Here is a 144,179-nt window from a genome sequence, read left to right as displayed (position 1 = left end):
ATAAAGCTGTTGTAACATTTGCGTACAGATTTTTGTGTGAACAAAGGTTTTATTTATCTGGAATAAATGTACAAGAGTGCAATTTTTGGGTAGTATGGTAATTGCATGTTTAGTATTATAAGAAAATGCTGAACTGTATTCTAGAGTGGTTATACCATTTTACTTTCCCATCAGCAATGTATGAGTGTTCCAGTTTCTCTGCATCCTGGCCCGCATTCGGTGTTTCCATTATTTTTTATTTTACCCATTCTGATAGGCATGTGTTGATATTATATTGTTGTATTAATTTTCATTTCCCTAATGAGTAATATGATAGTTAATTCTGTGTCAACTTGGCCAACATAACCAGATATTTGTTCAAATATAATTCTGGTTGTCTTTGTAAGGGTTTTTTTTGGGGAGGGGAGAGGTGAAATCAACATTTAAATCAGTGAACTTTGAGTAAAGTAGATTTCCCTTCATAATATGGATAGAAGTTATCTAATCAGTTTAAGACCTTAATAGAACAAAGACGGACCGTTCCCCAGCAGAAAGGAATTCTGCCATCAGATGTATTTCAAACTTGAACTGAACTATTGGCTTTTTCCTAGGTCTTCAGCCTGCTGGCTCACTCTCCCAGTTTTAGACATGCCAGTCTCCAAAATTGCATAAGCCAATTCCTTAAAATAAATCTCTCTTTATACTTGTCCACACCATATTGGTTCTTTTTCTCTGGAAAATCTTAACTATACAGGTAATAATGTTCAGCATCTTTTCATGTGCTCATTCACCATCTGTATATCCACTTTGGTGAAATATCTGTTTATGATTTTTGTTTATTTTCTAATTGGACTTTTTTTTTTACTGTTGAGTTTTGAGAGTTCTTTATATATTATAGATAGTAGTCCTTGGTCAGATATATGGTATGCACATATTTTCTCCCAGTCTGTAGCTTGTATTTTCAGCCTCTTCACAGGTGTTTTACAGATCAAAAGTTGTTAATTTTGATGATATCCAATATGTCAATTCCTTCTAAGGATTATGCTTTTGGTGTCATGTCTAAGACTTCTTTCCCCAATCCTAGATTCAAAGATTATTTCCAATGTTTTGTTTCTAAATGTTTTATAGTTTTATATTTTGCATTAATATCTGTTACTTATTTGAGTAATTTTTATATTACGTAGGAGATTTAAGTTAACTTTTTTTTCTGTCTGTGGACTTCCAATTGCTCTAGGACTATTTGTTGAAAAGGCTATATTTTCTCCATTGAATTGCTTTTACAGCTTTGTCAAAAGTCCATTGAACATATTTATGTGGGTCAATTTCTAGGTTCTCTATTCTGTTCCTTTTATCTATGTGTCTATCCCTATGCAAATAACAACACTGTCTTGATTTCAGTAGCTATATAGTAGGCCCTAATATCAGGTAGATGGATTCCTCCCATTTTATTATCTGTATATACCAATTCTATATTGTGTGCTTTTTATATGAATTGCAAATAAGCTTGTTCTATCTACAAAAAAAAACCCACTTTGCTATGATTTTGATAGAATTGCATTAAATGTATAGATCAAATTAAACAATTGCCATCTTTATTATGGTGAGTCATCCAACATGCAAATATGCTATGTCTCTCCATTTATTTAATCTTTTTAAAATTCTTTCATCAGCATTTTATAATTTTCAGCATACAGATCCTGTACATGGTTTGTTAATTTTACACTTAACAATTTCATTTATCTTTGTGGTAATTGCAAATAGTATTGCAAGGTTTGATTTTGGTTTCCACTATTTAATTGATATATAAAATTATAAATTACTATTTTTTGTATGTGTATGTTGATCTTGTATCCTACAACCCTGCTGGAATCACTTATTAATTCTAGTAGGTTTAGGTGCATTCCTTGGTTTTTTGATGTAAACATCATGTCACCTTCAAATAAGACAGTTCTATTTCTTCTTTTCCAACCTATATGCTTATTATTTCTTTTTCATGGCATATTGCTATGGCTAGACTTTCAGTATTATATTGAATATCTGTGGTAACAGAGGATGTCCTTGCTTTGTTCCACATCTTAGGGAAAAACATCCTGTCTTTCACTACTAATTGTGTTAACTGTAGGGATATTTTTGTTTTGTTTTTTTGTTTGGTTGATTGGTTGGGTTTTGGGCTTTTGAAATTTTTTGTAGATAATCTTTACCAAATTAAGGAAGCTCCAACTTATTCATAGTTTGCAGAAAGATTTTATCATAAGTGCATATTGGGCTTTCTTTTTTGGTGAATTATCTGTGTAAACTTCTAATTTACCAGCTGTATTTCCTTTTTGGTGAATTATCTGTGTCAATTCATAAAAGCATATGTTTTCTCTTTTTTAAACTCTTGATATGGAGTATTAATTGAGTTTTGAATGTTGAACCAGACTTTCATACCTGCAATAATCTCACTTTGTCATGATGTATAATTCTGTATGTTTCTTTTTGTACATTGGCAAATTAAATGTAGTAATACTTTGTTGAGGGATATTGCTCTACAGATTTCCTTTTTCAATACTGTCTGTCCGGTTTTGATAGCCATGGAATAATGACCTCATAAAATGAATTAGGAAGTATTTCTGCCTCTTTTATTTTCTGGAATAGATAGTGTAAAATCGGAGTTAAGTTTTTTCTAAATCTTTGCAGAATTCACCAGTGAAACTATCTGTGCCCAGGGATTTATTTTAGAGGAAGCTTTATAATTATGAATTCAATTTATATAATAGTTATAGGATTATTCAGATTAGCTTGAGGTTTGGCACTTTGTGGTTTTCATGCAACTGGTTCATTTATTTAAGTTGTTGAATTTATGAGTATAAAGTTTTTCATATTAGTACTTCATTATTTGTTTAGTGGCTTCAGGATCCTTAATGATATCCTGTGTTTCATTCTTGATATTGGTAATTAGTGTCCTTTCTTTTTATGTTTTTATCAATCTTGCTAGAGGCTCATCAAATTTATTTACTTATTTTTTTAAAAAACCAGTTATTTGTTTCCTTGATCTTTTTCTATTATTTTTCTGTTTTTATTTTTTTTAATTTATGTTATCTTCATAATTTCCTTCCTTTGCTTGTTTTGGATTTATTTTGCTATCCTTTTTCCTGTTTGTTGATGTAGAGTCTTAGACTATTTATTGGAAACATTTCCTATTTTATAATGTAAGCATTTAGTGGTATAAATTTCCTTGTCAGAACTGCTTTAGAAACATCCCACATATATTGGTATGTTGAGTTTTCATTATTATTCAGTTCTATGTATTATTTTTATTTCATTGAAACTTCCTCTTTTACTAATAGATTAATTAGAAGTGTGTTTTTAATTTCCAAATATTTGTAGATGTTCTTGTCATTGTTCTAATGCAATTGCACTCTGGCCACAGAACACACTGCATGCTTTCAATTATTTTCAATTTGCTGGGTTTCTTTTCTATGGTTTATGTTATGGAGCGTCTTCATGAATGTTTTGTGGGCAATTGAAAAAATTGTGCATTCTCCTGTTGTTGAGTGTAGTGTTATATATATATATATATATATATATATATATATATATATATATATATATATATATATATATATAATCTCACATAGATTTCGTTAATTTTGTTGTTCCATTACTTCTACTCTATTTTTTGTTTGTTGTTCTATCACTTGCTCTGAGTGGGTTGTCCCCAGGTACAGTTCAAAATTTGTCTTTTTCTCATTTCAGCTCTATCAGGCTTTGCTTCATATATTTTGTTTAATGTATTCTTGTTGTTTGGTGGGTACACAATTATGCTATGTTATGTTTTCATGAGCTTTTGTCATTATGTAATGTTCCTCTTTGTCAGTAATAATTTTCTTTGCTCTAATATCTACTTTATCTGATATTAATATACTCTATTTTTTTTTTTTTGCGGTACACGGGCCTCTCACTGTTGTGGCCTCTCCTGTTGCGGAGCACAGGCTCTGGACACGCAGGCCCAGCAGCCATGGCTCACAGGCCCAGCCACTCCATGGCATGTGGGATCCTCCTGGACCGGGGCATGAATCCATGTCCCCTGCATCAGCAGGCGGACTCTCAACCACTGCGCCACCAGGGAAGCCCCTACTCTATACTTTTTAAATTTAATATTTGTATCATGGTATTTATTTTTAATCTTTTTACTTTAAAATTATTTATGTTTTTGTACATGAAGTGACTTTCATGTAAAAGATTATGTTTTGCTTTTTTTTGAATTATCCACTCTACTAATTTCTGTCTTTTAGCTGGTACTTTTAAATCAATTAGATGCAATGTAGTTATTGATATATTAGGGCTCAAGGCTATCAGTTTATTGCTTGATTTTTATTTTACTTATTTCTTTTACCTGGAGTTTTCTTTTCTTGGTTTCCTGTGAGTTATATGAACATTTTTGAAGATTCCATTTGATTTATTTATAGCGTTTTTAAAGTACATTGTTTTACGTGGTTTTCCAAATTGTTCCTCTAGTTATTACAATATACTCATATAACTCGTCACAATCTACCAATATTGACATTTTATTACTCTGAGTGAAATATGGAAACATTATTTCTGTTAATGTACTTTGACGCTCCCAAACTTTTAAATTAATTTATCTTAAATATTTTCTCCAAATTTATGCTGAGCACCATATCAGATGATGTTATAATTTCTGTTGCATTTCAGTTATTAAATATGATTTAAGAATATCATGAGAAAAATAGTTTACTACATTTACCCCTACTTTCACCCAATCAAATTTCTTTTTTCTCTCCTATAGTTCCAGTCCATCTACTGTTACCAGGTCCTTTCTGTTTAGATCATTTCATTTAGCCATTTTTAAAGATAGGTTTGCTGCCAATCAATTCTTAGTTTTCCTTCACTGAGAATGACTTTATTTCAAGTCCTTCTTTCCTTAACGATATTTTTACTGGATATAGAATTCATGGTTGATAGTTCTTTTCCTCCTGTGCCTGAAAAAGAGTGCCCCACCTCTTTCTGTCCTCCATTGTTTCCAATGAAAATCCACTGCCATTTAAATTAGTATTTCCTTTAAGTAATATGTTATTTCTCTCTGGTTATGTTTAAGGTTTTTTATTTGCCTTTAGTCTTCAAACGTTCATATATGATGTGTGTTTGCATGGAGTTCTTTGAATTTATCCTTTTGGGGTTCACTCAGCTTCTTGAATTTGTAGTTTTCTATCTTTTGCCAAATTTAGTATCTTTTCTGATGTTGTTTCTTCAAATATTTTTTTCAGACATGGTTTATATCTTTTCTCCTTTAGGGACTCAAATGATATTGTTAGCTTTTTGTCATTGACCCACAGAACCTTAAGACTCTGTTTATTGTTTTTTTGTTTTCAGTCTACTTTCTCTCTATTGTTCAGATTGGGTGAATTCAATTGATCTGTATTTAGTTCACTGTTTCTATCTTATGGCATCTCCACTCAATTATTGAGACCAATTTTTGAGGGTTATTTAAAATTTTTGATTATTGTATTTTCAGTTCTAAAATTTCCTTTTGGTTCTTTTATAATAACTTTTATTTTCATTCTGAGATTTAATTTTTTCACTTTTTCAAGAGTTTTTAATTGTTTATTGAAGCATTTTTGTGATAGCTGCTTAAAAATCCTTGTCAGATAATTACAATATCTGATTCATCTGGGCATTGGAATTTCCATATGGAATATTTTGTTTAATGACAATGAATACAGTGAGTTAGGAATGAAAGGAAGTAAAGAAATCAATAGGATTATTCTTGAAATTCTTGACATAGTTAAAGGGCTGTGAGATATAGCACAGTCCTTGAATATACATAGTGGGGTCCTATTTACTTTCCTACTCCTACAATAGTAGCAATAGACACATCTTAGATTTTACAGAGTAGTTTATCTCTTCTATAGGAAAGCAAATTGAGAGGAAAGGAAACACAATGAGAGGTGAACAGGCTTCATAGACAGAGGTGGTGAAGAGCAAGAGATGATAGAAATTACCCAGAGCTTTTTTTCTTCATGTGATAGCAAATGTTCTTGTAACTGTGTTTGCTTTATTTGTATGAGTTGATGAAAACTTCTTATTTTCCTTTTTGAATACTCACTTATCCATTCATTGTCCAAGTGAGTTCAGCTTTATTAGAACAGGTGGACTAAAAAAGTAATGACATATCCTCACAGGTGCCAATTGAAGGTACAGTTTTGAAATATATTGTTGTATATCCTTTTCCATTACTAGGGTCAGTGTTCTCATTATTTATAGAAATTACAATCATCTATTTAAAAATAAAATACTTTTATTTATTTATTTTTGCTTTAGTCTATCCTTAACCTAAATAAAGATCCAAGCATATCTTAACTTATTTGTTGAGCTTTCTTTATTCCATTGCCAATCATTCAGGTTATGCAAAATAGCCTAGGATGGACATTGTGGATTTTTTTTCTTTTTTTTTTCATGATTGTAACTGTCAAACTTATAATATGCTATTTATTTTTAGTGAAATTACAAGCTGGAAATGGCATGTTGATTCAACACAGTGGGAACTCACTCTATGTCTGTGAAGATACTTTGATTTATTGCTCTCTTAGTCAAGTTGGAAAACATAACCTCAGTTATGCTGTATGGCCAAAGTTTAAGTTCTTCATGAGAAAGATTGATCTAACATTTAAAATTAAATATAAATTTAAGTGAATTCTAAGAAGGTAATGTATGTCCATCATTAAAAATCGGTTTTCTTAAAAAAAAATTGGTTTTCTTGATACTTCCAAAGGAGATACTGGAATGTATGTTTTTGCTTATCGTATTCATACTTAAGCAAAAGAAAAAAAATCATGCAATAGAAAAGCATAGACTCATTTGCCAACTTGACAATATATATTGAATGTCTATAGAGTTCAAACCAATATAATAGGTACTAGGAAATATTATACATTCACTGATTTATTCAACAAACATTTATTAAGTATCTGCTATATGCAAGATTTTATGCTAGTCTCTATAACAAATACAGAGTTGTACAAGATATATTTCTGCCCCTTGAACAGTGCAAAATCTGGTAATATTATGTGTACAATATAAGTCTGTATCTTAATTATGTAAGCATGCTACTAATATTTCTGGGGCTCCATACAAGAATACAAAATGGCTGCCCACAAACCACATGTCTCAATATTTAAATGACTAATAAAATGTTAAATAAAATGTTTTATTCATTTTCTTTGAAAAGTATACTTTCAAATGACCTGGAAGTCCAGGTATGAATTTAAAATTTTTGAACTCCTCAGAATTCTGCACCAGAACATAGTAGTGTAAGAAGAGCTATTGTTCAGAGATCTGACCTCTGGCCCACCACCCTTTCCTTATCATACATAGTTTTGTCCCACTCAAAAGAAACCTTGTGTTCATGTTTAGGAATTCCCAAGCCCTCACGTACAGTGCGTTCACAATCTCTGTAAGCAGTTGCTCCTTGAATACCCTTTCACATAGTGGTGCATACAATGGGAGAACAGATCTAAGATAGAAGTTTGGGCAGGACTGGAAGAAGAGTCAGGGCAGTTGGGAAGAGAATTTTGGGATCCTAAATAACAAAGTATCATCTAATAAGAGGTTGTAGGGAACCTTCCCTGGCCCCATAGGCTCTTCACTCTGTGGCAGTCGAGCAACTGAATGAGTGCTAGAGTGAGGCCCTCCAAAGCACAGGGCCCACAGCTGGGTTTAAGGGCAATATAGCAGTCATGAAGAAATACAGATTGTATGGCTGGATATAATATAGTTCATCTATATGATTCAATTATTGAAAAGAAAGGTGATTTCTACATGTATTGACATAGAAAAAATAATGTCATATGGTTAAAGAAAATAATGCAGATAATATAATTGCATTTTTGTCAAAACAAAATTTGAACCATTACAATTCACATTTGTGCATATTTGGATGAGAACAGAGGAGAAATGCTGAGGAAATATTAACATGGCTTATCTGAGAAAGGGTGGAATTAGAGAGAATATTTTATTTTGTTTTTCAGCTTTATTTATACTTAATATACAAAAATTGAACATATTTAATGCCCATATTTTGATGTGTTTGGACATACACCCATGATACCATCACCACAATCAAGGTGATAAACATTTGCCTTGTGCTAAGCGTTCTTATCACAAAAACAAGAAGCAAGGGAGAAGATTTTCTTTACACATCTCTATATGTTCCTTATATATTTATAAAAGTGAGAATATATTAGTTTTGTAAGAAAAAACTCATTATATTTTTTTGTAATGCCAAGAAATATATACTGATTACCTACTATGTGCATTGTACTATTAGGTGCTGAAGAGAGTCTCATCTCATTTTTTGCTCACCACAGTCATCCAACTGAGAAAACTATTGTTCCAAGAGATAAAATTTCTTGCCCCAAATCACACAGGTAGTAAATGAAGAGACATTTCAACCTAAGGTCTTCTGAATCAAAGTCACTAGTCTTTTTTCAATATACACCACAATTTATTTCAAAATTAAAGAAGGGGCTTCCCTGGTGGCACAGTGGTTAAGAGTCCGCCTGCCAATGCAGAGGACACGGGTTCGTGTCCCGGTCTGGGAAGATTCCACATGCAGCAGAACGGCTAAGCCCGTGAGCCATGGCTGCTGAGCCTGCATGTCCGGAGCCTGTGCTCCGCAACGGGAGAGACCACAGTGGTGAGAGGCCCGCGTACCACCAAAAAAAAAAAAAAAAAACAGAAGAATAGCGATGTAGAAGTATTTCATACACATGTTTTGGATCTATTTTTCCCTAGTTCTGAACAACTTTCAAGGATACCCTATGTCTTTCAGATCATTTACATATAATTTAGTGATTTATGCCCCTTAATTATACCACAATTTGGACACTACACTGATGTAGCTTTTTTGCTTGTTTATTTTTATTGTCAGGCTTGTCTGGCAAGATGATATGACCACATGGGCATCCAAAGTTTACCTCTTAATTTGGGGTATGATGTTGTTGCTGTGCAACAGGGAAGTCCAGGGAATCCTAGGGTACTTAGGTAATAGCTAGATGAAAGTCCCTGACTGAGATGCTAGAAGAACCATTTACTCAATAATGTTCTTGTGAACTGTACTCTGGTGTGAACTAGTAGTAGCGATATTTTACTGCTACTCACATATCCCCTGGAAACCTGAGAGAGTAAGAAGAGAAAAAACAGTTCTTTATGATTTAATAAGGTATTCCCACATATATCTCATTTTGTTCTCACAACTACCCTGCAAGATAAGTGTTGTTAGCTCCATTTTATAGCAGAGTAAACTGAGGCTCAGAGAGGTTAAGTAACTTTCCATAGAAGATACTGATATTAGTCAGGGTTCTCTGAAGAAACACAACCAAAAAGATGTGTATACACACACACACACACACACACACACACACACACACATTTGGAGACACAGTGAAGAGTCACAGTTTGAGTCCAAAGACAGTCTGCTGGCAGAATTCCTTCTTGCTTGGGAGAGGTATTTGTTCTATTAAAATCTTCAACAGATTAGATGAGGCCCATCCGCATTATGGAGGGTAATCTACTATACTAAAAATCTTTGATCAAATATTGATCTCATCCAAAAAACACCTTCACAGAAATGCCCAGAATATTTAGCCAAATATCTGGCTACTGTAGCCCAGCCAAGTTGACACATATAATTAACCACCACAACACCACAATTAAATTTTCATTTTAGAGTTGTTCTCATAAAATTGAAAATTCTAGTTATTTTATTATTTTAATGATATTATTGTTTGTTCAAATTTCAGAAAGTATATAAATCATTACTAAAGAGCACTTCTATTGATAATGTTTCCATCTATTATATACAGATGATGAAGCAGGGACTAGAGATATTGAGAAAAGTAAAAATATTCAGCTAATTAACTTCCTTAAGTTCCTATGCTTATAGCAAGGTGAGAAAAGAAACTGGTTGTTTTTTAGTTCCTAATTTCACCCTTTCTTTAGAAAGCCATGGAAATTGCATTTAAGTATTAATTGAATTGAAAACAAAATTGTTTACTAAGTTCCACTTAAACACAATCTAAAGAAATACAGTAATAGACAAGGTTAACTTCTTCATTTAACTTAAAATGTTCTCTTGAAGATTTGAACAATAATTTACCAGACACAGAAGCTTGAAAAATGCTTATTGTTATCAGGTTTCTTCCTTTAATATGGAGAGCAATAAGGTAATTGTTAGTCATTTGGATAACTCAAAAATTACCTGTGCTGCTTTTCTTACATTTTACTGAGAAGGGATTACAATGTACTTCATTTGGTAATATTACAATCTGATGGGGGTATATAAGTGCTTAGTATTCAGCCATAGAGTGAATTTATATTTTGGTCAAATCTGTTTTGAAAATTAAAACCAAAATCATGTCTATATAGCAAGGCTGAATCAAGTAGGGAAGACTTGTTTTAGATATCTTTAGTAACAATAGATGTGACCCGTACTGCAATACAGTATCATTGTACAGATATATCTTGAAATGAGGAAATAATGTGAAGGTGGATCCACTAATTTGGACTCACTATAATTAACCAAATCAATCATTTCATAATCTGAGCAGTTGTACACTTGTCAGCAGCTGATCAAGGCAACCATATAGAGGATTCTGTATTGTCCAGGGTCTAAAGTTATACTTAGGCAGTATAAATTGAAGAAAAAAGTGATTTTCATTTTCTGATTAAGTATGTGATATTGTATTAATTTTCTGCTGCCTCTAGAAACCTCACTAAAATGGCAAAAGTATGATTTTAAGAGGATATATCCACAATCATAAAAGTAATGAGAAAGGTGATGACAGTAGTAAATAAGACATGCCTACACATTTGAGAAGGTTATAAAGTGGAACACAGGAGTGGTAATGACTTAAGAGATAGGGCAAATCTAGAATCTAATGGCTTTCAGAGGGAAATACTAACCAGATCCCCAAAAACTGGGCAACAGAATTCCAGAAAGTCTCAAAAATTGGAGCCATCAGTTACTTCAGAAACCAGGGTGAGACAGAGGATTAAACAGGAAGAGAGCTTGAAAATCTACTTATGGAGCCATTAAACTTTCAGGCCTCCTTCCTCACTCTTGTATTAACAGAATTGCAGAGGCTCTGAAATCAGGGACACCAGATCAGAAGAGAGGAGTGTAGTGTTATACTGAAACATAAAATTCAGTGAAAGTCAGCATATTGAGTAGCGAAATGCCAAGTCTCTGTTTGCCTCCCAAAATATGACAGCAAGGATGACAGTTTCAAAAGTAGAAAATTAAAGATTCTACTCTGAAGGAACTGAACCTTTGAAAGATTTATATTTAGAGGTCTCTGATGAAATGGTCAGGTTTGTACTGTTGAAATAGGGTGAGGCCTACCTATACAGAAGTCCTGCCCAAGCACACAGAGCTTTTAATTAGGTTTTGGTGCATCAGCGTTAACTATAAATGGACATCCAAGGTTCATAGTATATTTGAACAAAGGTCTCATCTTTAAAGATCAAGACTCAAAAAAGAGAAAAATTTGAGAAGACAGAAAATTCATTAATTTCACCCCATTACAAAAGCACAAAGAACTATTATATCTTTAGAGAACTAGGAGAAAATTATATAAAATCTTTAAAACATAAAAATTTAATCTACAAATATTAAGAGAAAATCTTATAGTATTCAGTGTTGCAGAAGATGTGGCTCAACAAGTATGCCACATAAATTGCTGGTGAGATTGTAAAATGGACTGGTCACTTTGGAAAATTATTTAATATTATTTTATAAATTGAATACTCATATGCCATATTAGCTAGAATTTTCACTCCTTGTTGTAGACTTAAAAGAAACTCTTACGTATGTTTAGGACATGTACAAGATTGTTCACAGCACAAGATTGTTTATAATTTCAAAACTCTGGAAATAATGCAAATACTCATCAACAGGAGTATGGGTAAATAAATTATGGTTTATTCACACAATGGAATATTATATAGTATTCAAAAGAAAGAAATAGAACTATATGCACCAATATGGATAAATATTACCAGTTTAATATCAAGCTTAAAGAGATTACATAATACTATATGCTTTTTTTAAAGTTAAAAACAATGAAAACTACATAATAATATTTTACTATATACTTTGTGTGTGTGTGTGTGTGTGTGTGTGTGTGTGTGTGTGTGTGTATGTTTGCTTTGAAGGGCTATTTTGAGGACTAAGTTAATACAAGTAAAGTGCTTAGAATAGAACTTGGTAATATATGAGAATTTTATTTTTAATATTTTTACAACTTTGGGAATATTTAAATAAAAAAACTAAGCTAAAAAAAGGTAATTATTAACACTGGAGATATATATATATATATATATATATATATATATATATATATATATGATATTGTGTAACAAGGGAAATGAAATCATTAGCTATCACTTGTCTCAGTGTGAAAAGTATTTGCATAGTTATAATTACATAAATATTTTGAATATTGTTTAGCCCCAAATTTTGATATATCTACATTAGAAAGATGAGGGAAGAAGTGTGTGTGATATAGGGAAGTGGTATGAGAAAGTTAATGGCACATTGTTCGTGGTACAAATTTAATATATACTGTTTAACATTAATAAATCAATTAACAGCAATGTAAACATTATTTGGTAAATGGATGCATATGCCAAAAACATCTCACAGCATGGAAACTCATTGCCTCAAGATATTGAGAAACAGGAATGGGAGAGGTGGGGCAGAAGATTTATTTTTCATTATAAGACTTATTGCTCATATAACCATGTAATTTATCATCAAAAAAGATATTGCAGAAAATAAAATGAAGTACTTTCACAATTAGACTAGGACAAGGGTTATAAAACAGGATTGCCCCAGGCAAACTGAGATGTATGGTGAACCAACTATTTGACTCTCAAAACTTGGTACATATATTAGTTTGATACAAATAAAAAAATAGAAGTAGTCACTTCCAAGTTAATTGAATATGTTGGTGTGTTTTGTTTTGTTTTCGCAGTTATCCGATTTGGCTATCTAAAGGATCAGCTTATTTGTTTAATGGCTGAACATTCAGGTTCACTTTTGGGTAAATGCAGATGATATCTAAAAAAGAGGATATATAGGTTGATATTTTAAAAAAATTGATTCATCTGCACAAAATTAAATTGGTTACTGAAACTACTGAAGAAAATGGTAAAGTTCTAGAGTGTCACAGTAAGATGACAGAATAGGAAATCCCTTATACTGTTTTTCCACAGATACACTGATTAAATAATATATGGTCAAAAATGCCCTTATGAGAATTCAAGATTCAAGAAATAGCAGTATTCCATGTGAGAACAAAGCCAAGAACAGTTGAATTGAGACTGGTAAGTCAATCAATTTCACTTTACCTGCATCAGCCCCTCCCCAAAGCTGGCACAGCTCAGCACTAGGTGAAAATATACTGACTAGTGAATTCTGCCTGAGAGAGTGGGCAGAAAGGAAGCAGAAGAGTAGAGAGTGTATCCAACATTCCAGATTCTTAAAGGCCACGCAAAGGACTGGTTTCTGTCTTGCCTCATTCAGAATACTGATGGAGCAAGCACATTTAGAGGCCTGGAGGCCATTAAGAACAAGGAAAAGTGTGAGTGGCTTGCTACTGGTCCAGAGGACAGATAGTACATCAGACAGAGGCCAATGCAGCTTAACAGCCTCTCCCTTGTGGGGATGGAGAAAAGTGAAAAATGCATCCGGTATTCTGGATTCTCAGGGAGCTGCCTGAATGAATAGAATGCAGGTGGGACTCAACATACTCTAGAAATCTGGTGGCTGTTGAGAACGTAAGTGAGCTGAGTGGCCTGTGGTAGCTCTAAGTGATCAGCAGATAATAGAGAGAAAAATAGGGAGCAGAGATTATAAGCTCCAGGAAAAGAAATTGGGAAGCCTCTCTATTAAGAAATTTTATGTACAGACCTAAAGAAGTCTCATCCTTCCAAAAAGGTTTTCAGAGGCCCCAAGAAAATGTAGCTGGGCTGATTGGTGAGTGCCTTTCCCTATACAAGCCAGTCTGTACAAACTGGGAGAGAGAGCTAATTTTTCAAATGTGCATATCCTAGCAAAAATTATGAGAAAAACAAAGAAACAGAGAAACATATCTCAAAGGAACAAAATAAATATACAGAAATTGACACTAAAGAAATGGAAGTACATGAATTACCTGACAAATAATACAAAATAAGTGTCATAAAGATGCTCAACTAACTCAAGAAAACAATGAATGAACAACATAGGAATATCTCAAAGAGATGATAGAAAATATTTTTTTAAAATAACCAAACAGAAAAAAACAGTAACTGAGTTGAAAAATTCACTAGAATATTCAACAGCAGACCTGATCAAGCATAAGAAATAAAAAGTGAAGCCAAAACAAGAAACATTGAAAAATCAAGGTAACATGACACCACCAAAGGAACACAATAATTTTATAGTATGTGTTCCCAAAGAAATGGAGATCTGAGATTTTCCTGATAAAGAATTCAAAATAGTTGTTTTAAAGAAGCTCAGTGAGCTACAATACAGAAAAACAATTCAATAAAATCAGGAAAGAATACAGGAACAAAATCAGAAGTTTAACAGATAGAAATCACAAATAAGAACTCCTAGAAAAAAGGGTAGATTGATGGTTGCCAAGGGCTGGAGCATGGGGGAAATAAGATGTTGGTCAAAGGGTAAAAACTTTCAGTTAGAAAATGGATTAAATTCTGTGAATCTAAAGTACAGCATGGTGACTACAGTTAACAATACTGTATTATATACTTGAAAGTGGCTAAGAGAGTGACTCTTAAATGTTCTGTTAACTGAAAAAAATGCACAATGTGAGAGTTGCAAGTTAAGCTTTATTTGGTGCAAAATGAGGACTTTAGCCTGGGAGGCAGCATTTCAGATAGCTCTGAGAAACTGCTCTGAAGAGGTAGGGGGGAAGGTCAGTATGTATGCGATTTTGGTGAAGAGGGGGCCCATGCAATCAAGCACACAGTTTTTTGCAGAAGGTTGCTGCCATTCTCATGAAGTTTATTGCTAGTCATGAGTAGCAGATTTCACCATGATTAACTTTAGTGCTTTTCGAGATATGAGGAAATGCAAGAATTGGGCTCATAACATCTTCTCTTGAAAATATCTATCTGAAAGCCTGTTCTGCCAGTTTTTTTCCAGAGCACAAAATGCCTCATTCCTAATCTCCACCCTGAACTCCTTTCATGGTGTGTTGAAGGTCAGTGGCTGCAGCGACTCATGACTTACTCCTTGTAGAGGTAGATGGCAAGTGCCAATTTTTAGTTGGCAGGGCCCCTTCATGGTCATAAATTAGACCATGGCTTGGGAGGCATTTCATGACCATTTCATCCTAAGGTGTTAGGAATGGTCATTCCCAGGTCTGGTGAAGATTTTGTTGATAGGCTACTCAATGTGCTTTTAGTGGAATAAGCCTTATTAACAGTAGCCAAAGGTCTCTGGACCATCTGTCTTACTAGTGTGTTATGGTCCAGGAAAAAATTCCCTCTTGTTGCATCGTACCATGTCTAGAGTTACACTATTACAATCATTGATCTCATATAGAACTACATATTTTGGTTGGAGCCTCAGTCACACATTTGTTAATGCAAGAAACAATTTTGTAAAACAGGCAAAATACAAATAATGTCATTCATCAAGACTAGGGAGTGGGTCAATCAAGACAGAAATCTGATTTTTCATATGGTTCATTAAATGTGCTATATTAGAGGATTAATCAGGTATGAAAACACAGCATTCAGTTTGAATTGTGGCACAGGTGCCTCCCTGAGATTGCTGTAAAGATATTAAGGGCCATGAGGTTTTGTAGCACCACTTTTCTTATCATAGAAACCTCAGAATTCAGTAGGCTAATAGCCTGGTTACTACCATTTAAAGCCTGTGGAGTGAATTTTGTTAAGACTTGATATGGCCAATTACTTCCTCCAACGTTATTGAAGACACAAAAGTATCTGCTAAATGGTCATACTAGCGGAATACAGATCTCTAGACCCATCGAGCTCATACCAATGGTAAATTGGCTGGGGCCATCTCTAAATTGTTACATACAAGACCTTGAGTCCAAGGAAGTCCTAGGGTACCTCGCAGAAGCCAAGGTCATAAATTAGTACCAGCAATCCGCTGAGTTCTGTTAAGTGTGGCCCACTGAATCTCTGGTTGTCTGACCCAGTCTGTTCCATACCAGTCAATATCTCTAAGGGTAATAATATGTAGGCATTGTTCATAAGGCACCCAGCCAAATTTCCTAAAGCTATTAGGCTGATTATCCTTAGTATGATTTAATTGATCCCAACATAGAAGAGCACTTAAATGACCACAGCCTGGTGTTAAGCAAATAAATCCATCCCATGATTGTGGGAGGTTTCCTCTTCTAATAAATGGAAGATTACTGTTTTTGATTGAAACTTAGCTCATTGTTCTGACTGAGCTTGAGTGATCCTAAAAGTAAATTCATATTTATGGCCAGGGTCAGAGCAGGTATTAATTGGCCAAGTGAGGGGACCCCACCTAGCAATATCAATAGTGGCCTGAACAGGACTATAATTTCCTTCTTCTAGAATAATTTCCTAAGGGCCAACCAATTAAAGACTTGGAGTGAAGAAATCCACCAACGTAACCCAGAAGAACTAGACACAGGTAATTGGCCACAAATCTAACAATTGGATTAATTTTTAAAACTAGCGTAGGATTGTACCCATGATGAAAAAACATTTGATTCATATGCAAAGGTCCAAGAAGTCAAGAAAACACTATAAATGATCATACAGGTCAGGTCTAGTATCTTGGGCCAGTTGTCTACTCTTGAAATCATCTTCTTCTCATCCTGGCATATGTGTAGTTTTTCCTTGGTTTGAGCATCATTTTAAGATGAGTTTGAGGTTAGTAGTCCTATCTGTAGATGAGTCCAGTGCAAGGGCCCTTTGTAAGTGGAAATTAACCTGAGAGTCAATTCCCTTCAGTTTCACTGTGCAGGAGCTAGGTAAGAGTACCTGACAAGCGTCCTTCCCTCTAGGTTAGAGATAGTCCTTTAAATTATGGAATTTACAATATGCATAATCCCCTGGTTGTAGGTTGTGGGGCATCTGATCTTCATTCAAAGATAGATTACTGAGATAATCTTCAGAAACAAACTTAGAGTGTCATTTTAATACTTCATTTAAACTTTACATTATTATAACATAACAGCAAGGAACTGTCTGGGAAGTGAGTTTTAGTTAGTACACACCTCCATTAACAAAACTGTAATTTATTATTCACTGAAACATAATCTTTTTCTCTCTGCAATTACTCTCATCTCCACCAGACACAGCCAAATCAAGACTAATTTGTTTGCAAAACAAATCTGACACAAGGGAATCCCCATAAGGTTAACAGCTGATCTCTCAGCAGAAACCCTACAAGCCAGAAGGGAGTGGCAGGACATACTGAAAGTGATGAAGGAGAAAAACCTGCAACCAAGACTACTCTACCCAGCAAGGATCTCATTCAGATTTGATGCAGAAATTAAAACCCTTACAGACAAGTAAAAGCTGAGAGAGTTCAGCACCACCAAACCAGCTTTGCAACAACTGCTAAAGGAACTTCTCTAGGCAAGAAACACAAGAGAAGGAAAAAACCTATAATAACGAACCCAAAACAATTTAGAAAATGGAAATAGGAACATACATATTGATAATTACCTTAAATGTAAATGGACTAAATGTTCCCACCAAAAGACACAGATTGGCTGAATGGATACAAAAACAAGACCCTTATATATGCTGTCTACAAGAGACCCACTTCAGACCTAGAGACACATACAGACTGAAAGTAAGGGGATGGACAAAGATATTCCATGCAAATGGAAACGAAAAGAAAGCTGGAGTAGCAATACTCGTATCAGACAAAATGACTTTAAAATAAGGACTATTAGAAGAGACAAAGAAGGACACTACATAATGATCAAGGGATCAATCCAAGAAGAAGATATAACAATTGTAAATATTTATGCACCTAACATAGGAGCACCTCAATACATAAGGCAAATACTAACAGCCATAAAAGGGGAAATCGACAGCAACACATTCATAGAAGGGGACTTTAACACCCCACTTTCACCCATGGACATATCATCCAAAATGAAAATAAATAAGGAAAAACAAGCTTTAAATGATACATTAAACAAGATGGACTTAATTGATATTTATAGGACACTCCATCCAAAAACAACAGAATACACATTTTTCTCAAGTGCTCATGGAACATTCTTGAGGATAGATCATATCCTGTGTCACAAATCAAGCCTTGGTAAATTTAAGAAAATTGAAATTGTATCAAGTATCTTTTCTGACAACAACGCTATGAGACTAGATATCAATTATAGGAAAAGATCTGTAAAAAATACAAACACATGGAGGCTAAACAATACACTACTTAATAATGAAGTGATCACTGAAGAAATCAAAGTGGAAATTAAATAAAAAACCTACAAACAAATGACAATGGAGACACAACGACCCAAAACCTACGGGATGCAGCAAAAGCAGTTCTAAGGGGGGGAGTTTATAGCAATACAAGCCCACCTTAAGAAGCAGGAAACATCTCGAATAAACAACCTAACCTTGCACCTCAAGCAATTAGAGAAAGAAGAACAAAAAAAAAAAAAAACCCAAAGCTAGCAGAAGGAAAGAAATCATAAAAATCAGATCAGAAATAAATGAAAAAGAAATGAAGGAAACAATAGCAAAGATAAACTAAAACTAAAAGCTGGTTCTTTGAGAAGATAAACAAAATAGATAAACCACTAGCCAGACTCATCAAGAAAAAAAGGGAGAAGACTCAAATCAATAGAATTAGAAATGAAAAAGGAGAAGTAACAACTGACACTGCAGAAATAAAAAAGGTCATGAGAGATTACTACAAGCAACTCTATGCCAATAAAATGGACAATCTGGAAGAAATGGACAAATTCATAGAAATGCACAACCCGCCAAGACTGAATCAGGAAGTAATAGAAAATATGAACAGACCAATCACAAGCACTGAAATTGAAATTATGATTAAAAATCTTCCAACAAACAAAAGCCCAGGACCAGATGGCTTCACAGGTGAATTCTATAAAACGTTTAGAGAAGAGCTAACACCTATCCTTCTCAAACTCTTCCAAAATATAGCAGAGGGAGGAACACTCCCAAATTTCTTCTACGAGGCAACTATCACCTTGATATCAAAACCAGACAAGGATGTCACAAAGAAAGAAAACTACAGGCCAATATCACTGATGAACATGGATGCAAAATTCCTCAACAAAATACTAGCAAACAGAATCCAAGAGCACATTAAAAGGATCATACACTATGATCAAGTGGGGTTTATTCCAGGAATGCAAGGATTCTTCAATATATGCAAATCCATCAATGTGATAAACCATATTAACAAATTAAAGGAACAAAAAACCATATGATCATCTCAATAGATGCAGAGAAAGCTTTTGACAAAATTCAACATCCATTTATGATAAAAACCCTGCAGAAAGTAGGCATAGAGGGAACTCTCCTCAACATAATAAAGATCATATATTACAAGCCCACATCATCCTCAATCATGAAAAACTGAAAGCATTTCCACTAAGATCAGGAACAAGACAAGGTTGCCCACTCTCACCACTCTTATTCAACATAGTTTTGGAAGTTTTAGCCACAGCAATCAGAGAAGAAAAGGAAATAAAAGGAATTCAAATCAGAAAAGAAGAAGTAAAGCTGTCACTGTTTGCAGATGACATGATACTATACATAAAGAATCCTAAAGATGCTACCAGAAAACTAGTAGAGCTAATCAATGAAGTTGGTAAAGTAGCAGGATACAAAATTAATGCACAGAAATCTCTGGCATTTCTATATACTAATGATGAAAAATCTGAAAGTGAAATCAAGGAAACACTCCCATTTACCATTGCAAGAAAAAGAATAAAATATCTAGGAATAAACCTACCTAAGGAGACAAAAGACCTGTATGCAGAAAATTATAAGACACTGATGAAAGAAATTAAAGATGGTACAAATAGATGGAGAGGTATACGATGTTCTTTGATTGGAAGAATCAACATTGTGAAAATGACTCTACTATCCAAAGCAATCTATAGATTCAATGCAATCCCTGTCAAACTACCACTGGCATTTTTCACAGAACTAGAACAAAAAATTTTGCAATTTGTATGGAAACACAAAAGACCCCGAATAGCCAAAGCAATCTTGAGAACGAGAAAAGGAGCTGGAGGAATCAGGCTTCCTGACTTCAGACTATACTACAGAGCTACAGTAATCAAGACAGTATGGTACTGGCACAAAAACAGAAAGATAAATCGATGGAACAGGATAGAAAGCCCAGAGATAAACCCACGCACATATGGACACCTTATCTTTGATAAAGGTGGCAGGAATGTACAGTGGAGAAAGGACAGCTTCTTCAATAAGTGGTGCTGGGAAAACTGGACAGATACATGTAAAAGTATGAGATTAGATCACTCCCTAACACCATACACAAAAATAAGCTCAAAATGTATTAAAGACCTAAATATAAGGCCAGAAACTATCAAACTCTTAGAGGAAAACATAGGCAGAACACTCTACGACAAAAAGCACAGCAAGATCCTTTTTGACCCACCTCCTAGAGTAATGGAAATAAAAACAAAAATAAACAAATGGGACCTAATGAAACTTCAAAGCTTTTGCACAGCAAAGCAAACCATAAACAAGACCAAAAGACAACCCTCAGAATGGGAGAAAATATTTGCAAATGAAGCAACTGACAAAGGATTAATCTCCAAAATTTACAAGCAGCTCATGCAGCTCAATAACAATAAAACAAGAGACCCAATCCAAAAATGCGCAGAAGACCTAAATAGACATTTCTCCAAAGAAGATATACAGACTGCCAACAAACACATGAAAGAATGCTCAACATCATTAATCATTAGAGAAATGCAAATCAAAACTACAATGAGATATCATCTCACACCAGTCAGAATGGCCATCAACAAAATATCTAGAAACAATAAATGCTGGAGAGGGTGTGGAGAAAAGGGAACACTCTTGCACTGCTGGTGGGAATGTGAATTGGTTCAGCCACTATGGAGAACAGTATGGAGGTTCTTTAAAAAACTACAAATAGAACTACCATATGACCCAGCAATCCCACTACTGGGCATATACCCTGAGAAAACAAAAATTCAAAAAGAGTCATGTACCCAAATGTTCATTGCAGCTCTATTTACAATAGCCCAGAGATGGAAACAACCTAAGTGTCCATCATCGGATGAATGGATAAAGAAGATGTGGCACATATATATAATGAACTATTACTCAGCCATAAAAAGAAATGAAATTGAGCTATTTGTAGTGAGGTAGATAGACCTAGAGTCTGTCATACAGAGTGAAGTAAGTCAGAAAGAAAAAGACAAATACCGTATGCTAACACATATATATGGAATTTAAGAAAAAATATTGTCATGAAGAACCTAGGGGCAAGAGTGGAATAAAGGCACAGACCTACTGGAGAACGGACTTGAGGATATGGGGAGGGGGTAGGGTGAGCTGTGACAATGCGAGAGAGAGTCATGGAGATATACACACTAACAAACGTAAGGTAGATAGCTAGTGGGAGGAAGCTGCATGGCACAGGGATATTGGCTCAGGGCTTTGTGACTGCCTGAAGGGGTAGGATAGGGAGGCTGGGAGGGAGCGAGACGCAAGAGGCAAGAGATATGGGAACATATGTATATGTATAACTGATTCACTTTGTTATAAAGCAGAAACTAACACACCATTGTAAAGCAATTATACCCCAATAAGCATGTTAAAAAAAATAAAAAAAAAAAACAAAAAAAAAACCAAAAAAACAAATCTGGTCAGTTGCCCACATAGGTTCCTCCAAAGTGGCTGTAGTGGAACTCCTCAAAAGGAGTCTCAGACTGAATTCCCAAAAAAGTCTCTCAAGGCCAGGAAAGCCACACAAGGACTTGTCACAGATTTCACCTTACAGATTCAGGTAAATTCCTCCCTGTAAAAGGTCCCCAAAATACCTTTAGATTCCTGCACCTGTTAAGACGTGGCCTCCTTAATTTATCTGATAAAGCTGTTGGGAACCTAAGAGTTTCCAGTCTCTGGAGGGATCAGACAGAAAAGATAAATGTTCAATTCTGCTTACAAAGGTATAATTTGCCAACTTACTGTAAGTCATAATTAGTTTGAGGGGAAGGGTTTCCTTATATCTGGAAAACACAGATTTAAAACAATAGTTTTCATATAGAAACCATAAAAATTATTACCATATTTACCAGTTCACTCAGTCCTATGTAACTACTCCTTTTTGTTAAGAGTTTTATGAAGCCATCATGTTTCCCATTAGAATTATTTAATTTCTTACTCAGTTCATCATTATGGTCAGAAACCCATACTTGTCCAAAAAGTCCTTTCTATAAATCTTGAAGAGGTAGCATTTTTGCAAAGGCATCAGAGTAAAACCGTGTCTATTAATGACAAATAGACTTAAGGCATGTTTGTAAAAACCAGATTACAATGCAACTGACAAAAAAAAACATTACTACTGTGACATATAACATTTTAAGATAATAATTAGAATTTTGACTGATAACATTATACCAGGACGTATCAGATTTTTTGTAACTCCATAAAATTTCTAGAATAGCTATATTAATAACATTTGCCATGCAATATAACCTAAGAAGATTTATTTCTCATTTGACAATACTTCCCATGTAATTTAACATACCAAATGAATGTAATTAGTTTAATATCTCACTTTGGCATGTTTCAGAGGCCCTTTGAAGCATCCCAAAGTTAGCTAGAGGTCAAAAGAACTTCATTAGAATTTGCGTTAGAAAGTTTTCCCAAAAAAATATTAAAAAGGTTTAGGGCTTCCCTGGTGGCGCAGTGGTTGAGAGTCTGCCTGCCGATGCAGGGGACACGGGTTCGTGCCCTGGTCCGGGAAGATCCCGCATGCCGCGGAGCGGCTGGGCCCGTGAGTCATGGCCGCTGAGCCTGTGCGTCTGGAGCCTGTGCTCCACAGCAGGAGAGGCCACAGCAGTGAGAGGCCCGTGTACCGCAAAAAAAAAAAAAAAAAAAGAAAAGTGAAAATAAAAAAGGTTTAAAACACTTGGTCAGATAGGATTATAGGTCATTGTGAAACAATAGTTATTCACATACCCAAAGTGACAATACAAGATTTAAAGGCAAATACAGAACCGATCACTTAAAAGGTAAAAAAAAAGCTCAAAATCTGTTATCAAAGGCAGCTCAACATTTTAAGAAAACTTGTCCTCTTAACAGAGAGAAAAGCCAGATTCAAGTTTTGCACAAGCTTATTTTAAAATTCATTTACTCGATTAAATTTATTCTAAACTTAGTCAATCCTGACTGTGCACAAAACTCATTTCTCAGGGTCCATGCCCCACAAACATTTCATCACTTTTTGTATCCATCACTTTAATTTTTCCATCCAGAAACAACCAGCTATAAGACAGACTTACTTTCTCTTAGCTTAATAAAATGCAATTCCAGGGCTTCCCTTGTGGGGTAGTGGTTGCGAGTCTGCCTGCTGATGCAGGGGACACGGGTTCGTGCCCCGGTCTGGGAAGATCCCACATGCCACGGAGCAGCTAGGTCCGTGAGCCATGGCCGCTGAGCCTGCGCATCCGGAGCCTGTGCTCCACAATGGGAGAGGCCACAACAGTGAGAGGCCCGCGTACCGCAAAAAAAAAAAAAATGCAATTCAATTCTTCAGACCTTCTTTACTGAAAACCACATCCTACTTTCCTATGGTATACTGAAATGCTTCTTTTATCATTTCTATTAGCTTTAATTACATATTTAAATTAGAGTCCTCAACTCTTAAAAACCTTAATTTCTAATGAAAAGAAGTAAGCAATTATGAACTTTTCTTTAATTAGTATTTTGTACATTGGTGAACATAAATACCAGTGATAATTTCTAAAACATTTGCTTTCTTATAGAGAATATCTCAGGGTGGCCCCAAACATATCCATTAACAGCATTAAATACTTTAATTTCTCTGTTTAGTAATTGATGTCTCAGTATCTTACTTTATTTGGGAATGATCTAACTATTCAATAAAATTCCATCACTTAATTTAGCACAACTCTAAATTTCAAGTTGCCAAATATCTGGAGAGATCATTTTTAAGTAGATATTCCTAAAGAGTTCACCCAAAAGCTCTCATTTATATTTTATTTGCTTACAAAAAATTTATCATACCAAGTTATTTTTCTTGCTGCAAAATTTGCAACAGATATAAAATGATTTTATTTAACTTATATTAAACTAGGTGCAATAAAAGTATTATACTTAAGTTGGTGACTCTGAAGAAATGTCTATATTAGTTAGGTCAACAAACTTAAACTAACTTTAATACCAGATATTAATTTAATACTGAATATTTCCCAATTCATGTGAAACTAAAATTAATTCTAGCCAGTTACCTTCTGTATTTTTGAGAATTTATATAAGTGCTTACTTGGCTTTAAGCCAATTAAGTAGAGCTCACTTGAATTAACTTTGATAATACCATCCAAAGGTAAAAACATATACAAAGCACACATAAACATATAAACAGACACCACCAGAGAACTCATAGCTTCATTTTCTAAATTTAGTCATGAATCAGGTATCACAATACAAAACTCACTAGTTATAAATAACAGTTGGAATAAGTTAAATTTTAAAAGGATCCTTTTCCTATTTTTTCCCCTCAATCTCAGGAATTGGAGATGGTCTAGATAAGTGTTCCTGAGAACCCTGGTCTCAATGCACAGGGAGAGAAAATTAAATTCTCCTAGTAGGACTTGTTCCCTCAGGGTCAGAATTCTGAAAAGATCTTTTTTTTCTTCAAGCTACCTTTCTCAAACAACTGCATGTGCAATAAAAGAGCCCATTTTAGCCATTGTTCAGGGCAAAATTTTCCTTTAATTCCCAATTAAATATGTACTTGCAAGTATAAGTTTTGTACATACATAAACCTGGTTGGGGTGTTAGTTGGAGGCCGGCTTTCTGACACCCCTCATTTCTGTGTTTGAGAAGCTCTATTCCCCATTTTAAAGTTGAATTTGTCAGGGGTAAAATTTGCTAGTGAAATTGTGTGGTGGGCCAGTGTGCTGCTTGTGAGCTTAACTCCTCTAGGCATCACCATAGAGTTGTTTCAGCCCTTTTACATGGATCGGTTTCTCCCTTTGGTGGTCTAATACCAATGTGAGTTCCCGGGTCACTGAATGGCCAATTTTTATGTGTGATCCCTGGATGAACAAGTCTTTTAATTAATGAATGGGTTTCTCTATGGGGCCACTGTGGGGTATGAGGACTCTGCCTCCACCACTCACATAAATTTCTAAGGTGTCCGAGAAAGCCATAACTGACCGGGAGGTGGCTTGTCCCTTTTCCTTGGAGCAAATGCTGTCATGTAATATCTTCACTTTTATCCGGACAAATTCTATTAAGGCAACCAATTTGAGGAAAAGCATCAGATCAGCCTCTAACCTAACCACTCAGCCCAGACCATTCAGCCTTTTTCAACTAAGAAAACCCTAGTATCTTTCAACCAGCCCCCTTCCCAGTATCTTTCACTTGGGTGGGTATTTCCCTGGTTTCTTTCAACCACCCACCACCAGTATCTTGCAACTGGGGGGCCAGGTACCTGTTACACACCGCCAAATAAAACTCAGGATCATCAACCACTACAGGAGATCCAAGAACCAGGAGGCACTCACCAAAATTTGTCGTGACTCTCCAAGGAGGCAGATAGGAGGAAGAGGCCTCTGCTGGTACGAAGGTTCCAGTTCCTCATAGAGTTTGGGTGAAGGAGAGATGTCTGCTCTGGGTCCCTTTCATTGGTCACCATAACTGTTAACAGTTCTCACCACAAATAAATGGTAATTATCTGAGATGACAGATGTGTTAACTAGCTAATTGTGGTAATCATTTTGCATTACATACACATATCAAATCATCACATTGTATACCTGAATCTTACACTTATATGTAATGTATAAGTGACTTAAATGTCAATTACATCTTAATAAAAATGGAGAAAAATATTTTAAATAATTTGGAAATCAAGAAAATAAAACTAAAATGAGAAATAGAAAGCAGCACAATAATAATAGGGGATTTCAAATCCCATTTTTAATAATGGATAGACCATCTAGACAGAAGATCAATAAGGAAACAGAGGACTTGAAAAACACTATAGAGCAAATTAACTTAACAGACATGTACAAAACATTCCACACAACAGCAGCAGAATACATTCTTCTCAAGTGCACATGGAATATTCTCCAGGAGAGTTACTACTTTAGGTCATGAAATAAGTCTTAACAAATTTAAGAATATTGAAATCATATCAAATATATTTTCTGACCACAGTAGAATGAAACTAGAAACCGATGCCAGAAAGAAAATTAGAAAATTCACAAATATGTGTAAAATAAGCAACACACTCTTGAGCATCCAATAATTTAAAGAACAAATCCAAAGAGAAATTAGATATTATCTTGAGACAAAAGAAAATAAAAACACCACATGCCAAAACATGGAATGCAGCAAAAAACAGTACTAAGAGGGAAGCTCACAGTGATAAACACCAACATTAAAAAAGAAGAAGGATCTCAAAAACCTAATTTTACACCTCAAGAAATTAGAAAAAGAAGAACACGAATTAAGATCAAAGTTAGCAGAAGGAAGGAAATAATAATTATTAGAAAAGAAACAGTATGGAGAACAGAAAAGTAGAAAAAAATCGACAAAACTGATTTGGTTGCTTAAAAAGATAAACTAAACCTACAATGCTTACTTAGACTAATCAAGAAATAAAGAGAGAAGACTCGAATAACAAAAATCAGAAATGAAAGAGGAGATGCTATACCTGATGCCACAGAAATAGAAAGGATTATGAAACTACTGTGAAAAATTATATGCCAACAAATTGGATAAAGTAGAATAAATGGATAGAATCCTAGAAACATATAACCTAGCAAGCCTGGGTCATGAAGAAATAGAAAATCTGAACAGATTATAGCTAGTAAAGATATTGAGTCAGTAACAAGAAATCTCCCAACAAAGAAAAGTCCAGGACCAGATGGCTTCTTGTCCCCAATTCATCGATAAATTCTTCAAACTATTTAAAGAAGAATTAAAGTCAATCGTTCTAAAACTGTTCCAAAAATGTGAAGAGGAAGGAACACTTCCAAACTCATTTTATGAGGCCAGGCTTACCCTGGTACCAAAGCCAGGCAAAGTCACTACAAAAAATAAATCCATAGGTCATTATCACTGATAAGCATATATGCAAAAATCACCAACAAAATGGTAACAAACTGAATTCATCAGAACATTAAAAGGATCATACAACATGAGTAAGTGAGATTTATCCCTGAGACACAAGGATGGTTCAATACACAAAATCAATCAATGTGATACACTACATAAACAGAACAACAACAAAAAAAAATTGCATGAACATCTCAATAGATTCAGAAAAAGCAAAATTCAACACCCCTTCATGATAAAAACAAACTAGAAGTAGAAGGGAAATACCTCAACATAATAAAGACCATATATAAAAAGCCCATAGGTAACATCATACTCAATGGTAAAAAACTGAAAACCTTTCCTCTAAGATCAGAAACAAGGCAGGGATGCCCACTCTCATCCTTTCTATTTAACATGGTCCTTCCTTCTGTTTAACATACTCCTGGAAGTCCAAGGTAGAGCAGTTAGGCAAGAGGAAAAAAATGCATCCAAATCAGAAAGAAAGAAGTAAAATAATCTCTGTTCATAGATGATATGTTCTATATGTAGAAAACCGTAAAGATTCTATATACAATTTTTTAGAAATAATAAACAAATTCAGTAAAGTTGCAGGATAAAAAATCAACATACAAAAATAAGTTTTATTTCTATACACTAAGAACAAACAATCCAAAAAGAAAATTAAGAAAACAATCCCACTTATTATAGTGTCAGAAAGAATAAAATACTTAGGAATGAACTTAAGGAGATGAAGGGGTTGTACAATGGAAGCTACAAAACATTGCTGAAAGAAATTAGAGAAGAAAAAAATAAATAGAAAGACTTCTCATGTTAATGGTTCAGAAGAAGTAATATTGTTAAAATGCCTATATTACCAAAAGCAATCTACAGATTCAATGCAATTCCTATTAAAATCCCAATGGCATTCCTTTACAGACATAGGAAAAACAATTCTAACATTTCTATAGCAAGAACCCCAAATGACTTTTCAACAATTCTGAAAAAGAATAACAAAGCTGGAGGTATCACACTTCCCAATTTCAAAACATTACAAAGCTACAGTAACAAAAACAGTATGGCAGTGTCACAAAGACAGACAAATAGACCAATGAAACAGAATAGAAAACACTGAAATAAATCCCACATATACAGTCAAATATTTTTGACAAGGATGCCAAGAGTATGCAATGTGGAAAGGATAGTCTTTTCAGAAAATGGTTCTGGGAAAATTGCATTCCCACATGCAAAAGAATGAAATTAGACCCATATCTTATGCCATACAGAAAAATCAACTCAAAATGGATTAAAGACTTAAAAGTAAGACCTGGAATTATAAAAGTCCTAGAAGGAAACATAGGAGAAAAACACCTGGACTTTGGTCTAAGCAATAATTTCTTAGATTTGATACCAAAAGTACAAGCAACAAAGCAAAAATAGACAAGTGGGACCACTAAAAACCTTCTGTACAGCAAAGAAAACAATTAACAGAGTGAAAAAGTAGCCTACAAAATGAAGGAAAATATGTGCAAACCACATATCTGATGTAGGGTTAATATCCAAAATATATGAGAAACTCCTACAACTCAATAGCAAATATCAAATAACCCAATTTTTTAAAAAAAATGGGCAAAGGACTTGAATAGATATTTTTCCAAAGAAGACATAAAAATGAACAACAGGTATATGAAAAAATGCTCAACATCACTAATCATCATGGAAATGCTAATAAAACCCACAATGAGGTATTACCTTACACCTGTTGCCATTGCCATTATAAAAAAAGAAATAAAATTGCAAAATAAATGGCATTTGCAAAGATGTGGAGAAATTATAACCCTCATGAACTATTGGTGGGAATGTAAAATGTTACAGCCTTTTTGGAAAACGTTATGGAAGGTCCTCAGAAATTAAGGATCAAACTATCATATGATCCATCAAGCTCATTTCTGATTACCTATCCAAGAACAATTGAAATCAGGATCATTAAAAGATATTTGAATTCCCATGTTCATTGCAGCATTATTCACAACAGCCAAGAAAGTAGAAACTACTTAAATGTATGTTATGAATGAATGGATAAAGAAAATGTGGTACGTAGTACATACAATGGATTATTATTCAGCCATAAAAACAGGAGGAAATCTTGTCATATTCTACAACATGGATGACGCTTGAGGATGTTATGCTTAGTGAAATAAGCCAGTCACAGGAAGACAAATACTGTACGATTCTACGTATATGAGGTATCTAAAGTATCAAAGTAACAAACTCATAGAAACAGAAAGTAGTATTGTCCCTGCCTAGAGCAAGGTAGAAGGGCAAGTTGGGTGTTGCTGTTTAATAGGTATAGAGTTTTAGTCAAGAGAGATATAAAACATTCTAGAGATCTGCTGTGAAACTTTGTGCTTAGAGTTAACAATACTGTACTGCACACTTGAAGAATTATTAAAAGAGTAGATATCATGCTATGTGTTTTTTACCACAGTTTTTTAAATAGTAAAGTTTTTAGTGCTTTTCTTTTTGTTTTGACCTTCTGTCTGTACTACTTTTCAGATTTCAAAATATATTGTGAATGAGCACTATCAGACAAACACCAAATGCGGGAAGAAATTAATAAGGAGGTTTTTTTTTCCATTGGAAAGGAATTAACAGTTAAAATATATTGAGCACAGGACTCAGGAGGCTTGACAGATTGAAATCATCAAATATAATTTTTCATACCAGGCAATATTACTGTGAAAAGAAACATGCATCAAAAAGAGAAGAAGAAGATAAGTTCTGCTTTGCTGAAGCATAAGGGACAGACAGCAGTGGTAGTCATATTACTCATTAACTACAGCACAGCCAAATGTAGGTATTTACAGTGCATACAATTTTCCTGTCTAGAGGTCTGATTAAGTTTCCCAAGCCTGCCTCTTGATTTATAGAAAATGTACCATACCATCAGACATTTTCCCTGCTATGTATCAAATGGGGGTTACGTTTAAATAGATATGTAGCACAAAAATACAGACCTGGGACTAGACCAGTAAATGACATTGCCTTAGATGTTTTGTAGCAGGCAGTTGTAATTTATGTATTATTTTAAAGGATTTTCCTTCCCTTACATAACTATTATCATCAATTCTCTTATCTTTCAGGTGTGAAGTATTTTTAAAAACATGTTATCCCTGACATTTTTTTCTTAATGTATAGCTTAAATGGAGTAATATTTGGGACTAAGGAGGCTCATGAGCTCCTACATGCTCATGGCCTTGATTTTTGAAATAGAATATCCTGGATCTTGACTTAGCCCAGGAGCAGTTCTCAATTTTCCTGCTCAACAGTTTAGGGGAAAAAAAATCAAATAAACACACAAAACTGTATCTAATGGAACTTTCCTCAGAGGTTGAAAGACAGATGACAGGATTTTTCTATGAAAAATTTTCCTGCTGCAAACTAGAAGGTACATCACCAGCTTAAATTTGTTACTTTGTTAATGGTTTAACCTACATGAGACTTGGATGGAAAATTGCTTGCAGTCTCCCCCAAAGTGGTTGCCACTTTTACTGAAATGTCTGCCTATAGCCAGGGGCTTGTAAATGCCTGTTGTTGTTGTTTTTATTTTTAAAACTTGCTGTATTTCTGCATATTAAGAATAGATATGAGTTGAGTATGTAGATTGCCTCTCTTTCTTGTAAATTTTTTGAAGCAAAGTGGATGTTGTCTCTTTGAACAAAATTGCTTTTGGAAAACTAGGCAGGTTATGACTGCAACACTTCCATGGCATTTAAAAATGCTGCTTCACATTGTAAACACAAAGGGTTCACAATAGCACATGTGCTACTGCTCACCACTTGCAAACTGATAATTGAATCGATGCAGGTGGATTTTAGAGTGTACCTTCCAAGCTCAAATCATCTTGGTGACATCACGAGTTTATGGTACTCATGTAAAACCCACGAAACCTCTTGTCTACTCTCTGGCCCCACCCCAAACCCCGTCGCTCTGCCTCAGCAATGTCCTATAGCCATTGACAGCAGAGAAATGAATTACATCTGAAGATAACTGATCTCCTTCCATAGAGCATTATCAGCACAGCTGCACAACTTTGATGCTGTGTCCATACACAGATGGTCAGGCTGGAGTAAAGAGAGCATGCATATTTCTAGTTCTGTGTTCCACTGGCTTCTCTGCTAGGTTGGCTGACATGCTCTAACAGCTGTAGCTCTGCCAGCATCTAGTTGGAATTCACTCATCTTTCAAAGGATGAGGTAGTTGAAACATTGGGGGCGATCTGCATACTTGGGGAAGTTCCAGAATCCAGGTACAAATCAACCCAAAACCTTTGAAATCCCCCCTACATTGAATCAACTAATTGTACTCCTTATTCTTTTTTTCCTCCATTACTTGCACAAATCAACCTAATAAATATGGTTTATATGTTAATTCAGGAGAAAAAGTTTAGATTCATTTAGGTTTTCCAACTGCATCCTAGATCTGCTATTCAACAACCTTAGTCTGAATATTTTGAGTCAGAAAACAAGACTCCTTGCTGGCAGCCAACTTTGCAAGGGAAGGATCAGAGCCAGGCAGAACAGTTCTGACAAATCACAGAGAGCCCATGGAGCTTTTGCCATTTCGAGAAATGAATCTTAGGGGAAATAGAAGCATGTATACCTTGCATTCAGGAATAGATAACTATGAACAGGAAAGCCTCATTTTATCTTTCTTTTTCTAATGTGTAGGTTATAACAAACAAAAAACCTCAAAGCCCTTGTCAATCCTAGCTGAGAAAAGAATCAATTTTACATTTGCTGTTTTGTTTCAAAGGGCTGAGATAAGAAGTTTTCTATGGACTCAGTGAGTATTATGCAAGTTTTGGATTATCCTTGCTTTTTACCTCACCCCACTTTCTGGTATAGTCTCTGATGCTAGCTCTTCTATCTTAACTTTGCTCCTACCATGAAAGAGAGAACACAGCAGCCTCTTTCATAATAAGTGACCAACTTCAGGTCAGATCCATAAGCATGTGTCTAAATCAATGAGGTCGATCCACTGCTTTCTACACTTCATACAAATGTTTTCTTCCAGAATCATGAATAATAGTGTGCAGCTCAAGTTGTGAGGGTTGTAGAATGAAACTTGAAGTCTGGTTTGTCAAACAGATACCTTTATTAAGAACCCTTTGTGCTCGAAGTGGTGTGATGGGTGCTAGGATAGTTAGAAAAATTGTAAGAGACCTCGGCTTGGCCTTCAGAAGTCCTCAAATCAAAACAGAGAGATAATAAAAATATGCTTGGATAATTTTAATAGGAAAACATCTTTAAGGTTCATAAATACCAGTGAAGAATTCTCAAAGATAAAGCATTAGTTGGTAAGAGGTTAATGTGGGGTACACGAGAAACATCTTGAAACTTAGGTTTGAGGCTGATATAGAAGCTGTACACTGATCTTGTGAATTTATATATGCCAAAATGATAAACTATATGCCATAGTCATTTCTGGATCCTTACTGTACAAAAATACAAACATCGTGACCATGATCAAATCACTTTAAGGATGCAGTAAGGTATTGGGAATTAGGGCTTCTCAAACACAAAGGCAGAATTTGGGGTTTGGGCCTGTCTGCTGAGGAAAAGCAAAAAGAGATGAAAATAGATCATACGGTCCTGTAGAAAATATCTAAGATCTGCTCAGATTTTTAGGTACGTCTTTATGTAGTTTTACATCTAAGGGGGGAGTAAACAGGTTTGGAGAAGTGTTAGTAAGTGCATAATGACCTTGATAGTCAATGAGGAGAAACATTGTGTGAGCCCTCTCATATTTAAGTCACTCTATCAGTGGTACAAAATTTCCTTTCTCTCATAATATTTTACTTTCCTTTTAAGGGCTTTAGATTTTTTAAAGGCTTATTAAGTGTGGTTTGATTAGTATGGATTCATACACAATAGTTTGATCTTAAGTTGTTTACCATAACTTTGTCAGGTCAACAATTACTACACACTGACTGCCATTCCTGGAGTTTCCATTTCATTATAAATAGTTCACTTGAACATATTAAGTCATTTTTAATGAAATGTATGAATACAAAATTCCAATAAATGCATTTTCAAGAGCCATTGATGTGTTTTAACTTCTTTGCTGTAAATATATTGTAAATTATTTGTAAGGTGTACATTCCTGTATACCACCTTTAGCAGACTTATAAATATATTATGAGCTCTTTATACCTCCTTGAGAACCACCCCCTAAAATAAACATCCCCACATATAATATATCTTCTCAGGCTAAATGTAGATCTAGCCAAAAAGGCAAAGTGCAATATGACAAAACTACTTTTTAAATTTAGAAAATCTAGGAATATGAACACTTTTTGCATTTCTGAGCAGAGACAAAATGGGGAAATACTGTTCCCTGTCTCTTCAGCAAAGACTGATTGGCTATCACAATTCAGAAACTCCAGAACATTGGCAATGTATACACTCTATATTCTAGTATTTGTAAATGGAAACTGATCTTTTTCCAAAAAAATAAGATTGCAGCTAACACATAAATTTGTTTAAATGTACCTGCATCTCAGGCCATCCCTTCTCACTTTATTTTACAGATGTTCTTGTCCTCTTTGAGAGGCATATTTGTAAGTACAAAGCTGAAAGTATGTACTAGAAATACATTAAAACTGAACATGTCAATATATGTCTTCTCATTCATTCTATTTTCTGTGTAGTCTCTACTCATACAGCAGATAAGACCTAAAAGTTTTACTTTTAGCTATCTTGAAGGAAATTAGCACAATAGGTTTTCTGTGACTGACCTGATATTTGAGCAATAGGACTCCCTTTAGAAGATTGTTATGAGATTGAAATGAGATACTATAGACAATTCTCTTATCACAATGACTAGCAATAAGGAAGTAAGCTAATAGTTTCATTATACTTTTATTTAGTTTGTATTTACCCCAGCACCTGAAGAATTAAGATAATTATAGGGCTTTATCTCAAAGGTCTGACTAGAAAAAGAGTGGACAATAAGAAAATTTGTTTACTTTTGTAAAGTGTCCAAAAGTGCTTCCCAGGAACAAGTAATGTTTGGATAGATGACAGATTTTTGTTCCAGGTACAGTTATGAAATCTTGTACATTTTGCAGCCAATGGGCTTATTTTTGAAATCCTTCCACTTTGTGCAACATTCAGTTTTATGGCATGTGTCTCAATGATCAAATACTTGTGTCCCACACAGCTTAGACAATTCATAAATGTTTCCTTTTAAAATAAACAGATCTTGAGGACCCAAGTCAGAATGGCTCTCTGATCCTCTTTCAGTGGGTCCATTCTGAGCTGGTCCTATCTTCATTCAATATCACTGGATAAACAGAAAGGCCCCGGCATCGCTGCAAAGATTTCCAGTCTGGCATTGCATAGGAAAAAAACTGCTCAGCCTGCTGCTGCTGCTTCTGCCACTGCAATAGAATGTTACAAAGTGACATACTCTCCTTCTGCAGTTACTAGGTGATCAATGGGTTTAAAATTGTACCAAGGGTGCAGCTGCTTCTTGTACCCTAGCTATTAAAGTTTTCAATGATGGGCCATGTGGTTTAACATTAGAGCCATGGCCTTCATTTGAAAAAAAATGACTCTGGAGTCAGCCAGGAAGAGACAGCCTATATCCTTCTGTCTATTCTGATTCTCTCTCCTTTTATTATAGCAAATTTGTAAATTTGGCACTTGACCAGCTTTATCAGAAACAACAAAAAGTGAAACCTCTGATATTGTGAGAAATGCAAACTAGAAGCTGAGGAACAATTTCATTAATTTTTGTTATGACCTTGTATATGGAGCTCAATCCTCACTCTTTTAGGGATGTGGGTGTTTAGAGGAATATCCCTCAACTTGCTACCAATGCTTAAGTTTCCACCATTTTTTTTCACATGTGCCTCTTTCCCACATCTTTGCCACTGGTGTTTCTAAGAAATGAGGAGCACATCTTGCTCCCATGTGCCTGTTTAATAATGCCTTCCCTGTTATTGGAGGGATGCCTCTGGGGAGAAGCACAATATACGCACTAATAGGCAGCCAAAATTGTGTTGAAAGGAGAAACCAGATTCTTTAAAAGCCCAGTTGTGCTTCAAAAGAAAGAGCATAAATCACAATCCCCAAGTTACCACCCTGTTCTCCATGTGTAAGCATATATGGAATTTTTAGAAGATAATATAATAGAGGACTTACAAAATTAAAAGATAAGACACTCATAAAATTATATTATAAAAATGTAATAAATGAAATAACTCAAAAGATAAATGATTTTCTCCAATATTTCTGCCAGTATAAGAATTAATCTTCTTTTATTCCTTCTGTAAGACTAATTGTATTGCTACTTGTTAATATTTCATAGGTGATACGGTGGGTCCTCAGCCATATAAATTCTTCAGGCAAAAAAATGGTTACAGCTTCACATAGCAAGGTGTTTTCCTGGCTGAGGGATCAAGAGAAGGAACACTCCTTAAAATTCATGAATGTATGTCATATGTCCTAAGGGCAAAGCAAGGGTGAATGTCAACAGTGCCTAACAATATAGTATTCTAAGCAAAAATTCCAGTTGAAGGTTAGATGCCATAAAGCACCACCATTGCCTTTAATGCACACTTAAATTAAAGGACTCTGTGACTGAATTGGTTTGATAGGATGAGAGACTTAGAAGGAAGGGGGAGAAGAGAGAGGAGGGGAAAGGAGGGAGGAATAGTGATGAAGGGCCAGGTGGATCTGTCATCAAAGAAACTGACAGAAATATTCAAAATAGCTAAGTTTGGGGGTAGGGCAACCTAGCAGCATGCAGGGATAAAATGGTTGCCAAACAACTTCTGCATTTTTAATTTTATCCAGCTGAAGAGATGAATACATTTTGGTAACTCCTTCCTATGAGTAAATATTTTCCATCTGATATTAGTGTGGACAATTGGAGAGCAGGATGCCCATAAACTATTTTCCTTTTTGATAATTCATTACAAGAAATCAATGGAGGACTTTTACATTTTTCTGTGATGCTACATCAGTCTTCTCTTTTCACATTACTTATTTTATTTAGTGTCCATATACATGGATTTAACAAATCTCCATGAACAAAAATAATTGGAGGGCGCTTTTAATTGAGTTACAATCAACATACAATGTTATATTAGTTTCAGGTATATCACATAGTGAATCGATATTTTTATACATTTTGAAATGATCACCACAATAAGACCAGTTATCTGTCACAACACAAGTTGTTACAATATTATTGACGACATTATGTAATGTACTATATATATATTACATGCCCTGACTTACTTATTTTGTCCATCCTCCATCCCCCTACCCTCTGTCAACTCACAGATACAGAGAAAAAACTGGTGGTTCATATTACTTCTTTAAGGGAAAGAGGAGAATAAAAAGTATATAGGAGGAAGGAAACAGATCAATTTAAAGTTTCTGGAATATCAGTTCACTTGAACCTTTGCACCAATATTGAATTTAACCCAGAAAACCACACTGGGGAATTTCTGTGGTATAAGAAAGTTCAGTTTATACATTTTTCTCAGTACTGTTTTAAGTTAAGAAAAAAAGAATATGGATTAAAAGAGAAAAAAAGTTAGCTTGAGAATCAGCAACATTGCTTTTTCTTCCCTCCAAAGACAGGAAAAAACCCCATAGGTTTAAATGGCAGTAGGTGGAATTTAATTTAGACATTAGGGGTCATGGAATTTCAACCTGAATCCACATCAGGGGAATATTAACTTAAGGTCTAAGTCCTAAAAGATCCCTGAGACTCAGTTTTCTTCATTAAATGGAGCTAGTATTGCCTAAGGTTATTATTATTTTTTTACATCTTTATTGGAGTATAATTGCTTTAAAATGGTGTGTTAGTTTCTGCTTTGTAACAAAGTGAATCAGTTATACATATACATATGTCCCCAAATCTCTTCTGTCTTGCGTCTCCCTCCCTCCCACCCTCCCTATCCCACCCCTCTAGGTGGGCACAAAGCACCGACCTGATCTCCCTGTGCTATGCAGCTGCTTCCCACTAGCTATCTACCTTAAGTTTGGTAGTGTATATATGTCCATGCCTCTCTCTCGCTTTGTCACAGCTTACCCTTCCCCCTCCCCATATCCTCAAGTCCATTCTCTAGTAGCTGTGTATCTTTATTCCTGTCTTACCCCTAGGTTCTTCAGGACATTTTTTCCCTTAAATTCCATATATAAGTGTGTTAGAATACGGTATTTCTCTTTCTCTTTCTGACTTACTACACTCTGTATGACAGACTCTAGGTCTATCCACCTCACTACAAATAGGTCAATTTCATTTCTTATTATGGCTGAGTAATATTTCATTGTATATATGTGCCACATCTTCTTTATCCATTCATCCAATGATGGAGACTTAGGTTGTTTCCATCTCCAGGCTATTGTAAATAGAACTGCATGAACATTTTGGTACATGATTCTTTTTGAATTATGGTTTTCTCAGGGTATATGCCCAGTAGTGGGATTGCTGGGTCATATGGTAGTTCTATTTGTAGTTTTTTAAGGAACCTCCATACTGTTCTCCATAGTGGCTGTACCAATTCACATTCCCACCAGCAGTGCAAGAGTGTTCCCTTTTCTCCACACCCTCTCCAGCATTTATTGTTTCTAGATATTTTGATGATGGCCATTCTGACTGGTGTGAGATGATATCTCATTGTAGTTTTGATTTGCATTTCTCTAATGATTAATGATGTTGAGCATTCTTTCATGTGTTTGTTGGCAGTCTGTATATCTTCTTTGGAGAAATGTCTATTTAGGTGTTCTGCACATTTTTGGATTGGGTCTCTTGTTTTATTGTTATTGAGCTGCATGAGCTGCTTATAAATTTTGGAGATTAATCCTTTGTCAGTTGCTTCATTTACAAATATTTTCTCCCATTCTGAGGGTTGTCTTTTGGTCTTGTTTATGGTTTGCTTTGCTGTGCCAAAGCTTTGAAGTTTCATTAGGTCCCATTTGTTTACTTTTGTTTTTATTTCCATTTCTCTACGAGGTAGGTCAAAAAGGATCTTGCTGTGATTTATATCATAGAGTGTTCTGCCTATGTTTTCCTCTAAGAGTTCGATAGTTTCTGGCCTTTCAGTTAGGTCTTTAATCCATATTGAGCTTATTTTTGTGTATGGTGTTAGAGAGTGATCTAATCTCATACTTTTACATGTACCTGTCCAGCTTTCCCAGCACCACTTATTGAAGAGGCTGTCCTTTCTCCACTGTACATTCCTGCTTCCTTTATCAAAGATAAGGTGACCATATGTGCGTGGGTTGATCTCTGGGCTTTCTATCCTGTTCCATTGATCTATCTTTCTGTTTTTGTGCCAGTACCATACTGTCTTGATTACTGTAGCTTTGTAGTATAGTCTGAAGTCAGGGAGCCTGATTCCTCCAGCTCCGTTTTTTGTTCTCAAGATTGCTTTGGCTATTTGGGGTTTTTTGTGTTTCCATACAAATTGTGAAAGTTTTTGTTCTAGTTCTGTGAAAAATGCCAGTGGTAGTTTGATAGGGATTGCATTGAATCTGTAGATTGCTTTGGGTAGTAGAGCCATTTTCACAATGTTGATTCTTCCAATCCAAGAACATGGTATACCTCTCCATCTATTTGTATTATCTTTAATTTGTTTCATCAGTGTCTTATAATTTTCTGCATACAGATCTTTTTTCTCCTTAGGCAGGTTGCCTAGGATTATTATGAGGAATAGATATGATTATGAGAAGACTGATACATAGCTGACATAAATCAATCAAATTGTATATATCATTATTGTCCTCAATGATATCTACCCAAGGAATGTGTAAAATATTGCTGTGCATTGTGAATTCCCAAACCCTGATATATGTCCATCCCAAAACCGCAGTACTCCTGGATCTCTATCACATTGCTTATATCAGGGAAAACATAGAAATTTGGGCAGAGATGAGTCATCCAGGGACAGGTGAAAATAGGTTAGAAAACATGTAATCTCCTTCAAACAACTCCCAAGCCCTTGGAAGCCTAGGGAATCAGAGCAGCTCACTATATTCCAAATATTTTAATGTCATTTTATATAATATTGATGATGTTGAGATTTAGTGGTGCTGCAGCTGTATGTTATTTGCAATTCAGAATCAGATGCAACTGCAATGTTTGCTGTAGTTTCCATATCCCACATTATGAGAACCTTAGAAGAAAGTTAGATGCCAGAATCTGTGGTATCTTTAAGAATCTATTCAGGAGATTTTCAGACCAACTGATTGGTTGATGCTATGATTCCTCTCAAAAATGGATAAGGGAATTTTGCCTCACCGTATCTCTGTTTCCTTTTCTGTAAAATGGAAATAACAATGACTCTAACTCTTATTTAATTACAAAAGGTTTTGTAAATTTTCCTTTTGCAATGAGGATTAAAGATGATAGTGGAGTCATGAAAATAAACCGCTCAATTTTTCCATACCATGAAATATATACAGAAATTAGGTCTTTGGATGTAAGAATTAATCAAAAAATTGTGATAGACTCAAAGCAATTTAACACTGCTGGTGTCTCCTTTCTATTTAGTTATTTCATGGGAATGTATATCTAGAAAAACTTCTGAGCTATTTCTCACAGTTCTGTGTCCTCTTCATTTAATGACAGAAGAGAAATAAATAAGGGAGATGGGGAAGAGATGGAAAGCCAGGGTATATATTTTGGGTGTGGCCAGTGTAAAAGAGGGCATGTTATGCAGCCTAAGGATTTTTTAAGCCTATTTGTAAAAAGGTGGTAGAGTTTAGTAGTTAACAGCAGGAGCTCTGGTATCAAACAGCCTTGGGTTTGATTCACAGCACTGAGACAATGGAATATGTTATTTAAATCTCTCTATGGCACACAGTGGCATTCAATGAAGTGTAGCATTTTTCAAAGTCTGTGTCTCACTTTCACCATTTATGTCACATCAGATGTTCAAATCAAAACCAAGCCAAAGTTATTTTTAGATACAAACTATTAAATGCTAGTCAGCAATTAGAAAAGGGTTCCCAGGCACAAGCAACAGTCAAATATAACAGAAAATCTGGATTTGGGTGAAATATACATCAGTTGTCCCCATGGCAGGAGAGAGGAAGGCAGGAAGTGCCCAGAACTGAAAGCCCAGGAACAGCATGGGTACCTCCTTGTTTGCAGAGCTGGCTTTGATCTCCTAGGTCTTTATGCATGACCAGGTTTCCTGCTGTTATTAGAAGTACTGGGGTGCCTTCAGTTAGTCTCTTAATATATTTTTCTCCCTTCTTAACAACGTTTAATGGAAATTACAACAAAATCTCACAAGAAAGCTAGTTCCCATGAGGTATCTAGCACCTGGTGGTTTGAAGAGTTGAGAAAAGGTTCAGATAAAACTCCCAATTTTTGAGCATTGCCCTTCACTAGAATTCCCTCAACTCATCAAAGCCAGATCAGACTAGTACTCAAGTTTAACAAGCTGAAAGTGTAGCAGTCTCTTTGACTTTGCTAAAACTTGAAATATCACTGGTGTGGGTCAGCACTGTTTGTAATCAATTGCTTTTTTTGCATTGCTCCTTTGTTATCCTAAATCAGTTCTGCTGACCAGAGTCTCCAGATACTGCCCTGCAGGTTGTGCAATTTACAACTCCAGGGGATGCCATTCACGTAGAATATAATGTGAATATCTACTCCCTGGAGTTGTGTAATATCCCAGATATCCCTGCTGATATTTACAGAATCTACCTTTGGGACTGTGGATACTGTTGTAAATTTAATTTGACCTCTAATTTCTTATTAGTGTTTTTAAAAACACTGATTTAAGTTAGATCTTTACACTGATTATTAGTTTCAAAAAGATAAGGTAAATCAAGGCTGATGGAGAGCATATTAATTTAATTCCCTCCTTAGGCATTAAGTGGAGGATTTTTAAAAATTATTGACTTGACAGTTGAAATATGAGCATAGTAAGAAAGATATTGACATTCAGTTGACTTGGCATATAGACTATCCTTGCAGAATATTTTCAGCATATTTGGTGTGGCTTCCAGTTTGTTCTCAAAAATTGTTTGATAAGCCTATGATTTGAATTGGATTGGTTTGGAGACAATGCTTGTTTGGAGCATGTCTCCCTGCAGACATATCTCAAGAACTTCCATTCCATAGATCCATCTGGCTTCATTAAAGAAGTCCTTGAAAAATGGCATACTTTTCAATACTGATATACGGGCATGAAGGAAAAGATAGAGTCAGACAGAGATCGACACACTGAGAAATAAGAACAGTGAAAGAGGCTGAGACTCTGGACAAAATGTGATTATTATAGAATTATTAATCTAATTAATTCATTAATTCAGCAAAATTTCATTGAGCAGATAATATGCACAAGTACTATGGAAGACAGAGATGAATGATGAATAAATGAAAGTTTCAATCTTAGAGTCAGTTAGTGTCATAGAGTTGTTAAGCACATCAACTCCAGAGTCAAGTCACTTAATTATGAATCCACTACATCCTATATGTATAATGTTGGAAACTATACTTAAGCCCTCTGTGTTTTCGTTTTCTTGACTATAAACTAGGCTTCAGAAATGTAATTTCCTTACAAGGTTGTTGTGAGGTTTAGGTGACGTAATCCATGTAAAGCACTAAGCTCAATGCCTAGTGCATAGCTTTCAACAAGGACAGCTACATTTACTACTACTGTTATTATAGCATTAACAATAATTAGGAAGCAGCATAGTTGAGCAATTAAGAACATGAGCTGTAGAGCCAGAATGGTTTTGAAACTTAACTCCACCACTTACTACTATGTGATCCTGGAAAGGTAAAATACCTCTCTCTGCTTCAATTTTGTCTTATCTCATCATCATGAGAATTAAATGAGTTGATACACTTAAAGTGTTTTAAAGAATGCCTTGCTCCTAGTATGTACTTACTAAATGTTAGCTATTATCTTCAGAGGTTATATGAAAGGGTCCTCCTGTGGTGGGTTGAATTTCCCCCCAAAAGTTATGTCCATTCCTTATGCCAAACTCACACACAACCTGTACCTGTGCATGTGACTTTATATATACCAATAATTACCTTAAATGTAAATGGATTAAAGGCTCCAACCAAAAGATGTAGTCTGGCTGAATGGATACAAGAAGAAGACCCGAATATACATGCTGTACACAAGAGACCCACTTCAGACCTAGGGACACATACAGACTGAGAGTGAGGGGATGTAAAATGATATTCCATGCAAATGGAAATCAAAACAAAGATGGAGGAGCAATTATCATATCAGACAAAATAGACGTTAAAATAAAGACTATTACGAGAGACAAAGAGGGCACTACATAATGATCAAGGGATCAATCAAAGAAGAAGACATAACAATTTTAAATAATTATGAACTCAACATAGGTGCATCTCAATACATAAGGAAAATGCTAACAGCCAAAAAATGGGAAATTGACAGTTACACAATAATAGTAGGGAACACTAACACCCCAATTTCACGAATGGAGAGATCATCCAAAATGAAAATAAATAAGGAAACACAAGCTTTAAATGATACATTAAACAAGACAGACTTAATATTTATAGGACATTCCATCCAAAACAACAAAATACACTTTCTACTCAAGTGCTTATGGAACATTCTCTAAGATAGATCATATCCTGATCACAAATCAAGCCTTAGTAAATGTAAGAAAATTGAAATCATATCACATATCTTTCCTGACCAAAATGCTATGACCCTAGAGATGAATTATAGGAAAAAAATTATCTGTAAAAAATAGAAACACATGGAGGCTAAACAATACACTACTGAATAACCAATAGATCACTGAAGAAATCAAAGAGGAAATCAAAAAATACTTAGAAAAAAATGACAATGAAAACACGATGACCCAAAATCTATGGGATGCAGCAAAAGCAGTTCTAAGAGGGAAGCTTTTGGCAACACAATCCTACCTCAAGAAACAAGAAACATCTTAAATAAACAATCTATCCTTAAACATAAAGCAATTAGAGAAAGAAGAATAAAAATCTCCAAAGTTAGCAGAAAGAAAGAATTCATAAAGATCAGACCAGAAATAAATGAAAAAGAAATGAAGGAAAATATAGCAAAGATCAAGATGGTTCTTTGAGAAGATAAACAAAAATTATAAAACATTAGCCAGACTCCTCAAGAAAAAAGGGAGAAGAGTCAAATCAATAGAATTAGAAATGAAAAAGAAGTAACGACTGACACTGCAAAAATACAAAGGATCATGAGAGAATACTACAAGCAACTATATGCCAATAAAACGGACTATCTGGAAGAAATGGACAAATTCTTAGAAAAGCACAACCTTCCAAGACTTAACCAGGAAGAAATAGACAATATAAACAGACCAATTACAAGCACTGAAATTGAGACTGCAATTAAAAATCTTCCAACAAACAAAAGCCCAGGAACAGATGGATTCACAGACGAATTCTATCAAACATTTAGAGAAGACTTAAAACCTATCCTTCTCAAACTCTTCCAAAATTAGCTGAGGGAGGAAAACACCCAAACTCATTCTATGAGGCCACAATCACCCTGATACCAAAACCAGACAAAGATGTCACAAAGAAAGAAAACTACAGGCCAATGTCACTAATGAAGATAGATGCAAAAATCCTCAACAAATTTCTAGCAAACAGAATCCAACCGCACATTAAAAGAATCATACACCATAATCAAGTGGGATTTATCCCAGGAATGCAAGGATTCTTCAATATACGCAAATCAATCAATGTGATATGCCATATTAAGAAATTGAAAGAAAAAAAAGGATGTGATCCTTTCAATAGATGCAGAAAACGCTTTTGACAAAATTCGACACCCATTTATGATAAAAACCCTCCAGACAGGAGGCATAGAGGGAACCTACCTCAACATAATAAAAAGGCCATATATGACAAAGCCACAGCTAACATCGTTCTCAATGTTGAAAAAGTGAAACCATTTCCACTAAGATCAGGAACAAGACAAGGTTGCCCACTCTCACCATTATTATTCAACATAGTATTGGAACTTTTAGCCACTGCAATCAAAGATGAAAAAGAAATAAAAAGAATCCAAATCAGAAAAGAAGTAAAGCTCTCACTGTTTGCAGATGAAATGACACTGTACAGACAAAATTCTAAAGATGTTACCAGAGAGCTACTAGAGCTAATCAATGATTTTGGTAAAGTAGCAGGAAAAAAATTATTGCACAAAAATCTCTTGCTTTCCTATACACTAATGATGAAACATCTGAAAGAGAAATTAAGGAAATATCTCATTTACCATTGCAACAAAAAGAATAAAATATCTAGGAATAAATCTACCTAAGGAGACAAAAGATCTGTATGCAGAAAATTATCAGACACTGATGAAAGAAATTAAAGATGATACAAATAGATGGAGAGATATACCATGTTCTTGGATGGGAAGAATCAACATTGTGAAAATGACTATACTACCCAAGGCAATCTACAGATTCAATGCAACCCCTATAAAGCTACCAACAGCATTTTTCACAGAACTAGAACAAAAAATTTCACAATTTGTATGGAAAAAAAAGACCCCTAATAGCCAAAGCAATCTTGAGAAACAAAACCAGAGCTGGAGGAATTAGGCTCCTGGACTTCAGACTATACTACAAAGCTACAGTAATTAAGACAGTATGGTATGGGCCCAAAAAGAGAAATATAGATCAATGGAACAGGATAGAAAGCCCAGAGATCAACCCACACACATATGGTCACCTTATTTTTGATAAAGGAGGCAAGAGTATGCAGTAGAGAAAAGACAGCCTCTTCAATAAGTGGTGCTGGGAAAAGTGGACAGCTACATGTAAAAGATTGAAATTAGAACACTCCCTAACACCATACTCAAAAATAAACTCAAATGGATTAAAGACCTAAATGTAAGGCTATAAAACTCTTAGAGGAAAACATAGGAAGAACACTCTATGACATAAATCTCAGCAATATCCTTTTCGACCGACATCTTAGAGAAATGGAAATAAAAACAAAATAAACAAATAGGACTGAATGAAACTTAAAAGCTTTCTCACAGCAAAGGAAACCATAAACAAAATGAAAAGACCACCCTCAGAATGGGAGAAAATATTTGCAAATGAAGCAACTGACAATGGTTTTATCATCAAAATTTACAAGCAGCTCATGCAGCTTAATATCAAAAACACAAATAATCCAAAATTGAGCAGAAGAACTAAATAGACATTTCTCTAAAGAAGATATATAGATTGCCAACAAACACATGAATGGATGCTCAGCATCATTAATTATTAGAGAAATGCAAATCAGAACTGCAATGAGATATCATCTCTCACTGGTCAGAATGGCCATCATCGAAACATACAAACAATAAATGCTGGAGAGGGTCTGGAGAAAAGGCAACCCTCTTGTACTGTTGGTAGGAATGTATATTGATACAACCACTATGGAGAACAGTATGGAGTTTCCTTAAGTCACTAAAAATAGAGCTATCATACAACCCAGCAATCCCACTCCTGGGCATATACCCTGAGCAGACCATAATTCAAAAAGAGTAATGTACTACAAAGTTCATTTCAGCAGCTCTATTTCAGTCAGGACATGGAAGCAACTTAAGTGTCCATCAACAGATGAATGGATAAAGAAGATGTGGCACATATATACAATGCAATATTACTCAGCCATAAAAAGAAACGAAATTGGGTTATTTGTTGTGAGTTGAATGGACCTAGAGACTGTCATACAGAGTGGAGTAAGTCAGAAAGAGAAAAATGAATACCATATGCTAACATATATATATATGGAATCTAAAAAATATATATGGTTCTGAAGAACCTAGGGTCATGACAGGAATAAAAATGCTGATGTAGAGAATGGACTTGAGGTCACAGGGAGGGATAAGGGTAAGCTTGGAAGAAGTGAGAGAGTGTATGGACTTATATATACTACCAAATGTAAAGTAGATAGTTAGTGGGAAGCAGCCACATAGTACATGGAGATCATCTTGGTGCTTTGTGACCACCTAGATGGGTGGGAAAGGGAAGGTGGGAGGGAGATGCAAGAGGGAAGAAATATGGGGATATATGTGTGTGTATAGCTGTTTCACTTTGTTATAAAGCAGAAACTAACACACCATTTTTAAGCAATTATACTCCAATAAAGATGTTAAAAAATAAAATAAAACTAAAATAGATAATCTAAAAGGACCTACTGTAAATAAATAAATAAATAAATGAAATCATGGATATTTGTTGTTCAGGAAAATAAAGAGAGAATGGGCTCTGAAGTCAAAATGAATTATACTCTGCATCTGGGTCCAAGCATTGATATTTATTATCTCTATTGCCTTTGAGAGTTTGCTTAACTAAGCTAAGCTTCTTTATCAGTAAGAAATGGTAACAATAAACTCACTTTATAGAGTTATTATATGTATCACAGGTAATATTTTTTATAAAGTATTTAACATGATACCTGGAAGAGTCTTTCACTGATGCTTTCAACAAGCATTGATTGAATGACTAGTCATTTTCAAACATTATTGTAAGTCTAAGAATGTTAGGTATATACCATTGAACAAGGCAGACAAAGACACTTCATAAAATTTACATTCTGAGGTGTGAGTGCGAGACAATAAACATATAAACATGAATAAATGAAATAATCTCAGAGAGTGACAAATGCTATGAAAATAGGGCTGTGAGGATAATGAGGAATGAGTGAGGGGGAACATCTTTAAGGAGACATTATTTGTGATAAGACCTGCATGAGAGGATGGAAGCAGCCACATGAATGACTGAGAGAATTGTGCCCCAGGCAGAAAAACAGCAAGGTAAAGACCCTGAGGAAAGAGCAAGATTATGGCAGTCAATGGACATAATGAAGGTCAGTGTGGTTAGCACATTGTGAAAGTGAGGGAGAGAAGGACAAGATGTGTTAGAGAGAGACAAGAGATAGGTCATTCAGGGCATTTTATGCTATGGTAAGATTTTGGATGTTATTATAAGTCCAATAGGAAGCCATTAGAAGGTTTACATTATTGTTTAAAATCGCTCTGAGTGCTGTGTGGAGAATGGTTTGTAGATATAGAAAGAATGGAAGCAGAAAGGCCAGTTAGGATGGAAGTTCAGCAGTTAAGAGATGATGGTGACTTGGCCTAGGGTGGTATCAGTGTAAATTGAAGGAGTTTTAGAATTATGTTTTGGAATTAGATTTGACAAAATTTGCAAATGGATTCAACATTAGAGATGAAGGAAAAAGGATCAATTAATGTTAGGGATAATAATGTTACTGTTAACTCTATGCTCATCCAAGTAATAAATAAAATATATGATATATGACACTGGAGACTTTTTATATACAGAAAACTGTTCTTAATCAATACTCACTAGGATGAAGTGTTTTCTTCTCCTTTAGGGAATTCTAATTATTATAAACTAGTCTAGTTCCCTAGTAGAACTATCTTGTATCATGTCATAGGCCACTGTGGGGCTTCTAGACCAGTGCTTCTAAATGTAAGTCTGAGGATCAGTGCTGGTCTGAGATAAGGTTATCACAAATCTATGGTAATAAGAATTTTTAAAAATTAAGAAGGAACTTAAGCACACACAAAGAGAGAGAATTAAATTCTTATGTCTTGGATATAGGGAACCATGTTCTGTTCTAAACACTTTATACATTAATTTCTCTACTCCTCATAACAAATAGTATTGTCTCCTCTTACAGATGGAGAACCCAAAGGAATTGGCAAGTTAAGCAACTTGCCCAGTATACATAAAATATATACATATTGTTCTAAGTTCGCTATGTGCCCTTTCCTATGACAGTCCATTTGTTCTGTTTGTCTTTCCTATGTCTTCTATTTTTAAATGTATGTTATTTTTGAAGTGGTTATAGTAGTAGATGATAAATATATGCTAACATTCTAAAGTTGTGTGAAATCCAAAAATCTGGGAACAATTGCTTTAGAAATGTATTCCAGTCTAGAGCCTCCCTGAGATTTGAGGCTCAGGTCTTAAGCACTACTTAGCATTAAGAAGCTTTTTAAATACAAAGCTGCTTCTGTGAGCCTTCTAGAGGTTCGCTCATGGAATTAGAGACAGGTCAGTATGCCTTTTTGGATGATACATATTTCCATCTAGGCTTTTACTTTGATCTGTACCTTAATTACAAGTGAGCTGCCACTTAAAATTGAGTTTAATTTTATCATTTGTAACACTGGCATCAGTGGTCATGCCAGAGACCTGAGGGAGGCAGTGACCATGGAAAGGGCCTTTCCCACTCACCACAGCACTTGGCTAGCAGCCATAACTGGGCAAAGCCTTGCTATGCCAATCTTCTGACTGGGGGCCAGGCTAAGATTGCAATGGTAAACTATGTGCAACCCTACAAACATAGGACTGATGGGATATCTGGTTCTCTGCTAAACCATGAAGTCTTCCTTCTCTTCAGATATGATTTAAAGAATTTCAGCACACTTTAGGCAACTACTTTACCTCAGTACATGTTAGAGTAGAGGGGATGGTTGGTATGGAAGTCTGCATCTGACTTTTTATCATGGTCATGTATTGCTGTCCTTTTCTTTTTCCTTTCCTAATGAAGTAGCTGCTGTTGTATGTATCACAGGATAATGGTTATTATTTATACAGCAATTTTCATCTTCAGTGTGCATTACAAATATTAACACATTAATCCTCAGGAGAGATGTATTATATAATGCCTCAAGCAAACATCCACCCCTTGTATTTCCAAATGAATTGAGTAAGTTCATGAAACACAATCAGTGGATCATCAGTATTAGTTGCAGTTGTATTACACAGAATGATCCACTAACACCTGAGTTAATGAGTGATGGTCACAGGTTCAGATTGCAGTATATTACCAGAGCCCCTGCAGGGGAGGCATTTGCAAACCAATCTTCTGCTTCCTGGTCTCAGAGGATTTCCCTTAATAATGACTGACATTTCTTCCCAGCCTCTAAACAGGTCCAGCTGGCACTGTGCAGGATTCTCAGGTATGGTGGATTGTTTTACTTTACTCCATCTGTCAATGCTTCTTGAAAGGGCATATTTTACTAGGAAAATATTTTGATAAAACAAGCAGTGAAGTTTTACCATTACTCTTTCATCATGTCCAGGTCTTATCCTCTCCTGTTTCACTCTCCATATTTACCTCCATCACACCTTCTCAGTCCAAACACACACACACGTGCACACACACACACACATACACACACACACACACACACACACACACACATGCTAAGAGTGTCAGGATTTGAAAGGAATGAAGTGCCAAGTACAGTAACTTTTCATCTTATCCTAAACATTTCTGTGGGCATTTTTTAAATGGCCCATGTTATACAGAACCTTTCCTAATTGCATTGTCTCTTTCACTTTATTGCTGTGAGGTAGGAAGGAGCTATTGTTCCAGGGTTTCAGAGAAGGAAGAATAGGTTCAAATGAGAGCAAATCTGAAACACACAATTACATAAAATCTGAATTCGCTCAACATTGTGTTGATGTTTATGATAAGCCAAAAACTGATACAGATCATTGTTCCTGCAATATCTCAGCTGACTCACCTTTCTGATTAGCAAATATTTTATTTCCTGGCAATATGTCCTATTATATGGAAGAAGAATCCTGAAAAGAGCTTCTTTTTGTGCTTAAGCCTTTTTCTCTCTCTAAGAAAATTCCATACCTTAAGTAACTTACTTCAGAATATCGTGTTTATATAATGTTCAATGACATAGTGACACCACCCAAAATGTGCTTTTCCTCTTTATTTTTATTTATCACCTATAAATTCTCCCTGTGTTCTTAAAAGTAATAAAAATGAACTTACAGTATTCAAAAGATATAATGCCAAATATTATCATTTATAACATAAAATGAAACAAAACAGGGACACAATTTTCTGAATTGTGGGCATTATCTTTGTATGTAGGCAATATAAAAAAATATTAGAAAACACAAAGTTTTATAAGATTTCATTTAGTATATTAAAAATGCCTTTCCTATCTGAGAATGGATAGGGGTATAAGACCAACAGAGCATTAACTTAAAAAGAGCTATAAGAAAAGAAACAACTATATTCAACTTCCCCCAGAAATCAGCCCTACTATTTCTGTTGGTCAATGCCTTTAAGATATACTCTCTAGATCAGCAGTCCCCAAACATTTTGGCACCATGGACTGGTTTCGTGGAAGACGATTTTTCTATGGACCGGTGGTGGGGGCAGGGCATGGTTCAGATGGTAATACGAGTGATGGGGAGGGGCAGATGAAGCTTCCCCCGCTGCCTGCTGACCTCCTGCTGTGCAGCCCAGTTCCTAACAGTCTGTAGACCAGTACCGGTCCGTGGTCTGGTGGTTGAGGATCCATGCTCTAGATAGTCTTTCATTGAGTGGTAAGTTCAAAGCTAGCAGTTTCAGATTTGGCATCCAAATGTGGACTACTACTTTCATTGGTGGACTTGGCTTTCAGGCTCCATTTTTGATTAAAGCACATTATCTAGCATGTGAGTCATTCAGTGAGACAGCAATGCTCATATAATAAAGATAAAACCGTAGTATAAGCAGCAGACTCAGAAAAAAAATGTTGGAACTCTGATGAAGGGAAGTTCGTCTGAAATTCTCTTTCATTTCTTTTCATGGCAAATACAAACCAACTGGAACTATGTCATGTGGTGTTTTCAAATATTATTTATAAGCCAAATATTTGATCAGTTTTCTTTACATCTACCAAGGGATCTCCTAGAGAAAGCAGGGCTAGGAACAACAATAGAATTGTTCTAGTGCCTAACAGACCAGAATTTTTATGTCCAAATTCAAAGAGATTGAGCTCTGCAGGCTTCAGAATGACTTCAAGAGAATAGATGCTACTGTGTGAGAGCTCATTACAAAAGTTTACAATTGGACTGAATGAAGAATTCTAGGAAAGACAAGACACTTTATTCTGCCTATGAAATACTTTTGCTTCAATTCAGTGGGTTTGCACTTATAAGAAAATAGAGAATGCAGCAATGTCTCTGTCCAAGTGCTACTATGTTATGATATGAAATCTGCTTAAGCATGCATCTGAGTAATATTGCAGTTTAAAGATGGTGAGAGCTTTGGGACAGGAGCTTTGTAAGCAAATCTGAATACTCATATGGATGTCAGTTATTATTTTAATTTTTTCCTAAGCAGTCACTCAAAACTTCAGTGATGTAGAGTCCACTCATTCAGTATTTCTAATTCCAGCAAATTTTATATTTAGTTGATTCAATTATATATGTTAGTTTGAGGCAATTTAGTCATGTCCATTTGTTTATAAAGGCTGTGTCAAAGGTGAAAAATCCTATGTATTACAGCAGAGCCTCTGGTTGACTACCTCTTGTGTTTATTTTGCTGTGTATTCCTTTTTTTCTTTCCTTGCAGTACGTGAGCCTCTCACTGTTGTGGCCTCTCTCATTGCGGAGCACAGGCTCCGGATGCACAGGCCCAGTGGCCATGGTTCACGGGCCCAGCCACTCCGCAGCATGTGGGATCTTCCTGGACCAGGGCATGAACCCGTGTCCCCTGCATCGGCAGGCAGACTCTCAACCACTGCACCACCAGAGAAGCCCTGCTGTGTATTCTTGAATGCATTAAATCCACATAGTTTTCAATAAATTCTATTTAATACAAATTTTTAACCGGTTTCATAAATTGACAAGGGTTTATTCAATACATTTGGTGAGTCCAGAACTGTGTTAGGTCCTAACAAGATGCAAAAGAAACACAGCACTGTTGAGACAAATGTTAAGACAGATGAAGCAGTCAGAAACCAATGAAGTGCTACATTGTGTGGTGAAGAGCTACTAATTTTAAAAAGCAAAAGGAATGCAGAGAAGGGTGAAGTAAGCATGAGACTGGATTGTGAAGACACTGGGGTAGGAAGTCAACCTTTGAGAATTGATTTAGTTTAGATAGGTAGAAGTGAGCTGGGAGAACATTCAGCATAATGGAAATATCATAAGAAAGCACATGGAAGGTAGAGTACATACTAGACAATAGTAGGAGATAATTTGATAGAGAAGGACCAGACAAACCAGGACCTACAAATCATGACAGAAACTTTTAATTTGAATTGGAAGGCTAAAGGAGACTACCATAGGATTTCTTTTTTAACTATGAAATATGTCATTCACACAAAAAGAGTGAGTAAAATGCATTGTGTAGTTTAATGAATGATATCATTAAAAGAACACTCAATTTCCTGCACTCAGTTTAAGAAACAGTAGAATGCCAGTAATTTGGGATCCCTTTATAATTTTTCCCAGTCACATCACACTTCCACCACTACAGAGATAACAAGAATCCTAAATTTTGTGTTAATGGTTCTCTTGGTTTTCTTTACTATTTAATACTTATGCATGCAATCCCCAGAAAGTTGTTTACTTTTGCTTGGCTTTGGAATTTATATAAATGCTAAGATGGTATATATCCTTCTGTCATTTGTTTCTTTGGCTCAAAATTGTATCTTGGAGATTCATACATATTGATGTCTGTAGCTGTGTTTCATTGAAATGCTATATATGGTAATCAATTTTGTAAGTATGACACAATTTCTTTTTCCTGTCAACTGTGGATGAACTATTGGGTTGTATTCAGGTTAGCTGTGGTGAACATTGCTGTTATAAGCTTTTGTGTATGTGCCCTTTGTTAGTACATCTTGAGAGAAATGCCTAGGAGTGTTGTTGCATCATGAGGTATTCCCATGTTCAAATTTACAAGATAATGTCATCCTTTTATTCAGTGGAAACTTATTTTTCCACCAACAGAATATGAAAATTCCCATTGCTTCATGTCCTTGCCAACACTTGATATTGTCAAACTTTTAAATTTTTACCAGTCTGGTGAGTATAAATTCTATTTAACCATGGATAATATACATTACACTGATTATTAATGAAATTGGTCATATTTTATATATTCACAGGCCAGTTATTTTCCCTTTCTGTGAAATGTCTAGACATGTTTCCTTTGTATTATTCTACAAGGTCAATAAACTTTTTCTTATTGATATATAGGAATTCTTTCCACGTTCTGAATAATATTCAGTTGTCAATTATATGTGTTGTAAATATTTTCACAGATTATGGGTTGTGTCATAACTCTAATGTGTATTTGATGAACAGATTTGTTTTTTATGTTTTAACATAGTTGAACTTATCAATCTTCTTTTTTTTTTGAGGTACGTGGGCCTCTCACTGCTGTGGCCTCTCCCGTTGCAGAACACAGGCTGCGGACGTGCAGGCTGTGGACACGAAGGCTCAGCAGCCATGGCTCATGGGCCCAGCTGCTCCGCGGCACGTGGGATCTTCCCGGACCGGGGCACGAACCCGTGTCCCCTGCATCGGCAGGCGGACTCTCAACCACTGTGCCACTAGGGAAGCCCTCAATCTTCTCCTTTATAGTTTCATATTTGGGTTCTCATTAAGAAGTCCTTGCCCACCTCAAGGTTGTAAAGATACTCTCCTACTTTTATTCCTAAAAATTTTTTATAAATTGTTCTTAAAATGTCTTACCCAGATCAACATCACCTGGGAAAATGTTAAAAATGCAGATTCTTGGGCCCCATCCCAAACCTATTCAATACGAATTTCTGTGTAAAGGCTTAAAAATCTATGTTTTTTACAAGCCCTCTAGATGACTCTGATGCACACTAAAGTTTGAGAAACATTATTATTTGGGGGTTTTGCATTGATTTTTGTATATAATGGGAAATACAATTTCATTTTTTCCATGTGAACATCCATTTTCTCAGCATTATTTATAAATTTTTAAAATTATCTGAGCTGCATTTCACAAATTTTTTCTTTTACATCTTTATTGGAGTATAATTACTTTACAATCGTGTGTTAGTTTCTGCTTTATAACAAAGTGAACCAGTTATACATACAAATATGTTCAGATATCTCTTCCCTCTTGCATCTCCTTCCCTCCCACCCTCCCTATCTCACCCCTCTAGGTGGTCACAAACCACCAAGCTGATCTCCCTGTGCTATGTGGCTGCTTCCCACTAGCTCTCTATTTTACGTTTGATAGTGTATATATGTCCATGCCACTCTCTCACTTTGTCATAGCTTACCATTCCCCGTCTACATATCCTCAAGGCCATTCTCTAGTAGGTCAGTGTCTTTATTCCCGTCTTACCCCTAGGTACTTAATGACACTTTTTTTCCCTTAGATTCCATATATATATGTAAGTATACGGTATTTCTCTTTCTCTTTCTGACATACTTCACTCTGTATGACAGACTCTAGGTCCATCCACCTCACTACAAATAACTCAATTTTGTTTATTTTTATGACTGAGTAAAATTCCATTGTATATATGTGCCACATCTTCTTTATCCATTCATCTGTTGATGGACACTTAGGTTGCTTCCATATCCTGGCTATTGTCAATAGAGCTGCAATGAACATTTTGGTACATGACTCTTTTTGAACTAGTTTTCTCAGGGTATATGCCCAGTGGTGGGATTGCTGGGTCATATGGTAGTTCTATTTTTAGTTTTTGAAGGAACCTCCATACTGTTCTCCATAGTGGCTGTACCAATTCACATTCCCACTAGCAGTGCAAGAGTGTTCCCTTTCCGCCACACCCTCTCCAGCATTTATTGTTTCTAGATTTTTTGATGATGGCCATTCTGACCAGTGAGAGATGATATCTCATTGAAGTTTTGATTTGCATTTCTCTAATGATTAATAATGTTGAGCATTCTTTCACATGTTTGTTGGCAATCTGTATATCTTCTTTGGAGAAATGTCTATATAGGACTTCTGCCCATTTTTGGATTGGGTAGTTTGTTTTTTTGTCATTGAGCTTCATGAACTGCTTGTAAATTTTGGAGATTAATCCTTTGTCAGTTGCTTCATTTACAAATATTTTCTCCCATTTTGAGGGTTGTCTTTTGTCTTGTTTATGATTTCCTTTGCTGTGAAAAAGCTTTCAAGTTTCATTAGGTCCCATTTGTTTAATTTTGTTTATATTTACATTTCTCTATGAGGTGGGTCAAAAAGGATCTTGCTGTGATTTATATCATAGAGTGTTCTGCTTATGTTCTCCTCTAAGAGTTTGATAGTTTCTGGCCTTACATTTAGGCTTTTAATCCATTTTGAGCTAATTTTTTTTTATGGGGTTAGGGAGTGTTCTAATCTCATACTTTTACATGTACCTGTCCAGTTTTCCCAGCACCACTTATTGAAGAGGCTGTCCTTTCTCCACTGTACATTCCTGCCTCCTTTATCAAAGATAAGGTGACCATATGTGCATGGGTTTATCTCTGGACTTTCTATCCTGTTCGATTTACCTACATTTCTGTTTTTGTGCCAGTACCATACTGTCTTGATTACTGTAGCTTTGTAGTATAGTCTGAAGTCAGAGAGTCTGATTCCTCCAGCTCCATTTTTCGTTCTCAAGATTGCTTTGGCTATTTGGGGTCTTTTGTGTTTCCATACAAATTGTGAAAATTTTTGTTCTAGTTCTGTGAAAAATGCCATAGGTAGTTTGATAGGGATTGCATTGAATCTGTAGATTGCTTTGGGTAGTAGAGTCATTTTCACAATGTTGATTCTTCCAATCCAAGAACATGGTATATTTCTCCATCTATTTGTATCATCTTTCACTTGTTTCATCACTGCCTTATAATTTTCTGCATACAGGTCTTTTGTTTCCTTAGGTAGGTTTATTCCTAGATATTTTATTCTTTTTATTGCAATGATAAACGGGAGTGTTTTCTTAATTTCACTTTCAGATTTTTCATCATTAGCGTATAGGAATGCAAGAGATTTCTGTGCATTAATTTTGTATCCTGCTACTTTACCAAATTCATTGATTAGCTCTAGTAGTTTTCTCATAGCATCATTAGGATTCTCTATGTACAGTATCATGTCACCTGCAAACAGTGACAGCTTTTCTTCTGCTTTGCATTCCTTTTATTTCCTTTTCTTTTCTGATTGCTGGGGCTAAAACTTGCAAAACTATGTTGATTAAGAGTGCTGAGAGTGGGCAACCTTGTCTTTTTCCTGATCTTATTGGGAATGATTTCAGTTTTTCACCTTTGAGCACGATGTTCGCTGTGGGTTTGTCATATATGGCCTTTATTATGTTGAGGAAAGTTCCCCCTATGCCTACGTTCTGCAGGGCTTTTATCATAAATGAGTGTTGAATTTTATCGAAAGATTTATCTGTGTCTAATGAGGTGATCGAATGGTTTTCCTCCTTCAATTTGTTAATATGGTGTATCACGTTGATTGATTTGCGTATATTGAAGAATCCTTGCATTCCTGGAATAAAACCCACTTGACCATGGTATATGATCCTTTTAATGTGCTGTTGGATTCTGTTTGCTACTATTTTGTTGAGGATTTTTGCATCTGTCTTCATCAGTTATATTGGCCTGTAGTTTTTCTTTGTGACATCCTTGTCTTTTTTGTTATCAGCGTGATGGTGGCCTTGTAAAATGAGTTTGGGAGTGTTCCTTCCTCTGTTATATTTTGGAAGAGTTTGAGAAGGATAGTTCTTAGCTCTTCTCTAACTGTTTTAAAGAATTTGCCTGTGAAGGTATCCAGTCCTGGGCTTTTGTTTGTTGGAAGATTTTTAATTACTGTTTCAATGTCAGTGCTTGTGATTGGTCTGTTCATATATTCTTTTTCTTCCTGGTTCCATCTCAGGAGGTTGTGCTTTTCTAAGAATTTGTCCATTTCTTCCAGGTTGTCTATTTTATTGGCACAGAATTGATTGTAGTAATCTCTCATGACCCTCTGTATTTCTGCAGTGTCAGTTGTTACTTCTTTTTCATTTCTAATTCTATTTATTTGAGTCTTTTCCCTTTTTTTCTTAATAAGTCTGGCTAATGGTTTATCAATTTTGTTTATCTTCTCAAAGAACCAGCTTTCTGAGTTGAGGGGAAGATGGCGGAAGAGTAAGACACGGAGATCACCTTCCTGCCCACAGATACATCAGAAATACATCTACATGTAGAACAACTCCTACAGAACCCCCACTAGATGCCGGCAGAAGACCTCAGACCTACCAAAAGGCAAGAAAGTCCCCACGTACCTGCGAAGAGCAAAAGAAAAAAGAATAAACAGAGACAAAAGGATAGGAACAGGACCTGCACCAGTGGGAGGGAGCTGTGAAGGGGAAAGGTTTCCACACCCTAGGAAGCCCCTTCGCGGGTGGAAACTGTGGGTGGCGGAGGGGGAAAGCTACGGAGCCACACGGAGGAGAGCACAGCAAGAAGGGTGTGGAGGACAAAGCAGAGAGATTCCCGCAGAGAGGATTGGTGGCAACCGGCACTCCCCAGCTCGAGAGGATTGTCTGCTCACTCGCAAGGGTGGGTGGGCCTGGGAGCTGAGGCTCGGTCTTCAGTCGGAGCACAGGGAGAGGACTGAAGTACTGAGGTTGGTGGCGTGAACACAGTCTGCAGGGGGTTAGTGCACCACAGCTAGACAAGAAGAAGTTGGGGGAAATGTCTGGACCTGCCGAAGAGGCAAGAGACATTTCCTTCCCTCTTTGTTTCCTGGTGTTTGAGGAGAGGAGATTAAGAGCATGGCTTAAAGGAGGTCCAGAGACGGGCGTGAGCCACAGCGAAAAGTGCAGAACCCAGAGACGGCCGTAAGATGCTAAGGCTGCTGCTGCCGCCACCAAGAAGTCTGTGTGCGAGAACAGGTCACTATCCACACTCCGCTTCCAGGGAGTCTCTGCAGCCCACCACTGCCAGGTTCCTGGGATCCAGGGTCAACTTCCCAGGGAGAATGCACAGCGTGCCTCAGGCTGGTGCAACGTCACACTGGCCCCTGCCACCACAGGCTCAACCTGCACTTCGTAACCCTCCCTCCCCCTGGCCAGAGTCCCTGAAGCAGCTGCTCCTTTAACCCCATCCTGTCTGAGCAAAGAACAGACGCCCTCCTGGGACCTACACACACAGAGGCAGGGCCAAATCCAAAGCTGAGCCCCGGGAGCTGTGAGAACAAAGAAGAGAAAGGGAAATCTCTCCCAGCAGCCTCAGAAGCAGCAGATTAAATCTCCCCAATGAACGTGATGTACCCTGCATCTGTGGAATATATTAATAGACAACGAATCATCCCAAATTGAGGAGGTGGACTTGGAGAGCAAGATTTATGGTTTTTTGCCCATTTCCCCTTTTTCTGAGTGGGTATGCTTCTGTGAGAGATTTTGTCTGTATACCTTTGTTTCCACCATTTGTCCTAGGGTTCTATCTGTCCATTTTATGTTTGTTTTTGTTTGTTTTTTTTAATTTTTTCTTAATAATTATATTTTATTTTAATAACTTTATTTTATATTAATAACTTTATTTTATTTTACTTTTTTATTTTACTTTATCTTCCTTCTTTCTTTTTTTTCCTTCCTTCCCTCTTTCCTTCCTTCCTACCTCCCTCCATCCCTCCCTCACTTCTTTCTTTCTACTTCTACTAATTCTTTTTTTCTACTTTTTTTTTCATTTTATACTGAGCCGTGTGGATGAAAGGCTCTTGGTGCTGCAGCCAGGAGTCACTGCTGTGCCTCTGAGGTGGGAGAGCCAACTTCAGGGCACTGGTCCACAAGAGACCTCCAAGCTCCACATAATATGAAACAGCGAAAATCTCCCAGAGATCTCCATCTCAACAGCAGCACCCAGCTTCACTCAATGACCAGCAAGCTACAGTGCTAGACACACTATGCCAAACAACTAGAAACATAGGAACACAACCCCACCCATTAGCAGAGAGGCTGCCTAAAATCATAATAAGTCCATAGACACCCCAAAACACACCACCAGACCTGGACCTGCCTACCAGAAAGACAAGATCCAGACTCATCCACCAGACTCATGCACCTCCAAAAGGAAGCCTACACAACAGACTGAAGCAACATTAGCCACTGGGGACAAACACCAAAAACAATGGGAACTACGAACCTGCAGCCAAAAAAAAAGAGACCCCAAACACAGTAAGATAAGCAAAATGAGAAGACAGAAAAACACACAGCAGATGAAGGAGCAAGGTAAAAACCCACCAGACATAACAAATGAAGAGGAAATAGGCAGTCTACCTGAAAAAGAATTCAGAATAATGATAGTAAAGATGATCCAAAATATTGGAAATAGAATAGACAAAATGCAAGAAACATTTCACAAGGATCTAGAAGAACTAAAGATGAAACAAGCAATGATGAACAACACAATAATGAAATTAAAAATACTCTAGATATGATCAATAGCATAATAACTGAGGCAGAACAATGGATAAGTGACCTGGAAGAAAAAGTAGTGGAAATAACTATTGCAGAGCAGAATAAAGAAAAAAGAATGAAAAAAACTGAGGATAGTCTCAGAGACCACTGGGACAACATTAAATGCACCAACATTCGAATTATAGGGGTTCCAGAAGAAGAACAGAAAAAGAAAGGGACTTAGAAACTATTTGAAGAGATTATAGTTGAAAACTTCCCTAATATGGGAAAGGAAATAGTTAATCAAGTCCAGGAAGCACAGAGAGTCCCATATAGGATAAATCCAAGGAGAAATATGCCAAGACACATATTAATCAAACTATCAAAACTTAAATACAGAGAAAACATATTAAAAGCAGCAAGGGAAAAGCAACAAATAACACACAAGGGAATCCCAATAAGGTTAACAGCTGATCTCTCAGCAGAAACCCTACAAGCCAGAAGGGAGTGGCAGGACATACTGAAAGTGATGAAGGAGAAAAACCTACAACCAAGATTACTCTAACCAGCAAGGATCTCATTCAGATTTGATGGAGAAATTAAAAGGTTTACCGACAAGCAAAAGCTGAGAGAGTTCAGCACCACCAAACCAGCTATACAACAAATGCTAAAGGAACTTCTTTAGGCAAGAAACATAAGAGAAGGAAAATATCTGCAATAACGAACCCAAAACATTTAAGAAAATGGGAATAGGAACATACATATCGATAATTACCTTAAATGTAAATGAAATAAATGCTCCCACCAAAAGACACAGATTGGCTGAATGGATACAAATCAAGACCCATATATATGCTGTCTACAAGAGACCCACTTAAGACCTAGAGACACATACAGACAGAAAGTAAGGGGATGGAAAAATATATTCCATGCAAATGAAACCAAAAGGAAGCTGGAGTAGCAATTCTTATATCACACAACATCGACTTTAAAATAAAGGCTATTAGAAGAGACAAAGGACACTACATAATGATCAAGGGGATGATCCAAGAAGAAGATATAGCAATTGTAAATATTTATGCACCCAACCTAAGAGCACCTCAATACATAAAGCAAATACTAACAGCCATGAAAGGGGAAATTGACAGTAACACATTTACAGTAGGGGACTTCTTAAACACTGCACTTTCACCAGTGGACAGATAATCCAAAATGAAAATAAATAAGGAAGCACAAAGTTTAAATGATACATTAAACTAAACGGACTTAATTGATATTTACAGGACATTCCATCCAAAAACAACAGAATACACATTTTTCTCAAGTGCTCATGGAACATTCTCCAGGATAGATCATATCTTGGGACACAAATCAAGCCTTGGTAAATTTAAGAAAATTGAAATTGTATCAAGTATCCTTTCCGACCACAATGTTATGAGACTAGATATCAACTACAGGAAAAGATGTGTAAAAAATACAGACACATGGAGGGTAAACAACACACAACTTAATAACAAAGTGATCACTGAAGAAATCAATGAGGAAAGAAAAGAATAGCTAGAAACAAATGACAATGGTGACACGATGACCCAAAACATACGGGATGGAGAAAAAGCAGTTATAAGAAGGCAGTTTATAGCAATACAATCCTACCTTAAGAAACAGGAAACACCTGGATTAAACAACCTAACCTTGCACCTAAAGCAATTAGAGAAAGAAGAACAAAATAACCCCAAAGTTAGCAGAAGGAAAGAAATCATAAATATCAGATAAGAAATAAATGTAAAATAAATGAAGGAAATGATAGCAAAGATCAGTAAAACTAAAACATGGTTCTCTGAGAAGATAAACAAAATTGATAAACCATTAGCCAGACTCATCAAGAAAAAAAAGGAGAAGACTCAAATTAATAGAATTAGAAATGAAAAAGAAGTAACAACTGACACTGCAGAAATACAGAAGATCATGAGAGATTACTACAAGCAACTCTATGCTAATAAAATGGACAACCTTGAAGAAATGGACAAATTCTTAGAAATGCACAACCTGACAAGACTGAATCAGCAAGAAATAGAAAATATAAACAGAACAATCACAAGCACTGAAACTGAAACTGTGACTAAAATCTTCCAACAAACAAAAGCCCAGGACCAGATGGCTTCACAGGCGAATTCTGTCAAACATTCAGAGAAGAGCTAACACCTATCCATTTCAAACTCTTACAAAATATAGCAGAAGGAGAAACACTCCCAAACTCATTCTACGAGACCACCATCACCTTCATACCAAAACCAGACAAGGATGTCACAAACAAGGAAAACTACAGGCCAATATCACTGATGAACAAAGAAGCAAAAATCCTCAACAAAATACTGGCAATCAGAATCCAACAGCACAATAAAAGGATCATCCACCATGATCAAGTGGGATTTATTCCAGGAATGCAAGGATTCTTCAATATATGCAAATCAATCAACGTGATACACCATATTAAAAATTTAAGGAGGAAAACCATATGATCACCTCAATAGATGCAGAGAAAGATTTCAACAAAATTCAACACCCATTTATGATAAAAGCCCTGCAGAAAGTAGGCATGGGGAAACTTTCCTCAACATAATAAAGGCCATGTATGACAAACCCACAGCCAACATCATCCTCAATGGTGAAAAACTGAAATCCTTCCCACTAAGGTCAGGAACAAGATAAGGTTGCCCACTCTCAGCACTCTTATTCAACATAGTTTTGGAAGTTTTAGCCACAGCAATCAGAGAAGAAAAGGAAATAAAAAGAATGCAAATCAGAAAAGCAGAAGTAAAGCTGTCACTGTTTGCAGATGACATGATACTATACATAGAAAATCCTAAAGATGCTACCAGAAAACTACTAGAGCTAATCAATGAACTGGGAAAAGTAGCAGTATACAAAATTAATGCACAGAAATCCCTGGCATTCCTATACACTAATGATGAAAAATCTGAAAGTGAATTTAAGAAAACACTCCCATTTACCACTGCAACAAATAGAATAAAATATCTAGGAATAAGCCTACCTAAGGAGACAACAGAACTGTATGCAGAAAATTATAAGACACTGATGAAAGTAATGAAAGATGATACAATTAGGTGGAGAGATATGCCATGTTCTTGGATTGGAAGAATCAACATTGTGAAAATGACTCTACTACCCAAAGCAATCTACAGATTCAATGCAATCCCTATCAAACTACCTATGGCATTTTTCACAGAACTAGAACAATAAATTTCACAATTTGTAAGGAAACACAAAAGACCCTGAAGAGCCAAAGCAATGTTGAGAATGAAAAAAGTAGCTGGAGGAATCAGGCTCCCTTACTTCAGACTATACTACAAAGCTACAGTAATCAAGACAGTATGGTACTGGCACAAAAAACAGAAAGATAGATCAGTGGAACAGTGTAGAAAGCCAAGAGATAAACTCACACACATATGGTCACCTTATCTTTGATAAAGGAGGCAGGAATGTACAGTGGACAATGGACAACCTCTTCAATAAGTGGTGCTGGGATAACTGGGCAGATACATGTAAAATATGAGATTAGAACATGCCCTAAAACCATACACAAAAATAAGCTCCAAATGGAATAAAGACCTAAATGTAAGACCAGAAACTATGAAACTCTTAGAGGAAAACATAGGCAAAATTCTCTATGACATAACTCACAGCAAGATCCTGTTTGACCCACCTCCTAGAGAAATGGAAATAAAAACAAAAATAAACAAATGGGACCTAATAAAATTTCAAAGCTTTTGCACAGAAAAGGAAACCATAAACGAGACCAAAAAGAAACCCACAGAATGGGAGAAAATATTTGCAAATGAAGCAAATGCAAAGAATTAATCTCCAAAATTTATAAGTAGCTCATGCAGCTCAATATCAAAAAAAACAAACAACCCAATCCAAAAATGGGCAGAAGACCTAAATAGATATTTATCCCAAAAAGATATACAGACTGCCAACAAACACATGAAAGAATGTTCAACATCATTAATCATTAGAGAAATGCAAATGAAAACTACAATGAGATATCATCTCACACCAGTCAGAATGGCCATCATCAAAAAATCTACAAACAATAAATGCTGGAGAAGGTGTGGAGAAAAGGGAACACTCTTGCACTGCTGATGGGAATGTGAATTGGTACAGTCACTATGGAGAACAGTATGGAGGTTCCTTAAAAACTACAAATAGAACTACCATATGACCCAGCAATCCCACTACTTGACATATACCCTGAGAGAACCGTAATTCAAAGAGAGTCATGTACCGAAATGTTCACTGCAGCTCTATTTACAATAGCAAGGAGATGGAAACAACCTAAGTGTCCATCACTGGATGAATGGATAAAGAAGATGTGGCCATATATACAGTGGAATATTACTCAGCCATACAAAGAAACAAAATTGAGCTATTTGTAATGAGGTGGATAGACCTAGAGTCTGTCATACAGAGTGAAGTAAGTCAGAAAGAGAAAAACAAATACCATATCCTGACACATATATATGGAATTTAAGAAAAAAATATGAAGGACCTAGGGGTAAGACAGAAATAAAGACACAGACCTACTAGAGAATGCACTTGAGGATATGGAGAGGGGGAAAGTTAAGCTGTGACAAAGCAAGAGAGAGGCATGGACATATATACACTACCAAACCTGAAATAGACAGCTAGTGGGAAGCAGCCGCATAGCACAGGGAGATCAGCTCCGTGCTTTGTGACTGCCTGGAGGGGAGGGATAGGGAGGTTGGGAGGGAGGGAGGCGCAAGAGGGAAGAGATATGGGAACATATGTTTATGTATAACTGATTCACTTTGTTATAATGCAGAAAGTAGCACACCATTGAAAAAAGAAAAAAAAGACTCTACACTTCCCCTGCAGGGGGCGGACATTCAATCCCTGGTCGGCGGAACTAATATCCTGCATGCTGCCCAGGATGGCCACAAAAAAAAAGTAAATTTTTAAAAATAATAATAAAAAGAATCCTATTCTGGCTGAAAAGAAAAAAAAAGAACCAGCTTTTACTTTTATTGTTCTTTGCTATCGTTTCCTTCATTTCTTTTTCATTTGTTTCTGATCTGATCTTTATGATTTCTTTCCTTCTGCTAACTTTGGGTTTCTTTTTGTTCTTCTTTCTCTAATTGCTTTAGGTGAAAGGTTAGGTTGTTTATTCAAGATGTTTCCTGTTTCTTAAGGTAGGAATTTATTGCTATAAACTTCCCTCTTAGAACTGCTTTTGCTGCATCCCATAGGTTTGGGGTCATCGTGCCTCCATTGTCATTTGTTTCTAGGTAATTTTTGATTTCCTCTTCGATTTTTTCAGTGTTCTCTTCGTTAATAAATAGTGTATTGTTTAGCCTCCATGTGTTTGTATTTTTTACAGATCTTTTCCTGTAATTGATATCTAGTCTCATAGTGTTGTGGTCAGAAAAGATACTTGATATGATTTCAATTTTCTTAAATTTACAAAGGCTAGATTTGTGACCCAAGATATGATCTATCCTGGAGAATGTTCCATGAACACTTGAGAAAAATGTGTACTTTGTTGTTTTTGGATGGAATGTCCTATAAGTATCAAATAAGTCCACCTTGTTTAATGTATCATTTAAAGCTTGTGTTTCCTTATTTATTTTCATTTTGAATGATCTGTTCATTGGTGAAAGTGGGGTGTTAAAATGAACTATGAATGTGTTACTGTCGATTTCCCATTATGGCTGTTAGTATTTGCCTTATTTATTGAGGTGCTCCTATGTTGGGTGCATAAATATTTACAATTGTTATATCTTGTTTTTTTATCGATCCCTTGATCATTATGTAGTGTCATTCTGTGTCTCTTCTAAAATCTTCATTTTAAAGTCTATTTTGTCTGATATGAGAATTGCTACTCCAGCTTTCTTCTGATTTCCATTTGCATGGAATATATTTTTCCATCCCTTCCCTTTCAGGTTTTATATGTCCCTAGGTCTGAAGTGGGTCTCTTGTAGACAGCATATATACAGGTCTTGTTTTTGTAACCATTCACCCAGTCTGTGTCTTTTGGTGGGAGCATTTAATCCATTTACATTTAAGGTAATTATCGATATGTATGTTCCAATTCCCATTTTCTTAATTGTTTTGGGTTTGTTATATCTTTTCCTTCTCTTGTGTTTCTTGCCTAGAGAAGTTCCTTTAGCATTTGTGGTATAGCTGGTTTTGTGGTGCTGAACTCTCTCAGCTTTTGCTTGTTGGTAAACCTTTTAATTTCTCCATCATATATGAATGAGATCCTTGCTGGGTAGAGTAATCTTGTTTGTAGGTTTTTCTCCTTCATCACTTTAAATATGTCCTGCCAGTCCCTTCTGGCTTGCAGAGTTTCTGCTGAAAGATCAGCTATTAATCTTATTCGGATTCCCTTGTGTGTTATTTGTTGTTTTTCCCTTGCTGCTTTTAATATGTTTTTTTTGTATTTAATTTTTGATAGTTTGATTAATATGTGTCTTTGCATGTTTCTCCTTGGATTTATCCTATATGGGACTCTCTGTGCTTCCTGGACTTAGTTAACTATTTCCTTTCTTATATTAGGGAAGTTTTCAACTATAATCTCTTCAAATATTTCTCAGTCCTTTTCTTTTTCTCTTCTTCTTCTGTGATCCCTATAATTCGAATGTTGGTACGTTTAATGTTGTCTCAGAGGTCTCTGAGACTGTCCTTAGTTCTTTTCATTCCTTTCTCTTTACTCTGCTCTGCAGTAGTTATTTCCACCATTTTATCTTCCAGGTCACTTATCCGTTCTGCCTCAGTTATTCTGCTATTCATCCATTCTAGAGTATGTTTAATTTTATTTATTGTGTTGTTCATCGTTGCTTGTTTCCTCTTTATTTCTTCTAGGTCCTTGTTAAATGTTTGTTGCATTTTCTCTATTCTATTTCATGATTTGGGATCATCTTTTCTATCATTATTCTAAATTCTTTTTCATGTAGACTGCTTAGGTGTGGTGGTGGGTTTTTACCTTGCTCCATCATCTACTGTGTGTTCTTCTGTCTTTTATTTTTGCTTATTTTACTGTGCTTGGGGTCTCCTTTTCACAGGCTGCAGGTTTGTAGTTCTCGTTTTTGGTTTCTGGCACCAGTGGCTAAAGTTGGTTCAGTGGGTTGTGTAGTCTTCCTGGTGGAGGGGACTAGTGCCTGTGTTCTGGTGGATGAGGCTGGATCTTGTTTTTCTGGTGGGCAGGTCCACATCTGGTGGTGTGTTTTGGGATGTCTGTGGTCTTATTAACATTTTAGGCAGCCTGTGTGCTAATGGGTGGGGCTGTGTTCCTGTCTTGCTAGTTGTTTGGCCTAGGGTGTCCAGCACTGTAGCTTGCTGGTCATCGAGTGAAGCTGGGTGTTGGTGTTGAGATGGAGATTTCTGGGAGATTTTCACTGTTTGGTATTACATGGAACTGGGAGGTCTCTTGTGGACCAGTGTCCTGAAGTTGGCTCTCCCACCTCAGTGACAGAGCCCTGACGCCTGTATGGAGCACCAAGAGACTGTCCTCTGCATAGCTCAGAATAAAAGGGAGAAAAAAATAGAAAGAGAGAAAGAAAGAAAGAGAGAAAGAAAGAAAGAAAGAAAGAAAGAAAGAAAGAAAGAAAGAAAGAAAGAAAGAAGGAAGGAAGGAAGGAAAGAAAGAAAGAAGGAAAAAATGAAAGAAAGAAAGGAAGAAGATAAAATAAAATAAGGTAAAATAAAATAAAGTTTTGAAAATAAAAAATAATTATTAAGAAAAAATTTTAACAAGTAAAAAACAAAAAAAAAACACAAAAATAAACGGATGGACAGAACCCTAGGACAAATGGTGAATCATACACATACACACTCACAAAAAGGGGAAAAGGGGAAAAAATAATCTATCTTGCTCCCAAAGTCCTCCTCCTCAATTTGAGATGATTCATTTTCTATTCAGGTATTCCACAGATGCAGGGTACATCAAGTTGCTTGTGGAGTTTTATCCGCTGCTTCTGAGGCTGCTGGGAGGAATTTCCCTTTCTCTTCTTTGTTCGCACAGCTACTGGGGTTCAGCTTTGGATTTGGCCCTACCTCTGCTTGTAGGTAACCTGAAGGTGTCTGTTCTTCGCTCAGACATGACGGGGTTAAAGGAGCCGCTGATTCGGGGGTTCTGACTCACTGAGGTCTGGGGGAGATAGGGGTACAGATTGCGGGGAGAGCCTGTGGCAGCAGAGGCCAGTGTGACGTTGCACCAGCCTGATGCATGCCATGCGTTCTCCTAGGGAAATTGTCTCTGAATCATGGGACCCTGGCAGTGGTGGGCTGCACAGGCTCTGCGGAGGGGAGGTGGGGATAGAGACCTGTGGTCATATACAGGCTTCTTGGTGGTAGCAGCACCAACCTTAACATCTCATGCCTGTCTCTGTAGTCCACGCTGATAGCTGCAGCTCTCGCCCATCTCTGGAGCTCCTTTCAGCAGTGCTCTTAATCCCCTCTCCTTGAGCACCAGGAAACAAAGAAGGAAGAAAAATTATCTTGTCTCTTCGGCAGCTCCAGGCTTTTCCTGGACTCCCTCCCAGCTAGCCGTGGCACAACTAGCCCCCTTCAGGTTGTGTTCACGCAGCCAACCCCAGTCCTCTCCCTGGGATCTAAGCTCCGAACCCGAGCCTCAGCTCCCAGCCCCTGCCCACCCCGGCGGGTGAGCAGATAAGCCTCTCAGGCTTGTGAGTGCTGGTTAGCACTGATCCTCTGTGCAGGAATCTCTCTGCTTTGCCCTCCGCACCCCTGTGGCTGCGCTGTCCTCCACGGCTCTGAAGCTTCCCCCCTCTGCCACCCACAGTATCTGCCTGTGAAGGGGCTTCTAGTGTGTGCAAACCCTTCCTCCTTCACAGCTCCCTCCCACTGGTGCAGGTCCCATCCCTATTCTTTTGTCTCTGTTTTTTCTTTTTTCTTTTGCCCTACCCAGGTACGTGGGGAGTTTCTTGCCTTTTGGGAGGTCTGACGTCTTCTGCCAGTGTTCAGTGGGTGTTCTATAGGAACAGTTCTACGTGTAGATGTATTTTTGTTGTATCTGTGGGGAGGAAGGTGATCTCCTCATCCTACTCTTCCGCCATCTTCTCCTGTCTGCTATGTTTATTTTTAATTGTGATAAAATACACATAACATAAAATTTACCTTCTTAACCATTTTTAAAGTTACAGTTTAGTAGTGTTAAGTACATTTACATTATTGTGCAGTCTCCAGAACTTTTTCATCTTGCAAAACTGAAACTCCATACCCATTAAACAGCAACTCTCCATTTCTCCCTCTCCACTAGCCTATGAAACCACCATTCCACTTTCTGCTTCTACCTAGACTACTCTAGATAACTCATATAAGTGGAATCATACAGTATTTTTCTTTTTGTGACTGGCTTATTTCATTTAGCATAATGTCCTCAAGGTTAATCCATATTGTAGCGTTTCCATCTTTTTGATGGCTACTGTATGTGTATACCTCATTTTGTTTGTTTGTTTGGGTGTTCTTTTTTTCAGCTTTATTGAGATATAGTTGACATATAACATTGTTTCAATATGATTACCAACATAGAATTAGCTAAAAATTCCAACGTCACATAATGACCACTTCTTTTTTCAGTAAGAACATTTAAAATATACTCTTATAAACTGTATACGATGCAGTATTGTTAACTATATTCACAATGCTGTTTATTAGATCCCTAGAACTTTTTCATCATCTAACTGGAAGTTTGTACCCTTTGACCAACATCTCCTCATTTCCCACACTCCCCAGCCCCTGTAACCACCATTCTACTCTCTGTTTTTGCAAGTTTTATTTTTATAGATTCTGTGTATAAGTGATACCATACAGTGTTTGTCTTTCTTGCCTGACATTTTACTTAGCACAATGCCTTCAAGGCCTATCTATGTTGTCACAAATAGCAGGATTTCCATCTTTCTCATGACTGAATAACATTCCACTGTATATATATTCCACATCCTCTTTATCCATTAATAGACACGTAGGTTGTTTCCATATCTTGGCTATTGTAAATAATGTTGCAATAAACATGGGAGTGCAGATATATCTTCAATATCCTGTTTTCATTTCCTTTGGGTCTATACCCGGAAGTTGGATTCCTGGATCATATGTTAGGTCTATTTTTTTATTTTTTTGAAGAACCTCCATTCTGTTTTCCATAGTGGTTACACCAGCTTAAATTCCCACCAACAGTGAGTAAGTGTTCCTTTTTCTCCACATCCTAGCCAACATTTATTATCTCTTGTCTTTTGTATAGTAGCCATTCTTTTATGTTTGTTGCTCTAGAGTTTACAATACAAATAACTGACCTTTCAGATTCTACATATAACTATTAAACACTACAAGTAACATGTAAAAGACTTACAGTCATATAGGTCTCTTTGCCCTACACCCCCATAATGCTATAGCTGGCATACATATTATGCTTACATAAATTTTTACCCTCATCGTATTTATATATATATATTTTTTCCTTTCAACTATCATATATATTTTAACAAAATTGAATCTATTATATTTACCATTTCTGTTGTTCTTCCTTTACTCCAGATGTTCCAAGTTTCCTTCTTGTATTATTTCCCTTCATCCTGAAAAACTACCTTTATCATTACTTTAGAACAAATTTGTGAACACAAATGCTATTATTTTTTCATTTGTTAATGTTTTTATATTGCTTTCTTTCATGAAAGATATTTTCACTAGATATAGATTCCTGGATAGACAATTCTTTTCTTTAAACACTTTAAAGATGTTGTTGCACTGTCTTCTAGCCTCCATGATTTTTGAGTTCACATAGAAGTACTTTCAATTATTATTTCCTTACTTGTAACGTGTCACTATATTTTCTACCATAGATTTATCAGTAATTCATTTTATGTCTAGATATGATATACTTTGAAGTTCAAAAAATTCAAATGGGGGTTTCCTGAATTTTTTAATCTTTAAATTTACATTTTTCAATAAATTTAGGAAGTTACTTTTCAGCAATTATTTATTTATTTTTCTGTAGCAATCACTTCCTTCTCTCCTTCAGGGAGTTTTTTTTTTTTTAGTAGATTTTTATTGGAGTATAATTGCTACACAATACTGTGTTACTTTCTGTTGCACAAAAAAGTGAATCAGCCATATGCATACACACGTCCCCATATCCCCTCTCTCTTGAGCCTCCTTCCCATTCTCCCTATCCCACCCCTCTATGTGATAACAAAGCACGGAGTCGATCTCCCTGTGCTATGCTGCTGCTTCCCAACAGCCAACTATTTTACATATCGTAGTGTATATATGTTGATGCTACTCTCACTTCACCACAGGTTCGACTTTCTGCCCCATGTCCTCAAGTCCTTATTCTATGTCTGCCTTTTTATTCCTGCCCTGCAATTAGCTTTATCAGTATCATTTTTTTTTTGGATTCCATATATATGTGTTAGCAAACAGTGTTTGTTTTTCTCTTTCTGACTTACTTCACTCTGTATGACAGACTCTAGGTCCATCCACCTCACTACAAATAACTGAATTTCGTTTCTTTTTATGGCTGAGTAATATTCCATTTTAAATATGTGCCACATCATCTTTATCCATTCATCTGTCAAAGGACATTTAAGTTGGATCCATGCTCTGGCTATTGTAAATAGTGCTGCAGTGAACATTGTACTACATGTCTCTTTTTGAATTATGGTTTTCTTAGGGTATATGCCCAGTAGTGGGATTGCTGGGTCATATGGTAGTTCTATTTTTAGTTTTTGAAGGAACCTCCATACTGTTCTCCATAGTGGCTCTATCAATTTACATTCCCACCAACAGTGCAAGAGAGTTCCTTTTTCTCCACACCCTCTCCAGCATTTATTGTTTGTAGATTTTTTGATGATGGCCATTCTGACTTGTGTGAGGAGATACCTTACTGTAGTTTTGATTTGCATTTCTCTAATAATTAGTGATGTTGAGCATCTTTTCATGTGCCTCTTGGCCATTTGTATGCCTTCCATGGTGAAATGTCTATTTAGGTCTTCCGCCCATTTTTTAACTGGTTTGTTTGTTTTTTGATATTGAGCTCCATGAGCTGTTTGTATATTTTGGAGATTAATCCTTAATCTGTTGTTTCATTTGCAAATATTTTCTCCCATTCTGAGGGTTGTCTTTTTGTCTTATTTATGGTTTCCTTTGCTGTGTAAAAGCTTTTAAATTTAATTAAGTCCCATTTGTTTATTTTTGTTTTTATTTCCGTTGCTCTAGGAGGTGCATCAAAAACTATCTTGCTGTGATTTATGTCAAAGATTGTTTTTCCTATGTTTTCCTCTATGAGTGTTAAGAGTGTCTGGTCTTACATTTAAGTCTTTAATCCATTTCCAGTTTATTTTTGTGTATGGTGTTAGGTAGTGTTCTAATTTCATTCTTTTACATGTAGCTGTCCAGTTTTCCCAGTGCTACTTATTGAAGAGGCTTTCTTTTCTCCGTTGTATACTCTTGCCTCCTTTGTCTTAAATTAGGTGCCCATATGTGTGTGGGTTTATCTCTGGACATTCTATCTTGTACCACTGATTTCTGTTTTTGTGTCAGTGCCATACTGTTTTGATTACTATAGCTTTGTGGTATAGTTTGAAGTCAGGGAGCCTGATTCCTCCACTCGATTTTTCTTTCTCCAGATTGCTTTGGCTATTCAGGGTCCTTTGTGTTTCCATATAAAATGTAAATTTTTTTCTTTTACTACTGTGAAAAATCCCATTGGTTGTTTGACAGGGATTGCATTGAATCTGTAGACTGCTTTGGGTAGTATAGTCATTTTGACAATATTGATTCTACAAATTTAAGAACATTGTATGTCTCTCCATCTGTTTGTGTCATTTTTTATTTCTTTCATCAGTGTCTTATAGTTTTCTGAGTATGTCTTTTGCAACCTTAGGCAGGGTTATTCCTTGGTATTTTATTCTTTTTGTTGTGGTGGTAAATGGGATTGTTTCCTTAATTTCTCTTTCTGATTTTTCATTGTTAGTGTATAAGAATGTAAGAGATATCTGTGCATTAAGTTTGTATCCTGCAACTTTACCAAATTCATTGATTAGTTCTAGTAGTTTTCTGGTGGCATTTTTAGGATTTTCTATTTATAGTATCATGTCATCTGCAAACAGTGACAGTTTTACTTCTCTTTTCCAATTTATATTCCTTTTATTTCTTTTCTTTCTCTGATTGCCATGGCTAGGACTTCCAAAACTATGTTGAATAAGAGTGGTGAGAGTGAACATCCTTGTCTTGTTCCTGATCTTAGTGTAAATCCTTTCAGTTTTTCACCATTGATTATGATGCTTGCTGTGGGTTTGTCATATATGGCCTTTATTGTGTTGAAGTAGATTTGCTCTATGTCCCTTTTCTGGAGACTATTTATCATAAATCGGTGTTGAATTTCATAAAGCTTTTCCTGAAACTATTTAGATGATCAAATGGTTTTTATTCCTTAATTCGTTAATGTGGTGAATCACATTGCCTATATTTGCCTATATTGAAGAATCCTTGCATCCCTGGGATAAATCCCACTTGATCATGTTGTATGATCCTTTGGATGTGCTGTTGTATTCTGTTTGCTAGTATTTTGTTCAGGATTTTTGCATGTATGTTCATCAGTGATATTGGTCTATAATTTTCTGTTTTTTGTGATATCTTTTTCTGGTTTTGGTATCAGGGTTATGGTGGCTTCATAGAATGAATTTGGGAGTGTTCTTTCCTCTGCAATTTTTTGGAAGCATTTTAGAAGGATCAGTGTTAGCTCTTCTCTAAATGTCTGATAGAATTCGCCTGTGAAACCATCTGGTCCTGGACTTTTGTTTGCTGGAAGATTTTTAATTACGGTTTCAATTTCATCACTTGTGATTGGTTTGTTTATATTTTCTAATTCTTCCTGGTTCAATCTTGGAAAATTGTACGTTTCCAAAAATTTATCCATTTCTTTGTGGTTGTGCATTTTATTGGCATATAGTTCTTTGTAGTAGTCTCATATTCCTTTGTATTTCTGCAGTGGCAGTTGTTATTTCTCCTTCATCATTTCTAAATCTATTGATTTGAGTCTTCTCCCTCTTTTTCCTGATGAGTTTGGCTAATGGTTTATCAATTATGTTTATCTTCTCAAAGAACCAGCTTCCAGTTTTAATGATCTTTGCTATCATTTCATTCATTTCTTTTTCATTTATTTCTGATCTGATCTTTATGATTTCTTTCCTTCTGCTAACTTTGGGGTTTTTTTTGTTGTTGTTGTTGCTCTTCTTTCTCTAATTGCTTTAGGTATAAGGTTAGGTTGTTTATTTGAGATTTTTCTTGTTTCTTGAGGTAGGATTCTATTGCTATAAACTTCCCTTTTAGAACTGCTTTTGCTGCATCCCATAGATTTTGGGTCATCCTGTATTCATTGTCATTGGTTCCTATGTATTTTTAAAAATTTCTTCTTTGATTTCTTCAGTGATCTCTTGGTTATTTAGTAGCGCGCTGTTTATCCTCCATGTATTTGTGATTTGTACAGTTTTTCTTTCCTGTAATTGATCTCCAATCTCATAGCATTGCAGTCAGAAAAGATGCTTGATATGATTTCAATTTTCTTAAATATTCGAAAGCTTGATTTTTGATGCAAGGTGTGATCTATCCTGGAGAATGTTCCATGTGCACTTGAGAAGAAAATGTGTTCTGCCACTTTTGGGTGGAATGTTGTATATATATATATCAGTTAGATATATCTGGTCTACTATGTAATTTAAAGCTTGTGTTTCCTTATTTATTTTCTGTTTGCATGATCCGTCCATTGGTGTAAGTGGGGTGTTAAAGTCCTCTAATATTATTGTGTTACTATTATTGTGTTCTCCTTTTGTGGTTGTTAACATGTGCCTTATGTATTGAGTTCCTCCTATGTTGGGTGCATAAACATTTATAATTGTTATATATTCTTCTTGGATTGATCCTTTGATCATTACGTAGTTTATTTTAAAGTCTATTTTACCTGATATGAGTATTGCTACTCCAGCTTTCCTTTGATTTCCATTTTCATGGAATATCTTCTTCCATCCCTTTACTTTCAGTCTGTATGTGTCCCTAGGTCTGAAGTGGGTATCTTGTAGACAGCATATATATGGGTCTTGTTTTTGTATCCATTCAGCCAGTCTGTCTTTTGGTTGAGGTATTTATCCATTTACATTCAAGGTTATTATCGACATGTATGTTCCTATTATCATTTTCTTAATTGTCTTGGGTTTGTTTTTGTGGGTCTTTATTTTTGTCTTGTTTTTCCCGCTTAGAGAAGTTTCTTTAGCATTTGTTGTAAAGCTGGTTTGGTTTTGTGGTGCTGAATTCTCTTAGCTTTTGCTTGTCTGAAAAGATTTTGACTTCTCCATCAAATCTGAATGAGATCCTTGCTGGATAGTGTAATCTTGGTTGTAGGTTTTTCTCTTTCATCACTTTAAATATATCCTGCCACTACTTTCTGGCCTGAAGATTTTCCACTGAAAAATCAGCCGATAACCTTATGGGGATTCCTTTGTATGTTATTTTTTGTTTTTGTTTTTCCCTTGCTACTTTTAATATTTTTTCTTTGAATTTAATATTTGTTAGTTTGATTAATATATATCTTGGTGTGTTTTTCCTAAGGTTTATCCTGTATGGGACTCTCTGTGTTTCCTGGACTTGGGTGACTATTTCCTCTCCCCTGTTTGGGAAGTTTTCAACTGTAATCTTTTCAAATATTTTCTCAGACCTTTTCTTTTTCTCATTCTTCTGGAACCCCTATAATTCATATGTTGGTGCATTTAATGTTGTCCCAGAGATCTCTGAGACTGTCCTCATTTCTTTTTATTCTTTTTTCTTTATTCTGCTCCTTGACATTTATTTGCACCATTTTATCTTCCAGCTCAATTTTTCATTCTTCTGTCTCAGTTATTCTGCTATTGATTCCTTCTAGTGTATTTTTCATTTCAGTTAATGTGTTGTTCATTTCTCTTTGTTTGTTCTTTATTTCTTCTAGATATTTGTTAAACATTTCTTGTATTTTCTCAATCTGTACCTCTGTTTTACTTCCAAGATTCTGGATCATCTTTACTATCATTACTCTGAATTCTTTTTCAGTTTGATTTCCTATTTCCTCTTCATTTATTTGGTCTTGTATGTTTTTACCTTGCTCCTTCAACTGTGACATATTTTTTTGCTGTCTCAATTTTTTTTTTTTTATGAGTGGGTTTGTGTTCCTGTCTTACTGGTTGTTGACCTTAAGCTTCCAACACTGGAGTTTGTAGGCTGTTGGGTAGAGCTGGGTCATGGTGATGAGATAAGGATCTCTATGAGACCTCACTCTGATGAATATTCCCTCTGACCTGAGGTTCTCTGTTAGTCCAGTGGTTTGGACACGGAGCTTCCACCCAGGATCTTTGGCCTGACCCCAGACTTGTGAACCAAGATTTTGCTAGCCACCTGTGGCAGCAAAAAATACCCCCCAAAAACGATAACAAAATTAAAAATAAAATTAGACTAGGAAACTTACAGATATGTCAGGAAGAATATAGAATAAAACTATAGATTAATCAACAACTGGAAGGTACATCAGTACCACAAAAGTTAAAAAGAGGAGGATGGAAAAGAAAAAAAAATGGGAGGGAGGAAAGGCCTTGGCTGTGAAGGGTGGGGCTTAAGCAAAGGCGAAGATTGGGTGGTGGTCAGGGCCAATATTCAGGACTAACAAGGCTGGAGAAACCCCTGGGGGCTTTAGGGGATGGGGTTTAGGGTCAAGGAACAGAAGGAGCCCAGGCATGCCCCCCATCTCTGGTCTCAGAAGGCAGAAGACTTCATCTGGGAGCCCAGCAGGGTTCCTGAGCTCGAGTGGGTAGAGCATATGCCTTCCTCTCCTGTCCTCTTCTCCCATCTGGGAGGGACCCTCCCGTCTGTCTCTTCTGACCTCCCTGTCCTCCCTCGTATACACCCAAAGACCTATGTGGCTTGGAGGGGGCTTTGGAGGGCAGGGGATTGGCTTGGGAGCTCAGCAGGCTCCCTGGACCCAAATGGGTGGGACAATCACCCTCTGCTTCTCTCCCACTCCTCTCAGAGGGATCCTCTTGCCTGCCTCTCCTGATCTCTCCAACCTCCCTCTTATGACCTGAAGGACCCACATGGCTTAGAGGGGGATTTGGAGGGCAGGTCATCAGCCTGGGAACTCAGCAGGAGTTCCTGAGTGGGTAGGGCGGTCACCCTCCACTCCTCTCCTGCTCCTCCCAGAGGGCACCTCCCTCCTGCCTCTCCTAATCTCCCTGGCTTCAGGGGCACTGATCCTGTCTGGCCTCCATTTCTCCTCCCCCCCTCAGTCCCCGTCCATCCTACTGGTTCACTTTGGGGTTCCTCCCATTTCCTTGGGCTTCAGAGTCCCCCACCAGCAGCTGGTAGGTGCCCTACTTGTGGGGAGATGCTAACTCCCTGTCTTCCCACACTGGCATCTTGACTCCACCTCCCCAGGGAGTTTATTGATACAAATGTAAGATTGTATATTGTTGTTCCACAATTCCCTTAAACTCTATACGTGTTTTTCCTCAATATTTTCTCTTTTTCAGATTAAATAATGTTTATTGGTCTGTCTTCAAATTCACTAAGTTTTCTTCTATTATTTCCATTTGGTGTTGAGCCCATCCACTTTTGTTTTCTTTTTCTCAATACTGTATTTTTCACTTGTAAAATTTCCATTTGCTTACTTTTATGGCATTTCTATCTCTGCTGACAATTTTATCTTTTCATTCATTTCCCGAATGGAATCTCACTGGGATCATCTTGCATTTGGCATCTGTTAATTGCTTTTACCTTGAGAATTTGTCAGATATTTCTGGTTCTTGAATGACGAGTAGTTTTGAATTATATTCTGTAAATTTTGAGTATTATATTGTGAACCTACAGGTCTTATTATAATCCTATGGAGGATGTTGATTTTTATTTGTTTGTTTGTTTGTTTTAACTTGCAATGAACTTGTTTAGGATCAGACCTCAAGTTCTGTCTTACGTTCTATCAGTTCAGTTTTCAAAGCTATGTTGTTTGGTCTGCCCCTTACAGATGTCACTCAGAGTTTGGTCTGGGACCTGGGTAGTGGTTTACATGATAGTTGCATTGCTTCTCTGGATGTATTTGACAAATGCATACTTTGTGTATGTGACCAGACTTGTGTTGGTTCATACAGAGAAGGGAAATCCTCTTCTCCATCTCTTCCCTGTTAGGAATTTCTATAGGTGTTCTTTTTCTGTTCCTCTTATAAGAAAAATGGGGTTACGTTTATTTTATTTACTGCTATAATTAGGATTTATTTCTACCATATTACTATATGTGTTCTATTTGTCCTGCTTTTCATTTTTCTTTCCTTTCTTGTCTTCTTTTGGAATGATAGCATTTGTTTCCCTTTTATTACATTTTTCTCTTTTGTTTCAAACTTATATGCCCCATTTTCTATTGTTTTAGCTGTTGGTCTACATATTTTGACCTGATTGAAGTTAAATTAACCAGAGTCTTGACCTTTTTGCTGAATGATAAAAATGTTATTGAATATTTCACCTTTGATTTTCTCACTCCAATTTTATATACTATTTTTTTTCAACATTGAGTTCTATTTTCTCTATAAATTAGTTATAGATATTTCATAAGTTAATATTTGTTTGTGATTCTTCCACATATTTAACAATATATTTGCCCCACATTCCCTCTTGCTTATTAAATTTTATTTTAGACGATTTTTTCTTCTGTGTAAATTACAACTTCTAAAACTTTCTTTAATTAGGTCCTGCTGGTTGTAACTTTTCTGAATTTATTTTTGGTCTGAGAAAGTTTTTATTTCATTCTTGTTCTTGAGAAATAATTGCATTGGACTGACTGTTATTCCCTCTAATCACAATGGAGATTATTAGTCCACTTTTTGTGGCTTCTATTATTTCTATTGCTATTAAGAATCCATTTATAAGTTTTAATTGCCATTATTTTTAGGTTATCCATATTTTCTCTCTATGTTTAAAGTTCTCATTCTCTTTCTCTCTCACACATGCTCTTTCTCTCCCATTCTATTGTTTCCCTATGAGGTAGTGTTCTGTCAATTCTTTTTCTTTTTAATTATCCTGCTTATATATTTTCATGGTTTACATCTTTTTGCCACTCTGAGACAACAAAACATAATTCTAGATGATTTCTTCAGACTTTCTTCCAGATCACTAATTCTCTCTTCATCTGTGTTTAATACAGTGTTAAATACATACACTGTTTAATATGCTGTTAAAATCCCCAAAGAATTTTGCATTTCAATTGTTTTATTTTTTTATTTGTAGAAGTTTTACTCATAGTTTTTCAATTATGATTAGGCATTGAATATCTCTTTTTATCACTCTTAAAATTGTCAAACTTCTGTTTTTTTTGTATATATATATATATATATCCACATATGTAACATAGTCATTTATTTTTGTTTCTCAGTGCAGGTCAATACAGCCATTACAGCTTTGATTCTACATTCTATTTTATTTTTCTTACCAGTTCTAACTCTTGCTGTGATTTATAATTTTTGGACAGTTACTGACCATTTTATTTTAACTATGTTGGACTTCTCTGAGAATTGGATTGAAATTATGCTCCCCTAAAGGAATTTATTTTTTCCTCTGTCAGTCACACATGGGTAGTGCCAAAACAGCACCCCATTAAATTAAATTGTCTGTTTGTGGATTTTGGACAATACAAGTAGTTGAATTTGAACTTCAACCATCATGAGAATTTCTTTGTGAGTTTGAATTCTTTCAGGGGAGAATTTTTTCCCACTTACCTATTATCAAGTTTGAGGTAGGCAATTTCCTTTCTGTTCTATTTTATATAACAGGATTCTCTTTACCTTTTTTACTGAACGTAAACTTTAGGGGCCCCATATTCATGTGGGAGTTTTTGTGCTATATATCCAATCTTGGGCAGACCTTACACTTAATTTTATGTCACTTACCTCATATAACTACTGTGGCCTAAGCACAAATTATCTTCAGTATCAGCAAAACAAAAACAGGAAAAAAAGAGAGAAAATTTTGCACAGGATTCCTGCCCTCACTTTAAGTTGACCTCTGTAACTTCCTTCTTTTTATGATAACTCTGCAATGTTTGTAATTTTTTTAAAAATTGGTTTTCCAACATATTAGTTGTTTTAATCAAGAGAGTTATTCAGAGTATCTAATCTTTCATAATGTAGTTAAAAATCTAGTTTTTGAGCATGGAATTATTACTATAAAAGTGGCAATTGAGAAATATTAGCTGGAATTCATATATGGAATAAATTAAAGAAAGATCTTTCCCTAGTTATCTCAAATTAACTATATTTTCCTCTATTAAACCATCAAAACCACATTATTTGATCTGTTCTAAATAATTGTAATACAAAATACTATGTTCTAACTTCAGACAGGTTACAGCCTTATTAATGGATTTCATTTAATTAATTTTATAAAAGATCTCATGAGATATTTAGTATTTGTTTCACTTTTTTTCTAATAAATAAATGCAATTTTGTCAATCTATCCCCCACAATCTACTTTCATGTAGTTGAAGGCAATGAAGACAAGACAAATTTTAAGAGCTCTCTGATGACTAAACAATAGCAAATGTAGTGCCTGATAGATAATCTAGAAAAGAATTTATAGGTATAATGCCAGGGTGAGAACCATCTTCTTTCCGCTTTAATGTTCTGAATTTATTTATATCTTATTTTTTCTATAATGGTAAAACAATAGTGGATGCTCACTAGTGTAGCTTTCTTACTTGTGTACCAAGAAATTTTTTTGATATTTTCTTATTTCTTCTCCAAGGTGTCATCCAAGCTGGGAGTTCATAGATCTTCAAAAATTTTCCTGTGAAATTTATCCCATATCAACTAGGCACTTTCTACCATATCCATTCCACTTTTCAAGTTTCTTCAATCATTATTTAACCATTCTTATCCTGGACACCCTTTGAGATGAATTATTACCAAAAGTCAATCAGAAGGCATAGGCTGTAGAATTCTGCTGATTCCCTCAAAAGAGGTCAAAGGAGGATATTTCAAACTGGGAGTAGGGGTGTTAAATCTGTAATAATACGGTTGCTATTCTTTATCTTGACTTAGTAAATATATATTTTATCACTTGCTAGAATTAAGACATTAATGATATTCTTCCCAGAAAAAAAGAGGAGTTAGAGATTTTAACATGCTTTACCTATTGCATGATAGATATGGGATCAAGAGATCTCAATATGTTGAAATCTGATATGCATATATAGTAGAAATAAATGTAATGTCTTACACTTAAATTAGCTGAAGAAAGCAAAAGAGAGATATGGCTTAAGCAACACCTGTGATTGCCAAAAAAAAAAAAAGAATGTAATCTCATGTTGCATTCAAGTGACATGATGGGCAGACTCTTGTACCACTCTGCACTAGAATAGTGTGTTCATTTGTAAGTACTATGCTTGAAAGGAGACATTAACACTTAGGTGAGATAAGATAAAAATATTGGAAGTAGCTGAAAAAACTGGGGATATTATCCTGGAGAAGCCTAGAAAGATGGTGTGCTAGATGTGGGGAACATAAATATTTCTTTCAAATATAAGAAGGACTTTCAGATAGAAAACTGTTATATCTGGGTCTAATGGGTAGAGGTGCAATTGCAGTGGAAAATGCACTAGAATAGAAGTAAAAGGAATTGGATTCTAGTGTCAGTGCTTATCATGTTCATATCACAGTGGTTCATTTTATGGATCTAAAATAAGAACATTTATCTTGATGGTTAAGATCCCTTTTAGCTTTGGCTTTTTTGATGTCAGAGAAACTACTTATTATAAGAAAGACTTTTCTAACCTGATGTTTTCTGAAAAGGAAATGGCCACTCCAAGTAACAATGAGTTTACAGTTACTGGAGGTATTTAAAGGAGAAGAATTTTGAGGAAAAGATTCATGGCCTAGGTAGATAGTTGGACTAGATTACTTCTCAATTCTTTGTCTACTCTGAGAGTTTGTAATGGGCAAGAAAAGATGAAAATATATTTGGAAGATCTTTTTAATTTAAAGAATGGTGCCTCCACACATGCTTATACATTTTTGTATTATCAGATTCTTTACAATCCTTACCATGGTTTCAAAAGTTCTCTTTTTCCAAGAAGGAGATTGTGATGGTTAATTTTATGTGTCAACTTGACTGGACCATAGGGTGTCCATATATTTGGTTAAACATTATTCTGGTTGTGTCTGTGAGGGTGTTTCTGGATGAGATTAACATTTGAATATGCAGACTGAGTAAAGCAGATAGCCTTCTTCAAGGTAAGTGGGCCTCATCCATCCATTGAGGGACTGAATGGAACAATATGGCAGGGGAAGGGAGAATTTGCTCTTTCTGCCTCTTTTTGAGCTGGGACATGATCTTTTCCTGACTTTAAACTTGGATTTGAACTGAAACTGACACTATCGGCTCTCTTGCTTGTCAGGCCTTTGGACTTAGACTGGACCATTAGCTCTCCTGGGTCTCCAGTCTCTAGTCTCCAGTTTACTAACTACAGATCTTGGGACTTCTTAGCCCCCATAATTAAATGAGCCAATTCCTTATATATATATATGGAAAATCAAAATGGATTTGATATTCTAAGAGAGCTCTCTAAAAGTGAGCCAGGAGGCCATTGAGGAAGTGTGACTAATGCATGACTCAGCTTGAATGGAATCTGAACTTTTGAACACTTACTCTCTTACTCAAGATACTTGTCAAACATTTACCCTAAACTAACTTGTGACAGCCTATCTACTTATCAGACCCTTACCTTAAAATAATTCATGATTCTTTAAGGACAAATATTTTCTGACTTGGGTCAGTCAATCACAATTCTCACTAGGCAACTTGACAACTTTGTGGCTTTTGTCTTTATAAGCCCCTGACTCTTTCTCTTCCTCAGAACACTTTTTTGGTTTTACCCAAATCTGTGTCCCCCAAATTGCAATTCTTAAGCCCTCTAAATAAAGCCCTTTTGTTCTTTGCAACCTTGATACTGATTATTGTTCAACTATATATACTTGTATTTTTTTTTTCTATTGGTTTTCTTCCTCTGGAGAACCCTAATACAAAGATTCTATAAATATCTTAGAACTATGGATGCTGTTATCAGGCAGTATGGGTAATTCTATATACTGGTATAGTAGGATATAGTAGCATCTATACTATTCAGTGACATTGTGTAGAAGGAATAGGAAACCTAGGTTTAAATCCTGGCCTTACTACTCATTTTCTTCATTATCTTTCCTATATTAATTTCTTTATATGTAAAAATGGAAATAACAATACTCACCTTAGCAGGATATATGTGGATTAAATTGCCTAGCATAAATTGTCTAGTGTATTATAGGGCTCAAAAAGAAGTGGTTGTATTTTGAGTACACTTACTTTAGACACAGTCCATAGTTTTTGTAAACTCTGGCTCCGGAGTCAAATAGAAACAGGCTTAAATCAGAGTTATGTTTCTTATTCTCTGTTTTATACTAGGCAATTTAATAAGCATTCTTAGTCTCAGTTTCCTAATCCATAAAGTGGGAATAATGATAAGTTGCTATGAAGAATAAATTAGATAATGCACATAATGTTCTTAGTAATGTTAAATGTTCCAAAAACATTGGCTATTGTTATTTTAATAGGTACAACCCCTGCAGAACCTAAAAGCATGTCTAATTAACAATTTTTAGGTCTATGCTTTAAGTTTTGTACATAACCATCACTAGATAATCTTTAACAAAGAAAAAAATACTATAGATAATGGAAAATAATGGATGTTCTACAAACATGTATATTTGTCTTAAAATATGGCCAGACATGCATGTTTTCCGTCTTTTCCTGTGCATCTGCCTTCTGTCCCTGCTGCTAGCAGTGCAGCAGCCTGGGGGTAGGGCGGATTGAAAGGTGAATGTATGCAGTGAGGGGAATTAGGGCCAGAGCAAGAGAAGGGAGAAGAGTGAAGAGGACACAGATAGACAGGACGTAAAGAGCTTTGAGACATCCTGACTTCATCAGTATATGTCATTTAAGAACATACACATAATTTCAGAGCAATCTTGTCAGGATTTTTAGAGTGAATCATTTCCATTCTTACCACTGTGTATTTCCCAGGATACAGACAAAGGATATGCGAGAAAGGCACAAGAAAGAATGTGAAATGTAATGTAGTTCATGAATTAACCTTTTCTATCTCCTAGCTTCTTGAAAGTGCCTTCACATGTAATTGGCTGAAGAAGCTGTGCAATGGAGGAAGGTCAGGGAGTGGCAAAATGAGTAGCAGAGAGAAATCTGCCAGCATTTGAGAAATGAAGCATAAATAAGAGAGTTCTGTCAATCAACGTTTCTGAAGTTTCTTTTTCCAGTTAACAGCCACCACCAAGCAACAAAATACTTCTGAGTTCAGCTGAGTAGATGAGCTGTAAATCCTGTCTCTTCTACACTTGAGGGCAGAAAGAACTGTAGTCAAACAACTGCAACTGCAGCTTGAATAAAAACATGGTCAAAGATAAGGTTCTGTAAAAAGGAAAATCATTTGCAGAAAACAAGAAAGCAAAAAAGAACAGAAAGAAATGGATAAATCCATTTAAAAAGAATATAATCAAAACTTAGCAGCAGCCTCTCATAGCTTTCTTTGTAAAAGAGATAGAGTATGTGAGGCAAGGAACTCATTATCCTGCTCCTAGCCAGTAATTCATACAGAACAGAAACTGGGAATGGGAAGGTGCTGCCTAGAGAATTGTAAGCCAGAGACAAACCCATTAGTTAGCACCACTTACTGTTTACATAATGGGGAGCCATTTGAAAGATTCCCAGTATGTTTTAGAAGTCCTTTCACAGCCCACATACTAAATGCACAACTGGCCACAGTGGATTTTCTTCCATTATTATATGCTTTGCATTTCAGACACTCAAATTGAGAATGCTGAACGACAGAGATCACTCCAGAGAGAAAGGAGCATCATCTTCAGGTAAAAAATTAAACAACAGCAACAGAAGGTAGATGAAACATTTTAAGCATGGCAAATACTTCAATACAATTGAGACTAACTTGTTTTAGTTTAGTTTTTTTTTTTTTTTCAGTGAGTAGAAAGATCACTTTGGACTCATTTTTCTTTGGGTAAATCGTCCAAAACCATGTATGTGAGACTTCCCTGACGGTCCAGTGGGTAAGACTCACAGTCTTAATGTAAGGGGTCCGGGTTTGACCCCTGATTGGGGAACAAAGATCCCACATACTGCAACTGAGCCCACGCGCTCTACAGCCTGCCCCGCAACTAGAGAAGCCTGCGTGCCGCAATGAAGACCCAGCACAGCCAAAATAAATAAATAAATTTGGAAAAAAAACCTGTATGTATGTTTTCCTTCTCAATGATCTTTCTCCTTTTTCTAAATTTAGAAAAAACTACATCAATAAGGGTAAACACATGTAAGGCTTATTGTGTTTAGGGAGCATCTACAATATGCCAATTATTGGGCTAGAAGATGGGGTGTGTGTGTGTGTGTGTGTGTGTGTGTGTGTGTGTGTGTGTGTGTACATATATACACCTTTATTTATCTTCACAGTACACCTATGAGGTAAGTGCCACGTTTATCCTCTTTTCACAGCTGAGGACGCTGAACCGAAGATAGCTTATTTAACATCTCTGAAATCACACAGTTAGGAAACAGGAGACTTTTAATTTGAACCTGGATCTGTCTAACTCCAAAACTCATGTTTTTAATTACAACTGCCTCTTCAGCCTGGCTGCTGCAGACATCAATGTTCGCACATTAGTGACCATTAACAACAGCTTGTCAGCATGTGTGTGGTTAAAAGATTTCATATTTCCACAGCACTCTCGTTGACAGAAATGTCTGCCTTCCTCCTCTCTCCTCCTTTCTGCCAGCTCATCTGTGTGCTCATATACTCCTTTCAGTAATCCAGTCTAAAGTTATCCCAGTGGAGCTTTCCACTGGGAACCGGGAAGGATTTCATGCACTCTCACCAGCTTTTTCTTAGATCAACTGCCACAAATCCAGCTCTCTCAATTATTACCATGGAAGCACAGGGATAAAGAAGATGACTATATACAGGTACTTCTACTACGTAGGAACTGAGTAGCCTAGAAGGATGAATTCATTTCCTTAATGATTTAATTTGTTCCCACAGAAGAGCTTATATATGGAGAATGAGCACTTGATTATATCCCAACTCTTGCCATACATCCGCATGTGTCATTCTTATCTTATCTAAAAGACTGTGAGCTCTTTGAGAGCAGGAAAGGTGCCTTAAAATTTTTTTTTGTATCTTCCTTCCCCTAACCCATGGCATAGTGTTGCACAAGGACTTGACTTGGTTGATTGAGAAAGAGAATGATAGAAATACTTTTCCAGTTGGCTTTTGCTGATGAAATCACTCCAAAATTTAGTGACTTCTGTCAACAACCTTTAATTTAGTTCATGACTCTGGATGTTGGGAATTTGTGCTGGGCTTAGCTGGGCAATTCTCATTTCTGCTGGACTCAATCATGCATATGCAATCAGCTGCTAGTCAACCAGGCAGTTCTGCTTTGGGGGGTTGGTTGGCTGTTGACTCTGGCAATGGGGGTAGCTAGGCATGTGTTTCTCATTATCCAGTAGACAGGTCTGGCACAATTCTGTAAGTGAAAGTGAAAGTGTACAGGACTTCTTGAGGTCTAGGATCAAAACTGGCTCAATGCTATTGCTGTCATATTCTATTCACCCAAGAGCCAGAGGTGTCTAATATCCATATATTGATGGAGAAAGCTGAGAAATTGTAATTTATCAGAAATTGTTCAAAATTATTGAGCAACTGTTTTGTGCAAAGTACTTTTAAAGTTATATTCATATTAACTCTGCTTGGAAAACTCAAATAACTGGCTCAAAGTCACACAAATTAGTGACTCAGATCTGTTTGAATCTAAATACAGTGTTTTTCCTACTACTCAACACTTTCTCTCAATTAAAGACTTAGAGTAAGACGATATACCTCAGTCAACTTGCTCAACAGATCATTTTAAGCAACACTTCTTTGACTATCATAGCTTAAAACTTAAATAATTTTTCTTCACAACTTTAAATGCATTTTACATAATTTTTCATAGCTTGGCCATTGGAGTTAGATAGACCTAGTCCAAATCTTGGCTCTGGAGTTAGATATACCTAGTCCAAACCTTGGCTCCCCACTTACTAGTTCTGGGCAAATAACATCTTTTAAAAAATATTTATTTATTTTTGCCTGTGTTGGGTCTTAGTTACAGCACATGGGATCTTTGTTGCGGCATGTGGGATCCCCCACTCTGGCATGCGTGCTCTTTGTTGTGGTGTGCGGGCTTCTCTCTAGTTGTGGCATGCTGGCTCAGTAGTTGCAGTGCATGGGCTTAGTTGCCCCGTGGCATGTGGGATCTTAGTTCCCAGACAGGGGATTGAACCCACATCCTCTGCATTGGAAGGCAGATTCTTAACCATTAGACCACGAGGGAAGTCCCAGAGCAAATAATATCTTTGAGACTCATCATCCTTAACTATAAAATGGGGACAGTAATGACACCTATTTTACAAAGCTGTTTTGAAAATTAAACTAATGCTTATAGAGTGCTTGGTACAGCATGTGACACAGGGCACTCAATAAATAAGTGTACATGTATATATTATATATATGTGTGTGTGTGTTTCTGTGTGTGTGTGTATATATATATATATATATATATATATATATATATATATACTTAAACAACATCTTCCAAGTACTATACTAATGACTTTTTTTTTATTACATCAGAGAATATCCTACCTATAGAATGGTAGAAAATATTAATGATGGGAGAAAAAAGATGTATAAATAAAAGGCATATGTTTTGCCCTCCTTCACTATAGACTCAGCATTATCAGGGTATTTGAACTCCCTGTGTTAGAGATGGACTGTGAAAAAGAATGCCAAAGGAAATGGAGGTTTTATTTAAATAACTGTATTTTCTACAGTGGGTCCAGAGAAATGTCTTGGGGATAAAACTTTGACATTTGGAGAAAGCTGCCTTGTTGAGTAAATGTGTATGTCATTACCTTGAAAGGAGGGCTCTATCTTTGGTGTGCCCTCTAACTTTAGAATTGTTTCTATTGGAAGGGCAGATATACAAAGAAATTCTCTTGACTACTGCCTCATTTATGAGATGAATTATTTTTGGACTACTGAAATTGTAGGCTATGTAAATGATTCTTGTGTCCAAATTTAAAGGAGAAGTAAATACTTTAAAGTAAATATTTGAAATAAAATTGAAAGGCTTCAAGGTCTAAAAAAAGTTATCAAAAACATCATATTCCTTTTTAGAGAAGACATTTCTCAATGTGTGAATGTGTTAGTCTTGTTTCCATGTAATATCTCAGCAAGAAGCATTCCAGGTTGCCAATGTTAACTTTGTGTCTTGGTGCTATAATTTGTAAGTTAATTTTTCTCTCCTTTTAAGGTGATAAACATTATTATAAAAATCTTGATATTATTATAACATATTAAGAGTTCCAGCTCTAATATTTGCTGTAATTATCCCTAATAACTGGAATATTCATTTAAAATTTCAGATTATAGTTAATAAAGAGTGTTCAAATAGCATCAAATTTTTTTTCTCATTTAGAGCCTAGTTATGGCACAAGAAATGAAGAAGCAAATTTCAAATATGAAAGCACATAATTCTGAGCATCTTTTAGTTATGACAAACATCCTACTACTTCACAAAGAACAGCAGCAAAATAAAATTGGAGAAAATTATTTCCTGGAATGTGTAAGTTCTTTTTGAAGCCCTTCCATATCCACCATCCCATTTTACACTCCCTTGTGTAGTTGATAAGGTAGATATTGATACTTTTTATGTATATTTATTCATATTAATCTGAAAGTAAACATGGAATTTCTGGGTCAAGGCAAATTACTTTTACTTATAGCACTAGCTGGATTTGTTCTCTTTCAGCTCAAATATTTTCCTTCCAGTGAAATATGACAAGGGGCAGATGTCACACATCACATGACAGAAGAGAACACTGAAAATAAGAATCCGGGATCTTATACACACATTTTCCCTCTTCTCTCTTGAGAAAGGGACAGAAACTTAATCTTCCTAATGTAAACAATCCTCCTTAGGAAGGGAAGAGGAGGACCCTAGGTTTTTAAACTTTGAGACATAAATAAATATCTACCAGTGGGGAAGATTAGACAAATGTTGTACCAAAGATGATTTTCATTGGCATGGAGGTTTATAGGTAAAATGATGAAGTGAGCAAAGTTTGTTAGTTAGGAGCACGTTTCCATATCTTCCAAACATTCTCCCATACCTAATGTTGACAACCCCTGGAGTGTCTCCATGGCTCTGGGTCTCATCCTCCTTTGAAATGTAAGCACATATCTCTGGGAAGATGAATGTTTTACTACTTATTCAGTCATACTTTAAGTTACATGGTGTGTCCTTTAACTCAGGTCACAGTAAAATATTTTCCAGAAAGCCCTAACTGTGTGGTAACGTAAAAGTATTTTCTCTACAGTCTCACAGGTATCACAACTCCCATTTTATGGATGGGGATACAGAGACCCAAAAAATTAATTGACATTTCCAATGCCTCATTATTTAGTAGTGAGAGGAAAGGACATTTAATAAGGGTCATTCTGACTCCAAGGTCCATGCCTTTATATCATACTGGGCTAACAAACTTCTATAGCAGTTTTAAACAAATTGTAATTAGAATGTGCACCATTCATGCCTAAGTTTTATTAGTAAGTCAAATGCTTTCCCCTTAACTAGGAAACACTTCAAATCATTGTAAAGGCGAAATTGAGAGACTGTGGAGTTTCATTGCTTTGATGGGAAGAAAAAAGCTTTGAAGTGTGTTCTTTAAAGCCTGGGCAGAAGTGAATTGGAAAAATGTGGAGGTAGGAGAGTGCTTAGAAAAGTGAGAAAATAAGTGTCTCTGTTGGTAAAGAGGACTTTAGTTATGGGAAAATGTTTGGAAGACATGGAAACGTGCTTCTAACTAACAAACTTTGCTCACTTCATCATTTTACCTATAAACCTCCATGCCAATGAAAATCATTTTTGGTACATATGTTCTATGATTTGCTTAGCATCTGTTATAATGATAGTATCCATGGATATATTTCTTCAAAAAGCATAATTTCAGATAATATTATAGAGGAAAATAATCATTTATCAGGAACAATTACTGTGCTGATACTTAATATTTAGGACACCACTCTTATATATAGAATAGGTCAATGGTTTCCAAAATTTGGATCACATACCTCTTTTATTTAACAAAAAAAAACTTTCGTTATTGCATTCACACCCCAATATATGTTCGTTTCTCATTCATGTACTACCATGTATGATTTTATATATATTGATATTTTAAAAAGCAAAACATAAATTATTTTAAAATGAGATTAAAAATAAAGTTTTAATATTTACTTCCTGCCCACCAGTGAGTTATCTTGTATACCACATGGGCAACCAATGCCTATTTTGAATGTATGATAGTACTTACTACAGCCCAAATAAAAATACAACATGTACTCCTGAATCACTGTGTAAGCTATTATTTTCTCACTTATTTCCAACCATTTCATCCCATTCCATGTGTCTCTTATACTTTTCCAGCATTTTCCATCTATTTTTTTCTCTCTGGGCTTTTCTACTGATCTGTCTTCCAGTTCACCAATCTTCTTTTCTGTTCTAATCTTCAATTAAACACAACTATAATGTTTTTAATTTCAAGTACAGCATTTTTTGATACTAAAAATTTCCATTTGATCTTCATTTTTAATAGATTCAAATTCTCTGGGGGATATTCTCCATATTTTCATTTATTTTCTTCATCTTTCCCTTTATTTTATTGACTGTGTTAACCATTATTATTTTGTAGTCTTTTTCTGCTATCACTAATATCTGGATCATCTCTGGGTCTCTTTCTATCATTCTCTTTTATCCTGGATTTTGGTGGCTTGATACTGCTCCTGGGAATGCCTTTTATGTTTTTGTTGAGTGTCAGACTTTGTACATAAAAATTTTGTAGATGATCTGAATGATATGCTCTTCCTTCTGAAAGAATTCATTCTTTTCTTGCAAGGCAGATGACATAAAGACTAATAACAATCCAATCAGAGATTGAGCTGCCTTGGGACTATGTTGCAGTACTTGTAAGATTCCAGTTGCCTCTGAGTCACTTGTTCTCTGATATAGCCTTCTGGTGGTCACACAGAGAGACAGTGGTTGACAGAACTCTCTCCACTGATCAGGCATTTTGTCTCCACAGCACCATAAGATCCTTGAACAATCTGGACTGACTTTTCAGAAGCTTTCTGCTTAGCAACTTAATTAACCTCTTGCCCCACACATCTTCAGAATTTGGCAAATGTTATTATGGTTAAACCAGCCCCATGCCATTTTTTACTGGGATTCTGGAGCTCAAGTTTCCATTTTTTTTGATATAGTCCAATGAATTTACCAAGAACTTTGCTGTTTTGTTTTGTACCTCATAGTAGAAGTTCTCTACTTGGGTTAGGGATAGGGGAGTGGAGGTCCAGAATCTTAGCTTTTCTGCCTTGTGTCCCATATTAGCAAATGTTTGGAGGGAAAAAAACTATGTATGCAGAAGTTCACTTCACCTCTAGGTGGATCCTTCTTCTGCAGAATCTTATCCCCTGAAGTTCTGGTTTCCTCAGTGGCTTTCTGATGCAAATTATCTGTCATCTACGTATCTATCCATTTATAAATTTTAATTTAAATTATATATATAAATATATAATTGTTTATATAAATACATATATTTTTATATATAATACATATATAAAATGTTTGTAATAGTTTTTTCTGGTTGTTCTTTGCAGGCAAGTTCCTATGTCAGAAGTTATTCCATTTTAGAATAAATCAGCATTTCTCAAACCTGTAGGTATGTCATCATAATCTTGAAAATCTTGTTTTAAAATACAGATTTCCAGTTATACCATAAACCAAATGAATCAGTATGTCATAATATGGGACTTTGGGGAGTGGCTACTTTAGGCAAAAAACTCTGAATGACGTGTGTGAATCCATTCTGAGACTAGAAATTGGTTACCAGTTGATTAGATGACCTCTGATGCCCTTTCCAGCTCCAACATTGAATGGTTTTATTATATTTTTTTATTAAGATGAGAAATAATGAAGTTTAGGAATTCTGCTATTTGCACATTTCATTCTGGGTCAGTGAAAAACTTCACCTTGTTTATCTAACCCTCTCCAAAATGTAAACCAATGGTCTTTGGTTGTACTTGATTTTAAAGTTAAGGAAAAATCTATAAAGCGTTTGGTTTTATCAGTACATCTGCTAACATCACAACCCACAGGGGTTCCTAGTTTTTTGGTTAGTTCCCTTTTATTTACATGTAAGTGAGAGAGTGAAATTTTCATATAATGGCTGCAAAGCATGAACTCTTCAGCAGATAAGCAATTGTTTTCAGAAGGTTTGGTGACAATACTTCCTCCGTAAGCATTCAGTGACATGTGAGTCTCAGTTTTATCTCTTTGTATGCATTTTTCCCAACAATGAAAACTCAGGTGATTAAGATCCCATAAGGAAGAAAAAATCATCTCCCAGAATGAAAATATTATGCCTCTGTACTTATCATGGTATGGTGCTCAGAACAATGCCATATGCTAGTGCTAAATAAAGGCCTTCAAATATTTAATGTTTATAGCACATGAATCATTTCATAATATGATGCCCCTCTGTTGATTACTCTAGCCCCAAATGTTTTTTGAAATTTGAGGAAATGGGGATATGTTTGGGTGATGCCCTCCAAAGCAATTATTTTCATGTTCCCAAATTGAAAGAAAAATTACCTCTTCAAAACAAAAGGCAGTAGTAGAGGTGTTATAATTAAAACCTTGTACTTCTGTGTGTGTGTGTGTGTGTGTGTGTGTGTGTGTGTGTGTGTGTGTATGAAAGAGAGATAGAGAGAAAAGGAATGAAATGATTATTTGTATCTAGCTTATTCTATTTGTAGGGTAAAATCTAAGCTCCCCTCTACTTTCATGTTCTGGCAGTGTCTCTACTGGAGAGATTTTCCAGATGAAGAAACAAAATTCTAAGGGAATAATTAAAAAAATATTAAGGTGATATCTGATTGATACATTGGTTGATAGTGAAGTTATATTTTAAAACCCAGTACTCAAAGCCAAAGCAAATGTTTAAGGAAAAAAAGCAATTACATAAGAAATCTATGTAAAACCTCAGCATTCACTGAAATCACTTTAACTCAATCAATCATCAAGTATTTGTTGAGGGCATTCTACCTGCAGTTTTTGTTCACCTTAAGGGAAACCTGGACTTAGTTTCTGCTCATATAAATAATGACAATAAGTGGGAGCAATTGGCCAGAAATCTCATATAATCTCAGTTTTAGAGGTATTTAAAAGATCATCTAATCCAAGCCTCATTAGATGCCTATCTACAATGGATCATCTAGCTCATTTAAGAAAGTTTCTTCCATTAAAACAAAACAAAACAAAAAAACCCTCAAAATTTTAGAAAGCTATCTTTATAAGCCTCCCTATAACTTACACCTCATAACACTAATTCTATATTTTGACTCACTAGTGGATATTGTTTAGAGTTTTGTTTATGATTAACCAAACTCTGGAGGTTGTAATGCAAAGGTTGTGCAGGTTTCAAGTTAGTGATAGTACTCAGGGATCAAAAATAACTTTGTATTGGTTGTCAGGGTACAGCTAGAATAATGTTCTAATCTATGTAACGTCTTACTAGGAAAGATAAAGTAGCTGAGATTCTTTCTAATTTATCTGGGTTTTAAGAGAAAATAAGCCAATGAGAGATAAAGCCCTTATTCTGGTGTAACAGCCTCCATAAATGAAGACCAGTGAGAAGCCAGTTTTGCACTGAAGAGAAGTTGCACTAAAGAGAAGTTAGGGAAAAATGTAAAAATTTAGAGTCTTTTTTTTTTAACATCTTTATTGGAGTATAATTGCTTTACAATGGTATGTTACTTTCTGTTTTATAACAAAGTGAATCAGCTATACGTATACATATAACCCCATATCTCCTCCCTCTTACATCTCCCTCCCACCCTGCCCATCCCACCCCTCTACATGGTCACAAAGCATGGAGCTGATATCCCTGTGCTATGCGGCTGCTTCCCACTAGCTATCTATTTTACATTTGGTAGTATATATAAGTCTGTGCCACTCCCTCACTTCGTCCCATCTTATCCTCCCCCCCCCCCACCGTGTCCTCAAGTCCATTCCCTATGTCTGTGTCTTTATTCCTATCCTGCCCATAGGTTCTTCAGAACCATTTTTTTTTTTTTTAGATTCCATATATATGTGCTAACATATGGTATTTGTTTTTCTCTTTCTGAGTTACTTCACTCTGTATGACAGACTGTAGGTCCATCCACCTCACTACAAATAACTCAATTTCATTTCTTTTTACGTCTGAGTAATATTGCATTGTATATATGTGCCACATCTTCTTTATCCATTTATCTGTTGATGGACACTTAAGTTGCTTCCATGTCCTGGCTATTGTAAATAGAACTGCAATGAACATTGTGGTACATGACTCTTTTTGAATTATGGTTTTCTCAGGGAATATGCCCAGTAGTGGGATTGCTGGGTCATACAATAGCTCTATTTTTAGTGATTTAAGGAACCTCCATGCTGTTCTCCATAGTGGCTGTATCAATTTACATTCCCACCAACAGTGCAAGAGGGTTCCTTTTTCTCCACATCCTCTCCAGTATTTATTGTTTCTAGATTTTTTGATGATGGCCATTCTGACTTGTGTGAGGAGATACCTCATTGTAGTTTTGATTTGCATTTCTCTAATGATTAGTGATGTTGAGCAATCTTTCATGTGTTTGTTGGCAATCTGTATATCTTCTTTGGAGAAATGTCTATTTAGGTCTTCTGCCCATTTTTGGATTGGGTTGCTTGCTTTTTTTGATATTGAGCTGCATGAGCTGCTTGTAAATTTTGGCGATTAATCCTTTGTCAGTTGCTTCATTTGCAAATATTTTCTCACATTCTGAGGGTTGTCTTTTTGTCTTATTTATGGTTTCCTTTGCTGTGAAAAAGTTTTTAAGTTTCATTAGGTCCCATTTGTTTATTTTTGGTTTTTTTTCCATTTCTCTAGGAGGTGATTCCAAAAGGATATTGCTGTGAATTATGTCATAGTGTTCTGCCTATGTTTTCCTCTAAGAGTTTTATAGTGTCTGGCCTTACATTTAGGTCTTTAATCCATTTTGATTTTATTTTTGTGTATGGTGTTAGGTAGTATTCTAATTTCATCCTTTTACATGTAGCTGTCCAGTTTTCCCAGCACCACTTATTGAAGAGTCTGTCTTTTCTCCATTGTATATTCTTGCCTCCTTTATCAAAAATAAGGTGACCATATGTGAATGGGTCTTTCTTATAAACACTTTTATTCAGATATAATCCTTATATCATATACTTTCCCTTTTAAAGTGTACAATTTAGTGGTTTTTAGTATATTCACGGAGTTGTGACACCATCACCACAATCTAATTTTAGAACATTTTATCACCCCCAAAAGAAATTCAATACCCAGTAACATTCACCCCTATTCTGCCACAACATCCCCAGCCCTAGCCAACCACTAACCTACTTTATTCCTCTACAGATTTGCTCACTCAGGACATTTGATATAATGAAATCATACAATAGTTGGCTTTTTAAATCTGGCTTCTTTTATTTAACATGATGTTTTAAAGTTTCATCCATATTGTAGCATGTGTCAGCATTCTTTTTTATTGTCAAACAATATACCACCTTTTCTTTATCCATTCATCAGTTAGTGAATATTTGAGTTGTTCCCACTTTTTTGGCTGTTATGAGTAATGGTCCTATTAACATTTGTAGGCAAACTTTTGTCTGGATGTATATACTCATTTCTTTTGGCTATATACCCAAGAATTCAATTTTTGGTCATATGGTAATTCTATGTTTGTTTTTGAGGAACTACCAAAATGGCTGTATAATTTTCCATTCCCTCTAGTAGTGACTGAGTGTCCAATATCACTGCATCCTTACCACTACTTGTTATTGTGTTTCTTTAAAACATCCTGGTGAGCATGAAGTGGTATAGTATTATGTTTCATTTTCATTTCCCTAGTGATTTGTGATGTTGAGCATCTTTTTATGTGTTTACTAATAATTCATATTTTTTTCAATTCATAATATTGCCCATTTTTGATTGTATCATCTATCTTCTTATTATTGAGTTGCAAGAGCTTTTGTATATTCTGGATACAAATCCTTTATCAGATATGATTTATAAATATTTTTATTTTTTATAAATATTTTTTCCCGTTTTATGGGTTATGTTTTTAAGTTTATTGGTGGTATCATTTTCATCACAAAAGTATTTTTTTTAATTTTAATGAATTCCATTTTATCTTTGTTTTGTTGATTATGCTTTTGGAGTCATATTCAAATCATTACCTAACTCAAGGTCAGGAAGATTTATGCTTATGTTTCCTTCCAAGTGTTTTATAGTTTTAACACAGATTTAGGTCTATAATTCATTTTAAGTGAATTTAATTTTTAATATGGTGAGATGTAAGGGCTCAAAGTCATATTTTATGTGGATATCCAGTTGTCCCAGAACTATCTGTTGAAAAGGCTATTCTTTCCCAACTGGATTGCTTTGGCACTCCCTTGTCAAAAATGACCACAAATGTAAGCGTTTATTTTTAAGCTTTAAATTCTATTCCATTACTATTCTTATGCCAGTATTGTCTTCATATCTGTAGCTTTTTAGTAAGTTTTGAAAAAAAAAGTGTGAGTACATATTACAGATTTGTTATTTTTCATGACTGTTTTGGATATTCTGGGTTCTTTGTATTTACATATTAATTTTAGGACCATCTTCTAATTTTCATCCCAAAAGCCAGCAGAGATTTTGATAAGGATTGAAATAGTCTCTACATCAATTTGGGAGAGTATTGCCACTTTAACAATATGTTTTCCAATCCATGAACATGGGATGTCTTTCCATTTATTTAAGTGTCCTTTAATTCAGGGGTCCCCAACCTCCGGGCCATGGGCCACTATTGGTCCATGGCCTGTTAGGAACCGGGCTGAACAGCAGGAGGTGAGTGGTGGGCAAATGAGTAAAGCTTCATCTGTCGCTCCCCATCACTCCCCTTCACTGCCATTACCACCTGAACCATCGCTCGCATTACTGCCTGAACCATCCCCCACTCCATCTATGGAAAAACTGTCTTCCACAAAAGCAGTCCCTGGTGCCAAAAAGTTTGGGGGCCACTGCTTTAATTGCTTTATTTCTACAAAAGATATTTTGTACTTTTTAGTATATAAGTCTGCACTTCTTTTGTTAAATTTATTCCTAGATATTTAATTATTTTTAATTATATTATAAAATAATTGTTTTCTTCACTTCATTTTTGGATTCTTCATTGCTAGTGTATATTTTGGGTGTCTTTCTTAGAATATTCAACATATGAGATTATCTACGAAAAGAGACAATTTTAATTCTTCCTTTCCAGAGGATGCCTATCATTTCTTATTCTTGCCCAATTGCCCTGGATAAAACATCTAGTACAATGCTTAATAGAAATGACAAGAACAGAAATCTTTATCTTTTTCCTAATCTTAGAGTGAAAGCATTCAAGTTTCACAATTTTAAATATTCTGTTAGCTGTAGCTTTTTATATAGGCCTTCTATTAGGTTGAGGGATTTCTCTTCTGTTTCTACTTTGTTGATTTTTTATTTTAAATCATGAAAGCATGTTGGATTTTGTCAAATGTTTTTAACGCATCTATTGTATGGTCATGTGGCTTTTATTCTTTATTCTATTAACATGGTATATTAACTTGACTGATTTTTAAGTATTAAACAAAACTTACATTGTCAGAATAAATCCCATTTAGTCATAGTGTATAATGATTTTTTAATGTTATTGAATTTGTTTGCTAATATTTTATGAGAATTCTTGTGTTGTTTCTGAGGGACATTGGTCTGTAGGTTTGTTTCATTTGAGTGTTTTTATCTGATTTTGATATCAAAGTGATACTGGCTTCATAGAATGAATTCGGAACTGTTGTATCCTCCACTATTTCCTCTAAGAATTTATAGAATAATAATATTATTTCTTCATTAAATATTTAATAGAATTCACAAGCTACATTGTCTGGTCCTAACCTTTACTTTGTGGGAAGTCTAATTTGTTACTAATTCAATGTTTTTACAAGTTATAGGTTTTTCAGATTTTATATAGTTCTTATTGAGTCAGTTTTGACAATTTGTGACTTTCTGGGAATTTGTCCTTTTATCTAAATTGCTAAATGTATTGGCATAAAGTTGTTCACAGTCTCTCTTATAATCCTTTTAATTTCATAGGGCTTAGTGACCGTGTCCCCTCTTTTATTTCTAATTTTCATGATTTGGGTTTTCTTTTTGTCTTCATCTGGCTAAAAATTTGTCAAATTTGTTAATGTCTTAGAACCAACTTTTGAATTCATTGATTTTTCTCTATCATTTTTTTCATGAATTCTTGTACTAATCTTTATTATTTTTTGTCTTTTGTTTACTTAAGTTTAGTGTGCTTTTCTTTTTCTAATATAGGAATTTAAAGGTATAAATTTCCTTCTAAATGCCACTTTTGCTGCAGCCCATAAATGTTGATAGGTTGTGCTTTTATTTTCAGTCAGATCAAAATACACTCTAATTTCTCTTACAATTTCTTCTTTGACTCATGGGTTCTTTGGAAATATATTGCTTAGTTTCAAATATTCGTGAATTTCCAGTATTTCTTTCTGTTGTTTCTAATTTCAATTTTTTAGGGGTCTGTAATCATATGTTGTGTGATTTAAATTATTTTTAAATTTTAAATTATTAAAAATAACTTAATAATTTATTTTTAATTTATAATTTAAATTATTATTTTAAATTAATAATTTAAATTATTTTTTAAAACTTACTGTCTTGTTTTATGGCATATCATAGGGTCTATTCTGAAGAATATTCCAGGCATGCTTGAGAAAAGCATGTATTCTTATATTATTAGGTGGAATATTTGATAGATGACTGATAGGTTGAATTGGTTGACAGTGTTATGTCTTCTGTGCCCTTGCTCATTTTCTATGTATTGTTCTATCAATTATTCAGAGTGAAGCATTAAAACCTCTAACTTTTATTTTTTGATTTTCTATCTCTCCCTTCAGTTCTTTCAGTTTAAGATTCATGTATTGTAGGGGTCTATTGTTTGGGGCACATATGTTTATAACTATTATCTCTTACTTCTAATTTGACTCTTTCATTGCTATAAAATGTCATTTGATTTCAGCAAAAACTTTTTGTCTTAAAATCCATTTTGTCTTATATATACACTTAAATTTTTCTTTCCATTTATTTTTGTATGACATATTTTCCACGTTTTTACTTTGAAACTGTGTCTTTGAATCTAAAATGTCTCTCTTGCACATAACATATAATTGGATCATATTTTTAATCCATTCTTCTAATCTCAATCTTTTGATTGGAGTGTCTAATCCATTTACATTTAATGCAATTATTTTTAAGGCGGGATCATGTCTGCCAATTTGCTATTTGTTTTTTGCATGTCTTATGTTCTTTTTTCTATGTCCTCAGTTACTGCCTTCTTTTGTGTTAAGCAGGAATTTTCTAGTGTACTATTTTATTTCCCATGTAATCCCTCTTACTATCTCTTAAAAATTATTTTCTTACTGGTAGCATTGGGAATTACAATTAGAATGAACTTAAAACAATTTATTTCTTATTAATAGTAACTTGATTTCAATAGCATACAGAAATGTTGATCTAATGTAGCTCCATTCCCTCCCTTCTTTTAGTGTCATTGTCATACACATTACATCTCTATACATTATAAGCCCAAAAGGTAGTTTCATAATTACTATTTCATGCAGCTGTTTGTTTTGTTTGTTTGTTTGTTTTGAGGTATGCAGGCCTCTCACTGTTGTGGCCTCTCCTGTTGCAGAGCACAGGCTCCAGACGCGCAGGCTCAGTGGCCATGGCTCATGGGCCCAGCTGCTCCGTGGCATGTGGGATCCTCCCGGACTGGGGCATGAGCCCGTGTCCCCTGCATCGGCAGGCGTACTCTCAACCACTGCACTACCAGGGAAGCCCTGTGCAGCTGTTTTTTTTTTAAAATCACAATAGGAGAAGAAAAAACACAAAAGTACATTCATACTGTTTTTATCTTTATATTTCCCTAGGTAGCTGTGTTTTATTGGTGCTTTTTATTCCTTTGTGTGAACTTGAGTTTCCATTTAGTGTCATTTTTGTTCATTCTGAAGGGGTCTCTTTAGCATTTCTTGTAGGGTAGGTCTGGTAGTGAAAAATTATGGTAGTGAAAAAAATTTATTTATCTGGGAATGTCTTAACTTATCCTTTATCTTTGAGGGGTAGTTTTGCTGTATATAGAACTCTTGGCTGAGAGTTGTGTTCTTTCATCACCTTGAATACATCCCACTGCATTCTGGTCTCCATGGTTTCTGATAAGATATCAACTGTTAATCTTATTGAGGATCCCTGGCACAAAATGAGTCACTTATCTCTTGCTGCTTTCAAGAATCTCTTTTTGCCTTTTGACAGTTTATGATATGTTTACTTGTAAATTTCTTTGAAATTATTGTATTTGGAATCATTGGGCTTCTGGTATGTGTAAATTAAAGGTTTTCATAAATTTGGGGATGTTTTCAGCCATTAATCCTTCAAATATTTTTTTCTGCTCTTTTCTCTGTCTCTTGTCTTGGGATTCCCGCTGTGAGTATGGTGGTACACTTGATGTTTTCCCACAGGTTTCTGAGGCTCTGTTTATTTTTCTTCAACAGTTTTTCTTTCTCTACCTCCTACTGTATTACCTATTTTTACCTACTTTCAAGTTTGCTGATTCTTTCTTCTGCCATTTCAAATCTGTTTTTGAGCCAGTCTAGTGAATGTTTCATTTCCATTATTATACATTTCAACTCCAGAATTTCTATTTTATTTATTATCTTAAATTCTATCTGTTTAAAAAAATTTAGCTTCTGCATAGGCTTTCTTATTCAGATGGTCTCTGCTGTCCAGTGCTGAGGAGCCCTGCATCCCCATTGCTTTGTACCCCAGAGGGGTATTTGGGAGTGCCCCTGTTTGTGATCTTTTTACAACTCTGTCTTTCATCATGGCTGCTTCAGGGAAGGTGGAGAAAGTAGGGTGACACCAGACCCCCGTAAGAACAACAACAACAACTCCACCACAGGCTCCTTACAACACCCAGTGACCATAGCTACAGCCTCTTCTGGGTGACCACCTCACCTGAGACGACCTCAGCTCTGTGAGCACAGTGACTCTGAACTGAGACCCACAGCACCTACTTCAATTTCTATCATTTTTATTGATATTCTCCATTTGATTAGATATCCTTCTCATATTTTAATTCTTTATATATGATTTATTTGTTCTTTGAACATATTTATAGTGCATAATTTAAAGTAATGGTCTAGTAAGTCCAACATCTGGGCACCCTCAGTAACAGTTTCTACGGACTGCTCTTTCTACCTGTATATGGTCCATACTTTCTTATTTCTTGTGTATCTCATAATTCCTTGTCAAGGACTGGACATTTTATGTAATATAATGTGGTAATTTTGTAAGTCATAGCTCCTTCCCCACCCATGTTTTTTATTGTTGTTAGCTTTTTGCCTTTTGAGCTTTGTTTTGTTTTTCCTTTTTTGTTATTTGGTGTTATTTGTTTCTTCAGTAACTTTTCTGGATTAAATCTCTGAAGTCTGTATCCCCTGCAGTCTGAGATCACTAAGGTCTCTGTTCTGTTATGTAAGTGGTTAGCTAATGATTGATGAGGAATTTCCTTGAATGCCTTGAACCAATAAGTTGCATACACATTGCTGAGCAGTGATGTGTGTGTGTGTGCATGTGTGTGTGCATGTGTGTATGTCTTCAACACTCTAGCAGACAATTTACAACATTGCGTTAACATCACTTATAAGGTTGCAAGGACAGTCAGGGGTGAGATGTTTGTGAGGGTCTTCTCAGGTCTTTCCTGAACATGTACATGCCCCTGCCCCTTTGCATAGCTTTTTAGATCCCCAGGGATATGTCAGAGTTTTTCAAGCCCCAATAGACATCTTTTTCCCAGATCTTCCTTTTAAAAGTTTGGAGGGGCCTCCTTTTGCCCTAACTAATAGCATGACCTTAGGGAGCTGCAACAGTGAAAACTACACCTAGTTCTCTTCAAGAAACACCCTGAGAATAGAGATTTTTCCCTTGGATAAAGCTCTGAGTCAGATCAAATAATAAGAACACCCTGTGAACAGGGCTCTTACAAGGAACTGCCAAACAGGACAAATGGTGACAATTTTCAGGGGATGGGACTTTTCACAACTTTTCCAAACGTAGTCTTCCTCCCCCAGTAGCTTAAAAACTACTGTTTTCACAGCTATCATAGAACTGGGGGGAGGGAGATGTGAGTAGGCCAAGTTAAAAATGCCAGTAATCCTGCTGTTTTTAACTGAGGTTCAGTAGTTTTTCTCGAATAAACTCCCTTCAGATTGTTGTAAGACTTTGGTTAATTTCTTGAATCCTGAACATGTTGATTTTTGTAATTCTGTCAGTATTTTTAAGTCTTTTATGGAGCAGTAGTTTTAGAGAGATCCTCACACTATAATTCTGAACGTCAGGCCTCTCAGCTGGATTTTTTAAGACAAAGTATGATATTTTGTATTTTTTCCATCTTGTTACATTCATCTCATATTTCCAGACTATTGAATTAGTTTTACGTGTTGCTTGCATAATATATTAACTCAACCAATCATATCCCAAGTGTACGAATCTTTAATTAAATTATTTGATTTACCTTAGGAAGTTTTAGATTGTCAAGATCCTGCAGGACCCTACTGGAGACCTCTTAATGAAGAAGTTTCAGTTTTCAATTATCCATGTACTTTTCAAATTTGCTCTTTTTTTACGCCTCCTGTCCTCACTCCTGCTATTCAAGGAAACATATCTAAATGTATATTGTATACAATTTCAGCTGGACAAAATTTCATTTCATTTCATTAATATATATTTCATTTATTAATATTAATATTCTTCAATTTATAACCTCATATGTATATTGGAGTTGTACTTTTACACACTTAACCTATGCATACGCAATTATATACACATTTGTTACAGAGCTGGACTTAGAGAATAGAGACTTTAAATAGAATGAACAATTCTGCTTGCTATTCCACTCAATGAGCATATGCCTTGGAGTGATTGTGAGATGGTACATATGACTCTGCTGTCCTCTCAGTTAGTCTAAGTTTCAACATACTTCTTATAATGCAAACATCCTGCCATGTTCAGTGTGTTTCTTATTTTTTAAGATATGTATTTTTCATGCAATATGGCCCCTGAATACAATCCAACTATTTCATCTGGTGCTCAGTGGAAGAAACAGCAATCTGTTCCAACACAAGAAGGAAATAGCTATGTTGGACTCACTGAGAGTTGGTATGTAGCTCTCAAACATTGTACTTCCTTAGAATAATTTTAGCTATATTCTATTTATGCCTCATGAGCTAACTTTATAATCCATTTCCACATTCTCCACCCAGATGTGTCTATGCCATATAGCAAACCTGGATCATTCCAGGGAAATTTTGCCATGAACAGTGGCAATTGCCTCCATTTTTTACTTTATTTCTCAGTTTATCCCTTAGTGTTGGTGAGAAAATACAAGCCACACAACAGACATAGCAGGAATTCTGTCTTGTAAGAATTGAGTTTATCTCTTTTTCATCAGTGTGTTGCTCTTTCCTGGAGTTACATGAGATATTGGCCTCCTAGCTCAGTTTTACTAGACATAACCAAGTCTTTCCAGTACTCTACCATCAAATTGCAAAGTCATTATGGTGGACACTCAATAGAGGTTAATTATAAACTAATAACTAGCTGAATAAAAGCTGATCTCTGTATACTACAGCATTATTTGACAACCCAGAAGCAGAGTTGAATCTGTGAAATGATCTTGATGCTAGCAAGTTAGTGATAATCATGCTGTCTAATAAGATTTCCATTTCTTGTTAAAAAGCTAAAGGTAGACAGGCCTACAATTTCTAAAGAATAAGTTACCAAGAGTTGCATTTTCTGGAGATTTACTTATGGAAATGAAATAAGTTTGTTGAGTAAGATAATTTCCTTTTATATTTTTATAGCTTTATTGCTTGAGAGTATTTGGTACCTTTAAAAAAAACTCCAAGAGGTTGTAATTTTTTTCTTTTTCTGTTGGATAGTAGTTTTAGATTATGCTATTCAGATGGGCCAGCTCAGAATTACCTAGAAAACTGACCAGCCTCATCACACCTCCACTAGTTTCTGAGATATCACTAGATGATTCTGATACAAACTACAGTGTGAACAGGTAGCTGAAGATAATTCTAATATAAACTGGAGTTTGAAAACCACTGCTCTAAGCATTGTGGACATCTCAGAATGTAAAGTTGATTTGTTGAGTAAACAGTGAGAAAGATCCCCCACACTCCACCACGTCTTGCTATTCTTTACTTTGTTAACAATGGAAGTTTATTTTTCTATTTTAAAAAAAAAGTTTGTATTTTTGCCATTTCATGTTTAGATCAGTTTAGCCTCCTTATTAGTGACCAAACAATACTCTTTCATCACCCTGTAGTAAGGCTCACAGAGCCTGCTCAATGGGAAAGCTCCACCTTTGCATAAGAATCCTGACACTTGATTTCCTGGTTGTGGTTAAGAATAGTTCCATCTGAACTTGATTCAGGGGAGGATTGTGTGCTGGCTTCAGGGTCACTGATTGATTTCAGAAATGTATGGTTTGCTTTCTAAAAGGAGTTGGCTGCCACTGTGTTTATGAGTAACTTTATTTTAACATGAAGAGGAACTGGAGAAGGAATTGTTTTTATAGATTTTGTTCTACTAGCCCTTTTATCTCCATCAGCTCTTTAGAGCATCAGTGCAACCCTATCACCATTGGAGGGAAATGTTCATTCCACTAGAGACTTGTCTATGTGTGAGAAGTTAACTTTCTCTGTTAGAGGGTTACTGATGGGTCACCAAATGCCTTAGGTGAAACATGTTTGTGACTTTTAGGTAAGTTTTCATGATTCTGTACACTGCTGTTCAACCTGCAAATGTCTCTTTCAAATGCAAAATGGATACATGTTACAGTATAGGCAATGAGGCGATTTCTTTATTAGAAATTTAGTCCATCTGTTGTGCTAGTGTTTAGAGGAACAAAAATGCATCACAGAATTCTAACACTCAAAGATATATTGGGAAATTTGTTTCCCAGCTTTCTTAGGTGCCCCTGAAACAAACTTTTACTGATAACTGTACACACACATTTACTTATTTCTTCTCTTTTTCCCTCTCCATACCTCTCAATCCTTTTTGTCTTCAGCCCATTCGTTTCTATTTTCTTTCTTCCTTGCCTGACTGAGGTCTACCACTGTTATCCAATAAAATCCAAAAACATTACATATGTAATACTTAGTCTAGTTCATTTATCTGCATAGAAAACCACATAAGCCTTTTACAAATACACTGAGGTGTAGAAAGAACTACTCAGGCTATTAGCACAAAGAAACTTGTTTATAAATTATGGTTATACAAGTAGCAATGTGACCGAAGACATTGGTTCTCAGCCTATCACACTCTCATTTTTTTCATGTGTAAAATAGGATTTAGGATTTCTGCATCACAGCATTAAACGTACCACTGTTCACAACAGGCATTCAGTAAAAGCTGCCCTTAAAACTGATTAATTCTTGGAAGAATTAATTACTTAGCTCTCTACATGAGATCATTCTTTATAAAACTGGGAGTAGAATTGAAGTTATAAAATATCTTCTGTGCTTGGTATGGATTAAACACAATATCACAGGCACAGTGTCATGTGATGTGTGACATTTATTATATGTTCATTGAATGCATTTTATACAGATTAACAGAAAAATGTTAGTGGTAATGAGATCATTCATTCTGAATTATCCAAGATAGACTATTTGAAATGAGGACTGTAACCATATCTCCTGAAAAAAGTCACATAAAGTAAAACATATTTGTGTACTAGCTATATTTCCTGGAAGTAAACTAAAACATTTTTTATTTGATCTCTAGGCCCGATTTTAGATTGGAACATGTGATCACCTTAGTTCCTGAGAATTGTGTAAAATGGCAGAATAATTTGCTGAGGGCTTTCTTGCCTGCCACAGCAATATTCAAGCCCCAGAGGCAAAAAAAATGGTATAAAACAGGGGTCCCCATCTCCCGGGCCGCAGACCCATATGGATCCGTGTTCTGTTAGGAACCAGGCCGCACAGCAGGAGGTGAGCAACTGGTAAGCGAGCAAAGCTTCATCTGCTGCTCCCCATCACTGGCATTACAGCCTGAACCATCCCCCCACTACCATCCGTGGAAAAATTCTTTTCCAAAAAACTGGGCCCTGGTGTCAAAAATGTTGGGGACTGCTGGTACAAAGGATAGTGAGCTGGAGGTTAACCTCAAGGAAGAGGTCTGATAACCAATCCACTGTGGATACACCTCCAGAGGCCCATTCTGAAAACTGATAGCTAAGTGCCTCTAAATGAGCCTTCTTCACTGGTATTTAACAGTAGAGTTTCTGGGAAGGCAAAATCTTTTTTGATTAATGAAGATATTTTGTTTGTTAAGTATAATTAAATGCTGTGCACTTGACAATAAACATTTAAAGCTGTGCTATGTCATTTGATGGCCAGAGTATTGATTTAAAGAAAATTAGAGCAACTTGGAGCTGGAATGAATACACTGCCACTTACCTCTCCTTTCTTTCTTCCCCTTTAATTCTCTACCTCATTGACTACCATGTTGGATATATAGAGCAGAGAGAGCAAATATATCAGCTCCGTCACATTCTAATGAGAAGCAGTTAATATCTGTATGGGAACATGAGTCAAGGAGGAGACCCATGATACTATGTGAGCCTGAGAAAGGCTCCATATACCATGGACCACTGGGACAAAAGCAAAAGACAGCAATACGTTTTGAAGATTTTTTTTAATTTAATAAAATATGAACATTACCTATTAAAATAAAGCTATTTTAAATTAGAAGTTTCATATATGTTTCTTTTGCTTTATAGCATCTGTGTTTACATCTGAAATGTTACCTAGTTAGTCAAGGATGAGACCATATATGATTAAGCTCTTATGAGGTCAAATAAAATAACCTACCTGAATTACAAGAATTTGTGATACTGTTATGAAAACCCAGATACCTGTAACCAATTCTATATATTCAGCTGAATAAAAAACAAAATGAAAAGGTAAAACCAAACTTGTGAAGTAAGCATACTCGTATTATGAAGATAGCAATGAAAATGAAGTAGATAAATAACATGAATGCCTTAAACATACAGTGTGTATTTTATTATTTCTTTTTCAAGTTAGAGAAAGTTATGAAGGCAAAGGAGCAAAAATTACATTGTTCTTTATCCATTAGTTTGCAGGAAGAGAAAGGCCCCTGTTTTTATTTGACCTTATATTGATTTAGTTCTTCACATAGAAGTTCAAAACCTCTCCTCCCTCCTTTTTTTTCCCCAAAGAAGATTTTTTCTGGCAATCTTATTTTCTCAGCAAAGGTTTATTTCTAAGGAAAAAAAATCCCTGATGATCACAATGGATGACAGAGGATGCCTTCTCCTTTTTCTTTGGGGGGAAATATAATCTATTTGGAAAATAATTGGGAAGTTCAAGCAAAAGGTAAATTTGTCCTGGACAGGAGAGAAAATATAAAAAGCTACTACAGAAAAGAATTATATTATACCAAAGGAGAAAAAAGAATCTAAGAATTCTTAATAGGCCTATATTTTTTCTCATAAATGCTTTTGACTTATAGTAAGACTATATCAGCCATATATCTAGAATATGTGCAAAAAAATGCTGGATTCATCAATACCTCCTGAAGTATCATATCTATACTTCAATATCAGATTGATACCTGGGTGATACTTCAAAAGTTTGTTATATCTGGCAACAATAAACCATAGTTGAATGAAGGAGATTGAAATCAGATTTCCAGTTCAGCTGAAATGATTGTGCTTTCTGTATCCTTATTACAGGAAAACATGAACATGGAACTATCTTCACAAATATACAAACAAAACAAAACAAAACAAAAACCTAGTGACTGAAAACCATCAGGTTGACAAACCACTGATAGATATAATCACAGTACTATCTACAAACCAGCTATGAGCTCAATTAACCTGGATGTTTATTGTAGGCCTTCCTGCTTCTTATCTGGTTCTTTATAAATCCTTGTGATTACTGCCCCTGTTAAATACTAGAGATGTAATAGAAAGGGCCCAAATACAGTTCACAAGCATTTATCCATTCAAAAAATGTAATTGACCACCGGCTAAGTAACAAGCACTATACTAACTGGATGCAACGGAAAACAAAAAAATGGAAAGAAGGAAGGAAAAGGGAGAGGGAGAGGAAGAAGGAGGGAAGGAGGTAGAAAAGAAGGAAGAAAGAAAGAAGGGCAGGGAGGAAGGGAGAGAAAGAAAGGTAAAACTCCTGCCCTCATGAAGTTTGCAGGTTAATGGGAGTGATGAATAACAATAGATAATAATACATTCAAATTAGCAAATGTGATAAATGCTAAAAGTAAGAGGTATATCATGTGATGAAAGCATACAATAGGAAAATGTGATTTTAAGGAATTTAAGAAGACTTCCCTTATGTGACAATTGAGCAAAGGCATAAAACGTCAACAGTTGAAAGATAGAGAAGAGTGTTTCTGGGATTTGTTTCTATTCTGTATACCAGTCTGCATTCCTATCCTTGCAAACTGGCATGAACCAGGGAAGAACCAAAATGATTTGGTTCTTTACCCATCTGTTCTGAAGTGTCTTTCAGAGCCAGAAGCAGCCCTGAACTGCCTGCATTGACATCCTTTCCTCTGTGTCACTCCCAGTAATTCCCCCAAGGTCTAGAAAGACACCTTCCAAAAGGAGTTTACTCCTGATCCAAAATGTACCCATCCTCATGCAATGATTTGCCAGTGAAGGAGAAAAAGAAAGAAAGGAAGAAGCCTTTTATAATTCATTTATCCTTCTCATCAAAAGGTGATAATCTTTGACATGTAAAATAGGTCTTGCTTTCAAGTTTTGAGTTTAGTTCTCTCTCTCCTTGCATTACTAAGATACAACCTCACTAAAATCCTTACTTTTCTTGACAGTCTAGCCCTACAATACCACCATCATATATTTGGTTCACAGAAGCACAAATATAAAAATAATTAAGTCAACAAATATATTTTTGAACTCAATTATTTACATAAATGAGGCATAAAATTATGTTTCTCCTGAAACATTTAAATATTTGCTTTGTTATGTCCAAAGACATTTGATTTCTTTTTCCCTATGAGTATTTATGTGATATAACCCAGGTTGGATTATTTTGGTCAATAGATAATATTATACCAGTATTATTTTTAAGAGCTTCATTTTGTTTTGTTATTAATTTTTTAAAAAGACTTTTCAGTTGCAGAAACAAAGATTACATGAAGTGAGCTATAATTTTTCCAAAAGATCGTAATTTTATACTCTTTTGAGTCTTAAAGATGTACATTTGAAAACAAGATTGAGAATGGGACTTCAATCATCAGTTTCTTAAATAGTCAAATATGTAATTAATAAATGTCTACATTTAAAAATTTGTCTAGTTTATTAAGTAATTCTTTCATCAAGATCTAACCCTTCTTAATTTAGTATTCTGCCATTCATTTCCCTACTAGGCCTGTCAAAGACTCAATTCTTTATTTCCTTCATTCAGTATGCATTAAATACTCTTACTTATGTTCTGTGTATAATGTATCTTGCTTTGACTATTTAACTGTATGTAATTTAGGTGGTCTTATACATTTATTAATTTTTTTCTCTTTTCTGTGACTTTCCCATTTGTATTTTATTTCCTTACATAGATTTTTAACCAAATAAATGTTCTTTTCTTGCCTTTTTTTTATTTGCCCTATTTTTAAAAAAATATTCAGAATCCTCTGACATTTAGAGGCATATTATTATGTGAAAATTGTCACTTCAATCATATGTTGATTTATGATGGCAAATATTAAAGTAATATGAATATAAAATACAGGCATAGGTTTAAGTAAATGATGGGATCTTTACATATTAGGTCATCATGTAGCAGTTAAAATGATAATTGCAAAGTGTTTATAAAAACAGTGTGGATGCTTATGCCATAGTGATAAGCAGAAAAGACAAGTTATGTTATTTGATATACAATATTATGGACTTGTAGAAACGAATTAACAAAAGAACACTGTGTAGAAAAAATGCAGGAAATAAGTGAAAGGAACAGTGATTATTTCTGGAGAGTGGGACTATGTAGGTGACTTTTTTCTGTTTTTCCATATTTTCCAACTTCAGAAAATAAACACATTTTTAATGAAAGTTAATATTTTACTGCTTTCTCTAAATATGGACTTTACTCATCAAAGCTTTAGAAATACAGATTTAAAATGACAAATTTTTATCTTTACCATAGAGAATCTGGCTTCTATGCCAGACTCCTGATATATATGTCCCTGTATAATCACTTCCCCTTGAAAGTGTGCTGGACCAAATGAGTTGCATCTAATAAATAGGATACAGCAAACAAGAGGGGATGTCACATCCAAGATTAGTTTAGAAAAACTAGGGTTTCTGACTTACTCATGCTCTCTCTCTGGCTTTCTCTTCTTGCTCAGTCTGATAAGAACAGCTCTGTTGGAAGGGCTTTCACAGCAAGCCACTGAGGGTGGCCTCCTACTGATAACCAGTGAGGGAACAAAGCAATCAGTTGAATGTATTTTAAGAAGCTGAACCCTGACAACAACCACATAAGCTGGGTGGTACGTAGATGGGTGTTCATTACACTATTTTCGATACTAGTCTGTACGACATTCAGTGTAAAGTATTTTGATATAAAAATTCAAAAACTAAGTCTAAAATGTTTGAAGAGGTAAAAGCTTGTTATAAATTCATGGCTCAACATAACCTTATTCTTATCTTTAGGGTTTATTATAATATTCTTTTCTAACACTCAAACTTATTTTGCAGAGATAATTATTGGGTTGATATTTTTTATACAACTTAAGACCACTAGACAATTAAAATCCTTGTGGTTTTTCACAGTTGTCAACAGTGAAAATTTAAGTTTAGATGTCAGTTCTTGTGACCACCTTCTTTCTCTATAAACTTTGCCTGGCTCATGGCCTCACTTCTTTCATGTGTCTGTTCCACACAGATCTCTTCTCTTACCATAATATCTAAAAGAGCAAGCCTATAATGGCCTATAATGTTCTATTTCCTTACTCTACTTCTTATTCTTTGTAGCAAATTAGAATGTATATTTGTTTATTTTGGATTTTCCATAATTAGAATGTAAGTTCTATGGTAGTAGACTGTTGTGTTAACCACTGTATGGCTAACACTTAGGAGAGTTCTGGGCATATATTAAGTACTAAATCAATACTTCATCAATGAATGAATTAATGAAAAATGAACAAAGGACTCTTTAAAATCATTTTACACAGATGTCAGATTTATTAAAGTCATTTGTTAGTTTTCACATGATAAAAAGTGGGACAGGGGGCTTCCCTGGTGGCGCAGTGGTTGAAAGTCCACCTGCTGATGCAGGGGACACAGGTTCGTGCCCTGGTCCGGGAAGATCCCACATGCTGTGGAGCAGCTGGGCCTGTGAGCCATGGCCGCTGAGCCTGCGCGTCTGGAGCCTGTGCTCCGCAACGGGAGAAGCCACAACAGTGAGAGGCCCGCGTACCGCAAAAAACAAACAAAAAAAAAGTGGGACAGAAAGATAAGACTGAAAGTGCAAAAAATAGAAATCATGTCTCTTTGTATGGATATAAACACGTACGCACACATGCAAATCCATGTTTGTCTATCTGTGTTTATACTTCTATAAAGTGTGTGTATATGTACATGTAATACCTATATACACATATTTTTTTCAGTCAGGAGGACATGGACTTCTTTCTATTCTGAAGAGAAAAAAAACCTTAACAACATATATCTAGATTGTAACTGCTTCATCACTTGAAATTTAAACTATCTGACTTTCTAGAAAGTCGGGAACTTTTCTTTTTCTGTTTTATTTTTTGATGTGGACCATTGTTTTAAAGACTTTATTGAATTTGTTACAATATTGTTTATGTTTTATGTTTTGGGTTTCTGGCCCTGAGGCATGTGGGATTTTAGCTCGCTGACCAGGGATCGAAACTGCACCCCCTGCATTGGAAAGCCAAGCCTTAACCACCTGACCACCAGGGAAGTCCCTAGAAAGGCAGGAACTTTTCAAAGTTTACCTGAGCAATATATATCTTATTATACATTAAAACAGAACCTATTTGAACAACTAGAATTTTTTGACAATGGCTTCCAAATTATTTAATTAAATTATTAATAATAGTTATTACAATAACTTGTAGAGAAACATTTCTGCGCTTAAAAATAATCTGAATATTTTATAGGCTCTTCATTCTTTTCAATTTATTTTTATATTATTTGTATTATGATATAAATTATACCTGAAAGCATTCTTGTTTAAGATTTAAACAAAGCAGGAAGGTGGGCCAAGATTTTGACATAAGAAGACCCTTATCTTACCTCCTCCCACAGGTGCTCCAAGTCCACAGCTACATATGGATTCATTCCCACTGAAGAAGAACTGAAAACTAGCTGAACAGCTTTGTCCATGACAAGGGAAAAAAGAACCACATCTAGACAGGTAGGAAAGGCAGAGATGCAGTCTCACCAAAATCCCCACCTCCGGCACGTCAACACATAATAGGGAGGGATTTCATGGGCCTGGAGCCTCTCCCTGAAAAGCAAGGGATTTGTACCCCACATCAGTCACCCTAGCCCTTGGGACCTGCACCAGAGTGACAAGACCCTAAAAATGTATGGCTATGGAAACGAACAGTGCTTATATCCAGGGGACCCAGGGATCCATGGGGATCTAATACTCCTTTTGAGGGGCTCACACGCAGCTTCACTCTTTGCATGAACCATTGCAAAGACAGCAGTTTGAGAGGTGACTGTATTACATTTGAAGAAGATTCAGTTGCTAATCTTAAAATGTCTGCCAGAGGGAAAGGGATTAGTTGGGATTTTCATCAGAGACAAAGGCCCTGAAAAGTGCCACTGTTGGCATTCTACCTTGCTAGCACAGGCCAGTGTACATTGATACAATCTCACGAAAGCCGAAGGCAAGCCCCATCCCCAATGCTCTGCCCCAGGCTTCCCTAAAATCACAGGTGTGCCCAGTCCCCAGCTCTACTTACTGGAATTGCTAAAACCACAGGCATGACCCCTGCCCCCAGCATTCCTCCCAGGCCTCACTGAAGTCATGGGCATGCCCTGCCCCCATGTCTCCCTTTTGGTGTCGCTAAAACCATGGCCGTCCCTGTCTTCTTTTGTAACCTGCCTAAAGCCAATCGGTAAGCACAGTCCACATAGGAGATGTCACTTGATTGTCTGGCTCTGGTGGCCAAAGGGGCTTGTGATTCTGGGCCCCAGAGGACTAAAACAATCAGAATGACAGTTCTGGGCAGGATACCACACACAGGGCACTACGGAGACAGCAGACTGAAACACACCCCCAGTCTGCATGTGAAAAATACCCATTTAATTGTCCTTGAGCTTCAACCTGAGGCACAGGCTTCAGATTTGCCACACACCTATACACTACAGAGATGTTCTCAGGGAACAGAGGCAGGGAAACACCATCTGTGAGCCCTCACTCGACATTGCCACAGCTTACTGGTACCTCCCAGAAAGGAACTTATATGCTCATCTAAAGCCCAAATTTTTGCAATTGTCAGCCAAGGGATGCCTCCAGATCCCCTGGTCTGGAAGTTAGCAGGACCTACGATTGTAGTACCACAGGACCATATATATTTGCATAATTTAAAAGCTGCTGCCTGGGGATCTGGCTTCCAATCAGTCTGAATCTAGGTGCTGACAGAGATTATTCCTTTTAGAACACTGACAGATATTCGCACACCTGCAACAAGGAGACCCATCAAGAACAAATCAGGGGGGACGAGGGGAAGATGGCAGAAGAGTAAGAAGCGAAGATCACCTTCCTCCCCACAGATACACCAGAAATACATCTACACGTGGAACAACTCCTACAGAACACCTACTGAACGCTGGCAGAAGACCTCAGACATCCCAAAAGGCAAGAAACTCCCCACGTTCTGGGGTAGGGCAAAAGAAAAAAGAATAAACAGAGACAAAAGGATACGGGACCTGCACCAGTTGGAGGGAGATGTGAAGGAAGAAAGGTTTCCACACACTAGAAGCCCCTTCACGGGCAGAAACTTGGGTGGCAGAGGGGGGGAGCTTCGGAGCCGTGGAGGAGAGCACAGCAACAGGGGTGCGGAGGGCAAAGCGGAGAGATTCCCGCACAGAGTATAGGTGCCGACTGGCACTCACCAGCCCGAGAGGCTTCTCTGTTCACCCGCCGGGGCAGGCGGGGCTGGGAGCTGAGGCTCAGGCTTCGGTCACAGTGCAAGGAGAGGACTGGGGTTGCTGCGTGAACACAGCCTGAAGGGGTTAGTGCACCACGGCTAGCCGGGAGGGAGTCCGGGAAAAAGTCTGGACCTGCCAAAGAGGCAAGAGACTTTTTCTTCCCTCTTTGTTTCCTGGTGCGTGAGGAGAGGAGATTAAGAGCGCTGCTTGAAGGAGCTCCAGAGACAGGCGCGAGCCGCAGCTAATAGCGCAGACCCCAGAGACGGGCATGAGATGCTAAGGCTGCTGCTGCCGCCACCAAGAAGACTGTGTGCGAAAACAGGTCACTATCCACACCCCCCTTCCAGGGAGCCTGTGCAGCCCGCCACTGCCGGGGTCCCGGGATCCAGGGACAACTTCCCCGGGAGAACACACGGCGTGCCTCAGGCTGGTGCAACGTCACGCAGGCCTCTGCCGCTGCAGGCTCGCCCTGCACTCGTGGCCCTCCCTCCCCCTGGCCTGAATGAGCCAGAGTCCCCGAAGCAGCTGCTCCTTTAACCCCGTCCTCTCTGAGCGAAGAACAGACGCCCTCCTGCGACCTACACGCAGAGGCGGGGCCAAAGCCAAAGCTGAGCCTCTGGGAGCTGTGAGAACAAAGAAGAGAAAGGGAAATCTCCCCCAGCAGCCTCAGAAGCAGCAGATTAAAGCTCCACAATCAACTTGATGTTCCCTGCATCTGTGGAATACATGAATAGAAAACGAATTATCCCAAACTGAGGAGGTAGATGTTGAGAGCAAGATTTATGATTTGTTCCCCTTTTCCTCTTTTTGTAAATGTGTATGTGTATGCTTCTGTGTGAGATTTTGTCTGTATAGCTTTGTTTCCACCATTTGTCCTAGGGTTCTATCTGTCCGAATTTTTAAAAAAAAATTTAAATGATAATTATTTTTTAATAACTTTATTATATTTTATATTACTTTATTTTACTTTATCTCTTTCTTTCTTTCTTTCTTTCCTTCCTTCCATCCTTCCTTCCTTCTGTCCTCCCTCCCTCCTTCCTTCCTTTTTCCCTTCTTTTTTCTTTCTTTCTTTCTTCCTTTCTTCCTTTCTTTCTTTCTTCTTCTTTCTTTCTTTCTTTCTTTCTTCTTCTACTAATTCATTCTTTCTAATTTTTCTCCCTTTTATTCTGAACCATGTGGATGAAAGGCTCTTGGTGCTGCAGCCAGGAGTCAGTGCTGTGGCTCTGAGGTGGGAGAGAGAACTTCAGGACACTGGTCCACAAGAGTTCTCCTAGTGCTAACGGAACTTCTCTAGGCAAGAAACACAAGACAAGGAAAGACCTACAATAACGAACCCAAAACAAATAAGAAAATGGGAATAGGAACATACATATTGATAAATACCTTAAATAAAAATGGTTTAAATGCTCCCACCAAAAGACACAGACTGGATGAATGGATACAAAAACAAGACCCATATATATGCTGTCTACAAGAGACCCACTTCAGACCTAGAGACACATACAGACTGAAAGTAAGGGGTTGGAAAAAGATATTCCATGCAAATGGAAACTGAAAGAAAACTGGAGTAGCAATTCTCATATCAGACAAAATAGACTTTAAAATAAAGACTATTAGAAGAGACAAAGAAGGGCACTACATAATGATGAAGGGATCAATTCAAGAAGAAGATATAACAATTGTAAATATTTATGCACGCAACATAGGAGCACCTCAATACATAAGGCAAATACTAACAACCATAAAAGGGGAAATTAACAGTGACACATGCATAGTAGGGGACTTTAACTCCCCACTTTCACCAATGGACAGATCATCCAAAATGAAAATAAATAAGGAAACACAACCTTTAAATAATACATTAAACAAGATGGACTTAATTGATATTTATAGGACATTCCATCCAAAAACAAAAGAATGCACATTTTCTCAAGTGCTCATGGAACATTCTCCAGGGTAGATCATATCTCGGGTCACAAATCAAGCCTTGGTAAATTTAAGAAAATTGAAATTGTATCAAATATCTTTTCTGACCACAACACTATGAGACTAGATATCAATTACAGGAAAAGATCTGTAAAAAATACAAACATGGAGGCAAAACAATACACTACTTAATAACGAAGTGATCACTGAAGAAGTGAAAGAGGAAATCAAAAAATACCTAGAAACAAATGAAAATAGAGACACGAGGACCCAAAAGCTATGGGATGCAGCAAAAGCAGTTCTAAGGCGAAAGTTTATAGAAATACAAGCCTACCTTAAGAAACTGGAAACATCTCGAATACACAACCTAAACTTGCACCTAAAGCAATTAGAGAAAGAAGAACAAAAAAACCCAAAGTTAGCAGAAGGAAAGAAATCATAAAAATCAGTTAAGTAATAAATGAAAAAGAAATGAAGGAAATGATAGCAAGGATCAATAAAACTAAAAGCTGTTTCTTTGAGAAGATAAACAAAATTGATAAACCATTAGCCAGACTCATCAAGAGAAAAAGGGAGAAGACTCAAATCAAAAAAAAAAATGCAAAAAAAGTAACAACTGACACTTCAGAAATACAAAAGATAATGAGAGATTACTACAAGCCACTCGATGCCAATAAACTGGACAACCTGGAAGAAATGGACAAATTCTTAGAAATGCACAACCTGCCAAGACTGAGTCAGCAATAAATAGAAAATATGAATAGACCATCACAAGCACTGAAATTGAAACTGATTAAAAATCTTCCAACAAACAAAAGCCCAGGACCAGATGGCTTCACAGGCGAATTCTATCAAACGTTTAGAGAAGAGCTAACACCTGTCCTTCTCAAACTCTTCCAAAATATACCAGAAGGAGGAACACTCCCAAACCCATTATATGACGCCACCATCACCTTGATACCAAAACCAGAAAAGGATCTCACAAAGAAAGAAAACTACAGGCCAACACCACTGATGAACATAGATACAAAAATCCTCAACAAAATACCAGCAAATAGAATCCAACAGCACATTAAAAGGATCATACACCATGACCAAGTGGGGTTTATTCCACGAATGCAAGGATTCTTCAATATACGCAAATCTATCAATGTGATACACCATATTAACAAATTGAGGGAAGAGAACCATATGATCATCTCAATAGATGCAAAGAAAGCTTTTGAGAAAATTCAAAACCCATTTATGATAAAAACCCTGGAGAAAGTAGGCAGAAAGGGAACTTTCCTCAGTGTAATAAAGGCCATATATGACAAACCCACAGCCAACATCGTCCTCAATGGTGAAAAACTAAAAGCATTTCCACTAAGATCAGGAAAAGACAAGGTTGCCCACTCTCACCACTCTTTTTCAACATAGTTTTGGAAGTTTCAGCCACAGCAATCAGAGAAGAAAGGAAATAAAAGGAATCCAAATCGGAAAAGAAGAAGTAGAGCTGTCACTGTTTGCTGATGACATGATACTATACATAGAGACTCCTAAAGATGCTTCCAGAAAACTACTAGAGCTAATCAATGAATTTGGTGAAGTAGCAGGATACAAAGTTAATGCACAGAAATCTCTGGCATTCCTATACACTAATGATGAAAAATCTGAAAATGAAATCAAGAAATCACTCCCATTTACCATTGCAACAAAAAGAATAAAATATCTAGAAATAAACCTAACTTAGGAGACAAAAGACCTGTATGCAGAAAATTATAAGACACTGATGAAGGAAATTAAACTTGATAAAAATAGATGTAGAGATATACCATGTTCTTGGATTGGAAGAATCAACACTGAAAATGACTCTACTACACAAAGCAATCTACAGATTCAATGCAATCCCTATCAAACTATCACTGGCATTTTTCACAGACCTACAACAAAAAAAATTCAAAGTTTGTATGGAAGCACAAAAGACCCTGAATATCCAAAGCAATATTGAGAATGAAAAGTAGAGCTGGAGGAATCATGCTTCCTGACTTCAGACTAGACTACAAAGCTACAGTAATCAAGACAGTATGGTACTGGCACAAAAACAGAAAGATAGATCAATGGAACAGGATAGAAAGGCCAGAGATAAACCCACATGCCTTTGGTCACCTTATCTTTGATAAAGGAGGCAGGAATGTACAGTGGAGAAAGGACAGCCTCTTCAATAAGTGTTGCTGGGAAAACTGATCAGGTACATGTAAAAGTATGAGATTAGATCACTGCCTAACACCATACACAAAAATAAGCTCAAAATGGATTAAAGACCTAACTGTAAGGCCAGAAACTATCAAACTCTTAGTGGAAAACATAGGCAGAGCCCTCTATGACATAAATCACATTAAGATCCTTTTTGACCCATCTCCTAGAGAAATGGAATTAAAAACAAAAATACAGAAATGGGACCTAATGAAACTTCAAAGCTTTTGCACAGCAAAGGAAACCATAAACAAGACCAAAAGACAACCCTCAGAATGGGAGAAAATATTTGCAAATGAAGCAACTGACAAAGGATTAATCTCCAAAATTTATAAGCAGCTCATGCAGCTCAATAGCAAAAAAAACAAACAACCCAATCCAAAAATGGGCAGAAGACCTAAACAGACATTTCTCCAAAGAAGATATACAGACTGCCTGCAAACACATGAAAGAATGCTGAACATCACTAATCATTAGAGAAATGCAAATCAAAGCTACAATGAGATACCATCTCACACCAGTCAGAATGGCCATCATCAAAAAAATCTAGAAACAATAAATGCTGGAGAGGGTGTGCAGAGAAGGGGACACTCTTGCACTGCTGGTGGGAATGTGAATTGGTTCAGCCACTATGGAGAACAGTATGGAGGTTCCTTAAAAAACTACAAATAGAACTTCCATATGACCCAGCAATCCCACTACTTGGCATATACCCTGAGAAAACCATAATTCAAAAAGAGTCATGTACCAAAATGTTCATTGCAGCTCTATTTACAATAGCCCGGAGATGGAAACAACCTAAGTGTCCATCATCGGATGAATGGATAAAGAAGATGTGGCATATATATACAATGGAATATTACTCAGCCTTAAAAAGAAACGAAATTGACCTATTTGTAATGTGGTGGATAGACCTAGAGTCTGTCATACAGAGTGAAGTAATTCAGAAAGAGAAAGACAAATACCGTATGCTGACACGTATATATGGAGTTTAAGAAAAAAATGTTATGAAGAACTTAGGCATAAGACAGGAATAAAGACACAGACCTACTAGAGAGTGGACTTGAGGATATGGGGAGGGGGAAGGGTAAGCTGTGACAAAGTGAGAGAGAGGCAGGGACATATATACACTACCATACGTAAGGTAAATAACTAGTGGGAAGCAGCCGCCTAGCACAGGGAGATCAGCTAGGTGCTTTGTGACTGCCTGGAATGGTGGGATACGGAGGGTGGGAGGGAGGGAGATGCAAGAAAGAAGAGTTATGGGGACATACGTATATGTATAACTGATTCACTTTGTTATAAAGCAGAAACTAACACACCATTATAAAGCAATTATACTCCATTAAAGATGAAAAAAAAGAATAAATTAGGTTACTTAGGTTCAAGAGACAACTGAGCGATTTGGGGTCAAGGGAGACAGATGCAAATATGAAGCTCATGCTGCTTGCTGTGCTGTAGTTGTCCTTTGCCTCTGAACCAGGAGTCTCATGTGTTTTGCCAGTACCTATGAGAGTGGGGAAGGCTAACTTCTTAGTTGGCATGTAGAATAAAATCTCAGACACTTAACTGCCCTTGACAGCTTTTGGTGATAGGGAAAGGATGCTGACAGAGAAATGGCTTCTGGAAGAGACAGTATGAGGGCCTTTCAAGCCAGGTTTGTCATATGAAATGACCATCTGAGATCCAGTAGTGCCTGCTATTACACAAATGATGGGGTCGGTTAGTAAAAGGTCCCCACTGTCCTACCCGTTTACTGAGTGTTTAGAGATTGAGCAATGAGCATAGGAATAAAACAAGTCACCCAAAATGTTCTGATTATCCCTATTCTCCTCCAAGAGGAAGGAGAAAAGGATTTTATCATGACAATGGAGAGCAAGACCCAGGCCCCATCTACAGGCAATGTGGCTATAGCAACTGAGTCAAGGAGTCTCCAAAGATAAAATAAATGGTGTCAACAATGAAGATATAGAACTTTAGGTGGATTGAAAACATTAGAAGTTCATTTATTTAAGCCATGAGCAGCTCCCAGGCTTCTCAAAGCTGACAGTGTCTTGTTTACTTGCATGGAACCACTCTTTCCTTCCATGTCCCCTGTTTCTTCATCTTCTTTTACTCTAGCCTCAGCTTCTTTAAGTACAAAGATAATTAGGCCTGGAGCCTGCTCCCAAGGAGGACCAAGAATTATATGCACCCAAATATAGGGTGCTGGGGAATTCAGGAAGGGGAAGGATTGAAACTTTGATGACTCTGCTGGATACAGGCACCCAAGTCATCATCCTTCCTGGTCTCACCACAAGAGGGAGGATCCAGATTCAACTGATAGATTTTGGACTGGGTTTCACAGTAAGGAAGCAAAGCTTACATGACCTAGTGAATGGGGTCCTTTTGGCTCATTTAGTTTTACTCTTGCCTCTAAGCATTCATCTAAGCATACAGTAGAAATCGATGTTACATGCTTGTACTTCCTTTTCTATTTTTACCAGAGACGATTATCCCAATTGGAAACAAGTCACATTTAAAGACGTGCTAGGGGCTTCCCTGGTGGCGCAGTGGTTGAGAGTCTGCCTGCCGATTCAGGGGACATAGGTTCGTGCCCCAGTCTGGGAAGATCCCACATGCCGTGGAGCGGCTGGGCCCGTGAGCCATGGCCTCTGAGCCTGCGCGTCTGGAGCCTGTGCTCTGCAACAGGAGAGGCCACAGCAGTGAGAGGCCTGCGTATCGCAAAAAAATAAAAGAAAAAAAAAAAGAAGTGCTAGTACCTTTAGGGCCCATAACCCTATTGACTCCTTGGAGCTACACATCTCTATGAATGATGAATTTTCCAAACAAACCATCTGGCAAAGGGAAGCAGCCTCTACCTGGAGGCACCCCTTGAAGTTCTGGACTCATCACTGATTTTGAAAATCAGCGATTAACTTGCTATTGGGGCTCTTGTTGAAATTGAACACCTAACTCAAGGAGGCTTTGTGATTCTCCTGCCTGATATTTCCATTTTGGGGTGGATCAAATCAGACTGAATGACTAATAAGTTGAGAAAGATCCAACAAGCCTAACTTTTTAAATGGAAATAGAACATTCAAGAATATAGCCAGCCTGGTCTCAGTGGCATCTTTATTTTATGTGTAAGTGTGGCAACTCTTCCTTTGGAGGAAATTTTATCAACCACTCTGCCACCTGAAGCAAAGCTGTGGATTCAATGGTGTCCCCAATTCCCAGTTTTTCCCCTAAATGCCCAGCCCTGCTTCACTGATAGTTATGCTATTCCTAAGCAATAGTGTCCACCGGACTGTGTTAGCTATTAGACCTAAGCCCCAGCTATACAAAATTGAAAATGGATGTGGTCACTCCACTCAGAGGAAGAATTTAAGGCTGTTGTCATGCCTCTGGTCAATACTCTTCTGGATGAACCTTGTCATATTTTTACTATTGCCAATGGCCTAGATGTTCCATTGCCATTTAGAAAATCAGACTGGCAGATTAAAGACTTCCCTATTTGGGGCTGCAAGTTGTGGAAACAAGTTGCAGCTACTGGTCAAACTGTCAGAGTCATGCATGTAAATGCCACATGAGGGCCCATTCTTAGATAGGACTGACTGCAATCAAGCTGCCGCTCAGATCTGTACTGATAGATTGCCACCAGTGCTGCCTGGATCTGTCACCATACTACACATGGCAACACATCCACTATCATAGACTGTGCACAAAATAAAGGATCTATGTTTCTGATGCAGACACCACCACTGCATGCCAGACTTGTGATTCCTGCCAAAAGTTGACTTGGTTATCTCATGGTGGGAGAATCCACAGAGCATAAGTCACATTGTCCTGCCCACTACTGGAAGAATGACTATATTGAATTTTTTAACACTTCTCAAAGCTAAGTGTATTGCCTCATGGCTGTTGACACTTTTTCAGGCTACAGAGTTTCTGTTTCTGTCTGATTAGCTGATTCTAGCCAGGCCATCATAGCCCTTAAAACTAATGTTCAACTTTCTGAACCATTTGCAGTCTGACAAATGGTTCACATTTTATCACAAAAGTGACTCAACAATGGGCTGATGGACACTTTATGCTTCTTACCACTCACAGTTATCTGTTACTGTTGACCTCAAAAATCATCTCAAAAAGTTTTTTCACTTTATCTTTTCTACCTCCTCCTGATCTACCCATCTAAGGAAGGCAGTTTTGTCACTGAATTTAGTGTTCTCCACAAAGGAGTCATCTCCTCTCAGCAGCTTCTTAGAAAATCATCAGGACAAAAGCAATGGGGGGTCATTATAATGCCCTATATTGGAAATTCATGATTTGGCCCTGACCATTCCTGAGCATATGTGGTTCTTTCACTCAACAATAGCAACTCTATCGTTGGATGAGTGGATACACTCTCCAGATGAAGCATGGACAAAAGGAGGTCGAATGCATTCAACTTTAATTCTGATTAAGTCTTATAAAAGTGTCCTTGTCCCTCTTGCATCTGACTCCTCCATATGAAAGGTATAGGTGTAAATAGATGACTGGGGAAAAAAGGTAAAGTATGGTTACTGGAGTAGAATACACTGATATTGTCAAGGCGGAAGGAGAGGAACACCTTACATCCTAGGAGGTATAGGCAAGGGAAGGCTACTATTGAAATTCTGTCTTTCAGAACCACCCTGGAGCCTTTCTCACAAATAAAAATGTCCTTGTGTGGCTTTCCTAAACTCTTGCTGGAAGCTTAAATTTAACTGACAACTGATTCTTCTAGCCTATTAGCTATATCCAACCATGAATTAATCACTATCACCCTTAACCTTAATGAGAAGTTTATCAGAAGCAGCAGGAGATGGTTCTAGCTCCTGCATCTCCCATGCATAATCTCAGATGTTCCCCCTTCTCAGTCATTCTCTTAGGAGGATGATTGCCGCCTTGCTGATGATAGTCATGTAGCACAGATTTAACTGACTGCCCTCAGGCAGACCCTCCAAAAACAAGGTCTATGTTCAATTACTAAACTGAATCTGGAAGGTTAATGTTTACCAGTTGGCTGGGAGGCTGCATTGGAAGCATTATAAGCCTGTGTCCTCTCATTAATGTAGGCACCACTGGTGGGGCCCCACCCATTGTAAACAATGCTTTCTTTCCATGGGCATCATGTGTAACACCTATTCTTCTTGTGTGGCAGCCAGGCATTAAATTGCCTCTCTGCAGAAAATATGGTGATATGCACCTTAGTTAGGGATGATTATAAAAGGGCTTCGAGTATTAAGGAAGCAGTGCACTGGCCATGGAAGGCATGCAAGTCAGTCTCAAATCACTGGCCAGGGTTGTTGTAGAAGATAGAATTGTCCTAGATTTCCTCTTTATGAATCAAGGTGGATTCTGTACAATCACATCCTTTCGTAACTGTATTAATACCTTGGGACAAGTAGAAAGGTCAATAAAAAATACTTATGGGTAAATCTACCTGGTTTTCTGTTATAGACTGAATATTTGTGTCTCCCTGCTCCCCAGATTCATATATTGAAGTCCTAATATCCAACGTGATGGTATTTAGAGATAGGACCTTTACAGAAGTAATTAACGTTAAATTAAGTCATAAGTATTATTGTCCTTATAAGAAAGGACACAAGAGAGCTTGTACTCCCCCTACCATGGCACACAGAAAAAAGGCCATATGAGGACTCAGCAAGAAGGCAGACATCTGCAAGCCAGGAAGAGAGCCCTCACCAGAAACCAAATTGGCCAGAACATTGATCTTGGATTTCTAGCCTCCAGACTATGAGAAAATAAATTTCTGTCATTTAAGTCATCCAGTCTCGTATTTTGTTATAGTGGCCCAAGCAAACTAAGACACTTGCTAAGGTAGATCCTGGATGGGTTATGGTATTTTTTCAACTGGTTAGATTCAGTAATTTGAGATTGGGGAAGGTACATGGTTGAAGGCAATATGTTGGTTTCATCCTTATGCTTGGAGCCCTATTGATAGTAACATTAATTAAATGTTGTATGAGACAAATTGATCCTAGCCCTATTGGTCAGATTAATCTGAGTAATGGAATACTCATGGAAAAATTTTGACAGGTGTCAAAATGGTGTAGAGATGAAAGATGCATATTGTTGGGAGACGATTTATCATCTCCTCGTTTTTGGAAAATTAAGGTGTTTCAAGTATTTTCCTACTAGAACAATGTTGCAGAAAAAATCCTTATCTATCTATCTTTGTACACATGTGTGAGTGTTTCTGCAGGAGAGAGAGAGAGATTTCTTGTAATAGAAACATTATTTTAGATATAATCATTTATATGCCAACAAGCTGTAATCATTTACACATCTGTCAATATGTCTTGAGAATACCTCTTTGCCTATAGTTGAAAAATACTATGTTGTTTTAATTTTAATTGCCTGATAGCTTGTGAGACTGATGACTTTGTCATGTTTATTGAAGGCATTTCTTTTATAAATGTTCTTTTTATGTGCATGGCAAATTTTCTATTGGGTAGTTTTATTTTTTATTGAATTATAAAAACTCTTTATATATGAATTTTACTTTCCTTTGTTGTACATTATGAAAATACACATTCCAATTATATAACTTGTTATGAAGCTATGCTAGTGGTGTTTAAGTCATACAGAGATTTGAAAATTTTATAGCCAAATTAGTCAATCTTCATGGCATATAGATTTTCTGTCTTGTTTAAGAATACCTTTGCTACTCTACAGTTATTCTTCTATATATCATCCTAATTTATTCTAATACTTCTCAAATTTTCTTGTTTATTCAAACAGATCATTGCAATAGACCATAGTCACATCTTCTGTAAATATCTACCATGTGAGAATTTAACTTTGCAATTATTATGCACTCAAAATTTTATCATTTCGAGTCTGTTAAATGCCATCTGTTATTTCTTTTAGTTAATTGTCCATGTTTATTGGAAGGTAAAAATATAATATTCTTTCTGAATTTATACAGCACACTTTCAACAGGGCAGTGGAAATTATGTTTGATCTTTCATAGAGATATTCCAAAATTGACCCAGAATTTACTGTGCAGCTATTTTTAGATAAGCATTATATAGCCCATGGCGGTGAAGATTCTTGTCCAAGATCATAGTCCCAGTTATTATACGTGTGCGTGTATATGCTCATGTTTTCTCACTGAACCACACTGACTCTTAATTGAGGCCAAAAATGGAAATTGTTTATAGAGAAATATGTGTGAAAGTTACAGAAGAAAGATTTTAATCAAAATTATGTATTTAATTTCTCCACTTCTGTTACGCAGCTGGAATCTGAGTTCTTCCTCATTCTACTGTTTTGGATGAGAACAGATGCTTGTGATGACATCGGCAGTCTTCTCCAGCCTTCTGCTTCAGGCAGCAGTTTATGCCTTTTTCTTTGAAATTAGCTGGAACCATTTTAAGCATTTTCCCATTTCCTCTAGGCACATGCAATACCAGGATAAGGATTACAGCATCTGTCCTTCTCAAGATTATGTGAAGTTTTTTACAATGTTTCTTGATTACTTGAAGGCCAGAAAATAAAGGTGAGAAGAGAAGTTTGTAGCTAGATTAGGTCAAGACATAAAAACAAATAGGTAGTGTTCAACATTTAGAATGTAGAGGAGGAAAGGAACACTTGGAGAGAAACAGGGCTATTTCACATCAAAGGTGGTTCCACATTGAGAATGGAAATACCAGGTGCCTAAAAGATTTAACTTGGTGGGTAACAGACATCACGAAGAGACTGTTCCTGTTCTGGGTTGGTGAAAGAATCTGGTATGTTGTGGATTTTCTTGCTGCATGAATTCCTTTGAGGACCATTTTTGTCCACCCAGGCCTCGTGGGAGAGGAGCAGGGCTGCTGCCGCACTTGCTTTGCTGACTTGCTGTGATCTTTCATCACTCCCAGCCTCCAGAGGGGAGTGAACACTGTCTCTGGGCGTGACATCCGAAGTCCAGGGACCCATTCCGTGCTGTGGGCACCCCCTCAGCCATCACAGCAGAACAGGCACATCCTGTTCTACTCAGTCTGCCATTCTTCCCACCTGGCGCTACTCAGAAAAACGTATTAGTACTCTCCATTGCTGATGTTCTTATAATCATGGATAGGTAGAGACCTCTGGAAGTTTCCTGAGAGAGAATTTGGCTGGAAGTTGGCAATTAAGAAAAACAAGAAAGGCATGGACATAATAGTAGAAAGAAGATTTTAGCGATGCCAGAGAAGAAAAATACAAGGAAAATACAGAAAGGAATTCAATACAGAGAATAGAAGAATAAAAAGCCTCTCAAAACACATGTGCATGTTCACGCACACACACACACACAGAGAAGAAGGTTGCCAAGCTAATGGTGGGAAAAAATATAATACTTTTGGGTAGTGGAAATCTAGATGTAATCATTTACTCCTATATAAGATAAACTTACTCTTAAAATTAATAATGCAAATCCCCTTGCCAATAATGGGATAAAGTGCATACTGTAAGCCTGAGCCACAGTAGGTGATGCCATTTGCACTTTCTTATTTCACCAAATTACCCTCAAATTCTAGCAGTGTTCTGTCTCGTAGGGTCCAGCCATCATATGGACACCAGCTATTCCCCATTATAGTGCTACGGGATTATGTCCTTCCCCAGGTATTAACACTTTACAAATTACTGCCCAGCATTCAAAAGCCAGATTCTCCATGAAGTCTTCCTTAAGCTCCTCTCTTCACAGTTAGTTATTTCCTGATTCTGAGCTCTCTTACAAGTTCTGCATCTCTATTATTGTACTAACAATACTGTGCTGTAATTGTCACGTTCTTTGTCTCTTCCACTAGATTGTGGGCTCTTTGGTGGTAGAAGTCCTATTTTTGGTAACCCCAGACCTATACTTATACCCAAAAAAGAAGAGAAACTCAGTAAATGTTTAAAGGAATCATTATCCATTTTTATTATTATTACCTACGATTTGTGTTTTTTTTCTCTCTTCAGTGTTCTCCCTCAGAGATGTTATAGCTTAAGAATTCTGATCTTGTCTAACGTGTGAGTTGGTGTAGTATGGCCTGAACAATTGGGCAATACTTCTGTGTAGTTTTTATTTCTGATAAAGAGCACTTCATCATTGTATCTGAGAACATCTAAGCTTTCTTTCTCTGTCCGTTATACTCTACTCTTTTCTTTAATGTTTCATTTTCGGAATCACTAGGTATGTTACATTAACTACTTGATTGCTAAATGTGTTTTTGCTATGACAAATGATAACAGTACTTTTCCATTTTATTGTATGTTGATATCTCACATTATAGTCCAAGGATTTGAGAATGAATAAGTGTTGTAGAAAGACCTACTGCAACAATATTTTAACTGTGTTGATTTCTGCCATGTGAGTTGTATGAGAAACATCAGATAAGGTGTGTCACTAAATATTTTTACTACACTGAAAAAAACGAAGGTATGCGACTACTGTTCTGATTAAGGGGTAAGTGAACTGATTTTTATTCTGGAAGGGGAAAAGATACTTTTTTAGAAATCGATATGATCATCAACTCTTTCTATAGCACTGGCTTTGGTGAAGTACAGAAAATTCTGACACAAATATATTTTGCACTACTATACTATTCATACATGCTCTTCTGGTTTTCAAAGTGTATGGAAATACCTAGAGAGACTATGCTCCAAATGGTAAAACCCTGGGTGATTAGGCAGCCAAGGATGGTCCCAAGGTACCTCATGAAGTAGGTGATTCCATTTGCACTTCTCCATAACCATTGTGGGTGTTTACTACTATCAAACTCTAGAAGTATTCTGTGTCCCATTATTCCAAGGTCTGGCTTTTAGCTGGCTGCCAACTAATCTCAGTTATGGTGCCAGGGGATGATGTCCTAAGGAGTGTTACTCACAGTGAGGTCTGCTGATGTCTTGCATTAGAATTATCTCTAAAATGCAGCTCCCTGGTTTAAACTCCAGAACGACTGAATCAGAAGATCTGGAGGTACAATACAGAATCTGCCTCTTTAATAGGCTCCCCAGTTAATTCTGATTCAAAATACAGTTTGCAAACTACTGACCTACACTATTTTCTTTCCTCACATAATAAATATCTAAAGGAGTCAACCCTTAGTGATAGATTTACAGGTACAATGGCCCAAATTGGAAGAAACAATCCTTGTGGGAAGTAGTTGATCCTTTCCATCACCTCACAAATCTAGCTTATCATGTAAAATAATTTTATAATTTTTTCATAATTATAATTTTATAATCAAAGTACTGTTAGGCACATAATGTATACACGCTTATAATGTTCAAATGCATCCCCTTTTACCCCTATTGAAGCTAAACAGATAAATATGCTCCTATATGAAGATGGAAGAGTTTTACTGTAATGATCTAATTGTGGACATAAGAAATGACTGGTCTCACTATACAATTGTTTCCAGGATAATTGGTTTAAGATCTACTTTTGCAAAGATCATCATTTTTGGTAGGCATTTCCCAATACTTGACTGGCTTATTGATAACCACCGTATACAACAGAAAGCTTTCTTCAGTTAACTACAATTATGTTTTGCAAGGAGCCGGTCTTAGAGAGGTCACCAGAGAATGACATTGCTCGAGTTTTATGAGTGTTTTCAATGAGTTTTAGTTGGTAAATAAGTAAGGTATTTGCTTATATACTGTTTACAAAAATAATGTAAGTTAAAAATAATAAGGAAATGCACTATGATATAAAACTTTGTGAACCTGACTGCTTGTTTCTTTATGGGATGAAGCATAACTATTTGGGGGAGAAATCTTATTCCTTCCTGCGGATACTCCCTTGGCTCACTTTTGTAAAAAGAAATTCAGTGAATTCCTCTTCAGGTAAGTGTCCTCAATTTTATTAAGAGGGATTAGACTCCATCCTAGTTTAGTTGATTATTAAAGCATGTCTGCCTATATCAAAAAAGCAATATAGATTAACTTCACTCCCAGACTTGCCAAAGAGTATTACCTAAAAGCTTCTATCATGAAATACAGGTCAAAACTTAGATGAGAGACTATCTCTGGAAGATTGCCTGAAAGAACTAAAGGCAATCTGTTCCTCTAGATAATCTTCAGATTGACTTTGGTTCAAGCCAGTCTTGGATGATATTGCTTGCTCCATTACCAACTTCTAGTCCCAAACATAAGTGAAATCTCTTATGGAACTAGGTTTAGGCATAATGGCATAATGCCAGTGTTATACATTGAAATATATTATACAATGACCTGGTGATATTGGTTGTTTTATTTAAAGTTGTTGAGGACATTATTCATTACATTATACACTATAATACACATGAAGAATCACAATAAAAATTTCTCTCTGGTTGAATTTCTGAAAATAATTTTAAATCTTTTGAACAGTTTTTTAACTGTATGATCCCCAGCTCATGTAACAAGTTATTTTTTTTTCTGTACTTCCTAGCATGTAATTTCAGTACTAACCTCACCTCTGGATTAATTTTACATTACTAAACTTTGTAATTCCTTCATCATGATTTCCTCATTTATTTAAGGAAAGTCTTCTTGCGCTGCTCATATTTGTGTATACTCTTAATTATGTTCTGTAAAAAGGCAGCATATAAATAAACATAATAATCATAAAGCTTATCCTAGAGAAAATAATGATTTTTAATGGTTCTGAAATCTCTTGCTATAGAGAAAAAGGCTAAAAGACCAGTTTACCATAACATCAGCTCTCCAGGCATCAAAACAGACCTAATATGCAGAAATTACTATTTACTTTCTAGATCCATCTTGAATCCTCAAGGGTATACTAAATATTGCTGCTCTGCCCATATTTAGATAAGGAGACTTGTAGACTAGAAATTAATATTAACTAATAACTTTTTTTTGTTTGTTTGCTATACCTCCTGAGAAAAGTAGCTGAGCAGGCCACCTCTGTGGGATCATTGTCCTTGTTGTATGCAAAGTTAAATGGTTCAGTTTTCTAACACTCATGAATGCGTATTTTGGACACACTTGAAACTTAGCCTAACTAAGTAGAGTTTGTTACCAAAGTCTAGTCAATAATATTGTTGAATGCTTCCTCTTAACTTTCAAGGGAAATAATTGCTTTCTCCTAAGCCCCCCTTTTTTACTGTAGACCTGCTTATTGAACTTTCTGATATAAGACAGACCACTGACCAGTCATGATCACTAAAGGGAAAATGTTTCCCAAGAGTGATGCAACGTGAAGACAAAGAAGCATAAACATTATAAAGACTAAATTAGGACTGAAACTCCCTCTACAAATCTCCTGCTGTGTCTCAGTATAAGATTAAGTCTGTTATAGATGCAGGTGTCCTAATATCTTATAAATCGGTATTTGTCCTTTTTCAATACATATTCTTGGAAATAAGTTAACACATTACTGATCATTGGATCATTTTTTCCTTTATTAATATGGAGGAAAATGCTTTATTTTTTTCTTCAAATTATGGCATCTCACCGATGTGAAATTTAGCAGTTATCCAGTAATAGCCAGAGTATACAATTGAGACTAATAAAGGAATAAGAAGTGTGTGTGTGTGTGTGTGTGTGTGCGTGTGTATGTGTGTGTCTGTATGTGTGTGGTGCCAAGGATGGGAGCATTCTTTTTATTCTATTTGAATTTATGTTAAAAAAAACTCTATATGTATAGCTGATTGACTTTATTATAAAGCAAAAACTAACATGCATTGTAAAGCAATTATACTCCAATAAAGATGTTTTAAAAAACAAATTATTGGGGCTTCCCTGGTGGCGCAGTGATTGAGAATCTGCCTGCCAATGCAGGGGACATGGGTTCGAGCCCTGGTCTGGGAAGATTCCCGTATGCCGCGGAGCAACTAGCCCCGTGAGCCACAATTACTGAGCCTGCGCGTCTGGAGCCTGTGCTCTGCAACAAGAGAGGCTGCTATAGTGAGAGCCCCGCACACCACGATGAGGAGTGGCCCCCACTTGCCGCAACTAGAGAAAGCCCTCGCACAGAAGAAGAGCCAACACAGCCATAAATAGATAAATAAATAAATATTTTTTTTAAAAAAAGGCAAAATTCCTTTAAAACACAAAAAAACAAATTACCTATCCAAAGACACATGTCAAATTGGAAACAATGGAAATAAAACAGTTCATTTAGAGGAAAACTATTTATTAAAAAGAGCATATAACTGAGCGTTTTCAACCTGCTTGCCTCTCTGCTAGCCCCCAAACATGATACACACCTTTTAATGAGAAATAAGCATTTGTTTCTTTTGTCACAGATCAAAGGTCTAAGGCAAAATAAAACCAATTTCTTTGTTACTATAAAGATGTAAGATAGGGACTGAGTCTATGTCAATATCACCTGTGGCTCATCCAAGAAGAACAGGCTCTCTTAAGGCACTATTTTTTTATTTTTATTTTTTATTTTTATATATATATATATTTTGCAGTACGCGGGCCCCTCACTGTTGTGGCCTCTCCTGTTGCAGAGCACAGGCTCCGGACACGCAGGCTCAGCGGCCATGGCTCACGGGCCCAGTCACTCCACGGCATGTAGGATCTTCCCGGACCAGGGCACGAACCCGTGTGCCCTGCATCGGCAGGTGGACTCTCAACCACTGTGCCACCAGGGAAGCCCTTAAGGCACTATTATTTAAGGTATTCTGCTTACCCAGATGGACTCCTCAGGGCACTGGAATCATGGGTGCAAGTTAGTCAGGTCTACCTCATTCAAGTACTTTTTTTTCACCAAAGCTGAAGCAGCCTTTTTAACTGAGAATTTCATATAAATTACAACAAGGAGGACTTTTTGTGATAATAGCAGAAGACATACTATTGAATAACCTATGAATGATTTATTAGTCATTAACATATTTTATTATTAAATTAGGTGGCATTAAAATAAGATATAGTTATAATGTAAATCTAATATAAAAGTCAGTTCCTCTTCACTAGTTTACTGAATATTTTGGTATGACTAAAGGAACTGTTTTTGTTCTACCCCTGCCTAAGATTTTCTCCCTCATTTGTCCATTTTGTGTGACCTGTTGAGCATATTCTGTTTGAATACTTATTCATATCTTAAATATTTCCACACCAATCCATGTTAGATAAATCAATCTCTCTGTTTGCAAATTGCATAAAGTTTTAACATTAAAATAAGAAGTTACTATCAGTTGTCTTTGCATAATTCCTCTCATTTATACTACTGCATAAATCTGTACAAATATTAAAACTTAGCGAAATTCATTTTCTCAAAACACCCTCTTCAAAACATCTTGTTGTCACTGTTTGCTAATATACAGAAGGCAGTATATTGCAGGGGTCAGGGAGACCACCATTAATGTTAACTAGAACACATGTAAATTAATTAATTAATTGTAGTGCCTGCCACATAATGAGTTCTCAAAAAATACGAACTGTTATAAATAATAATTATTATAGTACAAAATTCCAACTCTACTTGCTGTGTGACTCAGGGTAAGTTTCTTAATCTCTCTGAGCAGTGAATTTCCATAATGATGTCTACTTGTTACGGCACATTAATAGGATACATTGGCATAAAGATTAAATGAAATGATCTGGTAGAGTACAGTATTTGAAACATTGTTGGTAGACTCAGTCTTCGATCTGCTTCCTGTGCCACATAACTAAACATCACTTTAGCTGTGGTTTTATCGTGCAGTTGTTTAATACCAACTTAATGTGTGATCTATATGAGCATAGTGGGAAATATCTAGGTGCTTGCTGAATTGTAAGACTAAAGTAAGATTCTAAGACAACAAGTGAGTTGTTAGGCAGAGTAGATGTCAGTTTATAGGCTAAATAGAGGCAAAAATACTTTTGAAGAATAGCCAGTAATGTCCACTTGGTCTCTACTAAGGAAAAAGTGAACAATAGCTGGAAGTCTTGCCGAGATCCTAAATGTTGATTTGGTTTAGTGCTTTCTGTCCTGTGTGCTCTAGAATATTCCCAAAGGAAAAGAATGAAACTGGGAAGTATCAAATTGTGTTGACCTTCAGATAGGTCTCACAAAGAGTTCAAAGAATAGAGGAAGGGAGACTGGTTCAGGCTGCACTCTACCTGATATTAAACAACCAGTAATTTTGTACATTTCCCTCTTACTCTAATAACGATTAGATATTTTAGTGCCCACTGTGTACTTAATATTGCACTAAAGAAGACTGGAGTCAAAGAACTGACCTCAAAGAACTTATAATTGACTTAGGATGATTAAATGTATACGATTGAAACAACAGTGAGAAATATATGGGTTGGCCAAAAAGTTCATTCAGGTTTTTCTGTACGATCTTATGGAAAAACCCAAATGAAATTTTGGCCAATCCAATAAAACAACATATAATTGAGCATTATATTTTTTAGTACAGAACACAGGTAAGGGTTCATAGGGGCCAGAACATGGTGAACAATGGGGTGGCAAATGAAGAGTGAGTTATATAAGAAGTAGGGCCTGAGTTAATTGATAGAATTTTGAAAAGCAGAGGAAAAAGGGAAATGTTTATTTTATTGATGTATTTTAGAAACACTTAAATAGAACTTAGTATGTGCCAGGCACTATAACAAGCATCTCACTTAATCCTTATAACAAACTTATCATTCCCACTTTACAGTTGAGGGAAACTGAGGTACAGAGAATTTCTAGGTGGTTGGTCCTATGTGCACAGAGATGTGAAATTGAGAATATATATTTCCTCTAACAATATGAATGTAAGCCTGATCAGATGCATCACGTATCCACTAGTGGGAAATAAATTTTTACAGGAACATGTTAGCAAGTACCCTAAAAGTGAAACAAAAGTTTGTGTTGACCATTTGGAATCAATGACAATTTTTCAGCAGGGGAGTAAAATGATGAAGAGTAGGATGAATAGTAGGGAGCACTGTCTAATGGAGTGAGTTGTTAAGATGGGGAAACATTAGTCAGAGAAGCTAGCTAAAAATTTAGTAATCCATGCATGAGATAACAAGACCCTGAATTAGAGTGTTAATGGAAAAAGAGAGAATAGTGTCAGGAAAATATAAAAAGAAAGTCAACAGAATTTTTATTAATAATATCAGTATGGAAGACAAAAAGCAGGAAGAGTCAGGTAATGGTTTTGAGTCTTAGTAACTAAGAGGAAGTTAGTGGTTCCTCTATCAAAGACAAGGATATCCGAAGGCATTCTGTGGTTCTAGGAAGTGGTCTGCTGCTGAGATGAAGCCATATGTAATTATTTTCCCGTGTGTCTGCCTCTCAAGCTTTGCCTCTTGAGTAGGCTTTTTGGAGCTGCAGCTTTCCCAGATTTATTGCACTGGCACTGGGGACTTGAATGCAGAGATAGAAGGCGCATCCTGTAACTGCAGATTTGGGAATTCTCAAAGCTGGAATCATGGCTTTAGGAGCAGACTGTGTGGCTGTACATTGCACCAAACTACTGGGATGTTTTCAGCACATTATTATTATTATTATTTTGTCATCCCTCTACTGCCTGGAGGAAGTGGAGGTGGGCAGCCTTCAATGCCCTTCCTCCTCTGGGAAGAAGGCATCTCATGCTCCAAGTAGCTTAGCCGAGACCCTTCTTCCAGGCCACAACTTCCCCACATGGAATAACACGCTTAGAGAAAGCCTAAGGATACATTATGCACAGGCTGCTATGGTGGCAACAGGGAAACCAAAAATCAGTGTCCTCTCAGCTGGGGCTCTGATGCACATGGGTGATGATGGAGGTTGTCTGGACTATTCTTTTTTTTTTTTTTTTACATCTTTATTGGAGTATAATTGCTTTATAATGGTGTGTTAGTTTCTGCTTTATAACAAAGTGAATCAGTTATACATATACATATGTTCCAATATCTCTTCCTTCTTGTGTCTCCCTCCCTCCCACCCTCCCTATTCCACCCCTCCAGGCGGTCACAAAGCACCAAGCTGATCTCCCTGTGCTACGCGGCTGCTTCCCACTAGCTATCTACCTTACGTTTGGTAGTGTATATATGCCCATGCCTCTCTCTTGCTTTGTCACAGCTTACCCTTCCCCCTCCCCATATCCTCAAGTCCATTCTTTAGTAGGTCTGTGTCTTTATTCCTGTCTTAATGGGCAGTATTAGGCTCAAATGCCAATTAAAGCTCTGCACTCAGCCAAAGTAAATTTAACTTCTACACCTTTCTCTTTGGATTTTTGCCACATTTCACTGTTTTCTTCAGTCTGTTAATTGGCCCATGCTTCCTTTTTGGATTCATTTGACCTCGTGGGTGGCAAAAGCGACTCAGCTGTTTGTTCCTATAAGGAAAAATTATTTGATAAATAGCATCACCTATGTGGTTTTGCTTCCAGCCATGACTGAGGTTAGTTCATTTATAAAATGGGCTTTTAAAATGTGTTTCATACATAATATATACTGGGGAATGAATGACTTGGAACAAAGGCTCTGAAAACTGCCTCTCCATTCGACAGACCACTCAGTAAGAGAAATTTTCCCACAGGCAAGTTTTGTCCTCTCCTCTCCTCTACTTATAAGCTTCTTTCCTACATCATCTATAATTCTTGATGTACTGTATGTCTAACTATCACATGGGACTGTTGGTTTGCATTCTATGTAAGATAGATGATTTCTGTGTCAGCTGCTGATTGCAAAAAACATTAATTAAATTTATTCATAATAAAAAACCAATACATAGATAGATGATAAGTAGATAGATAGATAGATAGATGAAAGAGAACTATAAGGACAAAATATTTGTATTTTATAGCTAGGTTACTCACATGAATGTAATAGCGGTACTACTGTGAGGGCTCTGCCAGCACTGGCTTAGGATTGGGACTCTTTGTTTAAAACTGATGATAGTTATTTCACTAATTTTTTTTTGAGAGCTGCTTAAAGAGACACAAGCGAGATGAAAGGCTTATATTTAAAAGTATCCCTGCCTATATTTCTAAGGCAGGTATATTTTGAATCAAAATAACTTCTTACTATTTTACTCTCTTTTTAGCCTGGATAATGAACTAAGATGAGCTATTTCACTTTGATATTTTCCTTTTAGATTCCAGAGTTCACTTGGTTTGATTAAGTTTTGGTTTCTCCACAGTGACCCACACAGATTTGTTGAGATTTAAGAATAAAATATCATGAAGAGATTTTTATTCACTTATATAACCAATTCCTTACTTGCCTGCAGTTCAGAGTCCCCACTCAAGTTAATGGATGTAGATACCTGAGACTAAGAAAGAATGGAGTTCGATAGAATTGGTAAATCCCTCCTTTGACAGTACAATCTGATTTAATGTCATGTTTGATATGTTGCTGAAACTGAGAAAGTTCCTTGCCCACTACTGAGAAAAGTGAGAGGAAAATGTTATTGTCCTGAAGGATATCAGCTAGGCTCTCTAAATCTTGTTTTGGGTGACCTGTAGTTGACACAGATTTTTTATTCTCATTCTGCCCTTCTGTGAAGTTCTCTCACTTATAAGACTGGTTTACTTGCATTAAATTTATTTTTCTTATACTAAGAGGAAGGGTGAATTCTTTGTTTAAGAAGCATAAAGTGGGAAGGATGTGACATTTAGCTCCCCAATCAGTAAAGGGATGAAAACTAAGTCTATTGCCAACAAATGCATTTGGAACACATTTCTCCTCTAGTGATATTTATCAAGGGTTCATATATACATGGCACCATGCTAAGTACTATACAATACAAATTAAAGAGATGTGGTCCCTGCTATCTGCCAGTTTACATCTTCCTTTGATTCAAATGCTATAGCAGAGTGCATAAAAGGGCCAAGTCAGATCATGAAAGTTATATATCTCTCCCTAAAGGATAGGTTATTGAGGTTTCTCTTTATGTGCTGAGCTGGGTGTGGGATGCAGAAGTAAGTGGCAAGGGCACTCTATGCATTTCCTCTGCTAATTATTTGCCAAGGTGTCTAAGCGTATGAGGTTTTAACTAGAAATTCCATAAATTGTTTCTGGTTAGTACTAGTAGCTAAGGAAAGAAAACATTCATCTTTCTGGAGCCCTAGAGCTGATTGCTCAAAAGAGCAACTTCCCCTTTTGCATCTTACCCTAGAATTTTTAAAATAGATGTCTTCATCTCTGTTAAAAACCAAGTGAGAAACATAGATATGCTCTCTGCTAGTCACAACCATGGACTTATGAGTCTTGTAGACAGTTTTTTTTTAAGTTACTTTGAGTGGCCATGACGTGTGGTATGATTGGAAAAGCCCAGACTGAAAGTTAGAAGGCCTGGATTTTAGTCCTGGCCCAGACACTAAATAGCTGATTAAGTAGGGCAAGTCGTTTCATATCTGGGCTTTAGTATCATCTCAAAATTAAGAAAACGGAATTAAATACTTTTCTGTTTTAATATTCCCTGGGACTACATGTGACCCGACCATGATGGGGAAGTTGTACAGTCATTTGAGAGACAGTAAAAGGAGAGGTGATGTCTATTTATTTATTTTATGTTACCATTGTTTTCATAACTTATTCAGAAATATAAGCGAAAACCACTGTTGTAGTCAAATATTGCAGAAATCAATTGGTGATCTGATTAAGACTGTAATAGGTAGCCTAGAAACCCAAGAGGAAAAAGCCTTTTGTTTAACAATAATAATTGAAGATACAACTGACTAGATAGGATCTCATTTTACATTCTGCACAAGTAACTGCATAATCTCAAATGTAAAATTTGGGGGATAGGATATTTGTCCAAAGTCATTAGAAGTATATTTTATTTTGCTCTCAGGAAGAAGAGGAGGGAGAAATCTGACTTCATCTCCTCCTTTCTTTTGGATGTCATGGTCAATGGCAAGTGGAAAGATCCCAGCTGGAAGACTTCCACTAAATCTTGAAGGAAAGCAACAAGCTTAAGATAAGGATATAGGGAGCAGCACGGTCCTCCGAATGGGCAGAATTTTGAAGCCAGGCAAGAGCAGATGTAAACATTCTTCCACAATTTGGCAAAGGTGAAACTGGGATTGTTTGAGGCCAGCTGTTTGGCTAACGTGGTCTTGGTGCTCCGGCCGGGCATCAAGCCTGAGCCTCTGAGGAGGGAGAGCAAAGTTCAGAACGTTGGTCCACCAGAGACCTCCCAGCTCCACATAATATCAAACAGCAAAAGTTCTCCTAGAGACCTCTATCTCAACGCTAAGACCCAGCTGTACTCAACGACCAGCAAGATACAGTGCTGGATACCATATGCCAATAACAAGACAGGAACACAACACCACCCATTAGCAGAGAGGTTGCTTAAAATTATAACAAGGTCACAGATACCACAAAACACACCACCAGATGCAGTCCTGCCGCAGAAAGACAAGATCCAGCCTCATCCAGCAGAACACAGGCACCAGTCCCCTCCATCACGAAGCCTACACAACATATTGAACCAACCTTACCCACTGGGGGCAGACACCAAAAACAATGGGAACTAGGAACCTGCTGCCAGTGAAAAGGAGACCCCAAACACAGTAAGTTAAGCAAAATGAGAAGACAGAGAAACACAACAGAAGAAGGAGAAAGGTAAAGACCCACCTGACCAAACAAAAGAAGAGGAAATAGGCCATCTACCTGAAAAAGAACTCAGAGTAATGGTAGTAAAGGTGATCCAAAATCTTGGAAATAGAATGGAGAAAATACAAGAAATGCTAAACAAGGACCTAGAAGAACTAAAGAGCAAAAAAACCATGAAGAACAACAAAATAAATAAAATTAAAAAATCCCTAGAAAGAATCAATATCAGAATAACTAAAGCAGAGGAATAGATAAGTAACCTGGAAGATCAAACAGTGGAAAAAAACTACCACAGAGCACAATAAAGAAAAAATAATGAAAATAATTGAGGTCAGTCTCAGAGACCTCTGGGACAACATTAAATACACCAAAATTAGAAATACAGAGGTCCCAGAAGAAGAAGAGAAAAAGAAAGGGATTGAGAAAATATTTGAAGAGATTATAGTTGAAAACTTACCTAATATGAGAAAGGAAATAGTCAATCAAGTCCAGGAAGCATAGAGAGTCCCATACAGGAAAAACCCAAGGAGAAACACACCAAGACATGTATTAATCAAACGATCAAAAGTTAAATACAAAGAAAAATATTAAAAGCAGCAAGGGAAAAACAACAAATAACATACAAGGGAATTCCCAAAAGGTTAATAGCTGATCTTTTACCAGAAACTCTGCAAGTCAGAAGAGAGTGGCGGGATATATTTAAAGTGATGAAAGGGAAAAACCTACAACCAACATTACTCTACCCAGCAAGGATCTCATTCAGATTTGACAGAGAAATTAAAATCTTTACAGAGAAACAAAAGCTAAGGGAACTCAGCACCATCAAATCAGCTTTACAACAAATGCTAAATGAATTTCTACAGGCAAGAAACACAAGAGAAGGAAAAGACCTACAATAACAAACCCAAAAAAATTAAGAAAGTGGTAATGGGAACACACATATAGATAACTACCTTAACTGTAAGTGGATAAAATGCTCCGCCCAAAAGTCATAGAGTGGCAAAATGGATGCAAACACAAGACCTGTATATATGCTGTCTGCCAGAGAACAACTTCAGACCTAGGGAGACATAAGAACTGAAAGTGAGGGGGTGGAAAAAGATATTCTATGCACATGGAAATCAAAAGAAAGCTGTAGTAGCAATTCTCATATCAGACAAAATAGACTTTATAATAAATACTATTATAAAAGAAAATAAAGGACACTACATAATGATCAAGGGATCAATCCAAAAAGAAGATATAACAATTGTAAATATTTTTGCACTGAACATAGGAATACCACAATAGATAAGAAAAATGCTAACAACCATAAAATAGGAAATCAACAGCAACACAATCATAGTAGGGAACTTTAACACCACACTTTCACCAATGGACAGGTCATCCAAAATGAAAAATAAAGAAACACAGCTTTAAATGATACATTAAACAAGATGGACTTAATTAATATTTATTGGACATTCCATCCAAAAACAACAGAATACACTTTCTTCTCAAGTGCTCATGGAACACTTTCCAGGATAGGTCATATCTTGGGTCACAAATCAAGCCTCGGTAAATTTAAGAAAATTGAAATCATACCAAGTAACCTTTCCAAACACATTGTTATGAGACTAGATATCAATTACAAGAAAAAATCTGTAAAAAATACAAACACATGAAGGCTAAACAATACACTACTAAATAACCAAGAGATCACTGAAGAAATTAAAGGGGAAATCAAAAAATACTTAGATACAAATGACAATGAAAACACGACGACCCAAAACCTATGGGATGCAGCGAAAGCAGTTCTAAGAGGGAAGTTTATAGCAATAAAATCTTACCTTAAGAAACAAGAAACATCTCAAATAACAACCTAACCATACACCTAAAGCAATTAGAGAAATAAGAACAAAAATACCCCAAAGTTAGCAGAAGGGAAGAAATCATAAAGATCAGATCAAAAAAAAATTAAAAAGAAGTGAAGGAAACAATAACAAACTTCAATAAAACTATGAGCTGGTTCTTTGAGAAGATAAATAAAATTGACAAACCATTAGCCAGACTCATCAAGAAAAAAAGGGAGAAGACTCAAATCAATAGAATAAGAAATGAAAAAGGAAAAGCAACAACTGACACTGCAGAAATACAAAGGATCATGAGAGATTACTACAAACAACTATAGGCCAATGAAATGCACAACCTGAAAGAAATGAAAAAATTCTTAGAAAAGCACAACCATCTGAGACTGAACCAGGAAGAAATAGAAAATATGAACAGACTAATCACAAGCACTGATATTGAAACTGTGATTAAAAATATTCCAGGGTTTCCCTGGTGGCACAGTGGTTGACAGTCCTCCTGCCGATGCAGGGGACACGGGTTCATGCCCCGGTCCGAGAGGGTCCCACATGCCATGGAGCAGCTGGGCCCGTGAGCCAAGGCTGCTGGGCCTGCACGTCCAGAGCCTGTGCTCTGCAACGGGAGAGGCCACAACAGTGAGAGGCACGTGTACCGTAAAAAAAAAAAAAAAAAAAATCCAACAAACAAAAGCCCAGGACCAGATGGCTCCACAGGTGAATTCTATCAAACATTTAAAGAAAAGCTAACACCTATCCTTCTCAAACTCTTCCAAAATATAGCAGGGGGAGGAAAACACCCAAACCATCACCCTGATACCAAAACAGACAAAGATGTCACAAAGACAGAAAACTATAGGTGAATATCACTGATGAACATAGATGAAAAAATCCTCAACAAAATACTAGCAAACAGAATCCAACAGCACATTAAAAGGATAATACATCATGGTCAAGTGGGGTTTATCCCAGGAAGGCAAGGATTCTTCCATATACCCAAATCAATCAATGTGATACATCGTATTAACAAATTGAAGGAGAAAAACCATATGATCAACTCAAAAGATGCAGAAAAAGCTTTTGACAAAATTCAACACCCATTTATGATAAAAAAAAAACCCAGAAAGTAGGCATGGAGGGAACTTACCTCAACATAATAAAGGCCATATATGACAAACCCACAGCCAACATCATTCTCAATGGTGAAAAACTGAAACCATTTCTTCTGAGATAAGGAACAAGACAAGGTTTTCCACTCTCAGCAGTATTACTCAACATAAATTTGGAAGTTTTATCCACAGCAATCAGAAAAGAAAAGGAAATAAAAGAATCCAATTCAGAAAAGAAGAAGTAAAGCTGTTACTGTTTGCAAATGACATGATACTATGCATAGTGAATCCTAAAGATGCTGTCAGAAACTACTAGACCTAATCAATGAATTTGGTCAAGTAGCAGGATACAAAATGAATGCACAGAAATCTCTTGCATTCCTATACACTAATGATGAAAAATATGAAAGAGAAATTAAGGAAATACTCCCATTTACCACTGCTGTGAAAAGAATAACATACCTAGGAATAAACCTACCTAAGGAGACAGAAGACCTGTATGCAGAAAATTATAAGACACTGATGAAAAAAATTAAAGATGATACAAACAGATGGAGAGATATACCATATTCTTGGATTAGAAGAATCAACATGGTGAAAACGACTCTACTACCCAAAGCAATCTACACATTCAGTGCAATCCCTGTCAAACTACCAATGGCATTTTTCACAGAACTAGAACAAAAAAATTCACAATTTGTATGGAAACACAAATGACACTGACTAGTCAAAGCAATCTTAAGATAGAAAAACGGAGCAGGAGGAATCAGGCTCCCTGATTTCAGACTATACTACAAAGCTACAGTAATCAAGACAGTATGATACTGGCACTAAAACAGCAATATGGATCAATGGAACAGGATAGAAATCTGAGAGATAAACCCATGCACATATGGTCACCTTATTTTTTATAAAGTAGGCAAGAATATACGATGGAGAAAAGACAGCCTCTGCAATAAGTGGTGGTGGGAAAACTGGACAGCTACATGTAAAAGAATGAAATTAGAACACTCCCTAACACCATACAGAAAAATAAACTCAAAATGGAGTAAAGACCTAAATATAAGGCCAGACACTACAGAACTCTTAGAGGAAAACAGAGGCAGAACAATCTATGACATAAATCACAGCAAGATCCTTTTTGACCCACCTCCTAGAGAAATGGAAATAAAAACAAAATTAAACAAATGGAATGTAATGAAACTTCAAAGTTTTTGTACAGCAAAGGAAACCATAAACAAGACCAAAAGACAACCCTCAGAATGGGAGAAAATATTTGCAAATGAAGCAACTGACAAGGGAGTAATCTCCAATATTTCCAAGCAGCTCATGCTGCTCAAGGTTAAACAAACAAACAATCCAATTCAAAATTTCGCAGAAGACCTAAATAGACATTTCTCCAAAGAAGATATACAGATTGCCAACAAACACATGAAAGGATGCTCAACATCACTAATTATTAGAGACATGCAAATCAAATCTAAAATGGGTTATCACCTCACACCAGTCAGAATGGCCATCATGAAAAAATGTACAAACAATAAATGCTGGAGAGGGTGTGGAGGAAAGGGAACCCTCTTGCACTGTTGGTGGGAATGGAAATTGATATAGCCACTATGGAGAAGAGTATGGAGGTTCCTTTAAAAGCTAAAAATAGAACTACCATATGACCCAGCAATCTCACTACTGGGCGTGTCCCCTGAGAAAACCATACTTCAAGAAGAGACATGTACCACAATATTCATTGCAGCTCTGTTTACAATATCCAGGACATGGAAGCCACCTAAGTGTCCATCAAGAGATGAATGGGTAAAGAAGATGTGGCACACATATACAATGTAATATTACTCAGCCATATAAAGAAACAAAATTGAGTTATTTTTAGTGTGGTGGATGAACCTAGAGACTGTCATACAGAGTGAAGTAAGTCAGAAAGAGAAAAACCAATACCATATGCTAATACATATATATGGAATCTTAAAAAAGAAAATCGTTCTGAAGAACCTAGGGGCCGGACATGAATAAAGACGCAGATGTAGAGAATGGACTTGGGAACACAGTGAGGATGAATTGTAAGCTGGGAGGAATGAGAGTGTAGCATGGACATATACACACCACCAAACGTAAAATATATAGCTAGTTAGAAGCAGCTACATAGCACAGGGAGATCAGCTTGGTGCTTTGTGACTACCTAGAGGGGTGGCGTAAGGAGGGTGGGAAGGAGATGCAAGAGCAAGGAGATATGTGGATATATGTATATGTATAGCTGATTCACTTTGTTATACAGCAGAAACTAACACACTATTGTAAAGCAATTATACTCCAATAAAGGTGTTAAA

This window comes from Stenella coeruleoalba (assembly GCF_951394435.1).
Source record: "Stenella coeruleoalba genome assembly, chromosome: X".
Lineage (NCBI taxonomy): Eukaryota > Metazoa > Chordata > Mammalia > Artiodactyla > Delphinidae > Stenella > Stenella coeruleoalba.
This window is presented reverse-complemented; position numbering follows the sequence as displayed.